The 144,179-nt window shown below is 39.4% G+C and overlaps 1 protein-coding gene, 2 long non-coding RNA genes and 1 other non-coding gene across 7 annotated transcripts; 3 read left to right on the top strand and 1 right to left on the bottom strand.

The window, feature by feature from the left end:
* Positions 1–50,418: 50,418 nt before the first annotated feature.
* On the bottom strand, positions 50,419–50,525 carry LOC131222238 (small nucleolar RNA R71). The gene has a single exon (XR_009159946.1). It is a non-coding gene; the product is annotated as a small nucleolar RNA R71 (small nucleolar RNA).
* A 20,094-nt stretch (positions 50,526–70,619) lies between these two features.
* On the top strand, positions 70,620–71,543 carry LOC131220535 (uncharacterized). Its single transcript, XR_009158670.1, has 4 exons — positions 70,620–70,662; positions 70,824–70,876; positions 70,977–71,019; positions 71,117–71,543. It is a non-coding gene; the product is annotated as an uncharacterized LOC131220535 (long non-coding RNA).
* A 60-nt stretch (positions 71,544–71,603) lies between these two features.
* On the top strand, positions 71,604–72,197 carry LOC131220536 (uncharacterized). Its single transcript, XR_009158671.1, has 3 exons — positions 71,604–71,645; positions 71,843–71,945; positions 72,027–72,197. It is a non-coding gene; the product is annotated as an uncharacterized LOC131220536 (long non-coding RNA).
* A 24,336-nt stretch (positions 72,198–96,533) lies between these two features.
* LOC131221402 (uncharacterized) lies at positions 96,534–120,443 on the top strand. 4 transcript variants are annotated; one of them, XR_009159244.1, is made up of 5 exons: positions 96,534–96,796; positions 96,890–97,234; positions 114,562–114,620; positions 118,757–120,079; positions 120,173–120,443. XR_009159244.1 is itself a non-coding variant. In XM_058216664.1 (4 exons), exons 2-4 carry the CDS (start codon positions 97,193–97,195, stop codon positions 118,767–118,769), a joined length of 720 nt encoding a protein of 239 aa, XP_058072647.1. In that variant the 5' UTR covers positions 96,534–96,796; positions 97,075–97,192; the 3' UTR covers positions 118,770–119,255. The 4 variants fall into 4 exon arrangements, 2 of the variants coding, with proteins under 2 accessions (XP_058072647.1, XP_058072646.1); XR_009159243.1 differs by lacking the exon at positions 96,890–97,234 and having other exon boundaries at positions 118,151–120,079; XM_058216664.1 differs by lacking the exon at positions 120,173–120,443 and having other exon boundaries at positions 97,075–97,234; positions 118,151–119,255.
* Positions 120,444–144,179: the final 23,736 nt, after the last annotated feature.

Here is a 144,179-nt window from a genome sequence, read left to right as displayed (position 1 = left end):
AAATAGTAGTACCAAATGATCAGACAATTAAATATGGTATTGAAATGAAGGATTTGAAACCAGCCTAAGAGAAATTATGGGAATCTCAAGATCAAGTTTATGATTCTCTAATATAGATTAATTTGGGAATGGAACAACATCACAAGCCTATTTTTATCGGTGAATTATTAGATTTCCAAATACAGGTTGAACTTATTAACTTAGTTAAAGAGTTCGCTAATTATTTTACTTGGGATTATTATGAATTGCCTAAATAATACTAAAATCTGCTTAAACACAGGTTACCTATGAAAGAGGGTTATCAGCCACATAAATAGCCGCTTAGGCAGATGACAACCTAAGTGACATGAAAGATAAAATAATAAATTGAGCGGCTTTTGAAAACTGATTTCATTAAACGTGTCAAATATGCCGAATGGATTTCAAATACAGTGCATATTATCATGAAAAAAATGATAAGCTTAGAGTATGGATTGACTTTTGGATTTTAAATTGACCCACACCAAAGGATTATTATCCCTATGCCTATAGCCGATCAATTGATCGATCGAGCTCCTGGACATCAAATGGTATCCTTTATGGATGACCATTTAGGATATAATCAAATAAATATTACAATAGAATATGTACCAAAAATGGCTTTCAAATGTCATGGTCCTTTAGGTATGTTTTGTCAGGCCCCAAACTTGGAAACCAGGCTCACAAAATTTTCAATTGTCGAATCCGGTGCTGACAGCCTCCGTAGTACCCCATTCTTGTCTCCTAGCACGCATACGCCAGATTCCGATTCTGGGATCCTACAAGGAGGATTTCCAATGTACATTTAACTCATAATAAGCATAACCACAAGTTTACCCAAATCACAAAGGCAACATCGTCATCACATATCCACTAATATAAACATTTAAATACAATGTTGAAATGGAAATACATATATCGAAATTAAAGCTCCAAAGGACAACTGCATGCTCCAAGCTCAATGCTACTGCAACCTAACGCCACCTGCACACATCTATTGTGCATAAGCTTATAGAAAGCTTAGAGGGTGGTGAAAGTGTGTGCACAAGATAAGTGTCAAGCACACAAATACAGCGCCAAAATCATACAATGTCAGAAATACTGGCAAGATCATAAATCATATGATATCAGAGTAAGCGGAAACATATTGTTAAGTCCATGAGTCATACAATATCAGAGTAAGTGGAAACATACTAGTAAGTCCATGAGTCATACAATATCCGAGTACAAAATGCAGATCATAATGAACCAAATATCAGATGTCGAGTATGTAATACAATATGCAAATCCTAATGAGCCACAAATACCATCAACCTCATCTAAGCCATATAAATGCAGAAACATAGTAACCCAAAATGCAAAATATTGCTAATGTAATGCAATATGCGGTGTGAATGAAATGACTAAGATAGAGTGAAGTCGGGATGATAATACGTAGTAGCGCAGGCTATGGGGTCCATCAGAAGGGATTTCTATCCAAACCAGTCTCATACCTAAATTTGGATAGCCAGACTCAATGTAGAAAACCTCTAAGCTCAGGTTAGTCGCGCGCTCCAACCAAAATCCTTGCTATTGCGAAGGTACACAATAATTAGTTGCGCACCACCAGTCCAAGTGGATAGTGAATGAATGAATGAATAAGTATGCAACTCCTGCTCAACAGGTCCACATATCAGTACTGTACATCTTTGGGATCATCACCGGGGTCTAGTACACTCCAAGATGGCTACCGCCCTGGCCGGCCGCGCAGCCCAGCGAGTGGAAAAGACCTCACTACCCACATGCCAGTAGTATACCAATGCCTACTCGGCTCGTCGATAGCAGACCCATTTGGGAGCTGGTCAAACTCAGCTGAGCTTACAGCCCTCTCACTCGGGTGGATAAGGCCACACCCCCTCCCAACCGACCACGACACAGTGGGAGACGCGGCCTATTGGTATTCGGCACTTGGGTGCTCATGTATACATTCGGTCTAGACGTTGCGGTATCTCCTGGCCACGGAGGTTTAGGTACTTTCACCCACGGACATCCAAAGTGCCCAAATGCTCGAACCAAACATTTTCGGTGTCCCATATACCAATCCACAACATGCCTATGGAGGCTACGACCCTGATGTCGTTAGGGCGTAAAGTAATCGTAACACACAATGCAAGATGCATGAGTTATACAATCCAGTCATATATCAATCCTATGCATACCGTGCGCTCATGTGAAACAATCATCGCCTATCAGGGAGTCTCATAATAACCTGCCCAATGACATATGTGATGGTCAACCACATCTCATAATAAACATGCAGATGATGCGTATGTGCATGTATCATGATACTATGCTGTCACATACTCATAATCGGTATCGACAATCGTCCTATAAAATTGGCCAAATAATCGGCCCCAACAATTAGAATCGACCTCAACAATCGGCCTCGACAATCAGAATCGGCCTCGACAATCAGAATCGGCCTCAACAACCAGAATCGGCCTCGACAATCAAAATCGGCCTCAGCAATCGGCCTCGATAATCGAAATCGGCCACGACAATCAGAATCAGCCTCGATAGTTGGAATCGGCCTCGACAATCAGAATCAGCCTCGGAATCGGCCTCGATAATCGAAATTGGCCTCGACAATCAGAATTGGCCTCAATAATCAGAATCGGCCTCGACAATCAGAATCAGCCTCAGTAATCAGCCTCGACAATCGGAATCGACATCGACAATCAGAATTGGCCTCGACAATCGGTCTTGATAATCGGAATCGGTATCGATAATTGGAATCGACTTCGATAATCGGAATCAAAATTCGGCCTCAATAATCAGAATTGGTAATTAGCCTCTACACAAGGCGGGATCCATGGATGGCAGCCGATGATGGACCAAGCAATATCAATGGGGCCCAATCGTTTGAGGTGACTCACTAGAGAATGACGAGAATGGGCCTAACCAGGCCTAAGGGGAAGGTCACAATGTGAACATTTAACCATCATTGCCTATCAACGTGGACATTCAACTAACATTGCTCCCAAGGAGTGACCCACATAGAGCCAAATGTATGGTGGGCCCATGGCCTCACACGAAGGCCTAATATACATCGCAATGAGCCTCATACAAGGGCTATATACACAACGGGTGGGCCATACACATGGGCCTTAGATGCATCGTACGGGCCACAACCCATGGGACTAATACATATCACAATGGGCCCTGCCCATAGGCCACGAATACATCACAATGGGCCTCAACCCATGGGCCCCAATTAGATCACAATGGGCCTTACCAAATGGGTCATAAATACACCACGATGGGCCGTATCACATGGGCTTCAAGTACATCACAATGAGCCACAACCATGGGCTTCAAATACACAATAGGTGGACCCTACACATGAGCCTCAAATACATCACATTGGGCCGCATCGCATGGACAGCTCGGATCAAATGTATACATCATGTGAGGGCCACCTAGATGGTGTGAATAACATATATATCGCGGTGGGTCCCATTATGATGTGGGTGAGGGCTTGGATTACATCTAAAATCATTTCAATAGTGGCAGGTGCAACATGTGTATCACTATACACTATCTTTCTATGGGGTACATGGCTCACTAATGATGATCAGCACAGCTCAAACATGGTCCATGTGAACCAGTACTGTCCAAACATTGTCCATGTAAGTCAGGACTGTCCAAACTTTGTCCAGCACCGTCCAGCACAATCTGGACAGTGTGGATGAAATAAATACATCATGGTGGTCCCTCGTCCCTAGATGACGTGGATGAAATCATACATCAAGGCGAACCACACGTCCATCTAAATGGACAGACAGTGTGAACATAACACATCATCAAGGTAGGGCCCACCATAACATTATTTTCCACCCAATTTGATCATAAGGTCACAAATACTTGAATTAAGAGGAAAAACAATTTTATTTTATATAGACCCAAAACTTCTGTGTCCCAAAAAGGGTTTCAATGATAGATGTTCAATCTTCCACTGGTTGCAGTGTGGTCCACCTGAAATACAGTGTGGATACAGAATCAATACATTAGGGGTGGGTCCCACCGTCCAGCCATCTGGATGGTGTGGATTAAAGGGACCCATACAACTTGCTGACGTAACTGCAGCGGCTGTAGCTGCTGGGGTCTCCACGTGGTCGAAGGGTGGATGACCAGGATGCAACACTACATCACGGTAGGCCCCACATCCACCATCCAGATGGTGGATGACTGGGACAAAACACTTACATCACGGTAGTATCCCACCGTCCAGATGATACATGGCTGGGATAAAACACTACATCAGGGTGGGTGGTTTCCACCATCCAGAAACTTGATAGTGTGAATGAAATACATACAAACAAGGTGGTCCACCATCCAGCACATCTGAAAGGTACAGACTAAATATAATTTTCAAGGTGGGTCCCACATACACGTGGCCCACCAGTTATATATATAATAATATATTATATTTATTATTATTATAATATATAATCTACCTTGCTCCAGCGTCCAGGCCTGCTGGACGGCCTGTACACGGTACACCAAGGTGGGGTCCACATAGGTGGGCGATGGACAACATGGATGGAACACATGCATTAGGTGGGCTCCCACACAGATGGACGACACTGATGAAACACATGAATCATGAGTTCCACCGTCCACCGCTGAATGGTACACATACAAAACATACATCATGTGAGTCCTGTTCCAGTTGGGTGGACAGTAAGGATGAAACACATGGATCATGAGGGACCCCAGCAGCTGCTGGACACAAGGTCCAGTAGCGTCCCTCCTGATTGGACGATTGGATTGTTAGATACATCACGATGAGATCCACACAGGTAGACGATGTGGATTAAACATCCTCATGGTGGGCCACGCACCTCATCATCACCATAAAATGAAAGAGAGAGAGAGAAAGAGGGAAAACGAGCAGTGATGGAGGGACCCAGCCATTATGGGCCCCTCAAAGCATACATCAAGATGGGTCCCACCATATGTGGGCCCTTAAATACATCAAAATCACAACCTAATGCCATGAACACCCACCGTTTGCTTTATCTTGGACTTCTCCTCATCTTTAGCTCCAATGGAACATTATTCAACGGTTGAGATGATCTTTGGATGGTGGGATTGAGTGGTAGGGAGTGGGCCACACTAGTTTCTCATCTCCTTAGAAAACCATGGACGTTGGGTGCTTGGGGTTGCTTGGAAGAATGAGAGAGAGATGAGAGAGAGAGGTTGTAAAAGAGAGAGGGATGGGTGAGTGATGAGGTGAGTGATGGGTGTACTTAAAAAGGGATAGGTGGACAGAGAGAGAGTTAACTTTGGGTTGCTTAGGGATGGGGCATGTACTTGACATGTGAGGTGATTGAATTGACATGTTTCTCTTGAGTTTTGCAACATGACATTTTTCTCGAACTGAACGCGGGCCCACATCTCCTGGCCTGGGTATCGCCTCAGCGCGTGAGACACGGCATCGGAACCATAGTGACCGCGCGGTCGCTAAGGTACAAGTCTCGAGTTGAGCCTACTCTGAAATATGGGATATGACTCAAGGTTGCGCGCAACTACCAATTACAGTTCGCGAGTTGCCAAAATTCGATCGGGAGGACCGCGGAAGCCTACGGAACAGTACAGGATAGGATACGGGTCTTACAACTGCCCTATCGTAATAAAAATTTCGTCATCGAAATTCACATAACAAATAAGGGAAGTGGAAGTATCATCATATATATATATATATATATCAAGGAACAATCAGTTTACATAAGGATGGGGATAGCGCTCTCTAATCTTAACCTTGCCCTCTCAATACGCCTCATCAACACTGTGGTGACCCCTACTAAACCTTAGATCTTGGATCAGAAATGATCGAAACTATGATACCTTGCGGCCTCACCATCTCACCAATGACTAATCTAACAAGATGGTCTTAATGCCTGGTTGCGCGAATCGTCGGTGACTCCTCCTGACAACTGAGGGTTTTGCTGAGTTGCATAAAACCTGTCCTAGGCCTACTGGGGAGGTGTATATCCCCTCCCCTAAAGAGGTTATTGCTGCTAAAAATGGGGGTACTCACGCTTACGATGCCCCATCTCACCACATCTGAAGCAAACGCCTGTAAACAGTCTCTTTAGTGGTACTGAAGGTGCCACAGGCACTCGAAAGGATGGACGGTTCCTGTGCCTCTACGGCCGTCGACGCTGCTGCTGTTGAAAACTACCGGAGGGAGTCTTCCTCTTCCGGTCTCTTCTGTGGTCACGGACCCTCTGCGAATCATTCCATTCTGCCTCGTAAATCTAGGCCCTCTAAACTACCTGCTCAAAGGTTGGGAGCATGTGTCCGACGACACTACTCTTGAGGTCAAAACGTAAGCCGTTCTCAAAACGGCGGGCCTTTCGCTCCTCATCATCAACCAAATACGGAGCGAACCTCGATAGCGCCACGAAATGAGCCGCATACTATGCCATAGACATGTCTCCCTGTACCAAGGTCTCAAACTCTAACGCTCGCTGTCGACGAATGTGATTAGGGAAGTACTATTGGTCGAATCGGTCTATGAAATCCTCCCATGTCTAGACGAAATCAGGCTTTGCAACATAGGTAATGGAGGTCTACCAGTACTCGGCCTCACCCTGGAGAAGAAATACGGCTAACCAGACTCGCTACTGGGTCGTACATCCCATTGTATCATAAATCTTCTCCACCTCGGAGTGCCATCTCTCGGCTGTTGTCGGGTCTGGCTCGCCCTGGAAACTTGAGGGATCGAACTGTCAGAACTCTCGAAGAAGGGCGCTTGCGCGCTCCTGCTCTGCCTGGGCTAGCGAAACAATGGGGTGCTTGCCCTGCCCTTGAAGGGCAGTCTTCACGGCCTGCAATATCTATTGTAACTGGGAGGCACTTACAGGTACGGTTAGATCCGCACCGGCCTCGGGTAGAGGAGCGGCATCCTCACGCTGGGGAGCAGGGGTCTCTAGTGGTGGAGTGGAAGTCACTCGAATCGCTCTCCTAGGCGGCATATCCTATAGGGAAGAATAAAGGTGCCAATCAACCTTGAGAACTCTCAAAGGCACGCACATTAAGGGTCTATAACAGAAGATCGCTAAGTTATTCAAATTCGGGACCTAATCATTCTAAGTTCTCAATAATCATAGTGTAGGGTAGCTATCAGCAGATTTGTGATGTTATCCTCAGGTATTCATAAGTTATGCTCTGATACCAACTTCTATCGCACCGTAAACCCGAAAACTGGGCTCACAAAATTTCCAATCGCTGAATCCAGCGGTGATAGCCTCTGTAGTCCCCATTCTCAGCTCTCAACGCACATACACCAAATTCCGATTCTGGGATCCTATAAGGAGGATTTTCCAACGTCATTTAACTCATAATAAGCATAACCACAAGTTTACCCAAATCACAAAGGCAACATCATCATCACATATCCACTAATATAAACATTTAAATACAATGTTAAAAGGAAAATACATATATCAAAATCAAAGCTTCAGAGGACAGTTGCACGCTCCAAGCTCAACGCTGCTCCGACCTAACACCACCTGCACGCATCTATTGTGCATAAGCTTATAAAAAACTTAGAGGGTGGTGAAAGTGTGTTCGTAAGATAAGTTTCAAGCACACAAATACAATGCCATAATCATATAATGTCGAAAATACTGGCAAGATCATGAATCATACGATATCAAAGTAAGCGAAAACATACTGGTAAGTCCATGAGTCATATGATATCAGAGTAAGTGGAAACATACTGGTAAGTCTATGAGTCATACAATATTAGAGTACGGAATGTAGATCATAATGAGTTAAATATCAGATGCCAAGTATGTAATGCAATATGCAAATCCTGACGCGCCATGAATACCATCAACCTCATCTAAGCTACATAAATGTAGAAACATAGTAACCCAAAATGCTAAATGTTGCTAATGCAATGCAATATGCGGTGTGAATGAAATGACTAAGCTGAAGTGAAGTCGGGATGATAGTATATAATATTGCAAGCTATGGGGTCCATCATAAGGGACTCCTATCTAAACCAATCTCATACCTAAATATGGATAGCCAGACTCAATGTAGTAAACTTCTGACCTCAGGTTAGTCATGCGCCTTAACTGAAATTCTCGTTATTGCGAAGGTACACAACAATTAGTTGCGCACCACAGCCCGAGTGGATAGTGAATGAATGAATGAATAAGTATGCAACTCTTGCTCAACAAGTCCACATATTAGTACTGTACATCTCTAGGATCATCACCGGGGTCTAGTACACTCCAAGCTAGTACCGCCCTGGCCGACCGTACAGCCCAGCGAGTGAAAAAGATCTAACTACCCGCATACTAGTAGTATACCAATGCCTACTTGGCTCATTGATAGCGGACCCATTTGGGAGCTAATCAAACTCAGCCTAGCTTACAGCTCCCTCACTTGGGCGGATAAGGCCATACCCCCTCCCAACCGACCACGACACAGTAGGAGACACGACCTATTGGTATTAGGCACTCGGGCGCTCATGTATCCACTCGATCTAGATGTTAGGGCGTCTCCTGGCCATGGAGGTTTAGGGACTTTCACTTATGGACATCCAAAGTGCCCAAATGCTCGAACTAAACATTTTTGGTGTCCCATCTAGCCATCCACGACAGCCTGTGGAGGCTACGACTCTGATGTCGCTAGGGCGTAAAGTAGTTGTAATACACAATGCAAGATGCATGAGTTATACAATCCAGTCATGCATCAATCTTGTGCATACCGTGCGCTCATGTTAGACAATCTCTACCTATCAGGGAGTCTCATGACAACCTTCCCAATGACATATGTAATAGTCAACCACATCTCATAATAAACATGCAGATAATGTGTATAGGCATATATCATGATACTATGTTGTCACATAATCATAATCCGTATCGACAATCGGCCTCAATAATTATCCTATACAATTGGCCTGATAATCAGCCTCGGTAATTGGAATCGACCTCAACAATTAGCTTCGACAGTCGGAATTGGCGTTGACAATCAGAATCGACCTCGACAATCGGAATCGGCCTCGATAATTAGAATCGGTCTCGCTAATAAGAATCAGCCTCTACAATCAGAATTGGCCTGGATAATTGGAATCGGCCTCGATAATCAGAATTGGCCTCGACAATCAGAATCGACCTTAACAATCGGAATCGGGCTTGATAATCAGAATTGGCCTCAATAATCAGAATCGGCCTCAACAATCTACCTCGATATTCAAAATTGGCCTCGATAATTAGAATCGGCCTCGACAATCGGCCTCGACAATTAAAATTGACATCGACAATCAGAATCGGCCTCTACAATCAACCTCGATAATTAAAATTGGTGTCGACAATCGGCCTCGATAATCGGAATCGAAATTCAGCCTCAATAATCGGAATCAGTAATCGGCCGTTACGTAAGGCGGGATCCATGGATGGGCAGCCGATGATGGACCAAGCAATATCAATGGGGCCCAATCGTTTGAGGTGACTCACTAGAGAATGACGAGAATGGGCTTAACCAGGCCTAAGGGGAAGGTCATAATGTGGACATGTAACTATTATTGCCCATCAACGTGGACATTCAACCAACATTGCTCCCAAGGAGTGGCCCACATAGAGCCAAACATATGGTGGGCCCATGGCCTCACACAAAGGCCTAATATACATCGCAATGGGCCTCATACTTAGGCTATATATACAACAGGTGGGCCCTGCACATGGGCCTCAGATATATCGCACGGGCCACAACCCATGGGCCTAATATATATCACAATGGGCCCTGCCCATAGGCCACGAATGCATCACAATGGGCCTCAACCCATGGGCCCCAATTAGATCGCAATGTGCCTTACCAAATGGGTTATAAACACACCACGATGGGCCATGTCACATGGGCTTCAAGTACATCACAATGGGCCACAACCTATGGGCTTCAAATACACAATAGATGGACCCTACACATGGGCCTCAAATACATCACATTGGGTAGCATCGCATGGACAGCTCGGATCAAATGCGTACATCATGTGAGGGCTACCTAGACGTTGTGAATAACATATATATCGCGGTGGGTCCCACTATGATGTGGGTGAGGGCTTGGATTACATCTAAAATCATTTCGATAGTGGGAGGTGCAACATGTGTATCACTGTACACTATCTTTCTATGGGGTACATGGCTCACTAACGATGAACAGCACCGCCCAAACATGGTCCATGTGAATCAGCACTGTCCAAACATTGTCCATGTAAATCAGGACTGTCCAAACATTGTCCAGCGTCGTTCAGCACAATCTGAACGGTGTGGATGTAAATACATCATGGTGGTCCCCCATCCCTAGACAGCGTGGATGGAATCATACATCAAGGTAGACCACACATCCATCTAAATGGACAGACAGCGTGAACATAACACATCATCAAGGTAGGGCCCACCATAACGTTATTTTCCACCTAATCTGATCATAAGGTCACAAATACTTGAATTAAGAGGAAAAACAATTTTTTTATATAGACCCAAAACTTTTGGGACCCAAAAAGGGTTTTAATGGTAGACGTTCAATCTTCCACTGGTTGTAGTGTGGTCGACCTAATAGAAAGCGTGGATATAGAATAAATACATCAGGGGTGGGTCACACCGTCCAGCCATATGGAAGGTGTGGATCAAAGGGACCCACAAAACTTGCTGACATAACTGCAGTGGCTGTAGCTGCTAGGGTCTCCACGTGGAAGGTGGATGGCCAGGATGCAACACTACATCACTGTAGGCCTCAATCCACCGTCCAGATCGTGGACGGCCGGGACAAAACACTTACATCATGGTAGTATCCCACCATCCAGATGATGGACGGCTGAGTAAAACTCTACATCAGGGTGAGTGGTTTCCACCGTCCAGAAACTGGACGGTGTGAATGAAATACATACATACAAGGTGGTCCACTGTCCAGCACATCTGGACGGTACAGACCAAATACAATTTTCAATGTGGGTCCCACATACACGTGGCCCACCAGTTATATATATAATAATATATTATATTTATTATTATAATATATAATCTGCCCTGCTCCAGCGTACAGGCCTGCTGGACGGCCTGGACACGGTACACCAAGGTGGGGTCCACACAGGTGGGCGATGGACAGCATGGATGGAACGCATGTATTAGGTGGGCTCCCACACAGATGGACGACACTAATGAAACACATGCATCATGGGCTCCATCGTCCACCACTGAATGGTACACATACAAAACATACATCATGTGAGTCCTGTTCCAGTTGGGTGGACGGTAAGGATGAAACACATGGATCATGAGGGACCCTAGCAGCTGCTGGACACAAGGTATTGGCAGAATTTTGGGTAGAGATGATATTGGTCCATGCTCCATCGGATAATGAAATGGCCCATGCTGAAAGTCTAGCCAATGGTGGAGAATTCATCACACATTTGTGGGCTTTGCTTACTCATGCAGGAATCCTGAAAAGAAACTCCGATCAGCTTGATGAAGAGAACCCTCCTGCAGTTTCTTCCAGTCAAGAGGAAGCAACTTTGGCTTCTCAACACATGGAAGAGCACTAGAATGTGGTTCTCTTTGGCTCCAAACTATCCAATAGAAGCTGAACATCACCTATGTTTGTTACTTGTGATATGAAACCAGTACTTAAAGGTGTCATTGGTTTGAAATAGGTGTGATATTTAAATTAAGTTTGTTTATTACTTGTGCTATGAAACTAGTATTGAAAGGTGCTATGTATGTTATTTTTCCCACATCATGACTAGGGCTCAAGGTTTGAAATGGTTTTTCCATGTAACTTAAGTTTGTTTGTTTGTAACCAAAGTTTGTTTGTTGCTTGTGATACCAAACCAGTACTAAAGGTGTTATGTATCTTATTTTCCACACATCACGACTCAGGCTCATCCAGCCAACATTTGAAATGGGTGTAACACGTAACTTATAGTTCACCTATAATACCATTATGTATCGCCCTGTATCAATTTGTATTGGGCTGTGTTTCGGCTGATACGGGGATGAGACACCAGTATCGTTCATGGGCAATACCAGTACGTATTGGGCAATATGTACATTTTTTGGATGATACTTTAAACCTTGCATCATCCATCATACATCATGCAGACATCTATCTTCAGGACAGGACTGTCCACCTTCTTGATTTTTTATTTTATGGGTCACATTCCATAATTTGTGGGCTGAAATGGTATGTACGACTATCGGTATCTCCGAACGAACATGAATTATTGAGGAAAAATGGATTCTTTTAGTGGTTCTCATTCAACTTTAGAAATCAGGGGTCAAGAGTCATCCTCTCATCATACAATTATTGGGTCATTGTTCATCACAGAACTATCTTGAAGACTATTGGATCCTCCTTGATCTGTGCATCATGTCCTAGAATTAGAATACCTTGATGTATAGGCATCATCAAAATATCCTATAGATAAGAAAATTTTGAATACTGAGGAGGGTATAGCTAAAGAGAAATGCTGTGACGGCTCGTCCAAGGTCTTTGTGACGTAATCAACAGGTTGGATGGCTAATCATCATTGTAGTGTGCACAAAGAAGTTTTTAATGATGGGGTTCAATGTCACTATTTTTGTAATGCCCATATCCTATACTGTACCATTCCGTAGGCTTCTATGGTCATTCCGGTCGAATTTCGGCGACTTACGATTTGTTACTAGCATTTGCGCGCGATCATAAGTCGTGTCCCATATATCAGAGTTGATTCAAACTGAGACTTGTACCCTTGCGACAGCGCCGTCGCCGCAGTTTTGAAGCCGCGTATTACGCGCTGTGGCGATACCGGGGCCAGGAGATGTGGGCCAGCGTTCAGTTCAAGGAAAACGCCATGCATTGCAAATCCCAAGAGAAATATCAAATCAATCACATCAAATGTCAAGTACCACATCTCATCCTCAAGTATAAGTAACCCTTAACTCTCTTACAACCAAGTACCTTAAAGTCAACTATCCCCATCACCCATCACTCACTCACCATCCCTCTCTCCCATCACCTCTCTCTCTTTCTTTTTCATTTCTTCATTTTCAAGCAATTCTAAAAGGAGAAAACGTCCATGGCTTCCTAGGAGAAAAAGAGAGGAGCTAGTATGGCCCACCTTCATACCTCCTATGTAAGGCTCGTGTCCTAGACCGTATCGTTCCATAGGCTTTGTGGTCCTCCCGGTCGAATTCCGACGACCCATGATCTATTACCGGTATTTACGCGCGATCCTGAGTCATGACCCGTATATCAGAGTCGATGCGACTCGAGACTTGTATCCTTGCGACCGCACCATCGCCGTGTCTTTTGCACTGAGGTGATACCCGAGTCAGAAGATGTGGGCCCGCATTCAGTTTGAGGAAAATATCGCATGTTGCAATCCCAAGAGAAATATCCCATCAAGCAATCCCATAAATCACCTCTCATGTCAAGTACAAAACCCCATCCCCAAGCAATCCCAATGTCAAAGCAACCCATCCCTCACATGTCAAAGTACACATCACTCATCACTCACCTTTTTACCCATCGCCCTCTTACATCACTCACACCTCTCTCTCTCATCTCTCTCTCTCTCTCTCTCATTTCCTCTCAAGCAACCCATGTCTAAGTAAGCTCCATGAGAGAGAGCTTTGTGTGGCCTACTTTCTATCTCCCATCTCCACCATCCAAGTTTCATCTCAACCGTTGGAATTGTTCCTTTGGAGCTCTAGCATGCTTTGGCAGAAGAACTAGGAGAAGATAATAAGTGAGTGATTTTATTATTTGATTTTGTGAATTGAGGGCCCACATATGTGGGACCCATCTTGATATATGCATGTGTAGGGAGGGCCCATAGTGGCAGGTCCCTCGCCTTTCATGATTGTCTCTCTTTCTCTCTCTCTTCCCTCTCCCTCTTGATTGTGGCCCAACCGATGCGTGTGACATATCCACACCATCCATCACCATGGAGCCCACCATGATGCGTGTGTTGCATCCAAACCATCCAATGGTGGGACCCCAACCGGTTGACTGACGTTAGTAAGTTTTGTGGGTCCCATGTGATACATGTGTTATATCTAAACTGTCCAAATGGTGGGACCCATCTGCTGACGACAGTCAGCAAGTTCTGTGGGTCCCACGTGATTGTATGTGTTGTATTACCATGCTGTCAAGCAGCTGAGGACCTCACTGTGATGTATGTGTATATCCACACTTTCTGTCCATTTTCCTTGGACGTGGGCCACCTCACACGTGTGGCTCGTGTGAGGGTGGGGCCACCTACATGTATGTATTATATCCAGCTGTCCATCAAGGGACGCTGGACGTAGCTAATAGTGGAGTGCATGAACTGACAGTGGGTGTGGCTAACAGTGGAATGTACTAGCAGGCTAACAAAAAGAAACAAAAATTAATTATATATATATATATTATATTATATATATATATATAATATGCAATATATGGTGGTGGGCCCTACGTGGGACTCACCTGCACTACTTGACGCAGGCAGCTACTAGCTACCGTATTGATGTCGGCAGGGTCTGTGGGACCCCATCCACATTGTCCATCCATTTGGATGGGCAACACCATGATGCATGTGTATGATCCAGGCCGTCCAAGGCCTGGACGTTGTTAGGACCCACCCCACGTGTGGGGCCACACCTTGATGTATGTAACCACGGCCTGGACGTTGATATTATAAATATATTATTATATTATAATATATATAATACTATATATGGTGGGTTCCCACGTGGGGACCCACTTGCTGTGATATTATATATATATATATATATATATATATATATATAATATAATACTATATATGGTGGGTCCCATGTGGGGACCCACATGCTGCTGTGATATATATATATATATATATATATAATATTATAAATATAAACGGTGTGGTGGGCCCTATGTGAGACCCACCTCTGCCCTTCATCTGGAGCAGGGCTGCACTTGCAGTAGCTATATAATTGCACTCTATTGACGTCAGCAAGGTTTGTAGGACCTACTGCACGTGTGGGTGTAATCCACACCGTCCAGCTATATGGACTCCACCGCTAGCTGCTGTACATACGGCAGCAAGTTCCGTGGGTCTTGCCTGTTCCATCCATGCCGTCTATCTATGGGACCCACCATGATGTATGTGTTGTATCCAACCGGCTAACCATTTGAGATATCATTTTATGACATGAGTACAAGGATGAGTCAGATCTAAAGTTCAAGTGGACTCCACCATTTAAATAGTGGATAGTGACATCTGTTGAGGCACAAAAAATATTTCATTGCATTAGTCAAAGAATTCCATGGTGCAGATCTTTACTAGGGTCATTCACTCCTTATTTTGGTAAAAATAAGCTCTGGGGATATTTTGGTAAAAATCAGCTCTGGGGATATTTTGGGTATTTTGGTAAAAATCACCTAGGGGGTATTTTGGTAAAAATTAGGTCCGGGGGTATTTTGGTAAAAATCGGTATTCGGGGGTATTTTAGGTATTTTGATAAAAGTCAGTGTCCAGGGGTAGTTTAGGTATTTCAGTAAAAGGCAGTAAAGAGGGTGTTTTGGTAAAAAAGGGTGCACAGGTGTCATTTTAAGAAAAAGTGGTTATACATGTCGTAAATCAAAATTTGCGACGGATTTCGTCCGTCGCCTAGTTACAACGGACAAAAATCCGTCGTAAATATGTCGTAAATCAGATTTTAGCGACGGATTTTGGTCTGTCGCAAAATTCCACGACGTTCAGACTACGGATATTCGAGAAAGACGAGCTTAGTGACGGACCTTTTCTGTTAGCGATGGATTAAATCCGTCGTTAAACCAAGAGATTTCGTCCATCGCAAATTCACCATTTTAGCATAGTGCGTAACTTGAAATCACGTTCTTTTACGTGACTTGCTGTGATATTGAGTGGGGTCCACTGTGATGTTTGGTAAGCAATCCACTTCATTCACTGTCTTTTTTTTGCTATGTTATGACATGGGGTAGAAGATGAGAAATTTTCATAAATCAGGTGGGCCGCACAATCTAAATAAGTAGAAATTGACATTCACCATTAAATCAACTTGTTAAATAGTAGCATGCATGGTTCTAGCCTTATTTATAGATTTGTCATCAATTCCTCAATCACCTTACGGCATCAGTTATGTTAGCATACATCGTCCAAGCGCCTTGAACTTTGGCGAATATCACCATTTTTTATGTTCTTTCTATCGGTTCAGTTTGGGTCTTGATCTCCCAAGGATGTCCAAGATGCTTTCTCAATGGTTATTGTCTGATCTTGCCCATCGGGTCACTTATACACTAATCCAAAGGCTGAATTTTGACGTGTAAGGCTAATTTGTGGTCCCAAGGCCATCTATAAAGTTTCGAGCCGAACGGATAGTGAAAATCCTGTGATCTTGCATTCTGAATGATTTTCAGGCCCATTTAACATGAGTGGCCTAATTTTCTCAGATCTTGGCCATGTAAATTTATCGATCTCGGTCCCCTATTTGTCTCTGCACCACATTTTAAGGGACCGCTCCACATTTCAAGGAGGATTCAAAGAAGAATGATTGGAAGGATGATCAGAACTGATCTCCACTATAAGAAATATGGTTTTTACCAACGAAAATAATTTTCATAGGTAAAGATAACTTTTACCGACGAAAATTATTTTTATCAGTAAAAGTTTACTTTTACTGATGAAATTTAATTTTGTAGGTAAAAGCCATCTTTACCTATGAAAATTTTCGTAGGTAAAGGGTGTTTTGAACATTTCAAATTATAAAAAATTGAAAACTCTAACTGAAAAGTCATCTTTACCTACGAAACTTTTTGTAGGTAAAGGGTGTTTTGAATTTTTCAAAAAATAAAACATCGAAAAGTTTACTTTTACCTATGAAATATAATTTCGTACCTAAAAGCCATCTTTACCTATGAAACTTTTCGTAGGGAAAGGGTGTTTTGAATTTTTGAAAAAATAAAACAATCGAAAAGTTTACTTTTATCAACGAAATTATATTTTCATAGGTAAAAGCCATCTTTACCTACGAAAAGTTTCGTAGGTAAAGGATGTGTTGAATTTTTAAGTTTACTTTTACCTATGAAATATAATTTTGTTGGTAAAAAGCCATCTTTACTGATGAAAGTGTTCGTAGGTAAAGGGTGTTTTGAGTTTTTGAAAAAAAATAATCCTAAAGTTTACTTTTACCTACAAAATATAATTTCATAGGTATAAGCCTTCTTTGCCTATGAAAAGTTTCGTAGGTAAAGGGTTTTTTGAATTTTTCACATACTTATACCTACGAAATCTAATTTTGTAGGGAAAAGCCATCTTTCTAAAGTTTACTTTTACCTCCGAAATCTAATTTCGTTGGTAAAAGCCATCTTTATAAAGTTTACTTTTACCTACGAAATCTAATTTCGTAGGTAAAAGCCATCTTTATCGACGAAAGTGTTCGTAGGTAAAGGGTGTTTTGAATTTTTGAAAAAGTAGAAAATTGAAAAGTAGTTAACAACTTTTATCGACGAAAATATTCATCCGTAAAACTGTTATATTTTACCCAAAGATAATTTGCCACTAAGAGTTTTACCTACGATACTTATGGTAGGTAAAAATATTTTACAATACTTTTACCTACGAAAATTTTCGTAGGTAAGAAAGTGGATGAGACTTTTACCTACAAAATATTTCATAGGTAAAAGTCTCTGTTTTTTTTTTTCCTTCCCTAATATACACCTGTTACAATATATTCTTCCTAATATACACCTGTTATATAATATATTTCATCATATTCACATTCATATCCATCTAAACCCAAATTACGTAAATCTATCCAAACATAAAATATATTCATCCAAACAATCCTATGGAAGAAAACAAATGAAAAGAGACAGAACATATGAGAGGTGATCCTTATCTCCTTTGATGGATTCAAGCTACATGTGCCTTACCCAACTTCCTATAAGGAGAAGTTATATGGGTCTTGGAATAATGTTGGTGACAAATCCACCTTGTCTATTAATATTATCATATTGTGTTAGGACATGACTCTAAAAATGAGATAAATCCAAATCTCAAATAATCTATGTTATAAGAGATAGTGGAGATGGAAATAAATGCATTGTGATGCTTAAGTTCGAGTATGCTTGCCAACAAAGCAAGATTTTCTTATTTGTTGCCATGTGATTGAGCTACATTATTACATCAATCAGGTTCGGGTTCGGGATCGAGTTTAGGTTTGGGTTTTCAAGTTTAGGTTTAGGTTTAGGTTAGGGAGTTGAGATTAGGATTAGGTGTAGGTTTAAGTTTAGGGATTTGAGAATACATTTAGGTTTTAGATTTAGGTTTAGTTTTTAGGTTATAGGTTTAGGTTTAGGTTTTAGGTTTAGTTTAAGGTTAGGTTCAAGGTTTTATAAGTTTAGGTTATAGGTTATAGGTTAACATTTAGGTTATAGGTTTTGGTTTAGGTTAAGGTTATAGGTTTAGGTTTAAGTATTGGTTATAGGCTATAGGTTATAGGTTATAGCTTTAGGGAATTGAGAATAGGTTAAGGTTTAGGTTTAGGAAATCGGGTTCGGGTCCGGGTTCGGTATCGGGTTTAGGTTTCGGTTTTCAAGTTTAGGTTAGGGAGCTGAGATAAGGATTAGGTGTAGGTTTAGGTTTAGGGATTTCAGAATACGTTTAGATTTTAGGTTTAGGTTTTTTAGGTTATAGGTTATAGGTTTAGGTTTAGGTTATAAGTGTAGTTTATAGGTTTAGGTTTAAGTTAGGTTGTAGATTAAGGTTTAGGGAATTGAGAATAGGTTAAGGTTTAGGTTTAGGAAATAGGGTTCGAGTTCGGGTTTAGGTTTGAGTTTTCAAGTTTAGGTTTAGGCTAAGGAGTTGAGATTAGGATTAGGTGTAGGTTTAGGTTTAGGGATTTGAGAATACTTTTAGGTTTAGGTTTAGGTTTTAGTTTATAGGTTTAGATTCTAGGTTTAGGTATAGGTTAAGGTTAGGTTATAAGTTTAGGTTATAGGTTAAGATTTAGGTTATAGGTTTTGGTTTAGGTTAAGGTTACAGGTTTTGGTTTAGGTTTAGGTTTAGGTTTTAGGTTTAGGTCAAGGTTATATGTTTAGGTTATAGATTTAGGTTAGGTTTAGGTTTAGGTTATAGATTATAGGTTATAGCTTTAGGGAATTGAGAATAGGTTAAGGTTTAGGTTTTGGAAATCGGCTTCGGGTTCAGGATCGGGTTTAGGTTTGGGTTTTCAAGTTTAGGTTTTGGAAATCGGCTTCGGGTTCAGGATTGGGTTTAGGTTTGGGTTTTCAAGTTTAGGTTTAGGTTTAGGTTTTAGTTTATAGGTTTAGGTTATAGGTTTAGGGTTAGGTTTTAGGTTTAGGTTAAGGTTAGGTTATAGGTTATAAGTTTAGGTTTTAGGTTATAGGTTATAAGTTAAGGTTTAGGTTATAGGTTTTGGTTAAGGTTTAGGTTTAGGTTTAGGTTAGAGGTTATAGCTTTAGGGAATTGAGAATAGGTTAAGGTTTAGGTTTAGGAAATTGGATTTAGGTTCGGGATCGGCTTTAGGTTTGGGTTTTCAAGTTTAGGTTTAGGTTTAGGTTAGGGAGTTGAGATTAGGATTAGGTGTAGGTTTAGGTTTAGGGATTTGAGAATACATTTAGATTTTAGGTTTAGGTTTAGGTTTTAGTTTATAGGTTTGGGTTATAGGTTTAGGTTTAGGTTTTAGGGTTAGGTTATAGGTTATAAGTTTAGGTTATAGGTTTTGGTTAAGGTTTAGGTTTAGGTTTAGGTTAGAGGTTATAGCTTTAGGGAATTGAGAATAGGTTAAGGTTTAGGTTTAGGAAATTGGATTTAGGTTCGGGATCGGCTTTAGGTTTGGGTTTTCAAGTTTAGGTTTAGGTTTAGGTTAGGGAGTTGAGATTAGGATTAGGTGTAGGTTTAGGTTTAGGGATTTGAGAATACATTTAGATTTTAGGTTTAGGTTTAGGTTTTAGTTTATAGGTTTGGGTTATAGGTTTAGGTTTAGGTTTTAGGGTTAGGTTATAGGTTATAAGTTTAGGTTATAGGTTATAGGTTATAAGTTAAGGTTTAGGTTATAGGTTTTGGTTAAGGTTTAGGTTTAGGTTATAGGTTATAGGTTATAGGTTATAGGTTATATCTTTAGGGAATTGAGAATGGGTTAAGGTTTAGGTTTAGGTTTAGGAAATTAGGTTCGGGTTCGGGATCGGGTTTAGGTTTGGGTTTTCAAGTTTAGGTTTAGGTTTAGGTTAGGGAGTTGAGATTAGGATTAGGTGTAGGTTTAGGTTTAGGGATTTGAGAATACATTTAGGTTTTAGGTTTAGGTTTTAGTTTATAGGTTTAGGTTATAGGTTTAGGTTTAGGTTTTAGGTTTAGGTTAAGGTTAGGTTATAGGTTATAAGTTTAGGTTATAGGTTATAGGTTATAGGTTAAGGTTTAGGCTATACGTTTTGGTTTATGTTAAGGTTATAGGTTTTGATTTAGGTTTAGGTTTAGGTTTTAGGTTAAGGTTAAGGTTATAGGTTTAGGTTATAGGTTTAGGTTAGGTTTAGGTTTAGGTTATAGGTTATAGGTTATAGGTTATAGCTTTAGGGAATTGAGAATAGGTTAAGGTTTAGGTTTAGGAAATCAGGTTCGGGTTCGGGTTTAGGTTTGGGTGTTCAAGTTTAGGTTTAGGTTAAGTAGTTGAGATATTAGGATTAGGTGTAGGTTTAGGTTTAAGGATTTGAGAATACATTTAGGTTTTAGGTTAAGGTTTAGGTTTTAGGTTTAGGTTAAGGTTATAAGTTTAGGTTAGGTTTAGGTTGAGGTTATAGGTTATAGCTTTAGGGAATTGAGAATAGGTTAAGGTTTAGGTTTAGGAAATCAGGTTTGAGTTCGGGGTCGGGTTTAGGTTTGGGTTTTCAAGTTTAGGTTTAGGTTTAAGTTAGGGAGTTGAGATTAGGATTAGATATTGGTTTAGGTTTAGAGATTTGAAAATACATTTAGGTTTTAGATTTAGGTTTTAGTTTATAAGTTATGGTTATAGGTTTAGGTTTAGGTTAAGGTTAGGTTATTGGTTATAAGTTTAGGTTATAGGTTAAGGTTTAGGTTTTGGTTTAAGTTATAGGTTATAGGTTTAAGTTATAGGTTTAGGTCATAGGTTTAGGTTTAGGTTATAGGTTTAGGTCATAGGTTTAGGTTTAGGTTTAGGTTTAGGTTTAGGTTATAGGTTATAGCTTTAGGGAATTAATTATAGGTTAAGGTTTAGGTTTAGGAAATCGGGTTTGGGTTCGGGATCGGGTTTAGGTTTGGGTTTTCAAGTTTAGGTTTAGGTTAAGTAGTTGAGATTAGGATTAGGTGTAGGTTTAGGTTTAGGGATTTGATAATACATTTGGGTTTTAGGTTTAGGTTTAGGTTTTGGTTGAGGTTAAGGTTATAGGTTTAGGTTTAGGTTATAGGTTATAAGTTATAGTTTTAGGGAATTGAGAATAGGTTAAGGTTTAGGTTTAGGAAATCGAGTTCGGGTTTGGGATCGGGTGTAGGTTTGGGTTTTCAAGTTTAGGTTTAGGTTTAGGTTAGGGAGTTGAGATTAGGATTAGGTGTAGGTTTAGGTTTAGGGATTTGAGAATACATTCAGGTTTTAGGTTTAGGTTTAGGTATTAGTTTATAGGTTTAGGTTTTGGTTATAGGTTTAGGTTATAGGTTTAGGTTTAGGTTTTAGGTTTAGGTTAAGGTTAGGTTATAGGTTATAAGCTTAGGTTATAGGTTATAGCTTTAGGGAATTGAGAATAGGTTAAGGTTTAGGTTTAAGAAATTGGGTTCAGGTTCAAGATCGGGTTTAGGTTTGGGTTTTCATGTTTAGGTTTAGGTTAAGGAGTTGAGATTAGGATTAGGTGTAGGTTTAGGTTTAGGGATTTGAGAACACGTTAAGGTTTAGGTTAGGAAATCAGGTTCGGGTTTGAAATCGGGTGTACGTTTGAGTTTTAGGTTTATGTTTAGGTTATAGGTTTAGGTTATAGGTTATAAGTGTAGGTTTAGGCTTAGGTTTTAGGTTTAGGTTATAGTTTATAGGTTTAGGTTTAGGTTATAGGTTTTGGGATTTGAGAATAGGTTTAGGTTAGAAGAATAGGTTTAGGTTATAAGTATAAGTTTAGGTTTAGGTTTAGGTTTTATGTTTAGGTTAAGGTTATAGGTTTAGGTTTTGGTTTAGGTTATAAGTGTAGGTTATAGGTTTAGGTTTAGGTTAGGTTATAGGTTAAGGTTTAGGGAATTGAGTTTAGGTTATAGGTTTAGGTTATAGGTAAAGGTCATAGGTTAAGGTTTAGGTTATAGGTTAAGGTTTAGGTTTAGGTTATAGGTTTTGGGATTTGAGAATAGGTTTAGGTTAAGGTTATAAGTTTAGGTTTAGGAAATTGGGTTCAGGTTCGGGATCTTGTTTAGGTTTGGGTTTTCAAGTTTAGGTTAGGGAGTTGAGATTAGGATTAGGTGTAGGTTTGGGTTTAGGGATTTGTGATTAGGATTAGGTATAGGTATAGGTTTAGGGATCTGAGAATACGTTAGGTTTAAGGTTTAGGTTTAGATTATAGGTTTAGGTTTAGGTTTGGGTTTAGGTTATAGGTTATAGGTTTAGGTTAAGGTTTAGGTTATAGGTTAAGGTTTACTTTTAGGTTTAGGTTATAGGTTTAGGTTAAGGTTATAGGTTTATGTTTGGGTTTAGGTTATAGGTTATAGGTTTAGGGATTTGAGAATACATTTAGGTTTTAGGTTTAGGTTTAGGTTAAGATTATAGGTTTAGGTTTGGGTTTAGGTTATAGGTTATAGTTTTAGGGATTTGAGAATACATTTAGGTTTTAGGTTTAGGTTATAGGTTTTGGTTTAGGCTATAGGTCATAGGTTTAGGTTTAGGTTTAGGTTTAGGTTTAGGTTTAGGTTTTAGGTTTAGGTTATAGGTTTAGGTCATAGGTTTTGGTTATAGGTTATAGGTTTAGGTTATAGGTTATAGGTTTAGGTCATAGGTTTAGGTCATAGGTTTAGGTTTAGGTCATAGGTTTAGGTTTAGGTTATAAGTTTAGGTCATAGGTTTAGGTTTAGGTTTAGGTTTAGGTTATAGGTTATAGCTTTAGGGAATTGAGAATAGGTTAAGGTTTAGGTTTAGGAAATCGGGTTCGGGTTCGGGATTGGGTTTAGGTTTGGGTTTTCAAGTTTAGGTTTAGATTAAGTAGTTGAGATTAGGATTAGGTGTAGGTTTAGGTTTAAGGATTTGAGAATACATTTATGTTTTAGGTTTAAGTTAAGGTTATAGGTTTAGGTTAGGTTTAGGTTTAGGTTATAGGTTATAGGTTATAGTTTTAGGGAATTGAGAATAGGTTAAGGTTTAGGTTTTGGAAATCAGGTTTGGGTTCGGGATCGGGTCTAGGTTTGGGTTTTCAAGTTTAGGTTAGGGAGTTGAGATTAGGATTAGGTGTAGGTTTAGGTTTAGGGATTTGAGAATACATTCAGGTTTTAGGTTTAGGTTTAGGTTTTAGTTTATAGGTTTAGGTTTAGGTTATAGGTTTAGGTTTATGTTTTAGGTTTAGGTTAAGGTTAGGTTATAGGTTATAAGCTTAGGTTATATGTAATGCCCTGAAATTCGGGGGTTGAGCGTAGTTCAGCTCCCGAGTTCTAAAACATCACTTATACAACATATTTAATGATGGATGTATGTTGTTTGTATTAGTGCATAAAACATGAAGTAGATTAAGCCAAATCAGCAAACATAATCCAGGGATAGTTAGAATATGCAAGCGGAAGATTGAAGAAATATATATATATATATATATTTATTAGTATAAGTCCCCAAAATATGTATGCTCTGCTAGGTCATAATTACAAGTATTTGTCTCAAGATACAAATATCAAAATGAGATAAAATACTACAAAAAATAACCCTGAATCCCCGTCACTCAGGACACGACTCATATGAACCCGCCTGAGAACTATATGAAGGAGAAGGTCTCCTCATCATTCTCATACTCCTGCTCTGTTTCGTGGGTCACATCATCATCTGCAACTAAGACAGTCTGGTTGGTGTTTAAACACCGTCCCAGAACGTGGGAGTAAGTGATCAACTCAGTGGAGTTATACAGTAAAGGTTAACATGTTATCAATTCAATCAAGCAGTAATGATAAAGCAGTACAATCAAACATGTCCTAGGTACTCTTGTTAATGCAAGGATGATATGAAGTAATGATGCATGCCCTCGCCTGCACTCCCTCACCGTCTTCATCTTACGGCTTGCATGGCAACCACCCGAAAGTGCTCTTCCACACCAAAGCACATGCAATGCGATACATGAACGTGATTACTAAGTTCTTATTAGTCCTTTTCATACAGCAGGATTAGGAAGCTAAGGTACCTCCCTTATATCAATTTCCAAACAATGATCCATTCTAGGGTCGTCAGTCCTAGACAATCTCATATGATGTTATGATTCTAGGTCGCTGCAAAGGGTTCGTTACCAATCAATGCATACCTAGTTATACCCTAGTTACTACAATAAGGCTCATCGCCCCAATGCAGTATCAAGGTATACTCGAGGTCACTACAAAGGGAACGTCATCAATCAATGTAGGCCGACAGCACAAATATAGTGTCCCATACCACCATAGTCGGCTCACGAGTCTGGATTGCTCACTGGTCACTACAGGGAGGCTCGTCACCCCAGCGTAGGCTGACAGCTCGACCACGGTGTCCCATACCACCATGCCCCACTCATGAGTCTTAGAGGATCGAGGTACCATGGTTAACGGGATTTCACTAGTAAGTTTGGTACCCTAGATTCAAACAGTAGTGTCCATACATGGTGAACATCCATCGGGTCAATCGGGTTAATTGACGAGCTCGACTAGCACGAGCGCACGTTGAGTAAATTGACCTGAAGTGTGTAAACACTCCGTGTGGCCAAACCACTGCCGACAACTCTAATACGGCTCGAGTTCATCAAACATATAAGCTCAAGGATCTTTGTATAGAATTGTTCATCAATCGGGTACTCAGGTCTTTGTACAGAATTTTTCAAGATGTTACAATCTACCCCCCTTAAAGAAAAATTTCATCCTCAAAATTTGTACCTTCTCGTACTCCTCGAGGATCTGAGGGTAGTTCTTTCTGACCTCAGCTTCAGTCTCCCAAGTAGCCTCTTCTTCACTGTGATGCGTCCACAGTACCTTCACAAGTGGGATGACCTTGCTACGCAGTACCTGCTCATTCTTATCCAGGATACGTGCCGGTCGCAGTACATAGGTGGCATCCTCGCTCAACTACACCTGCTCCCAACTGATAATATGCGAAGGATCAGGAATGTACTTTTTTTACATGGACACATGGAACACATTATGCACGCTTACGAGTGGTGTGGGCAATGCAAGGCGATAGGCTATTGCCCCCACTCTATAAAGTATCTGAAATGGACTAGTAAACCTCAGTGTGAGCTTCCCTTTCTTACCAAACCACAGGACTCCCTTCATGGGAGAAACCTTAAGGAATACATGGTCCCCAACCTCGAACTCAAGCGGTCGCCGCCTTGTGTCGGCATAACTCTTCTGTCTGCTTTGGGCTATCAGAAGTTGACACCTGATAATATTGATCTTCTCGAAAGTCGCCTGTACTAACTCTGGGCCAATCAGAGTCTTCTCGCCCTCTTCTGCCTAGCAATGCGGTGCTCTACATGGGCGACCATACAGTACCTCATAGGGAGCCATGCCGATACTCACTTGGAAACTGTTATTGTAGGCGAACTCTGCATACGGGAGACAGTCGTCCCAACTGTCCTTGAAATCTAACACATAAGCTCGCAACATATCTTCTAGAACTTGATTCACACGTTCCGTCTGCCCATCTGTCTGCGGATGAAACGCGGTGCTGAACTTCAACTTCACACCCATTGCTTCCTGGATACGAGTTCAGAAGATAGATGTGAATCGCGTGTCTCTGTCAGACACCGTCTCCAAGGGAACTCCATGTAGATGTACAATTTCCTTGATGTATAACCTAGCCAACTCATCTGCAGAGTTCGTAACTCTGATCAGCAAGAAATGAGTCGATTACGTCAATCAGTCGATGATCACCCAAATGGAGTCATGTCCTTTCCTCGTTTTTGGTAGCCCTGAAATAAAATCCATAGAGATAAAGTCCCACTTCCATTCAGCTATGGGCATGGGCTGAAGCAGTCCAGGAGGTCGACGATGCTCTGCCTTGACCTGCTGGCACATGAGACAAGAGGATACGAACTCAGCAATGTGAGCCTTCATGTTATCCCACCAGTAGGATCTCCTCATGTCTTGATACATCTTCGTGCTACCAGGATGCATCGCAAGCTTCGAACTCTGTGGGTTGACTCGAGAACCTCCCGTCTCAAGTCAAGAACGTCTGGGATGCATAGGCGGCCACGATAACGTAAGCCCCCATCTGAACCAACACTCCACTCAGAGTCCTCATCTGAGTAACCTGTTCTCTCATCTTCACCAATAGCTCATCATCTGCCTGTGCTGCAATAATCCTATTGTCAATGAGGGGCTATACTCAAATGTGTGCGATAACCTTATACTGCTCCACCGTGAGTTTTTACTCAAAGTCTCGCACAAACTCCACCATGTCCCATTCTGCTATCATTAGCGGAGCCACAAACTCTATAGTTTTCTTGCAGCTCAACGCGTCTGCCACAAGGTTTGCCTTGCCCGGATGGTAGGAGACCTCGAACTTAAAGTCCTTCAAGGTTTCCATCCATCGGTGCTGCCTCATATTCAAGTCCCGTTGAGTGAATATATACTTAAGGCTCTTGTGGTCGCAAAAGAGCTCGAACTCCTCTCCGTAGAGGTAATGTCTCCAGAGCTTTAATGTGAAAATGACAGCTGCCAACTCCAAGTCATGTGTAGGGTAATTTTGCTCGTGTTTCCTCAACTGTCTTGAGGCATATGCAATCACCCTGTCCTTCTGCATAAGGACACAAATTAGACTAATGTGAAAGGCGTCGGTATATATTAGACTAATGTGAAAGGCGTCGGTATATATCGTATACTTAACCCCTTGTTCTGGCAATACTAGCACAGGGGCAGATGTCAGCTTGTCCTTCAGCTCCTGAAAAGCTGCCTTAGCCTTCTTATTCTAGGTAAACTTTAAGTCTTTCCGTGTCAACTGAGACAACGGTCTGACAATCTTGGAAAAGTCTCGAATGAATCGTCGATAATAACCTGCTTGCCCAAGAAAACACCTCACCTCAGTAACTGAACCAGGCTGCTTCCAGTCCTGAACTGCAGCTATCTTAGCGTGGTCGACTGCTGTCCCTTCCTTGGACACCACATGTCTTAGGAACTTAACTTCTTCTTTCTAGAAGTCACACTTCTTGTATTGTGCAAACAACTGGTTCTTCTTCAGAGCATCCAAGACTGCTCGCAGGTGTTCCTCGTGTTCTTCCTGACTCTTGGAGTATATCAGAATGTCATCAATAAACACAATGATGAATCGGTAAGGGAACGGCCGAAATTCCCTATTCATCAGGTCCATGAACACGGCTGGTACGTTCGTAAGGCCGAACGACATTACAAGAAATTCATAGTGCCCAAAACAAGTCCTAAAAGCCGTCTTTTGCACGTCTTCATCCCTAACGCGTAACTGATGATACCCTGATTGCAAGTCGGTCTTCGTGAAATACTGTGCTCCTCTCAACTTATCAAACAAATTGTCTATCCTGGGCAGAGGATACTTGTTCTTCACCGTCACTTGGTTCAATTTGCGGTAATCAATACACAACTGCATTGACCCATCCTTCTTCTTCACAAATAACACAGGTGCTCCCCAAGGAGATACACTCGGTCGTATGAAGCTAGCATCTAACAGATCATCGATTTGTTTTCTCAACTCCTCCATTTCACATGGAGGCATGCGATACGTCGGGAGTGAAATGGGCGTTGCACCAGGCGCTAGATCAATGGTGAAATCAATCTCACGACGAGGAGGTAGCCCCGGTATCTTACTGAACACTTCCCCAAAATCCCGAACTATAGGTGTATTTTCAAGTGTTAGGCCATCAATATTCTTTAGTAAGGAAGCATAACAAAGAACTCGAAAAAGGAAACTGACCTGCACGGGAAATGTAAAGGGCTTGCCCTCAGGTCCGTATGTTGTCACTAGACGGGTCTCGCAGTCAATTTTGGCCCTCGCTTCAGTTAACCAATCCATACCAAGGATGACATCGAAATAGTATAGTGTGGTGACAATCAAGTCAATGCATATTGTCCTACTCCCTAGATCTATTAAACAACCCGCACACATTTTGGTGGCATCTGTAAAAGTCCCTTGTGCTGTGATAACTCGTACCCCAACCATCGGGGTCGTCTTCAGCCCTAAGCACTGGACTGCAAAACATGATATCATAGATATAGTGTATCCCATATCCACCAACAGAAATATAGGAGTACCTTCAATGTGGGTAGTGAGCTCGAAGGCCCAAGGTATGGTAGCTGTAGTGTCAGGCGCTTCCGCTGTAAGTGCATGAACGCGTGCTTGCTGTGGGCGATTCGGTGGTGGTACCATAGGCCGTTGAGGTGGCTTGAAGCGAGGTGCAGGTGGCCTGAAAGATGAGTGACCCGGTGCTGAACGAAGGGGTAGAGCTGAAATGACCTGAGGCATCGGACGACTGATCCTCTGTGGCGGCGTAAATCCAATCCCTCATCCACGTGAAGCAATAACTATCCGTATGCCCGACTTTCCTACAGTATGAGCAGCGCAAATCTGTATGCCCTAGTTGAGCCGGCGACGCTGCAAGTCTCAGAGGAGAATCTGCCCGTGGCCTCTTGCCGAGAAATGGTCTACTCGGAAGGTCAGGTCGTGGCCTGAGAGCCATAGGTGCTCGCATACGGGACAACTTGTCCCCATCCTGCTCATCTCGCAAGGACATGCTCACCAACTCAACATAAGAAGATATGCTAGCGCAGCACATCTTCGATCGAATCTCAGGTCTCAGCCCCTCAGAAAAGCGCCGCATCCGCATCAGCTAATCACCTAGAAGCAAAAGAGCATACCTGCCCAGCTCCGTAAACTGGTTCTCATACTCCGTCACCGACATCCCTCCTTGACGGAGGTGAAGGAACTCACTCTCCTTCTCATGTCGGTAAGTGACCGGAAAATACTTCTCGTGGAAGCGAGTTTCAAATGCCTCTCACGTCCACACAAATCCCTCCGCCACTGTGCGGAGAATACTATCCCACTATAAACTGGCCTTCTTCTTAAACATGAAGGTGGCAAGCTCGACTTGCTCTGCCTCAGAACAGTGAAGCGGCCTCAGCATCTTAGAGATGCGGTCAATCCAATACTCAGCCTTCTCGGGTCTATGAGTACCCGTGAATGTGGGAGGTCGTAGGCACTGAAATCGCTCAAATGTGCCGCTAGTACTAGCGTTCCCAGATGGGTGCATAGGTGAAGCAGGTGAAGTCGCCCCATCGACTGAACAAAGATACCAACCATGGTAGTAAAAAACTGCTGCTGCTGCTGCATCAACAACATCATCTGCTCTAGCCTATCAGGAGGTGGAGCGGACTGTGATGCATGAGGCGTCGACGCAGATGCACGATTCTGCTCAGGAACCGAAGGTGTGACAGGAGGAACCATAGATGGTGTCACAGGAGTCGGCCTAACAGCTGGGCCAGTAGCTGGCTGAGAGTTCAGCATAACATCAAAATAAGACGGGCCCGACTAGGGATTCATCTGGCTATCGCTTAGGGGGAGACCCCGTCAAGCGACTCGCCCAAAGAGAGACGGGCCGAAGTCCTCGTGCCCTTAGGAGGCATACCTTACATTCAACAGAGGATGCAACCTGTGAGATTTAACATCCACATAATCCACCCACATAGCATTCACATCACAACTCAAGAAAAACAACATGCATTTCATTTAACAAAATTATCACAATACATGAAGTGCAGCATTACATGGATCGCGACAGAGAAAGCATGTGAGCTAATACAACTAAGCTTCAAACAGTAAAACAACTTCCAAACTACTACGCCTATAAAGGCTACACACAAGAACAAACAACAAAACAGAACAAAGGATGACTACATATTCGACTACTTGTCGGAATCTGGTGATGGAGGAGGGGCACCCTTATCCTACAGGTAGCACAGGATAGACTTCAAAGTGCGAGTTACTTTCTTGAACTTGTGTTTCACGAGGCCCCGAAGATCCATAATATCTTATCGTAGGACAGCCTGGCCCTCCTCGAGTCTTGCTATGCGGGTATCCCTGGCGGCCTGATTAGTGCCCTGCTCCCGTGCCGTAGGAGGAGAGCTCTCATCTGTGTCCTGAGCCTCCTCTTCTTCTTCCTATTCTTCCTCTTCCTCTATTTCAGCCTTGCCTTCTTCCTCACTCTCAGTCTCATCCTCGCTCTCTTCAAGTAGGGCTTGTCGTTGTCATGGCCCGATTTGCATCTAATTGAGAGTCATCTCGTTGATGTAATGGACAGGTACCGGCTTTTTCGCCCCAAGTCTGTAGCCAAACTCATGTGCAATCTTACATATGAGTTGGCCAAATGAGAACGATTCAGTCCTTCTATTCGAACGTGCGATAAGAACTATATGTCACAAGACATACATAGGCACAACACAACATCTCTCCCTGCCCCACCTAATACAAGAAATCCACCATAAGGCGCATGCACTCACTGCGGTTGCTCAACCTAGGATAGACATTGAATGTGTAGATGTGGTGAAGTAGGAGGAAGTCATCCGTAATGTTGGTCGCTAAAAGGCTTTTGTTAGGCTGCCATTCAACCAGACGACCGCAAAGGAACTGTGTGTGGCGATTCCTTTCACGTGCACTACTCAGATTCTTCTCACTTGCATGAACCTCACTAAGTGGCACATTCAGAGGCCGGGATATCAAAGCAACGTTGATTGTGGCCTCCCGATCTCTTCCATAAGGGATCTTGAACTGCAATGGCTCCAACGTAGGCCCTCGAATGTGGGCATAGAAAGCTCGAACAATGCCCACATTTGTGCGGTATTCACCCTGAAATAGTGGACCCCACCTGGCCCTTTCCAGGAGGTCGAACAACAAAAATTCACCAAATAGCCGCGCATCTACATGAGCTTCAAAAAGGACCCTACGGCCCTTATAAACTCCATGAGACAACTCCGCCAATAAAGCCCTTCCCACGGGAGCATGGGGATCTAGATCCCACTTTGTCTGCAACTCTCAAGTGGCGGTTATTCTCGCAGTGGCACCTCTCAGCCTCCTTGAATGGGTTGGGCGACTAGGCCCGGCTTCATCAACGGGAGCTCTCTTCTTTCCCATGAAAGAGAGAATGGTAGAAATGGAAAATATGGGGGTAACAAGCTCGAATAGGGCCATGAAAAATGAAAGAAAAGAGGAAAATGGAAGGGATGATGGGGTTTCCATAAATTTGGACTCAAAGTGGGGATTTGAGTGCTCAAATAGGAAGAAAAGAAAGGGAAATCAGCAATGGAGGTGGGTTTTGAAATGGGTATAGAGAGGGTGCACGAAAATGGAAGAAGAAAGGATTTGGAGAGGGATTTTTGTAGAGTTTTGGGAGAAATTTTTGAAAAAGGGAAGCTTGGAGGGGTGATTTGTGAAGCAAAGATGATTTGGGAGAGGTTTTAAATGGCCAACCATGGAGGAGTGGGCCACATTAGACCTCAACGACATCGGCTCGAGCCGGCCCACTGGGCGGCGAGGCCTCACCGAACCGGTGAGGGCCTCGCCAGTCTCTGGACTATCCAGCGATGGCTCACCGGTGGGACGAGGTCCCCCCCAGGTCCAAAAAAGGTGTGGGTCCCCCCTGGGTCGCCCTAGAAATGCCCCAAATGGGCCCTTACTCCGTTTCGACTCGTTTCAAGTCATTTCGAATAGAACCTGATACATATTCACATTTACCAGGTTTTTAACGGCTAGAATGGGATGATACACGGTCTAAACCCATCGATTGACGGTTTAGAAGTGATTTGGGGTCGTTGTGTGTGATTAAGAGTGTGCACGGACTCGATCTCAGTGATCATTTTCAGTAAACTTTTGCCAATTGGTGCAACTGGGAATCTTACATTGTTTCTAAATTTTTTTCTTACACCCTCCTACGTTATATTGGTGTCAGCGTGCATCATGTGACCATAATCCAGGTCCGGTTTAATCCAAATCATGCTCTAATACCAACTTGTAACGCCCTGAAATTCGGGGTTCAAGCATAGTTAAGCTCCAATATTCCAAAACATCACTTATGTAACATATTTAATGATGGATGTATGTTGTCTGTATTAGTACATAAAACATCAAGTAGATTAAGCCAAATCAGCAAACAGAATCCAGGGACAGTTAGAATATGCAAGCGGAAGATTGAAGAAATATATATATTAATATAAGTCCCTAAAATATGTATGCTCTGCCAGGTCATAATTACAAGTATTTGTCTCAAGATACAAATATCAAAATGAGATAAACTACTACAAAAAATAACCCTGAATCCCCGTTACTCAGGACACGACTCAATGAACCCGCCTGAGAACTGCATGAAGGAGAACACCTCCTCATCATCCTCATACTCCTGCTCTGCCTCGTGGGTCGCATCATCATTTGCAATTAAGACAAAGTCTGGTTGGTATTTAAACACCGTCCCAAAACGTGGGAGTGAGTGATCAACTCACTGGCGCTCTACAGTAAAGGTTAACATGTTATCAATTCAATCAAGTAGTAATGATAAAGCAGTACAATAAAAAATGTCTTAGGTACTCTTGTTAATGCAAGGATGATATGAAGTAATGATGCATGCCCTCGCCTGCACTCCCTCAGCGTCTTCATCTTAAGGCGCGTATGGCAACCACCTGAAAGTGCTCTTCCATGCCAAAGCATATGCAATGCGTTGCATGAACGTGATTACCAAATTCTTATTAGTCCTTTCCATATAGCAGGATTGGGAAGCTAAGGTACCTCCCTTATATCAATTCCCAAACAATGATCCATTCTTAGGTCGTCAGTCCTAGACAATCTCATACGATGTTATGGTTCTAGGTCGTTGCAAAGGGCTCGTCACCAATCAATGCATGCCTAGTTATACCCTATTTACTACAATAAGGCTCGTCGCCCCAATGCAGTATCAAGGTATACTTGAGGTCACTACAAAGTCATCGTCACCAATCAATGTAGGTCGACAGCACGAATATAGTGTCTCATACCACCATAATCGGCTCACGAGTCTGGATTGCTCATTGGTCACTACGAGGAGGCTCGTCACTCCAGCGTAGGCCGACAGTTCGACCACGGTGTCCCATTCCACCATGCCCGACTCATGAGTTTTAGCGGATCGAGGTACTATGGTTAACGGGATTTCACTAGTAAGTTTGGTACCCCAGATTCAAACAGTAGCATCCATACATGGTGAACATCCATCAGGTCAATCGGCTTAATTGACGAGCTCGACTAGCATGAGTGCATGTTGAGTAAATCGACATGAAGTGCGTAAATACTCCATGTGGCCAAACCACTGCCGACAACTCTAATATGGCTCGGGTTCGTCAAACACGTCCTACGTGGCGAAAGCAATCTCAGCCACGAACTCAAAGCTTGTTACCGATTGCCTGGACCATTACATGGCCCCATACACATTTAACCTTATCCCATAAGCATATGAAGTAGTCAAAACAGGAGTAACCAAGTAGTCCAACCATAATAGCAAACATGTTATAAGATACAACATAAACGAGAATCCATACATGTGCATTTCATAAGTAAAGCGATAAACTAAACAACTTGCATGGAGGAAATCATACACGCAAGTAAGGTAGTTGCGATTTCATATCTCAACTCCCTCATAATTCACACCTTACTAACTACGAACTCATTCAGACGTTTTCACAAACACTTAGACTACACTTTGCAACATACATCACGTATGTCGGCCATATTACATATTAGGGCAAATCCTTTTGCCAAGGAGTTGTCGCATACATAACAATCATATTCCTACGACAATTAATCATGGTAACCACAACATCAAATTTCAAATACATACAAACATTTCAACAAACACATGAATCACTCTATTTACAACATAGGTTATACATATACGTAAAACGAAACAGATATCGCATTTGGCATGTGAAATGGCACCCACGTCAGTAATAAATCATTATCTGACATTAAAAGCCTTGAAAACCATAACCTATACGTATATAGTCCACACCTTAAACCAGAAGATGCGCAATGGAGTTGATTTAGATAATAAGTCTTTGTGAACGGCGAATAGACAACCTAAGGCATGAATTAGGTTAGCTACATCAACATTTAGACTATTCTAAGTTCCAAAACAGGTTAGGGTTGATTGTCTTACCCAAAAAGGGAATTAGAATCGCCGGAATAACGATTCAGATGCGATGGATTAGACACGTAGAGTAACTGGGAAGAATCCCAAGATGATTCACTACCTTCCCTCTCACTTTCTCTCTCTTTTCCCCTCTTTCTTAGCTAGGGTTTGGAAATTCGTATGGAATTTGTGAGAGAGGGTTTAAGGTCCTTATATAGGCCTAAAACTGATGGAATTAGCCCCAGGGCTAAGGTATAATTAGGTTATAATCAAATTGGGCTTATTTCGATCCAATGGAGCGTTTCTGGAGGTCCTTTTATTGAATGCGGTCGGACTTAAGCTCACTAATATTGGATCTTAAGCAAGTTAAGTTTTCAGTCCGATCGGGTTTCCAGATCGCCCGTGGCGGACCAATTTCAGTTCAACGGTCACCGAAACTCGATCAGGGCCACAAGTATATTGGCATATGTGGGACATTTTCCCTGAACCGAGGGTGAATTTGGGTCAAAATCCAATGGTTAGAATGCTTATAAATGGGGCGCAAGCGACACGACTCAGATTACTTAAATTCATTTTTAATTTCTAAATAGATTCACCTTTCTTACACTCTTCACTCCGGACTTAAGCAAATCGTCACAGGACATCATCTGGACTTGATTTTCGAGATGATTGTCAAGTCCAACTAGGCGGTCATAATTGTTTAAGTTCATCGTTATCGAACTTTCGACATACGGTACAGATCTGTTACAGAGTTTCTGAATGATCCCGGGAGCGACTGGGTTTAGAGTTGGATCATAGATTTCAGGATAACGTAGCGTTAACGATTCTACAAGTTTTGGGTCTTACAGATTGTATTTAAAGTGATTGGTGCTAATTTCATAGGTAGTCTAGTTTAGCGCTAGTTAATTCTTGTTTAATTTCTAAAGGATTAAGTCCTAAGTGATTTCTGTTTGAGGTGGTACTTGGGCCTTTGTACAGAATTTTCCAGGATTTTACAATCTACCCCCCTTAAAGAAAAATTTCATCCTCGAAATTCGTACCTTCTCGTACTCCTCGAGGATCTGAGGGCAGTTCTTTCTAACCTCAGCTTTAGTCTCCCAAGTAGCCTCTTTTTCACTGTGATGCGTCCACAGTACCTTCACTAGTGGGATGACCTTGCTACGCAGTACCTGCTCCTTCTTATCTAGGATACGTGCCCGTTGCAGTACATAGGTGGCATCCTCGCTCAACTGCACCTGCTCCCAACTGATAATATGCGAAGGATCAGGAATGTACTTTTTCTACATGGACACATGGAACACGTTATGCACATTTATGAGTGGTGTGGGCAACGCAAGGCGATATGCTTCTGCCCTCACTCTATCAAGTATCTGAAATGGACCAATAAACCTCGATGTGAGCTTCCCTTTCTTACCAAACCGCAGGACTCCCTTCATGGGGGAAACCTTAAGGAATACATGGTCCCCAACCTCAAACTCAAGTGGTCACCGCCTCGTGTCGGCATAACTCTTCTGTCTGCTCTGGGCTGTCAGAAGTCAGCGCCTGATAATATCAATCTTCTCTGAAGTTGCCTGTAATAACTCTGGGCCAATCAGAGTCTTCTCACCCACTTCTGCCCAGCAATGCGGTGCTCTCCATGGGCGACCATACAGTGCCTCATAGGGAGCCATGCCGATACTTGCTTGGAAACTGTTATTATAGGCGAACTCTGCATACGGGAGATAGTCGTCCCAACTGTCCTTGAAATCCAACACATAAGCTCGCAACATATCTTCTAGCGCTTGATTGACACGTTCCGTCTGCCTGTCTGTCTGCGGATGAAACACGGTGCTAAACTTCAACTTCACACCCATTGCTTCCTGGATACGAGTTCAGAAGATAGATGTGAATCGCGTGTCTCTCTTAGACACAATCTCCAAGGAAACTCCATGCAGACGTACAATCTCCTTGATGTACAACCTAGCCAATTCATCTGTAGAGTTCGTAACTCTGATCGACAAGAAATGAGCCAATTTCGTCAATCGGTCGACGATCACCCAAATGGAGTCATGTCCTTTCCTCATTTTCGGTAGCCCTGAAATAAAATCCATAGAGATAATGTCCCACTTCCATTCAGCTATGGGCATGGGCTGAAGCAGTCCAGGAGGTCGGCGATGCTCTGCCTTGACCTGCTGGTACATGAGACAACAGGATACGAACTCAGTAATGTGACCCTTCATGTTATCCCACCAGTAAGATCTCCTCATGTCTTGATACATCTTCGTGCTACCAGGATGCATCGCAAGCTTCGAACTGTCGGTTGACTCGAGAACCTCCCTTCTCAAGTCAGGAACGTTTGGGACGCATAGGCGGCCACGATAACGTAAGCCCCCATCTGAACCAACACTCCACTCGGAGTCCTCATCTATGCTAACCCGCTCTCTCATCTTCGCCAATAGCTCATCATCTGCCTGAGCTGCAATAATCCTATCATCAATGAGGGGCTGTACTCGAATATGTGCGATAACCTCATACTGCTCCTCCACCGTGAGTTTCTACTCAAAGTCTCGCACAAACTCCACCATGTCCCATTCTGTTATCATTAGCGAAGCCGCGAACTCTATAGTTTTCTTGCAGCTCAACGCGTCTACCACAAGGTTTGCCTTGCCCGGATGGTAGGAGACCTCGAACTTAAAGTCCTTCAAGGTTTCCATCCATTGGCGCTGCCTTACCTAAGGCTCTTATGGTCGCAAAAGAGCTCGAACTCTTCTCCGCAGAGGTAATGTCTCCAGAACTTTAATGCGAAAATGACAGCTATCAACTCCAGGTCGTGTGTAGGGTAATTTTGCTCGTGTTTCCTCAACTGTCTCGAGGCATATGTAATCACCCTATCCTTCTGTATAAGGACACAACCTAGACCAATGCGAGAGGCGTTGGTATATATCGTATACTTAACCCCTTGCTCTGGTAATACTAGTACAGGGGTGGACATCAGCTTATCCTTCAGCTCCTGAAAAGCTACCTCAGCCTTCTCATTCCAGGAAAACTTCAAGTCTTTCCGTGTCAACTGAGACAACGGTCTGACAATCTTGAAAAAGTCTCGAATGAATCGTCGATAATAACCTGCCTGCCCAAGAAAACACCTCACCTCAGTAACCGAACCAGGCTGCTTCCAGTCCTGAACTGCAGCTATCTTAGCGAGGTCGACTGCTATCCCTTCCTTAGACACCACATGTCTTAGGAACTTAACTTCTTCTTTCCAGAAGTCACACTTCTTGTACTGTGCAAACAACTGGTTCTTCCTCAGAGTATCCAAGACTGCTCACAGGTGTTCCTCGTGTTCTTCCCGACTCTTGGAGTATATCAGAATGTCATCAATAAACACAATGATGAATCAGTAAAGGAACGACCGAAATACCCTATTCATCAGGTCCATGAACACGGTTGGTATATTCTTAAGGCCAAACGACATCACAAGAAATTCATAGTGCTCAAAACAAGTCCTGAAAGCCGTCTTCTACACGTCTTCATCCCTAACGCGTAACTGATGATACCTTGATTGCGAGTCGATCTTCGTGAAATACTGCGCTCCTCTCAACTGATTAAACAAATCGTCTATCGTGGGTAGAGGATACTTGTTCTTCACTGTCACTTGGTTCAATTTGCATTAATTAATACACAACCGCAGTGACCCATCTTTCTTCTTCACAAACAACACAGGTGCTCCCCAAGGAGATACACTTGGTCGTATGAAGCCAACATCTAACAGATCATCGATCTGTTTCCCCAACTCCTCCATTTCACACGGAGGCATGCGATACGTCGGGAGTGAAATGGGCGTCGCACTAGGCGTTAGATCAATGGTGAAATAAATCTCATGATGAGGAGGTAACCCCGGTATCTTACTGAACACTTCCCCAAAATCCTGAACTACAGGCGTATTTTCAAGTGTTGGGCCATCAATATTCTTCAGTAAGGAAGTGAAACAAAGAACTCGAAAAGGGCAACTGACCTGCATGGGAAATGTAAAGGGCTTGCCCTCAGGTCCGTACGCTATCACTAGACGGGTCTCGCAGTCAATTTCGGCCCTTGCTTCAGTTAACCTATCCATACCAAGGATGAGGTCAAAATGGTATAGTGTGGTGACAATCAAGTCAATGCATATTGTCCTGCTCCCTAGATCTATCAAACAACCCGCACACATTTTGGTGGCATCTGTAAAAGTCCCTCGTGCTGTGATAACTCGCACCCCATCCATTAGGGTCGTCTTCAGCCCTAAGCTCTAGACTACAGAACATGATATCATAGATATAGTGGATCCCGTATCCACCAACAGAAATATAGGAGTACCTTCAACGTGGGCAGTGAGCTTGAAGGCCCAAGGTATGGTAGCTGTCATGTCAGGCGCTTCCACTGTAAGTGCATGAACGTGTGCCTGCGGTGAGCGATTCGGTGGTGGTACCATTGGCCGTTGAGGTGGCCTGAAGCGAGGTGCTGGTGGCTTGAAAGATGAGTGAACCGGTGCTGAACGAAGGGTTGGGGCTTAAATGACCTGAGGCATCAGATGACTGATCCTCTGTGGCGGCATAAATCCACTGTCCCTCATCTGCGTGAAGCAATAACTATCCATATGCCCGACTTTCCTACAGTATGAGCAGCGCAAATCTGTACGCCCCAGCTGAGCCTGCGACGCTGCAAGTCTCGGAGGAGAATTTGCCTGTGGCCTCTTGCCGAGAAATGGTCTACTCGGAAGGTTAGGTCGCAGCCTGAGAGCCATAGGTGGTCGTATACGGGACAACCTGTCCCCATCTTGCTCAGCTTGCAGGGACATGCTCACCAACTCAGCATAAGAAGATATGCTAGTGCAGCACATCTTCGATCAAATCTTAGGTCTCAGCCCCTCAAAAAAGCACCGCATCCGCATTGGCTGATCACCCAGAAGCAAAGGAGCATACCTGCTCAGCTCCGTAAACTGGTTCTCATACTCCGTTACCGACATCCCTCCCTGATGGAGGCGAAGGAACTCACTCTCCTTCTCGTGTCGGTAAGTGACTGGGAAATACTTCTCATGGAAGTGAGTTTCAAACGCCTCCCACGTCCACACAAATCCCTCCACCACTGTGCAGAGAACACTATCCCACCATAAACTGGCCTCCTTCTCAAACATGAAGGTGGCAAGCTCGACCTGCTCCGCCTCAGAACAGTGAAGTGGCCTTGGCATCTTAGAGATGCGGTTAATCTAGTACTCGGCGTCCTCGGGTCTATGAGTACCCACGAATGTGGGAGGTCGTAGGCACTGGAATCACTCAAATGTGACGCTAATACTAGCGTTCCCAGATGGGTGCATAGGTGAAGCAGGTGAAGTCGCCCCCATCGACTGAGCAAAGATACCAGCCATGGTAGTCAAAAACTGCTGCTACTGCTGCATTTGCTGCTGCTGCATCAACAGCATCATCTGCTCTTGCCTATTAGGAGGTGGAGCGGACTGTGATGCATGAGGCGTCGACGCAGACGCACGATTCTGCTCAGGAACCGAAGGTGTGACAGGAGGAACCATAGATGGTGTCACAGGAGTTGGAGCTGGGCAAGTAGCTGGCTGAGAGTTCTGCATAACATCAAAATGAGACGAGCTCGACTAGGAATCCTTCTGGCTATCGCTTAGGGGGAGACCCCGTCAAGCGACTCGCCCAAAGAGAGACGGGTCGAAGTCCTTGTGCCCTTAGGAGGCATACCTTACATTCAACAAAGGATGCAACCTATGAGATTTAACATCCACATAATCCACCCACATAGCATTCACATCACAACTCAAGGAAAATAACATGCATTTCATTTAACAAAATTATCGCAATACATGAAGTGCAGCATTACATGGATCGCGACAGAGAAAGCATGTGAGCTAATACAACTAAGCTTCAACTGTAAAACAACTTCCAAACTACTAAGCCTATAAAGGCTACACACAAGAACAAACAACAAAACAGAATAAAGGATGACTACATATTCGACTACTTGTCGGAATCTGGTGATGGAGGAGGGGCACCCTTATCCTGCAGGTAGCACTGGATAGACTTCAAAGTGCGAGTTACTTTCTTGAACTTGTGTTTCACGAGGCCCCGAAGATCCATAATATCTTATTGTAAGATAGCTTAGCCCTCCTCAAGTCGAGCTATATGGGCATCCCTAGCGGCCTGATCAGTGCCCTGCTCCCATGCCATAAGAGGAGAGTTCTCATCTGTGTCCTGAGCCTCCTCTTCTTCTTCCTATTCTTCCTCTTCCTCTATTTCATCCTAGCCTTCTTCCTCACTCTCTTCTTCCTCACTCTTAGTCTCATCCTCGTTCTCTTCAAGTAGGGCTTGTCGTTGTCGTGGCCCGATTTCCATCTGATTGAGAGTCGTCTCGTTGATGTAATAGACAAGTACCGGCTTTTCTACCCCAAGTCTGTAGCCAAGCTCATGTACAATCTTACATATGAGTCGACCAAATGAGAGCAATTCAGTCTTTCTATTCGAACGTGCAATATGAACTATTTGTCGCAAGACATACATAGGCATACACAGCTTCTCTCCTTGCCCCACCTGATACAAGAAATCCACCATCAGGTGCGTGCACTCACTATGGTTGCTCCACCTAGGATAGACATTGAATGTGCAGATATGGGGAAGTAGGCACGAGTCATCTGTCATGTTGGTCGCTAAAAGGCTTTTGTTAGGCTGCTAGTTAACCAGACGACCGCAAAGGAACTATGGGCGGTGATCCCTTTCACGTGCACTACTCAGATTCTTCTCACTTGCATGAACCTCACCAAGTGGCACATTTAGAAGCTGGGATATCAAAGCAACGTTGATTGTGGCCTCCTGATCTCTTCCACAAGGGATCTTGAACTGTAATGGCTCCAGCGTAGGCTCTCGAATGTGGGCATAGAAAGGTCAGACAATGCCCACATTTGCGCGATATTCACCCTCAAATAACGGACCCCACCTGGCCCCTTCCAGGCGCTCGAATAAGAAAAATTTGCCAAATAGCCGCACATCTACATGAGCTTCAAAAAGGACCCTACAGCCCTCATAAACACCATGAGACAACTCCGCCAACAAAGCCCTTCCCACAGGAGCATGGGGATCTAGCTCCCGATTTGTTTGCAACTCTTGAGTGGTGGTTGTACTTGCGGCGACACCTCTCAGCCTCCTTGAATGGGTTGGGTGACTAGGCCCGACTTCATCAACGAGAGCTCTCTTCTTTCCCATGAAAGCGAGGATGGTAGAAATGAAAAATATGGCTGTAACAGGCTCGAATGGGGCCATGAAAAATGAAAGAAAAGAGAGAAATAGAAGGGATGATGGGGTTTCCACGAATTTGAGACTCAAAGTGGGGATTCGAGTGCTCAAATGGGAAGAAAAGAAAGGGAAATCAGCAATGGAGGTGGGTTTTGAAATGGGTATAGAGAAGGTGCATGAAAATGGAAGAAGAAAGGGTTTGGAGAGGGATTTTTGTGGAGTTTTGGGAGAAATGTTTGAAAAAGGGAAGCTTGGAGGGGTGATTTGTGAAGGAAAGATGATTTGGGAGAGATTTTAAATGGCCAACCATGGAGGAGTGGGCCACACTAGACCCCAACGGCGTCGGCCCGAGCCGGCCCGCTGGGTGGCGAGGCCTCGCCGGTCTCTGGACTATCCGGCGATGGCTCACCGGTGGGGCGAGGTCCTCCTCCCTAGGTCCAAAAAAGGTGTGGGTCCCCCCTAGGTCGCCCTGGAAATGCCCCGAATGGGCCCTTACTCCGTTTCGACTCATTTTAGGTCGTTTTGAATAGAACCTGATACATATTCACATTTACCAAGTTTTTAACGGCTAGAATGGGATGATACACAGTCTAAACTCGTCGATTGACAGTCTAGAAGTGATTTGGGGTCGTTGTGTGTGATCAGGAGTGTGCACGGACTCGATCTCGGTGATCATTTTCAGTAAACTTTCACCAATTGGTACAACTGGGAATCCTACATTGTTTCTAAATTTTTTTTCTCGCACCCTCCTACATTATATTGGTGTCAGCGTGCATCATGTGACCATAACCCAGGTCCGGTTTAATCCAAATCATGCTCTGATACCAACTTGTAACGTCCTGAAATTTGGGGGTCGAGCATAGTTCAGCTCCCGAGTTCTAAAACATCACTTATACAACATATTTAATGATGGATGTATGTTGTCTGTATTAGTGCATAAAGCATGAAGTAGATTAAGCCAAATCAGCAAACAGAATCCAGGGACAATTAGAATATGCAAGCGAAAGATTGAAAGAAATATATATATTAATATAAATCTCCAAAATATGTATGCTCTGCCAGGTCATAATTACAAGTATTTGTCTCAAGATACAAATATCAAAATGAGATAAACTACGATAAAAAATAACCCTGAATCCCCGTCACTCAGGAAACGACTCACATGAACCCGCCTGAGAACTGCATGAAGGAGAACGCCTCCTCATCATCCTCATACTCCTGCTCTGCCTCGTGGGTCGCATCATCATCTGCAACTAAGACAGAGTCTGGTTGGTGTTTAAACACCGTCCCAGAACGTGGGAGTGAGTGATCAACTCAGTGGAGCTATACAGTAAAGGTTAACATGTTATCAATTCAATCAAGCAGTAATGATAAAGCAGTACAATCAAACATGTCCTAGGTACTCTTATTAATGTAAAGATGATATGAAGTAATGATGCATGCCTTCGCCTGCACTCCCTCAGCGTCTTCATCTTATGGCGTGTATGGCAACCACCTGAAAGTGCTCTTCCACGCCAAAGCACATGCAATGCGGTGCATGAACGTGATTACCAAGTTCTTATTAGTACTTTTCATACAGCAGGATTGGGAAGCTAAGGTACATCCCTTATATCAATTCCTAAACAATGATCCATTCTAGGGTCGTCAGTCCTAGACAATCTCATATGATGTTATGGTTCTAGGTTGCTGCAAAGGGCTCGTCACCAATCAATGCATGCCTAATTATACCCTAGTTACTACAATAAGACTCATCGCCCCAATGCAGTATCAAGGTATACTCGAGGTCGCTACAAAGGGCTCATCACCAATCAATGTAGGCCAACAACACGAATATAGTGTCCCATACCACCATAATCGGCTCACGAGTCTAGATTGCTCACTAGTCACTACGGGGAGGCTCGTCACCCTAGCGTAGGCCGACAGCTCGACCACGGTGTCCCATACCACCATGCCCCGCTCATGAGTCTTAGCGGATCGAGGTACCATGGTTAACGGGATTTCACTAGTAAGTTTGGTACCCTAGATTCAAACAGTAGTGTCCATACATGGTGAACATCCATCGGGTCAATTGGGTTAATTGATGAGCTTGACTAGCACGAGCGCACGTTGAGTAAATCGACATGAAGTGCGCAAACACTCCGTGTGGCCAAACCACTACCGACAACTCTAATACGGCTCGGGTTCATCAAACACGTCCTACGTGACGAAAGCAATCTCAGCCATGAACTTAAAGCCTGCTACCGATTGCCTGGACCATTATAAGGCCCCATACACATTTAACCTTATCTAATAAGCATATGTAGTCAAAACAGGAGTAACCAAGTAGTCCAACCATAATAGCAAACATGTTATAAGATACAACATAAATAAGAATCCATATACATGTATTTCATAAGTAAAGTGATAAAACTAAACAACTTGCATGGAGGAAATCATACACGTAAGTACGGTAGTTGGGATTTCATATCTCAACTCCCTCATAATTCACACCTTACTAACTACGAACTCATTCAAACATTTTCACAAACACTTAGACTACACTTTGCAACATACATCACGTATGTTGGCCATATTACATATTAGGGCAAATCCTTTTGCTAAGGAGTTGTCGCATACATAACAATCATATTCCTACGACAATTAATCATGGCAACCACAACATCAAATTTCAAATACATACAAACATTTCAACAAACACATGAATCACTCTATTTACAACATAGGTTATACATATATGTAAAACGAAACAGATATCGCATTTGGCATGTGAAATGGCACCCACGTCAGTAATAAATCATTATCTGACATTGAAAGCCTTGAAAACCATAACCTATACATATATAGTCCGCACCTTAAACTAGAAGATGTGCAACAGAGTTGATTTAGATAATAAGTCTTTGTGAACGGAGAATAGACAACCTAAGGCATGAATTAGGTTATCTACATCAACACTTAGACTATTCTAAGTTCCAAAACAGGTTAGGGTTTGACTGTCTTACCCAAAAAGAGAATTAGAATCGCCGGAATAACGATTCGGATGCAATGGATTAGACACGTAGAGTAACTGGGAAGAATCCCAAGATGATTCACTACCTTCCCTCTCACTTTCTCTCTCTTTTCCCCTCTTTCTTAGCTAGGGTTTGGGAATTCGTATGGAATTTGTGAGAGAGGGTTTAAGGTCCTTATATAGGCCTAAAATTGATGGAATTAGCCCCAGGGCCAAGGTATACTTAGGTTATAACCAAATCGGGCTTATTTCGATCCAATGGAGCGTTTTTGGAGGTCATTTTACTGAATGTGGTTGGACTTAAGATCACTAATATTGGATCTTAAGCAAGTTAAGTTTTCAGTCCGATCGGGTTTCCAGATCACCCGTGGCAGACCAATTCAGTTCAATGATCACCAAAACTCGATCAGGGCCATAAGTATATTGGCACATGTGGGCCATCTTCCATGAACTGAGGTTGAATTTGGGTCAAAATCTAACAGTCAGAATGCTTATAAATGGCGCACAAGCGACACGACTCAGATTACTTAAATTCATATTTAATTTCTAAATAGATTCACCTTTCTCACACTCTTCACTCCAGACTCAAGCAAATCGTCACACGACATCATCTGGACTTGATTTTCAAGATGATTGTCAAGTCCAACTAGGCGGTCATAATTGTCTAAGTTCATCGTTATTAGACTTTCGACGTGCGGTCCAAGTCCGTTACAGAGTTTCTGAATGCTCCCGGGAGTGACTGGGTTTAGAGTTAGATCCTAGATTTCAGGGTAACGTAGCATTAACGATTCTACAAGTTTTTGGATATCTAAAGTGATTGGTGCTAATTTCACAGGTAATCTAGTTTAGCGCTAGTTAATTCTCGTTTAATTTCTAAAGGATTGAGTCCTAAGTGATTTCTGTTTGAGGTGGTACTCGGGTCTTTGTACAGAATTTTTCAGGATGTTACATTATAGGTTATAGGTTATAGCTTTAGGGAATTGAGAATAGGTTAAGGTTTAGGTTTAGGAAATCGGGTTCAGGTTCAGGATCGGGTTTAGGTTTGGGTTTTCAAGTTTAGGTTTAGGTTAAGGAGCTGAGATTAGGATTAGGTGTAGGTTTAGGTTTAGGGATTTGAGAACACATTAAGGTTTAGGTTAGGAAATCAGGTTCGGGTTCGAGGTCGGGTTTACGTTTGGGTTTTTGGTTTAGGTTTAGGTTATAGGTTTAGGTTATAGGTTATAAGTGTAGGCTTAGGTTTAGGTTTTAGGTTTGGGTTATAGGTTATAGGTTTAGGTTTAGGTTATAGGTTTTGGGATTTGAGAATAGGTTTAGGTTATAAGAATAGGTTTAGGTTATAAGTATAGGTTTAGGTTTAGGTTTAGGTTTTCTGTTTAGGTTATAGGTTTAGGTTATAAGTGTAGGTTACAGGTTTACGTTTAGGTTAGGTTATAGGTTAAGGTTTAGGGAATTGAGTTTAGGTTATAGGTTAAGGTTATAGGTTATAGGTTAAGGTTTAGGTTTAGGTTATAGGTTTTGGGATTTGAGAATAGGTTTAGGTTAAGGTTATAAGTTTAGGTTTAGGAAATCGGGTTCGGGTTCGAGATCGGGTTTAGGTTTGGGTTTTCAAGTTTAGGTTAGGGAGTTGAGATTAGGATTAGCTGTCGGTTTAGGTTTAGGGATTTGAGAATACGTTAGGTTTAAGGTTTAGGTTTAGTTTTAGGTTATAGGTTTAGGTTGTAGGTTTATGTTAAGGTTTAGGCTTAGGTTTGGGTTTAGGTTATAGGTTATAGGTTTAGGTTATAGGTTAAGGTTTACTTTTAGGTTTAGGTTATAGGTTTAGGTTAAGGTTAAGGTTATAGGTTTAGGTTTGTGTTTAGGTTATAGGTTATAGGTTTAGGGATTTGAGAATACATTTAGGTTTTAGGTTTAGGTTTTGGTTAAGGTTATAGGTTTAGGTTTGGGTTTAGGTTATAGGTTATAGGTTTAGGGATTTGAGAATACATTTAGGTTTTAGGTTTAGGTTTAGGTTATAGGTTTAGGTTTAGGTTTAGGTTTAGTTTTAAGTTATAGGTTTAGGTTTAGGTTTTAGGTTTAGGTCTTGGCTTAGGTTTAGGCTATAGGTTTAGGTCTAGGTTATAGGTTTAGGTTTAGATTTAGGTTATAGGTTATAGGTTTAGGTTATAAGTTTAGGTCATAGGTTTAGGTTTAGGTCATAGGTTTAGGTTTAGGTTTAGGTTATAGCTTATAGCTTTAGGGAATTGAGAATAGGTTAAGGTTTAGGTTTAGGAAATCAGGTTCGGGTTCGGGATCGGGTTTAGGTTTGGGTTTAGGTTTTAGGTTATAGGTTAAGGTTTAGGTTATAGGTTAAGGTTTAGGTTTAGGTTATAGGTTTAGGTTAAGGTTATAGGTTTAGATTTGGGTTTAGGTTATAGGTTATAGGTTTAGGGATTTAAGAATACATTTAGGTTTTAGGTTTAGATTTATGTTTTAGGTTTATGTTAAAGTTATAGGTTTAGGTTTGTTGAGGGTCAAATATTGCATATCAGACCCCAGTTATTGCCAGGATTTACAAACATAGTATTATTTAATGGCCTGATTTATTTGTGTTTGTGATGCAGAGTGTATTTACGAGCATGGACTGAAAAAGGATGCTTAAAGCTTGGATTTAATGCTTTGATGACACCAAAGCATGAGATGGACCCCAGGAGACCAAGATCGGCATATTTGCACGCCAGGGATCCAAGAAAATCAAGAAACTAATGCTCAAGTAGCCTAAAATTGGTACAGAATACAAGATCACAGGGTTCTCACCATCCGTTCAGCTCGAAACTCCATATATGGCCTGAAGACCTTAAATAAGCCGTACAAATCAAAAATCAACCATTGGATCGCTGTGGAAGTGGCCAAACGGATAGATCAGCCCCTTAAATCCTTAAGTGGGGCCCGCCTAATATCTGGATATGCTTCAAACTTGGCCTAGACGGTTTAAATGATATGACAGAATGGATGGACGGAACGGATTTCATGAATATATCAAAGTGGACCCTATGCAGCAGTGCGTGTACACCACGTACCGGACGACTCGCTGTGCACCGAGAAATTGAAGGCGGTCAACAAGGCGTTGGCCGATTACAACTCGAAAACGGCAAAGCCGTCCGCTGTTTGCAACAGAGAGTTGTGGTTGAAGTCAGGTGGGCCACCATCATCGCAGATATCTCTAATCCGGGCCGTCCATTTGTTTCAGAAGGTAAAACCGACCGTACACATGAGGTTTTTCAAAACCTATGCTCGCATACACAGAAAAATACCGTTCAAACGCAGGTTGAACGACAATATGGAAAATCAGGTGGGCCGCTTCAGCGTCAATCCAAAATGGACCACGTCCGACCGAATTTTCGAGGAGAAACTGATGGACGGTGTGGATTTCGCTGGAAATTCCAAATATGGGCTTCACCTATCATCAGCGCACGACACGCGCAGGCCCTGTTTACAGCGCGGTCGAAACCCGAACGCTGCGGCCTGTTTTGTGTCAACAGAGGGGATCAGTCCGACGATCCGGACCATCCAAATCATCCCAGATACGGACTGACAAGAGCCAAGGAGCCCGAATGGCTCCAATCCTGCACTTGGAGACAAAAAGCCTCTTCAAACATAACCTGTTACGTGCAGCGGATGTTGCGGCTGCGTAAGAATTCCGCATCCTATTCCCTTTGGGACTCCACAGAGCTGCTGGCATGGGAGCTTTCCATCTTTATAAAGGAACCAGGGGAGGAAAAGGAGGGACGGTCTGGGTTCAAGGAAGAGAAACAGGGAGGGAAAGGGAGCAGAAGGGAGGCTGCTGCTGAACGTGGTTGCTGCTGCATGTGGGGAGCAGCAGGTGTTTATTTTCTGCTGGACGTGGCTGAGACGTGAAACAGCGGAGGAGTTGGAGTTTTGGACGGTTGAAGAAAGGCTGGACGTGGAGTGGGTTTTCTCTTTTTCCTTCTTATTCTTTTCTTTTCCTTTTTATTTTTTATTTTGTTGTTTTTGTTAGCCCAGTCATGTGTGGCTAAACCTCTTAGCTAGGGCTAAGAGGTGAAGCCTGTAGCGAGATGGGAGAGTTTATTCCATGCAAGTAGATTAAATTTCTGAACTTAATTTGATTTAGTTGATTATTATAAGGAATATTTTTATTAGTCTTTAATGGTCTGTTGTGACTGAAATTACAATGGGTTTGCAATGGCTTTGAATATTTCTTTCCTCTTTTTATATTTATGAAGTCAGGAAGCCCTGTTGTTCATCATTGTCCCATGGGCATGGTAGGATCACAGTACCTTCCTGATCTTCATACATTGTTGATTGGTTGGTAATTAGTTTAATCCTGTTGTTTGCTTTGTCTCCTGGGCATGGTTAGATGATGGAATCCATTCTAATTCATATACCTTTCATCTCTTGAAAACCAAATCAAGTAAGTTCAGTTTGAATTCCATAATCCTTGATGCAGGCATAAGATCTCCCTGATCTCTACAAGTGGATCCTCTGAATCCCTAGTTTCCTTCCTCTGAATTCCTTAAAGTTTTAAATAATTATTCCACAATTATTCCTTAAAATTTTATTTGGTTAGATCATATCTTAGTCTAGTTCTAGTTCTACTTGGTTTTAGATAACGTACAGGTATCAGTCCCTGTGGATTCGACCTCGGTCTTACCGAGTTTATTACTACATCACAACCCTATACTTGGGGAGTGAACAAGTTTTTGGCGCCGTTGCCGGGGACTGACGGTTACGATTCTCTGAAATTAATTAGTTTTAGAACTAGGTTATTTCTTAATTAATTTTCTACTTTTATTTTTAGTAACTTTCTAATTTTAGAATCTAATTTGTTTCCTAAATTATTTTTAGAATTTTTGTTTAGAAACTAACCTTCCTATTTTGTAGGCCTTTAAGATAGAAATTTCTAATTCGGTAAGCTCCTTCCCTTCTCTCTATTTTTCAATTCTCTTTTAGTAATTTACTTTCTAGTTAGGACTTTCCTAATTTATTTTAGAAGTTTCCACTTTCTTTTAGAAATTAGTTTACTACTACCTTTATTTTAAAGGATTATTCCTCTTGTTTTAGAATCTAATTTATTCTTGTTTTATTTTGCAGGTTTTAACTCAGGACTCCAATTTGATAATTTCTTTCCAACTCTCTCTTTCTTTCTAGATTTTCTTTTCCTTTCTTAGGATTAGGTTTTTAATTGAGGGCTGCGAGTGTTTTCATGCCCAAGTGGGCCTGTGATGACACTCGACGTCTCTTGACTGAAGGAAGATTGGTTGAGGGGTTGACTATCCATCGTAGGACTAGACACCACTCGAAATCCCCTGAGTTAACTGAAGTTATGGCTGAAGACCAACCTCCTCTACTCCCACCCAGGGTGGAGGATACCCAAGATGAGAATGAGGTGCAACAGGCACCCCCGCCTCGTACTTTATGAGATTATCTACAACCGGCGGGAGTAAGTATGCCCTCATGCATGATTTTTCCTGAAAACACAGGACAAATGGACATCAAGCCAGGAGTTATCCAACTCCTTCCCAAATTCCATGGACTTGAATCAGAGAGTCCATATTTACATTTGAAAGAGTTCGATGAGATTATAGCTACATTATGTTTTCCTAATGTATCTGAGGATACAATTAGGCTGAAACTCTTTCCTTTTTCCTTAAAAGAGAAAGCTAAGACGTGGTTACATTCACTGCGTCCTAGATCCATTGGCACATGGAACGACATGCAGAGGGAATTCATAAAAAATTCTTCCCACATCATAAAACGATTACCCTCAGAAAAGCAATCATGAACTTTGCCCAAAAGGAAGATGAAACATTCTTCCAATGTTGGGAAAGGTTCAAAGATTTGGTCAGTTCATGCCCACAACACGGATTTGAAACGTGGCGCATTACAAATTTTTTCTACGATGGACTGACATCTTCCATGCGCCAAATGGTCGAGACAATGTGTAATGGAGAGTTCATCAACAAAGATGTTGACGAGGTATGGGATTACCTCGATAGTCTCGTTGAAAAAACACAATCATGGGACTATTACCCAATGGCGAACACCACGTCTAGGCCGACTCAATTAAAGGAGAAAGGTGGATTATATCTCTTGAAAGAAGAGGATGATCTCAAGTGTAAAGTAACTACGCTCATAAGGAAAGTTGAGGCCATGGAAGGAAAGAAGGATAAGGTCAATGAAATTGTTTGCGGCATCTGTGATTGCAACATTCACACAACTGAAAACTGTCCTACAATACCCGCCTTTCGAGGAGTGTTGAATGAACAAGCCAATGCCGTAAATAATTATCAAAGACCTTTTACTGGACCTAACTCCAACACATACAATCCTGGCTGGAAAAATCATCCAAACTTTAGTTGGAGGAATGGACAAACGGCGACTCCTCCAGGTTTCTTCAATCAAAATCCAAATCAAGTGAAACCTCAAGAGGAATCGGTTCAAAATCCCATACAAGAGCTGGCTCAGGCAATGCGGGGAATTACAGATTTTATGCAAAAGATAGATTCTCGTATGACGATTATAGAAAAGGGGATGCTTCCCGCACAATCTCTCTCTAATCCTAAACCGCAGTACGAGATTAATGATCCTAGCTCTTCAAATCAGATGGGGCATGCTAAATCCATCACCACTCTTAGGAGTGGGAAGATCATTGATAAAACTCTTCCGGTTAGGCCCGAAAAGCCTCAAGAACCAGAAGAGGACAACAATGATGGATCTAGTGATGCCCCACAAAAAGTAGAACCGGAACTTCTAGAGAAGCCAGTTGCTCCATTCCCCCAACGGTTGGTTTCACCAAAACCTCTCTCTAACTCTCAGGATATCCTAGAGGTGTTGAAACAAGTGAAAGTCAACATTCCTCTACTTGATGTCGTTAAACAGATACCTTCATATGCCAAATTCCTGAAAGACTTATGCACGACCAAAAGACGGAAAATTATTCAAAAGAAAATCTTCTTGACTGAGAAAGTGAGTGCCATCCTGAAGCAAGACGTGCCACAGAAATTCAAGGATCCCGGTAGCCCAACCATATCATGTGTAATCGGGAACCATCGAATTGATCACGCACTTCTTGACTTAGGAGCGAGCGTCAATCTGATTCCCTACTCGGTATACAAACAGTTAGGTTTGGGTGAATTAAAACCCACCCTAACCACACTACAACTTGCTGATCGCTCTGTTCGTGTACCAAGAGGGATAATTGAGGATGTGTTAGTCCAAGTTGATAGATTTTACTACCCTGTAGATTTTATCATCCTGGACACCGAACCCATCAATAACATGAGCACTCAGATTCCCGTCATTCTTTGTCGCCCATTCCTTGCCACGTCAAATGCAATTATCAATTGTAGGAATGGTATCATGACTATGTCTTTTGGAAATATGACATTGGAGTCAAACATTTTTTTCAATAACGGCAGCAACTCAGAGGATGATGACGATTTCCAAGACATTAACATGATTGACTCTTTCGTGGAAGATACGACACCGCTGACCTTATCCTCCGACCATCTGGAGACGTGCCTGGCCCACTCCCATGATTTTGATGATGACATGATTAGGGAGACGTGTGCCTTGCTTGATACTGCACCGGTACTTGAAGTTAATCGGTGGAGGCCACAATTTGAAGAATTGCCACAAACCGATGTAGTGCCTCTACCGTCTAACCTCAAGCCGCCGAAGCTTGACCTAAAACCTTTGCCCTTTGATTTGAAATATGCATATTTAGGTCAAGATGAGACATACCCGGTGGTGATCTCTGCCCACCTGGAGAAAGAACAAGAGAGTATGCTCATATCTACTCTCATTGAGCATAAAGGAGCCCTGGGATGGACGATAGCGGACCTCAAGGGAATCGATCCCTCGATTTGTACTCACCACATATATCTTGAGGATAATGCAAAAACCGCTCGGCAACCACAACGTAGACTAAATCCAAACATGAAGGAAGTGGTTAAGTCCGAGGTTCTTAAACTATTGGACGTGGGTATTATATACCCTATATCTGATAGTCAATGGGTGAGTCCAACTCAAGTGGTCCCTAAGAAGTCCGGAATCACCATCGTAGCCAATGCTAATAATGAACTCGTGCCAACTAGAGTCACTACTGGTTGGAGAATGTGCATTGACTACAGGAAGTTGAATACCGTCACGAGGAAAGACCACTTCCCTTTACCATTTATTGATCAGATCCTTGAAAGGTTAGCTGGTCATTCCTATTACAGTTTTCTTGACGGGTATTCGGGCTACAACCAGATAGAGATAGCCCCTGAAGACCAGGAAAAGACCACATTTACATGTCCCTACGGCACCTTTGCCTATCGAAGGATGCCATTTGGACTATGTAATGCCCCTGCCACCTTTCAACGATGTATGCTTAGTATCTTTTCTGATATGGTGGGGCAATATCTAGAGGTCTTCATGGACGATTTCTCTGCTTACGGTCCATCTTTCAGCAAGTGCTTGGAAAGTCTTAAATTTGTGCTGAAAAGATGTGAAGAAAAGAACTTGGTACTTAATTGGGAGAAGTGCCATTTCATGGTTCAGAAGGGAATTGTCCTTGGGCATATCATCTCGTCCAAAGGAATCGAGGTAGATAAGGCAAAAATCGATCTTATCTCTAACCTACCTCCACCCAAGAACATCAGAGACGTGCGATCCTTCTTAGGACACGCAGGATTTTACAGGCGATTCATAAAGGACTTTAGTCTTCTCTCTCGTCCTTTATGTAATCTTCTTCAAAAGGATGCTCCGTACGAGTGGACTGAGCAATGCCAGGAAGCTTTCACCAAGCTTAAGGGCACGTTAACCACTGCACCTATCATGCAGCCACCCGACTGGAGCCTTCCTTTTGAGCTTATGTGCGACGCTTCTGATTATGCTCTTGGGGCGGTCCTAGGCCAGAGAAAAGATAAGAAGCCCTACGTCATTCATTACGCAAGTAGGACTCTAAATCCTGCCCAAGTGAACTACTCGACTACGGAAAAGGAACTCTTAGCCGTAGTGTTCGCCTTGGACAAATTTAGGTCCTACCTGATCGGATCCAAGATCATTATCTATACAGATCATGCGGCACTGAAGTATCTTCTTTCTAAGAATGATTCTAAGCCCCGCCTGATACGATGGATCCTTCTACTCCAAGAATTTGATTTGGAAATTAAAGATAAAAAGGGAGTAGAGAACGTAGTGGCCGATCACCTTTCTCGCCTTAATACCTCTGATTCCCTTGAGGCGACCCATATCAATGATATGTTCCTTGATGAACAACTGTTCAGAGTCTCCCATTCACCTTGGTTCGCTGATATTGCTAATTATCTTGCTATAGGTGCCATACCGACACAGTGGACTGTTCAAGATAAGAAGAAATTCTTCACCGAGGTGCACAACTTTTTCTGGGATGATCCTTACTTATTTAAATATTGCCCAGACCAAATCCTAAGGAGATGTGTACCAGACGATGAGCATCAGAGCGTCATCTCACTCAGAGGCCTGTGGTGGTCACTTTTCTGCTAAAAAGACCACGGCTAAGATTCTGCAGTGTGGCTTTTACTGGCCCACTATGTTTAGGGACACTCATGAGTTTTGCAAAGCTTGTGAGCGTTGTCAGAAATTGGGAGCATTGTCCCGTCGAAATATGATGCCTTTGAATCCCATTCTTATCATTGAAGCATTTGATTGCTGGGGCATCGATTTCATGGGACCATTCCCCCAATCGTTTGGGAATCTGTATATTTTGCTCGCCGTGGATTATATCACCAAATGGGTCGAAGCGATTCCGTGTCGAAAGAATGACCATCGCACGGTCATTAAATTCCTAAAAGAAAACATCCTTTCTCGATTCGAAACGCCTCGAGCCATCATTAGTGATGGGGGCTCACACTTTTGTAATAGACCATTCGAGAGCTTAATGAATAAATACGGTATCTCTCATAAGGTGAGCACCCCGTACCATCCACAAACAAGTGGGCAAGCTGAGATTTCTAATAGGGAAATTAAACACATTTTGGAGAAAACGGTTAACCCAGATCGTAAGGATTGGTCAATCCGATTGACCGATGCCTTATGGGCATACCGTACTGCATTTAAAACTCCTATTGGAATGTCTCCCTTTAGACTTGTCTATGGAAAGGCTTGTCACCTGCCTGTGGAGCTGGAACATAAAGCGTACTGGGCGATCAAAAATCTTAATTTCAATCTGGACAACGCTGGCTCACTACGCAAACTTCAATTGAATGAACTTGAAGAAATCCGGAATGATGCGTACGATAATTCGAGAATTTACAAAGATAAGATGAAAGCATTTCATGACCAACATATTTTACGAAAATCATTCACGCCTGGTCAGAAAGTCCTTCTGTACAATTCTTGATTACATCTCTTTCCGAGTAAGCTTCGATCTCGTTGGACCGACCCTTACATTGTTGTCACTGTTTTTCCGCATGGGGCCGTTGAGATAAGAGACCTCGACAATGGCAAGGAGTTTAAAGTCAATGGACATCGATTGAAACCATTTGTCGAGAAATTTAATTCAGAGGACATGTCCATGCCTCTGACTGATCCTGTTTACCAGGATTGATCTCCTAGTCTGATGGAGGTATAGGTAGGTTTATCACTTTCATAGGACTAGGGTTGTTGCTTTATTTGTCTGGCTGAAGACGGTAAACTTAGCGCTCTTGGGAGGCAACCCAGCTCTTCACTTCTTTTCATTCTTATCATTAGTTATTTGAATGCTTGTGGGTAACATTACTGCAAACCCTCACGAGACTACAACTCGTCCACTAGGGGTAACCTAGGGGTTTAAAGGCTTGTTGCATACGCTAAATGCAATCGAGAGCACCTACGAAAGTGGTATAGGTAGGATTTTATTTTGTGTTATTTTTGTTGCCTTTTCTCTCGTGCTAACCGACGCCCATGCTGTGATCTCTTGGAAAGTGTCTCTCTATGCATCATCCAGGTACTATCTTCCCATTACTTCTCATTTACTCATTTTGTCCCATGTGCATTGCATGCCTATTTCTTTTACATTGAGGACAATGTAGATTTTTGGTTGGGGGTGGGAGATTAGGAAACCTAATCAGTATTTTCTTAGTCTTGAGCAAAAATTGTGAAAATTTTTAAATTTTTCTAGAATTTCATATGAATTCGAAGCGATTTTGACGGCCATCTTGGATTTAGAACTACAAGATGCGTGATGTTGGTACTTTATGACTCTTGGATTCAGTTATCTATCAAATTTCACAGCTAAGTTTGAATTGTTAATCCATTATTAGAATTTGTAAACATTGATTGAGTCATAAATTCGCAGGATACATCTCGCTTGCATATTAAGGTTTCAATTCGATATTAAAGGAACTAACTTGGAAAATTGAAAGGATTGGGCGAATGGTCTACACCATAGGTTTGCTCCCTATAGGTGTAGATTTAATTCCCCATGAATGATATGTGAAAAAGTTGGGTGTACAGTCTTTACCTTAGGTTTGCTCCCTATAAGTAAGGATTTGATTCCCCTTCTTGACATTACTTTCAATGGAAAAGTCAAAAATTAAAAGAATAAAAAGATAATGTGTGAGGCAAGTTCTGGTTATCGTGAATTCTCTTATTGGTTACCAATGATATCCTTAAATAGAGAAGTGAATTTTAATGTTTCAAGATTAGACTATGCATCCATGGAATTTAATGTTTAGAATTGTTCTAATTGATGGACTAATATTTTGAACTTAATTACGAAGTTACCGTGTGATTAAGTCTAGGAGAGAAAGTAATGCCAACATTCATGAATCTTAGAATTTGAGTATCTGAATTGTTCTTCATAAATCTCTTGAGTTCATAAAAAGTGTCCTGTATTTCTCAACTTATTTTTTGCATACCTTGCTCGGGACTAGCAAGATGCTGGTTGGGGGTTGTGTTGAGGGTCAAATATTGCATATCAGACCCCAGTTATTGCCAGGATTTACAAACATAGTATTATTTAATGGCCTGATTTATTTGTGTTTGTGATGCAGAGTGTATTTACGAGCATGGACTGAAAAAGGATGCTTAAAGCTTGGATTTAACGCTCTGATGACACCAAAGCATGAGATGGACCACAGGAGACCAAGATCGGCATATTTGCACGCCAGGGATCCAAGAAAATCAAGAAACTAATGCTCAAGTAGCCTGAAATTGGTACAGAGTACAAGATCACAGGGTTCTCACCATCCGTTCAGCTCGAAACTCCATATATGGCCTGAAGACCTTAAATAAGCTGTACAAATCAAAAATCAACCATTGGATCGCTGTGGAAGTGGCCAAACGGATAGATGCCCCTTAAATCCTTAAGTGGGGCCCGCCTGATATCTGGATATGCTTCAAACTTGGCCTGGACGGTTTAAATGATATGACAGAATGGATGGACGGAACGGATTTCATGAATATATCAAAGTGGACCCTATGCAGCAGTGCGTGTACACCACGTACCGGACGGCTCGCTGTGCACCGAGAAATTGAAGGCGGTCAATAAGGCGTTGGCCGATTACAACTCGAAAACGGCAAAGCCGTCCGCTGTTTGCAATAGAGAGTTGCGGTTGAAGTCAGGTGGGCCACCATCATCGCAGATATCTCTAATCTGGGCCGTCCATTTGTTTCAAAAGGTAAAACCGACCGTACACATGAGGTTTTTCAAAACCTATGCTCGCATACACAGAAAAATACCGTTCAAACGCAGGTTGAACGGCAATATGGAAAATCAGGTGGGCCGCTTCAGCGTCAATCCAAAACGGACCACGTCCGACCGAATTTTCGAGGAGAAACTGATGGACGGTGTGGATTTCGCTGGAAATTCCAAATATGGGCTTCACCTATCATCAGCGCACGACACGCGCAGGCCCTGTTTACAGCGCGGCCGAAACCCGAACGCTGCGGCCTGTTTTGTGTCAACAGAGGGGATCGGTCCGACGATCCGGACCATCCAAAATCATCCCAGATACGGACTGACCAGAGCCAAGGAGCCCGAATGGCTCCGATCCTGCACTTGGAGACAAAAAGCCTCTTCAAACATAACCTGTTACGTGCAGCGGATGTTGCGGCTGCGTAAGAATTCCGCATCCTATTCCCTTTGGGACTCCACAGAGCTGCTGGCATGGGAGCTTTCTATCTTTATAAAGGAACCAGGGGAGGAAAAGGAGGGGCAGTCTGGGTTCAAGGAAGAGAAACAGGGAGGGAAAGGGAGCAGAAGGGAGGCTGCTGCTGAACGTGGTTGTTGCTGCACGTGGGGAGCAGCAGGTGTTTATTTTCTGCTAGACGTGGCTGAGACGTGAAACAGCGGAGGAGTTGGAGTTTTGGATGGTTGAAGAAAGGCTGGGCGTGGCGTGGGTTTTTTCTTTTTCCTTCTTATTCTTTTCTTTTCCTTTTTATTTTTTATTTTGTTGTTTTTGTTAGCCCAGTCATGTGTGGCTAAACCTCTTAGCTAGGGCTAAGAGGTGAAGCCTGTAGCGAGATGGGAGAGTTTATTCCATGCAAGTAGATTAAATTTCTGAACTTAATTTGATTTAGTTGATTATTATAAGGAATATTTTTATTAGTCTTTAATGGTCTGTTGTGACTGAAATTACAATGGGTTTGCAATGGCTTTGAATATTTCTTTCCTCTTTTTATATTTATGAAGTCAGGAAGCCCTGTTGTTCATCATTGTCCCATGGGCATGGTAGGATGATAGTACCTTCCTGATCTTCATACATTGTTGATTGGTTGGTAATTAGTTTAATCCTATTGTTTGCAGTGTCTCCTGGGCATGGTTAGATGATGGAATCCATTCTAATTCATATACCTTTCATCTCTTGAAAACCAAATCAAGTAAGTTCAGTTTGAATTCCATAATCCTTGATGCAGGCATAAGATCTCCCTGATCTCTACAAGTGGATCCTCTGAATCCCTAGTTTCTTTCCTCTGAATTCCTTAAAGTTTTAAATAATTATTCCACAATTATTCCTTAAAATTTTATTTGGTTAGATCATATCTTAGTCTAGTTCTAGTTCTACTTGGTTTTAGATAACGTACAGGTATCAGTCCTTGTGGATTCGACCTCGGTCTTACTGAGTTTATTACTACATCACAACCCTATACTTGGGGAGTGAACAAGGTTATAGGTTTAAGTTTAGGTTTAGGGAATCAGGTTCGGATCGGGTTTAGGTATTCTCTAGTATTATCTACTATTGAACCTAGTATTATCTACTACATACTAGTAACATACAACCGATATTGGGGCACCATACCATAAGCTACAAGAATTCCATGTCCCCCTAAACAAGGTATCCTCCATTGATAACATGTGTTTGTGTGTGTGTGTGTGTTTATATTATAAGTTCTTTATTTTAATTTACTTTCGCAAATACATTCATCATCCATCCAAGAAAATTAAAACAAGTACTGTCACTCTATGACTAACAGTTGAAAAGGAAAATCATGCATCTTATCTTACCCGAACATAAACAGCGGTTCCCCCCTTCTAGGGACCCCCGCTCAACATCCGGATAGCTTCGACGCACATCCGGGTCTGCTCCATCAATGTTTAATATATAAACACGGGCTTGTCCAAATGGCCAGGCCACCCATATTGTTGTCCATAGGAAATGGATAGCTTCGTCATGGTCATAAAAGTGGTTCCCACCTTTCAGGGACCACCGCTTAATTAAATCCTAAATTAGCTACCCATCCAATGTATTAGGACTAATAGGCATGAACTAGCCAAACTAATCTTTCATTTTCCTAATCCATCTTAATATATTCAAAATATTTCCTAAAAATGCTATGCAACTTCAAGTCTTTATCACATGTAGCGACTAGATAACACTTATTCTGTCCATAAAATGAGTCGGTTAAATTTCTCAGAAAATCACAAATGAATAGTTCATTAATTCTTTATGATGATGTGAGTGAGGGAGTCCAAATTTCTAAAGGAATGCACTACTAGATTCAAATTCTAATCACGCAAATAAAATATGCAGCGATAACCAGATGTCTTATCATACTTGAGTAACCCTCTCAACAATACAATCATCTGCATAGGTTCCTTTATGAGTGCAAGGTAGCCTTTTGAACCGAGGATCTTTGGCAATCCTATAACCAAAACAAAAGTAGCTTCATTCTTAGAGTATTGGATCAATAAGACAATGTACCCTAATGAATCTGTGCAATTAAGTTATCAGGAAAGAGAGAAAAGAAGGGAATTTTATCAATTAATTGTGCTGGTGGATACGTCAAAGCAACTCGGTACTTCTAACCTAATTTTTCAAGCTCTGCCTTGACACAGTCCGTGATACAAGGGGTGACTTGATCAAAATAGCAAAAACGAATCAACAGCTATTGAGAAAATTTTCATGCACAACACCATCGGAATATAATGGGAATGGTAATAAAGAACATCAATTGAGACGAGGTCTCAATCCAGAATCCACGCTGCATTTGCATGCCATACATGCTCTTGGTTCTTGTACTTCTGTTGTTTTGATAGCAGCATTGTGCAATTTTGGAGGGTTTTAACAACAGATGGATGGGATTGATGGGTTTTATTTCTTTTATTTTTGGATTCTTTTTGTCACTACTAAACATACGGATAGCATAGCTCGTTTTCTTATATGAATGAATTGGTTGGATGGAACATTTAGCTTCTTATATGACATAATGTATTAAAATCTGCTTCAATTTTCTATTGTATCTTGATTTTGAGTAATATTTCTTTCTATCCAGAACAACATCTAAGGAAAATAGGGAAAGTTAAGAAGAGAATTGATCACCTACAGCGAATGTATGTTAACTTAGCTTGCAATCTCGCCATTCCCACTTACACAGAACATGCCATCCATGTAAATGACAGGGCCCACAATGAAAGATCACCTGGTGTAAAAACCAGGCTCATCCACTCATCAGGCACACTACACCATTGAAATTCATGGATGCCAATATTCTGTCTTAACGTACAGATCTTCATGGTGGGCCCGTTTGTTTATATGGCTTGTATGCCCTTCATAAGAGACACTTAGGGAAAGATGGTCTACATTCTCTAAGCAAGCATGCAACAGGCTGTTTGTTTCATCCACTGTGGGCTCCTGATGATGTGAACTGTCTGATTTTTGTGCCAAAAGATCCACACAGTGTGGAAATGTAATCTCAGAACACCAATTATCAATCCCCAAATCTCCAAATCCCCAAATCCCCAAATCCCCAAATCTCTAAATCCCCAAATCCCTAAATCCTAAATCCCTAAATTGGTATTGAGATTGAGAGAGATTGAGAGAGAGAGAGAGAGAGAGATACCTCACGGTCCCCAAATCCCTACCCCTCACGGCATGGGTAGGGCGTTCGGCAACGGTCCGCCCGAGAGAGTTCAAAGAGAGAGGAAGAGAGATACAGAGAGAGAGAGAGGAGGGAGAGGATGCGAGAGAGAGCTCGAGGTGGGTGGAGAGATCAGAGAGAGGAAGAGAGAGACAATGAGAGAGACAGAGAAGGTGCGAGAGAACAGAGAAGTGCGAGAGAGTTTTCTCGTTGGTTGGGATATTCTCAGACGAAAATACCTTTTTTAGGTACGGATGAACGAGAATGACCCTCAGTCCATCCATTTTCTGTGGGCCCCACTATGATGTATTTGTTATATCCACGCCATCCATCCATTTTGAGATATCATTTTAAGTGATGAGCTAGAGAACGAGGCAAATATAAATCTGTAGTGGAGCCCACCACAGATAACAACAAGGAGAGTGATTCCCACTGTTGAACCTATCTTAAGGCCCATCGTAATGATTATTTGAAATCCAACCTGTTCAAAAGTTAAAAATACATGAAATAAAGGAAAACACAAATATCATATTGATATAAAACTTTTGTGGCCTTTAGAAAATATCATCTTGATATAAAACTTTCGTGGCCTTTAGAAGTTTTTAATGGTGGGCGTCACTGGCCCACTTATTTCTGCACTAGGGTCCACTGGAGCTTTGGATTTAACTCGTTCTTTGGATATTGCACTAAAATGATCTCTCTAAGTGGATGGAAGGTATGGATATAAAACATACATCATGGTGGAATGAGAGATATATAAATATCAGGTGGACCACACCACATGAAAACAATAATGATTGGTTATCCATCATTAAAATCCTCATAGGGCCCACTATACTGTTTATTTGACATCCAATCTATTTATTTGGTCATACAGGCCTAGATGAAGTGGAAAAACAAAAATAATCTTGATCTAAAACTTTTATAGCCCCCAAAATGTTTTAAATAGTTGATACTCATTCAACATTGTTTCCTATAATGTGGTCCATTTCATATTAGGATATGCCTCATTTTTGGTCTCATGCCGTAATATGATCTTTGAAAATAGATGGACGACATGGATTAAACACATACATCATGGTGGGGCCCACAGAGCACTAACCACCAGCCATTGGATGGTGTTAGGGGGAGTAGCCAAATTGTTCCCCTTATTTGTGGTGTGGTCCATTTAATTAATCTTTGAATATGAATCATTTTTTGGAAAATTCTCTAAAATGATCTCGGAAAATGGATGAACAATGTGGGTTGATCCTGAATTTTCGGTAAATCCAAAACTCAAGTGGACCATGCCACACGAAACAGTGTGGAATGGTGATTTCCACCGTTGATACCTTCCTTAGGCCCATAATAATGTTTATTTGACAAATAGAACACTTTACCGATAAAAATTTTTGGTAAATCCAAAACTCAAGTGATCTTTTACTATTATCAATCTCTCATGCATCTGGTTCAATTTGCCTCTCCTTGCTATTTTGGGGAGAGTGGGATTCTACTTCAACTAACTTATCTTTAGATAAGGTCATGTGGGCACAAGTGTCATTAGTTAACACGTGTTTTCTTCTAACTTGAGTAAAAAAAATAATAATTTAAAAGGAAGAATAATTATTGGTTTAAAATAATTTTTTTGTAACATTTTTAATTCAATTTTTTATTATTTTCTTTCCCCATAAATCTATTTCAATATAAAAAGTAAAAAGAAAAAGAAAACTTTATTTTTTAAGGTGAGAATTTTTAAGAGAGAGGAGGGAGAGGATGCGAGAGAGACAAAGAGAAGGGAGAGGATGCGTGAGAGAAAGAGAGGATCGAGAGAGACATAGTGAGAGAGGATGCACAAGAGAGAGAAAACCGAGAGAGATAGAGAGACTGAGAGAGAGAGGATGTGCAAGAGAGAGAGGATGCGTGAGAGTGAGAGAGGACCGAGAGACAAAAAGACAGAGGGCACGAGAGTGAGAGAGGTCAGAGAGAGAGAGAGAGAGAGAGAGAGAGAGAGAGAGAGAGAGAAAATGAGGTATATCCCAAGCTCAACTGGACCACATTATAAGAAACAGTGTTGAATGAGCGTCGACCATTAAAAACCTTTTGGGGGCCATATAAAGTTTTGGATCAATTTGATATTTTTCCCCTTCATCTGGGCCTGTATGGGCTAGGGTTGGGTGGGGTTGGATGCTTTAGGAAAGGGTTCTATACGGTCGAGCTCATGGGAACTTCCCACGTGGTCGAGTTGTGTGGGTCCCATTTTGATGCGTGTCGACCATCAACACGGTGCATTTGATGGGCCCCCTTTAAATTATAAGATATCCCAAAAATCAGCCATATAAGGAACTTAGGTGGGCCATACCATCTAAAATCATGTGAAAAAATGCCTAAAACATATAAAATCACTTGGTGGGGCCCACCTGAAATTTTGATGCATATGAAACTTGGTCCGACTCCTCATCCAAGTGGGACACACATAATGGATGGGCTGGATTTGTGAACCACATCTCAGTGAGCCAAACAAATGATTATGAATATTTTAATGGAGGGTAACCCCTCTCAACTTTTGTATGTGGTGTGGCCCAAATAAGTCATAGATTGACTTGATTTTTAAGCCCCAGGCCCATTATGGAATGGTGCATCTAACTGATTAGGTTGATGTTTGACACCCATCAAACAATAGTGAGTTTTGAATTTACTTATAAATTTGGGTTCAGCCCACACCGTTCATCCATTCTTCTAAATCATTTTAGTGAATTATTCAAAAAATGAATCATATCCAAAGATTAAATGGACCACACCACAAATACGGGGAACAGATTGGCTACTCCCCCTGACACCATCCAATGGCTGGTGGTTGGTGCTCTGTGGGCCACACCATGATGTATGTGTTTAATCCATGTTGTCCATCTATTTAAAGATCATCTTATTGCATGACACAAAAAATGAAGCATATCCCAATCTGAAATGGACCACATTACAGGTAACAGTGTTGAATGAGCGCAACCATTTAAAACATTTTGAGGGCCATAAAAGTTTTGGATCGAGATGATTTTTGTTTTTCCCCTTCATCTAGGCCTGTATGACCTAATAAATAGATTGGATGCGAAATAAATGGTACAGTGGGCCTTACGAGGATTTAAATGATGGATATCTAATCACTATTGTTTTCATGTAGTGTGGTCCACCTGATATTTATATACTCTCATTTTTGGGCCCCACCATGATGTATGTTTTATATCCACACCTTCCATCCATTTGGAGAGATCATTTAGGGCAATATCCAAAGAACGAGTTAAATCCAAAGCTCCAGTGGACCCTAGCACAAAAAATAGTGGAACAGTGGGACAGTATCTAATCCACATGATTGGATCATAGGAAGTTTTTAATTGTGTCCATGGACCCCATGACTATCAATGGAATGGGCCACGGTGGGGCCAATACCTATATACGCTGTGAGGCCCACTATCCCACCTGACATTGGCCTACCATAGAGTTTATTTTCCATCCAAGCCATTGATTTAGTCACATAGACCTATATTAAGGGAGAACAATAAGATCAGTTTGATAAAAAAATTTGAGTGGGCCCCACAAAAAAATGGTGAGCATGAAACTATTTTAAAACATGGCCTAAAAAAATATATGTATTCTATCTAAGCCGTCCATCTATTTTGAAATATTATTATAGGGCATGAAACTAAAAATCAACTAGATAGAAGGCTAAAGTGGACCACACGGTAGGAAACATGGAGATTAAATCACATGTGCTTCCTATGGTGTGGTCCCCTTAGACCTTTATTCTATATTATTTTTGGTATTATGAACTAAAATAATTTATTAAAATTAATGGATAGAATGCATAAGGAAAATACATCATGGTGGGCCCCACGGAGCCCTAAGAGGACCGTCCATGGCCCTACGCCCAAATTTGGGCGCGCGCTCAAAACAGAGCTGCGCCCAAATGTCCCCCCGTTTCTCTCTCTCTCTCTCTCTCTCCATGGCTTTCTTTGTAAGCTCTGCCCAATCCCTCCTCCTTTCCTATCTCTACTCATCTCCTTCATCCCAAGCCATAGATTTGTAGAAATTCCTCCACAGAAACCGTAGCTTCACGCTATCTCCATCTCCATCTCCCTCAAATGGAGTTTCTAAGGGCTTCATCGTTCCAGCACGTAGCGAGCTTGGCAAGATCGAGATGTATTAACTGGCTTTCTACGCCACCTACGCCTTCGGTTGCATCCTGAGCTACAGCCTTACTCACATGGCCATCACACCTCTCAATCTCGTCAAATGTAATATGCAGGTTTTCTTTCATTGCTTTAGTATTTTGATTTTAGCTCTGAACCTTTGATTTCATTTCTCTTGGGTTGCTTTCTTGGATGTGATGTTTCCGTGTAATTTGTGGTAAGATCTGTTTGGATCTTCGATCTCTAAATTTTTAGGTTTATTATTATTATTATTTTGTTGATTTGGTCTTTATTAGGGTTTGATTTCTTCATTTCTTGGTTTTCAACTACCACTTGATGGATCGGAGCGTTGGTTTATAAATATCATGATTTCCTTCTTATTTTATATTTTCAGTTTTTGATCCTAGATAGTAAATTAGATTGATCCTGGTTTTTGATCCACTTCCATCAACTTCACTATTGCCTATTAGTTGTTAGAGGTTTGGAGAAGGGGAGTGGCAGCCATGTCCTCTCTCTCTCTCTCTCTCTCTCTCTCTCTCTCTCTCTCTCTCTCTCTATCTCGAGTCTCGACTTACATCCCTGCAGTCACAACTTTCCTACAAGTGGCAAATGCACATTAAATTTGACCCAATGATTGAGCTGGCCATATCACAAAAATTATACAATTATATGCAGCGTCGCATGAACAGGAAATGAGTTAATCAGATTCCTCATACAGATTTCACAGGATGGGATATCATTTGGAACTAAAAGGATACATTTATTTTTCTGTTGAAGGTGGATGGTACCACTTATATTTTTATTAATAGGAATAATAATAAAAATAACACAAAGGAAGGAGACCATCTAACTCTTATTTCTCGGAATCCTCGGGATTTGAGTTTTCCCATATCCTTTGTGGAGACATCTACCATTTTTTCTTTTGCTCGAATTGGAGCTCAATCAGCATGAAAGCTCGGATCTCTGGAGTTTCTAGACCTTTGGCTTACTCATTTTCACTGAATTTTTGTAAGAAATCTAACCTCTTGTGTTTTGTTATCTTTTCTTAATGATATTTGAGCTTCCCTATCTCTAGATTGCGTTTTCTCTGCTATTTTTGGGAGATTTTGTTGAATCTGATAGATCAGAACAATCTAGGGTTAGGTTTTGGTGCTTGTAGTGGTTTGATTTTATGGTAGATCTGTTCATATATTTCATGTTTGGATTATGCTTATCAATTTTGTTCTATTGTCTTTTTACTGAAATGGAGTAGAGAAGATGTACTGTTTGGTTAGTATGGAAGGCGATTTGGCATATTAGTAGCTTTTCTGATGTTGCAGTGGAAAATTATAGATTTGTTTTCCTTTCAGATCTCATTGTTTGGAGCTTTGTTTTTTATTTTTGTTTTGAGCTTATGATGCATATTACCTTCCTTCTCGATTTTTTTTCTTCTCAATTTGTTGATTTGTTGTCCACCACACAGCAGATCTATTTTTATTTATTTTTTTCTATAGAATTTTGTTCTTCATCCCTAAGATGCATGCATCTGATGAAAGTTGTTCTTTGCTTATGTTAACATATGACCTGCTAAAAATTTAGTAAGTAGTGACATTAGGACCATATGATTCCTCTAAAAGGGTCTGCTAGACAAGTTGTGTTTACTCATGTATTCTAGTTTTTTTGCATAGCCAACTTGGGTGTATGCACCCAATCACCCACTTTCAAAGAGCTAGAAAAAAAAAACTTTCAGGTCACTGCTTATTCTTTATGTTGCAACTCTAGTGTGTTTTTCTCCTCTTTTTGAAAGTCAAAAGCCTGAAACTGAGTAGGTAAAGTCTCAAAGAGACCAAGGTAGAGTATTGCATACATTTCATGGATGGTCCGATCTATCAGTTAGGATTGTCCATCATGACCAGCACATGTTTCATTGGCTACCATTGAAGATTCAACAATAATTGGATGATGCAATCCATCTGGTTTGTTTTTGGTAGGTTTGATAAAACTGTTTCTTTAGAACTGCAAGTGATCCATTATACACCCCTACAAATTGATGAATCAAATTGTTGATGGGATCTGTTTTCAATAAATGATACCAACCATCCATTTTGTGGGCAATTGATCTAATAGTTAGAATCATCTGATTGGTGCGAATTTTGTGTTCTTACAACACTTCTTGCATTAAGCCTATAACAATTTTAGTAGATTTTGGAGAGTAATTGTTGAAATTCAGCACTTTGAAATTTCTTGTGGAACCAATATGAGGAAAAAGTGGAATATTTCCAATGCAGCACTTGGTTTTCCACAAAAAAAAGCTGATATTGGAACCCCAAAAAAGAAAATCTTGATATAACTTCTGACATGTCATTGCCATTTATGTTCTGTACTCGTTGTGGGCTAATTGATGAACATGAAGCTAGGATCTTTTGAAATCTATGCCTACAACATATCTCTAGTTGATAATTATCCAATCAGATGTAGAATCAGTTATTAAAACTAGTAGAGCAGAAGTATCATTCAATTTAACTTCTTTGAGGGTACTTGCAACTTTGTTTTAGTGGATAGCCCTGCTGGTCTACTGTTGGATACAAATTTATTCATGCATACATGAAGGATGCATGGCTAGCTATCATAAGGCATTTTCTGTATGCAATGGTTTTTCTTTTCTTTTTTTAAGTTTGGAATTGTGTTCTTGCTTCACTTGTGTAGGAAGAAGAGGCTCTCATTTCAGCTCATAGAAGAGAAATTGAAGAGATGATGGAGATTGTGTGTGAAGTAGTCTATCCTACATCGGATCTCTGCTACCCTTTTAATTCAAGATCACCAAAGGTTTCTTTCTTCTCTTTTGCTCTCATATGTTTTTGCTCGGATATCCATATGCTTGTATTGGTGTTTCATGATCAGTTGCTTTCCATAGAGTGACTGTACTTGTGTCAATTTTCTTGGATGGATGATGAATGTATTTGTGAATGTAAATGAAAATAAAGAACTTATAATATATATATATATATGTTATCAATGGAGGATACCTTGCTTAGGGGGACATGAAATTGTAGCTTATGGTATGGTGCCCTAATATTGGTTATATGTTACTAGTATGTAGTAGATAATACTAGGTTCAATAGTAGATAATACTAGATAATACTTCTAATCCTAATCTCAACTCCCTAACCTAAACCTAATCCTAAACTTGAAAACCCAAACCTAAACCCGATCCTGAACCTGAACTTGATTTCGTAAACCTAAACCTTAACCTATTCTCATCCTAAACCTAAACTTAAACCTAAAACCGATTTCCACTTATAACCTAAACCTAAACCTAAACCTGTAACCTTAACCTAAACTTAAAACTTAAACCTAAACCTAAAACGTAAATGTATTCTCAAATCCCTAAACCTAAACCTAAACCTAAACATTAACATAAACTTATAACCTAAACCTATAACCTACAACATTAACCTAAACCTATACTTATAACCTAAACCTATTCTCAAATCCCAAAACCTATAAACTAAACCTAAACCTAAACCTTAACCTATAACCTATAACGTATAACCTATAACCTATAACCTAGATTCAATTCCCTAAACCTTAACCTATAACCTAACCTAAACCTAAACCTATAACCTACACCTATAACCTAAACCTAAACCTATAACCTAAACCTATAACCTTAACCTAAACATAAAATTTAAACTTAAACCTATACTTATAACCTAAACCTAAAACCTATAGCCTAAACCTATAACCTAAACCTAAACCTACACTTATAACCTATAACTTAAACCTAAACCTAAACCTAAAACCCAAACGTAAACCCAATCTCAAACCCAAATCCAATTTCCTAAACCTAAATCTTAACGTATTCTCAAATTCCTAAACCTAAACCTACACCTAATCCTAATCTCAACTCCCTAACCTAAACCTAAACCTAAACCCAATCCCGAACTCGAACCCGATTTCCTAAACCTAAATTTATAACCTTAACCTAAACCTATTCTCAAATCCCAAAACCTATAACCAAAACCTAAACCTAAACCTAAACCTTAACCTATAACCTAAACCTTAACCTATAACCTTAACCTATAACCAAAAATCAATTCCCTAAACCTTAACCTATAACCTATAACCTATAACCTAAACCTAGACCTATAACCTACACTTATAACCTAAACCTATAACCTTAACCTAAACTTAAAACCTAACCTAAACCTTAACCTATAACCTATAACCTAAACCTAAACCTCTATAACCTAAACCTAAACCTTAACCTATAACCTAAACTTATAACCTTAACCTAAACCTATTCTCAAATCCCAAAACCTATACTTATAACCTAAACCTAAACCTTAACCTTAACCTATAACCTATAGTTACAGCCTTAACCTATACCTATTCTTAAATCCCAAAAAATATACTTATAACCTAAACCTAAAACCTTAACCTATAACCTAAACCTATACTTATAACCTTAACCTAAACTTATAACCTTAACCTAAACCTATTCTCAAATCCCAAAACCTATACTTATAACCTAAACCTATAACCTAAACCCGAACCCGAACCCGATTTCCTAAACCTAAACCTACACCTATTCTCAATTCCCTAAACCTTAACCTATAACCTAACCTAAACCTAAACCTAAACCTATAACCTACACTTATAACCTAAACCTGTAACCTGCAACCTATAACCTAAACCTATAACCTAACCTAAAACTAAAACCTAAACCTATAACCTAAACCTATAAACTAAAACCTAAACCTAAACCTAAATCCTAAATGTATTCTCAAATCCCTAAACTTAACCCTACACCTAATCCTAATCTCAACTCCCTAACCTAAAGCTAAACCTAAACTTGAAAACCCAAACCTAAACCTGATCCTAAACCCGAACCCGATTTCCTAAACCTAAACCTGAATCTTAACCTATTCTCAATTCCCTAAAGCTATAACTTATAACCTATAACCTAAACCTAAACCTTAACCTAAACCTAAACCTATAACCTAAACCTAAACCTTAACCTATAACGTATAACCTATAACCTATAACCCAAACTCAATTCCCTAAACCTTAACCTATAACCTAACCTAAACCTAAACCTATAACCTACACTTATAACCTAAACCTAAACCTAAACCTAAAACCTAAACCTAAACCTAAAACCTAAATGTATTCTCAAATCCCTAAACCTAAACCTAAACCTAATTCTAATCTTAACTCCTAAACTTAAAAACCGAAACCTAAACTTGAAAACCCAAACCTAAACCCGATCTGGAACCCGAACCCGATTCCTTGAACCTAAACCTTAACCTATTCTCAATTCCCTAAAGTTATAACTTATAACCTTAGCCTAAACCTTAACCTAAACCTATAACCTAAACCTAAACCTTAACCTAAACTTAAACCTATAACCTTTACCTAAACCAAAACCTATGACCTAAACCTTAACCTATAACCTATAACCTATAACCTAAACTTATAACCTATAACCTAACCTTAACCTTAACCTAAACCTTCCAAGCAGGAAAAGAAATTACTCCGGATGTTCTTGCTACTGCAGGTAAATGGTGAAGCATATGTTAAACTTCATTCTTTCATAGCACCCACTGAGAAAGTTTGTTCAAGTTAATTACGATAAAGTAGAATGGACTATTGCACATGGTTCTTTATTCATTGATAAGCATAAACCTGGATTGATACCTAACTTTCCTATCTATGAAGAACTGGAGAATTTGGGACCTCCATTATTGGAAGGTTTGGATATATTAATAGTTGTACGTATGTGATTTATTTATTTTTACTAAGTTATATGCAATGTTCTTTGTAAGTTTTGTATAAATATTCTAACTTGCTTATGGATTGATTATTTTCTAGAAAAGTAAGCCTTCACCCAAGAAAAGCGATCCTGATCTAGATGGTAAAGAAATTTCTCTCGTTTTAACGATTACAGAAAGACAGTTGTTGAAATTTGTGGGTTTTATTGTTTTTTAATTAGCTTGTTGGTGATGATGTAGTAACTCAGTACCAATCACCATCATTCCAATGGTTCACATCAAAGTCTTCAAAAAAGGTGATCTTTGTGGTTCACCGTTATCCTGTTTGCATATTTTCATTTTGTTAGGAAGGAGTTTTTACATAACCCCAAATGGACTCAACTTTACATTTTTTGGCCTTTTTTTGTTGGCGGGTTTGTATTGGAGTTATCATATACATGCAATTTTGGTGCAATTATGATATTTGGATATCTAAATGTTTCTATTTTTACTGTAATCTTAATAGTGGAGATGGATTAGTATGATATCTATATTTTCTGGCCACTACCTTGACTCTCTTATTGTTTGATGCATGATATGCAGCACCCTTTATTCTGCTATAGTTATTGAGTTTATCATAAAGAGCACCTATTTCTAAGGTAATTTTACTTTTAACATTTCTTTGCATGTTCAGGTACCCCTTGGCTTTGTCAAATCAATAATTGATGGCTTGAAGAAGCTATACATTGAAGTTACCTATCGATTTAATGATTTTGTTTCTCCTTTATTGGTGAGCAATAGCAAACATGTGGACCTTGAATCAATTTGATCAATTTATGTTTTAATGTAGTTAATCATCTACTTTCTTTAGAAATTGAACTCAAAATTGTGTGGGAGAAGTTGCAGATGTTGTTCTTGCTAGATAGTACATGCAAAAGTTTCTGTCAACTATAATCAATTGCTTTTGGGGCTGGTTCCTTTTTGCAGACAAGTAATGATTTCGATGCTAGGACAATGGTTATGCTCTTGGGCCAGTACTCCACTGGGAAAACAACATTCATTAAACATTTGCTAAACTACAGTTATCCAGGTAGATTAAACTGTTTACGTCCATTTTGCGATATATGTGCATTTATATGCATGTGCTTACCATTTCCATTGTTTTGAACAGGAGGGCACATCGGATCGGAACCTACGACTGACAGATTTGTTGTTGTTATGGTATGCACCCAAATCCTAAAGCTAAGTATAAAATTTTGAATTGCTCTGGCACCTTTAAAAAAAAGTTTGCTCTCGTGTTAGGCTGATTCGGTGATTCCATTATGGACGTCAGGCCATTTTCTAGATTTTTGTGGCACTTGTAGATTTCTTTGACAACAAAGAAAATTGTGTTCAAGAATCTAGTATAGGCTGCATGTATATGCGGTCACGATCACCGGATATACGTTTAGGTTAAGGTTAAGGTTAGGTAATAGGTTTGGATGGATGTAGTTTATGTTTGGATGGATTTACGTAGTTTGGGTTTAGATGAATGTGAATGTGAATATGATGAAATATATTATATAACAGGTTTATATCATGATGAAATATATTGTAATAAGTGTATATCAGGAATTTTGTGTTGGAAAATTGTGAAAAAAAAAGAGACTTTTCGTAGGTAAAAGTTTTATAAATATTTTTAGCTACGAAAATATTCGTAGGTATATGTTTTGTAAATTTTTTTAGCTACGACAATATTCATTGTAAATAGTTTTTGCTACGAAAATATTCGTAGGTAAATGTTATGTAAATATTTTTACCTACCAAAAAATTCATAGATAAAAGTTTTGTAAATATTTTTAGCTATGAAAATATTTGTAGTTTAAAGTTTTGTAATAATTTTTACCTAATGTTTTGTAAATATGTTTACCTACGAAAATATTCGTAAGTGAAAGTTTTATAATAGTTTTTACCTACGAATTTTAATAATTTTTACCTAAAGTTTTGTAAATATGTTTACTTACGAAAATATTCATAAGTGAAAGTTTTATAATAGTTTTTACAAAAGTTTTATAAATATTTTTATCTACGAAAATATTCGTAGGTATAAGTTTTTTACCTATGAAAATATTTGCAGGTAAAAAGTTTTGTCAATATTTTTACCTACGAAAAAAAGTGTTGGTAAAAGTTTTTACCAACGAAAAAATTCATTGGCAAAAGTCTTACCTTTGTTGATGAAATTTTTTTTCGTTGGTAAAAGTTTTTCCCCTCGGTCTTTTAGCGACGAATTTACCGACGAAAATTTTCGTCGGTAAAACTTTTTGCCTATAAAAAAAAGGCTTTTAGTGATGAAAATTTTCGTCAGTTAAAGTGGCTTTTCATGTAGTGCTCAACGGTTAGATCAAGGAAAAATGAACAGAAGGATGATCAGAACTGATCTCAACGGTCAGACTAAGGGCTTCAAGCCCGCACAATCCATCTTCCCTGTAGATGTGATCAAAAAGTGTCAAAATATTGCCGAAATCGCCATCAGACTGTCTTATCTTTCATTCATTATGTTGCCTTGATTGCATTCTGCTTTCAAAATCAAGGGAATCCGAGGATGTAAATGAACTCAGAATAAATGTGATCAATGTTCTCTTATCGAATTCTTTGTTATCATTGAATAAATCCCCTAAATCGAAACGCATTTGTTTCCTTGTCGAAACAAAATGGCGACTCTGCTGAGGAATTATTATTCAGTGGTAACTTAGAAAATATTCAGAGAACACTTATCACTTTTTAGCATCTGTATAGACACCAAAATGACGACTCTCAGTGGGAAGATCCTCCCCTTCATCTCTGAGATAGAATGTTTTATCACTTAGATGTTAATTGCAATTTCGTATCTTTATCTCTAGGTAAGTAGAAAGCGTCAGAGAAAGCAAAGTCTGCTGTGATCAAGAGTAAGAAATTTCATGTAATGGATGTAATGATCTCTGTTTCACCAATAGCTCAACAAGATGGGGGAGGATGGAGGATAGTAACCTCCAAAAGACGAAAAGTTTGACCTGCTTCCGCAAGAAGCATCATCTCGCTAAGTACTGGGTCGATAATGCGAAGTGTCATGAGACACAGTCCTGCTTCGGTTATACAATCATCTCATTTGAATAAAACAGAAAGGCCCATTACTCCAAAAAGTCTTTCGATACAGTCAACTATAACCGTAAAGACATCTTTCAGAGAATCATTGCAAGTTCAGAAAAATAAAGGGAAGGCGATCGTAACCAGAAAATGTTCACTCACAGCACCTCCCGCAAAAGATTTCAAGCAAACTCATGCATTAAGAATGCCATAATGTAAGTGAGCTAGTCCTTCGAAACAACAGTATGCTGGTTTCAAATCAAATAATAATTTATCTTCTTCAACAGCGTCAGTAGCGTGACACTCGCTTCCTCCTTCTATATCAAGACAATCGAAGTATAAAGACACAAAAAGCTCGTCGATAGATATTAATCAGCTTGATCAGTTTTCACTAGATGAACATGTGACTGAAGAAGTCCCTCATATTCCAACAGCGACTGTTGTGAACAACATTGAACCGCAAGAAGAAAGGCCACAATCGCAATCTGTTAGATTTCTAGAACTGACACCTAATATTACTCAAAATATAACGCAGGAAGAAATCCGACAGATGGTCATTGAAGTCATTCATTTAGAATAGAAGCAAGGTCAGGATCAAAATTTTCGATATCAGACACCATATCCTCATGAAATAGAAGAGATGCCATTTCCCGCTAAGTTCAGACACCCAAACTTTCAGAAATTCAATGGGAATAGATCACCAGAAGAGCATATGATGCATTTCACAGCAAAAATGAGAAATTTCTCTAGAGTTCCTCAGTATTGTCTTTGATTATTCGGATCTTCTCTAACAGGAAGAGCTTTCAGATGGCATTCAGGTTTAATCCCAGGATATATTCATACCTGAGAATAGATGCGGGATGCTTTTATGTCAAACTTTTTCTCTTTGGACCAAGAAGTTGGTTTGACTGAACTGGCCTCTATTCGCCAAGAAGAAAATGAATTAGTTGAAGAATTCATCAGTCGATGGAAGGACTTGGCAGTATCATGTCAACATCCTCTTCGGGAATCAGAACAAGTAGAACTATGTTTAGAAGGCATGAGACCAGAACTGGCATGTCACCTGATTAGTAAAGATTGGAAAACCTTTCATGATTTTGCTACAAAGGCTTATGCTCTTGAAAAGATGATGGGAAGAGTGTCTGCTTTTCAGTCAAAATCAGCCCACATAACTCAGAAAGAAGAAACTAAAGAAGATTATCAGGATGTAGAAAAAGATAGCGATGAAGAAGATAGAAATAGTCGTGTGGTTATAATGACATATAAAAGGTCCAGGCAAAATAAAGATTATATGAAGTATTCGTTTGTAAGAAAAGATATACTTCCTATGCTGAATCACTTGTTGGCTATGATGAGTATTGAATTACCTTGGCTAAGACACCTCGAAGAAATCGAAAATACAAGAGGAATGGATCATTGCCATTATCACCGTAAATTTGGGCTTCATACGGAAAATTGTAATTCCCTCAGGAAAAAGCTACAAAAGATGATCGATAAGGGAGAAATTACAATGAAAAGAGCATGACAAAAAGAGAAAAATGGAGAAAAATGACAGAAACTCGATAAAGAAAATTCTGGGGGCATCCACGTTAAAAGACAATAACATGCTTCGTGTGGTGAACCATCAGTAATTGACAAGATCGAGCTGTCATAGCCTAAATACTCAAATGAAAAGAAGCAAGTGAGGTAAAAGATGTAAAGCCATGATAAAAAGTATATTCGTTGGAGATATGCATTGCAATACCTGCCAGTTCAGGAGATGACCGCTATTTTGATTTCGAAAGATATCGGTATGATACTTCTAAAATCAGAAGGGGGCCAGACAGGTGAGTAAAAAACTGTGAAATGTATTTCTCACCATAGAATGTATTTCTTTTCTATATGAATAAAATGTAGGCTTTCAAGCATATCAAGTCATCAACAAATGCGAAGCACCAATGACAATCGCCAAATGCGAAGCACCAATGACGATCGCCAAATGAAAAGCATCGATGATTACCGCCAAAATTAGTAACTATCGCTGTTGTTATTAATTGCTGATACAAAATTATCTTATCTCCCCTTATTGAAATTTTTATCATCGCTAAGCTGATACACTATCCTAACCATAAGCATTGTCAGAACATGTCAGCAGTGACGATGTATCAATTATTGATTTACCATTCAGGGCAGTGAAATAAGCAGTGGAATAAGCCTATATGACTAACCACACAAATCATACGACAGCGATGGCAAATGATCATTTAAGGCAGCTTAGCCAAGCCTATATGGCCAACTACGCACAAGACCTACAAAGCTTCAACGATTTTAAAAGATCAAAATTGGCTAGCCTGAAATCGGTGGTAAACTAGAATTGCTCCTTGAGCCTATCCCGAAATCGGCGGTAAATTAGAATTGCTCCTTGAGCCCAGCCCAAAATCGGTGGTAAACTAGAATTGCTCTTGAGACCAACCCAAAATCGGTGGTAAACTAGAATTGCACTTTGAGACCAGCTCGAAATCGACGGTAAACTATCTTGCTCTTTGAGCCCAGTGTCAAGTCCAGTTTAGTCAAATCTGGTTGTCCAGTTCAATTAAGTCTAGTCGAATCCAGTTCAGTTCAGGTTAAGTCCTGTCTAGTCAAAGTATGGTCAGTCAAAAGTACACTAGCACCACTGCTTAAAAAGCATAAACTAAGTTTGGCATTCAAAATGCCGTAGATACATATTTCAATTTAGATATGCTCAAATATGCAATTGCCTGATGAAAATTTTAAATGTTGAGTAAACAACATGAAAAAAATGCGTTTCTCTGAATCAAGTTCAAATTACAGCATCAGCAAAGGCCTTCAAAAATATTAGCAATTATCTACTCAAAAGTTCAAGTCTTCAAGATCAACTATTAGCCTTCAATTGCAATATACGTATGCTTCTGACAAGGATCGAAATTCTTTAAAAGGAGTAGTAAAGATTATCCATCCTTTAGGAGTATCAGTAGGTTTTATTTCAGAAATATTATCTTCTAAAGAAATCTTTATGCGACATTGACCGGGAAAGGGGGTAGGATCTATGTCTTCAAAGTAATATATGCCTTGCTCTTTCTGATAATTTCTTATACGTGGTGAAAGAATTCATATGCTGAGTATTATGAATAATAATATCGCAAGACTCTAAGTACCAGATCTGATGGAGACAAAGAACAAACGGAATCATCATCAATAACTTCTATGACCTTTGAAAAGTTATTAAATGGAAATTAAAAGAAGTCTTGTCTATTTTTCAAAATCAGCAAAGATCCAAGGAATATTAAGGAGTAGAAGCTAGAAACAACTCAACAAAAAGACTCAGCAGTTGAACCTTTGGAGCTGAAGATAAAATCTCTAAAAGTGTAGTATAATGAGTAAAGAATACAATGCGAAGCAAGATGACAGAGCGAATATCACAATCAACCTAAAGAGAGAAGAAGCTTTCAATATATTTAAACAATTATCAATACTGCATAAAACTAAATTGGAAAAAATTATAATGTCTTGAGAAACTAATTCTGATTAATTTGACAGAAAAGACTATCATTCGAAAGCTTGGATTATGCAGATCATGAATAAAGAAAATAATCAAAAAAGTTGTTGCGATAAGAGCCGCATTAAAGAACAACTCTCTAGACACCGAATTGAAGGAAAGAGTTGCTGGAGTTGATCAAAGAGACCGTTGCAGTAGCAACGGTATTGAAAGATAGTTCTCTGATCAAATTACTGAGGGACGAAGTCATCATAGATGTTGAGCGATGTGTTTCGATGAAAAGAGAATTTTATCCTCTGTAGTGAAATATTCGCTCGACACTACTGGCTGGGGGCATTCAAGTCTTCCGTTCGAACATGATCATTCAAATCTTTCGTTCGAACGCCATCATTCAAGTCTTCCGTTCAAACGCGATCATTCAAGTCTTCTGATCGAATGTGATCATTTAAGTCTTTCGTTCAAACGCCATCATTCAAGTCTTCCGTTCAAACGCAATCATTCAAGTCTTCCGTTCAAACGCGATCATTCAAGTCTTCCGTGCGAACGCGATCATTTAAGTCTTCCATGCAAGCATGATCATCTAGTCATCTTTTAGTTGTAGGTCATTTAAATCTTCGGGCGGAGGAAGATCGATCCTCCATTTGATTTTAAGAATCAATCAAAGAAGGATCGAGGGGGCATCTGTTGAGGTACAAAAAATATTCCATTACATTGGTTAAAGAATTCCATGGTGTAGATCTTTACTAGGGTCATTCACTCCTTATTTTGGTAAAAATTAGCTCCAGGGGTATTTTGGTAAAAATCAGCTCCGGGGGTATTTTGGTAAAAATCGGTATCCGGGGGTAGTTTAGGTATTTTGGTAAAAGTCAATGTCCAGGGGTAGTTTAGGTATTTCAGTAAAAGGCAGTAAAGAGGGTGTTTTGGTAAAAAAAGGGTGCACAGATGTCATTTTAAGAAAGAAGTGGTTGTACACCACCATCTAAAGGAGAGCTTGGTGGACACCGTTGTGTAAGAAGTGGTTGTACACCACCATCTAAAGGAGAGCTTGGTGGACACCGTTGTGTAAGAGAGGAAGATGGACATTATGTGAATAGAAAAGTGGTGGTGATCACCACTATGTAAGAGAGTGGGGCCTATAAATACCCCTCCCCATGCCTCATTGTAAGAGTTTTGATCAGTTGGTGGGCCAGAAAGGGAGAGAGAAGCAAGGTGAGAGAGGGAGAGAAGAAAGTCTTTGTGCCAGCCCGCGCAACGGAGGTTGCTTGCACAGTTCCACGCAATGGAAGTTACTTGTGCAGTTCCGCGCAATGGAAGTGGAAAAAGGGGTTGCGCCACTTTTTAAGGGGACTTAAAGAAAGGCTTTTGCGCCAGCCCACGCAATCAGTTTGGGAGAATTCCTATTGCGCCATCTTTTGTGAAGCTTATCTTGGTGAGAATCCCATTGAACGGACCCGCGCAACCCTTTGAAGAAGACTGTTCACGTATCTCTGTTGGGTGATATTTGTTTACTGCAGCCACTTGTGATTGTATTTCGAAAGATTTGATCCCTTCATTAGCATAAGAAGATCATGTTAGGCCATTGTCCAAAAGATGGGGCAGATCCGAACTTCGAGTGGGTCACAACACATGTGATAAGCTGAATACTTCAATGGTTAGACTTACGTAACTTGCTATGATATTGAAATCACGTAAAAGTTACGTGACTTGCTGTGATATTGAGTGGGGTCCACTGTGATGTTTGGTAAGCAATCTACTTCGTTCACCGTCTTTTTCCCACTATGTTATGACATGGGGTAGAAGATGAGGAAGTTTCGTAAATCAGGTGGGCCACACAATCTAAATAAGTGAAAATTGACATTCACCATTAAATCAACTTGTTGAATAGTAGCATGCATGGTTCTAGCCTTATTTATAGATTTGTCATCAATTCCTCAATCACCTTCCGGCGTTAGTTATGTTAGCATACATCGTTTAAATGCCTTGAAATTTGGCGGATATTCACCATTTTTTATGTTCTTTCTACCAGTTCAGTTTGGGTCCTGATCTCCTAAGGATGTCCAAGATGCTTTCTCAATGGTTATTGTCTGATCTTGCCCATCGGGTCATTTATACACTGATCCAAAGGCTGAATTTTGACGTGTACAGCTAATTTGTGGTCGTAAGGCCATCTATAAAGTTTTGAGCTGAATGGATGGTGGGAATCCTGTGATCTTGCATTTTGAATGATTTTCAGGCCCATTTAACGTGAGTGGCCGGATTTTCTCAGATCTTAGCCATGCAAATTCATTGATCTCGGTCCCTTAGTTGTCTCTGCGCCACATTTCAAGGGACCGCTCCACATTTCAAGGAGGATTCAAAGAGGAATGACTGGAAGGATGATCAGAACTGAGCTCAACGGTTAGATCAAGGAAAAATGAACGGAAGGATGATCGGAACTGATCTCAACGGTCAGATCAAGGGCTTTAAACTGCACAATCCATCTCCCCTGGAGATGTGATAAAAAAGTGTCGAAATGTTGCCGAAATCGCCATCGGATTGTCTTATCTTTCATTCATTATGTTGCGTTGATTGTATTATGTTTTCAGAATCAAGAGAATTCGAGGATGTAAATGAACTCAGAATAAATGTGATCAATATTCTCTTATCGAATTCTTTGTTATCATTGAATAAATCCCCCAAATTGAAACGCATTTGTTTCCTTGTCAAAACAACATCCACCGTTCAAACTTCTAAGGGCTACAGTGGTTTATAATTAAGCTGATATTTGTTTTCACTTCATTTATCTCTATGTTAACTTATGAATAAGTCAGATCTCAAAAATACATAAGGGTGGGCCCAATTTGATACATATGAGGCCCATTTGTGTAACCTATTTGATATACATGAAACATATTGGTGCAACCCGTTGATGCTGCTCACTTGATGTTTTTGAGGCCCATTAGTGCGACTTGTTGATGCGGCCCACTTGATGTTTTTAAGGCCCATTGGTGCGACCCGTTGATGCGGCCCACTTGATGTATACGAGGCCCATTGTGATGTATTTTCAGCCCATTTGGTAAGGCCCATTGTGATATATTTCTGGCCCATATGATGAGGCCCATTGTGATGTATTTCCGGCCCATTTAGTAAGGCCTAATGAGATGTATTTTTCAGCCCATTTGACACATACGGGGCCCATGTATTACGGCCCATTGTGATGTACATGAGGACCATGAGTGAGGCCCTTGAGTGAGGCCCATGGCGATGTATATTAGGCCCTTGTGTGAGGCCATGGGCCACTATTTATATGGCTCTATGTGGGCCACTCCTTGGGAGCAATGTTGGTTAGATGTCCACATTGATGGGCAATGATGGTTGGATGTCCACATTGTGACTTTCCCTTAGGCCTTGTTAGGCCCATTCTCATCATTCTCTTAGTGGGTTAACCCTAATTAGTGGGCCCCATTCACTATAGATGGATGGCTCCATGTTATCGGATTTGATATAACTACGGCCGAGGGCCGATCTTTATATTATGGTTGATCGGCTGTTCATCTATTAACCCCGCCTTATTTATAAGCCGATTGTATAGGCTGATTCCGATTATCGAGGCTAAGTATCAAGGCCAATTTTGATTTGTCGAGGCCGATTGTATAGGCTGATTCTGATTTGTCAAGGCCGATTGTATACGCCGATTTCGATTGTCGAGGTCGAGTATCGGGGCCGATTCTGATTTGTCAAAGCCGATTGTATAGGCCAATTTCAATTGTCGAGGCCGAGTATCGAGGCCGATTGTATAGGCCGATTTCGATTGTCGAGGCCGAGTATCGAGGCCGATTCTGATTTATCGAGGCTAATTGTATAGGCTGATTCTGATTGTCAAGGTCGAGTATCGAGGCCGATTCCGATTATCGAGACCAATTCTGATTGTTAAGGCCGAGTATCGAGGTCGATTTCGAGTGTTAATTTCGATTGTTGAGGCCGATTTCGATTGCCGAGGCCGATTGTCGAGAACTATGTGATGATATGCGACCCGTAGTTGAGGCCCATTGTGATGTGTATTCAACCTGTGTGATGTATATACGGCCTGTATTTGAGGCCCATTGTGATGCGTATTTAGCCCGTGTTTAAGGCCTAATGTGATGTACATGAGGCCTTTGTGATGAGGCCCATTGTGATGCATTTGAGGGCTAGGTGATGGAGCCCATTGTGATGTATGTTAGGCCCATGTGAAAGGTCCATCGTGATGTGTATTAAGCTCTTGAGTGAGGCCCATGGTGTTGTATATCGGGCCCTTTGTGAGGCCATGGGTCCATTATATGTTTGACCCTATGTGGGCCACTCCTTGGGGGCAATGTTGGGTAAATGTCCACATTGTCGAGGCTGATTGTCGATGCTGATTGTCAGTGTCAGTTATTGATACCGATTATGAGTATGTGACAACATAGCATCACAATACATACCCATCATCTGCATGTTTGTTATGAGATGTGATTGACCATTACATATGTTATTGGGCATGTTGTTAGGAGACTCCTTGATAGACGAAGATTGTCTCACATGAGTATACGGTATGCGCAGGATTGATGCATGACTAGATTGTATGACTCATGCATCTTGCATTGTGTGTTGTGATTACTGTACGCACTAGCGACATCAAGGTCGTAGCCTCCACAGGTATTTCGTGGATGGCCAGATGGGACACCGAAAATCTATTTTACATGAGGTGTTATAGATATCCCTAGGCGAAAGTCCTTAAACCCTCTTAGTTCCAGAGGTTGCTCCAACGTCTAAATCGAGTGGATGCATGAGTGCTTAAGGGCCGTATACTGTTAGGCTGCGTCTCCCACTATGTCGTGGTTAGTTGGAAGGGGGTACGGCCTTACCTGCCTGAGAAGAGGGGGCAATGCTAGGCTGAGTCTGACTAGCTCGTAGAATGGGTTCGCTATTGACGAGCCGGGCCTGATATTGGCAGGCGGATAGTGAGGTCTCTTCCACTCACCTTGTTGCGCGCAATGGGGCGGCAATCTGGTTTGGAGTGTAATAGACCCTAGTGATTTTCTAGAGAGGAACTGTACTGATATGTGAACTTATTGAGTAGGAGTTGCATACTTATGCATTCATTTTATTCACTATCCACTCGGGCTGGTGGTACGCAACTAATTGTTGTGTACCTTCGCATGGCCAGGATTTCGGTTGGGCGCGCGACTAACCTGAGATTAGGAGTTTACCACATTGAGTCTGACTCTCCAAATTTAGGTATGGGACTGGTTTGGATAGAAGTCCCTTATGATGGACTTAATAGCTTGCAATACTACGTACTATCATCCCGACTTTACACTCCAGCTTGGTCATTTCATTCTTATCGCATATTGCATTGCATCCTTAGCACATAATATTTTGCTTACTGTCTTCGCATTGTATATTTGATCTACATTACTTCCCCAGTATATGATATTAGTTATTATATTTTTGCATCGCATAGCATGGATAAAGCTGATGGTATTTATGGGCCTATCAACATGTTTTCGCATTATTCTAATATTGTATGATTTATGGGCCTGTTAGTATTTTTGCTTACTCTGATTACTCTGATATTGCTTACTTGGCACTTACCTTGTGCACACACTTTCACCACCCCCTAAGTTTTCTATAAACTTATGCACGATAGATGCGTGCAGGTGGCGTTAGGTTGCAACAGCATTGAGCTTGGAGCGTGCAGTGGACTTATAGAGCTTTGATTTTTGACACATGTATTTCCCTTTCAGCAGTGTATTCAACTTTTTATATCAGTGAATATGTGATGATGATGTTGCCTTTATGATTTGGGTATACTTGTGGTTATGCTTATTACGTGATAAATGTACACTGAAAAATCCTCCTTATAGGATCCCAGGATCGAAATCTGGCGTATATGCGCTAGGAACCAAGAATGGGGTCCTACGGAGGCTGTCGGCACCAGATTCGGCGATCGGGGTTCTTGTGAGTCTGATCTCTGGGTTTGGGGCGTGACATCTCATCTCTACCATCCAAAGTCTATCTCGATTGTTGAATCGCACCCCTTGGAGCTTTAGATTGCATTGGCGGAAGAAGGAAGTGGAGATCTAACGGTGGGTGTTTTATGATTTAATTTTTATGATTTGAGGGCCCACATATGGTGGGACCCATCTTGATCTATATATTGCAACCATGGAGGGCCCATAGTGGCGGGGTCCCTCCATCATCATCCAATTTCTCCTCTCTCTTTCTTTCTCTCTTTCCCTTCTTTGTATGGTAATGATGATAATGAGGTATGTGGCTCACCATGATGTTTACACCCACGCCATCTACCGGTGGACCCCATCCATGTGGGACACACCATGAAGTTTATATGACATCCTAACCATTCATCTAGGACGTGGCCCACCCATGCGTGTGGGTGGGGCCCTCCTTGATGTATTTATCCACACCCAGATCCATAGCTCTGAAAGTGCCCTCATTTGTCAATTAGCGTGAGTGTTAAGTTGGAAAGACTGCAGAGCCTCATAGGAAGATCAATTTAAGTGTCTGCTTTAACCGGGATGTGTGCAAGCTCGCCTCAGGTAAATCAAAGCCTCACATCCCATGTCCCAAAACACCAGGTATATAAAACCCTTAATACAAACTAGAATATCATAGGGTTTTTAAGTTAAGAAAACTTTTTCAAAATCAGAAAATTCTCTCAGTTTTCTTGCTTTGCCGATTTTATCGATACACTGCTCGATAAAATCGACCTGTGCTGTCGATGTCCTTGATGCTTAAATTATATCATTGAAATGAGGACAAAATATGTCTAGCAACCACATACTCATTTGGACTGATTTATCGATGTATCGATATACTTATAGATATCATCGATATTTGAATCTCGAGTCCATCGAAGGTGACTCAATAATATCGACAGACAGATCTCTGGTGCCCTTATTTTTACTTAAGAAAATCACATGTGCATCGATATATCGATGTCCTTCTCGATACCATCGAAGTTTAAATCTCGATGATATCGGAAGACTGTCGATGTTATCGGTCATGGGCGCTTAAGTTCTCCAGCAATTATTTCAGGATTAATTATTTGTGATCAAGAGGCACTCGATAGAATCGATATTCAAATATCGATGATATCGGTACGGTTTCGATGGCATCAAATAGGGACAGAAACTGTCCAGCAAGCTTAAACAAAAATCCTTTGGATTTATCAATGCCTCGACACTCTATCGATATCATCGACATTTAAATTCCGATGATCTTGAAGGTCCCTCGATCATTCTTGTAAACCTGAAATATTTCATGATAAGCCTCTCTTATTTTCAAGTGTTGATGAATCTATCCTCTCATCGATGATATCGAAGTTTGAAATCCGATGACATCGATACGTGTTTCGATGATATCGACCAGCTTGCAAAAGGTTTCAAAAGCGTATGACATTTGAGTTTGTGTCATCGAGCGGCCAGTCGATGTAATTGAGAGTATACGCTCGATAATATTAACCCCGCTCGATGATATCGAACTCTGTCATAAATGTGACCATTTTATATCCGTTGGAAGCTTTTGCCTATATAAAGAGAGCTTGTCTATTGTTGCTGGTAGAGAAAGAAGAGAGTGCTTTTGAGTATTTTACCTTAGATCATATACCTAAAGCCCTTTCTCTCAAGGGAGTTCATCCTCCAACCCACCCTCATCATTGATATTTAATAACGTGGATTGGGGAATGAACTTTCGCATTCAAGGATCCTCCAACTACTACCTTAATGGCAAATCGTTAAACTGGAATGCCTTGAATGCATAGATGATTGAAATTGCTTTATTTTCCTAATAGGAAAACATTTAGAGAGTGGGATTCCATCATAACCTTGACCTAACCCGTCACCATATATTGGTACATCTTTTGAGTTACGGATCAAGGAAGCAAAAGACTCTTCATCAACAAAGGAGGAGATCTTCATCAACGAGCTGAATGAGACTCATCCACTTATTTATAAGTAACTAGAGTCCAGAGGACCCTTTGATCATTCCTCTGTAGGATTGGGTCTAAGGTGTTTCTCACCCTTGCAAGCCCTTGTAGGAGGCCTCCGGCGGGAGTATACGTGGTGGGTGCATTGTGTGGACCCTTGCTCTGTGGAGAGTATAAACATCTAGTTGAAGGTGAACCTGTCTAAAACTTTAGGTTAGAGGTGAACCGTGTGACACCTCAATCAGGGTCTTGTGGAAGATCCTTGGCTAGTGTGCCTAAAAGTGAGTGCGTCATGTTGACCCTTGCCCATGAGAGCATAAATAGTCAGCCTCAATGTAGGTTGTAAAGGTTAAAGGTGAACCTGATTTAAAACCTTAGGTTTGAGGTGAACCGCTGTAAAACCTCCTTAGTGAAATCTGGTACACTCAAGGGTTGAGTGCGGTTACTGGGAGTGGAGTAGACAAGTAGTCGGAACCACTATAAAAATGACTATATTTGAGATTGCTATTCTTTTATTTGTGTGATTTGTTCTAATGTTTTCATATCTGAATATTTTTTATCACACTTCACACACTTACACAATCATATCCATCATAAACTAGGTTGAATATTATTTACTTCTTGAATAGTTTGTGATTGGATCCTCTACTCCTCTACCGAGGTTAGAAGCCAGTAGAGTTACTGTTGAGTAATCCTAATATGTGTATGTTGTTAGGATTAGTGTAATAGGATTTTAAATAAGCCATAAAAATTTTAAAAGTCCTATTCACCCCCCTCTAGGACATATTGACATATTTTTACTTCGACTAAAGCGGTCTTCACCGTAATTTCAAGCACTAGTGGCAGACTGAGTGAAAGATACCTCGTTTCTACAGTGAGGTGTGTACGGACAGTGGAAGTGGCTAGCTATGAGGTGTGAACTGTCAGTGGGGGTGGCTAGCAGTGGGATGTGACTGACGGTGGGGTGGGTGCTAACAGTGAGGTGTGACCCACCCACGTCATCCACTCATCTTGATGGGCCACACCATGATGCATGTGGGGCATCCACCGTCCCTGGACGGTGGGACCCACCCCACGTGTGGGGCTACCCATGATGTATGTGTATGTCCAGGCCGTCCAGGGCCTGGACGTTGTATATTTATTAAATATAATATTATATTAATATAATATATGATATGATATATTATATATTATATTATAATGTAATATAATATTATATATTTAATACAAATGTTGTGGTGGGCCCTACGTGGGACCCACCTCTGCTTCTTTTAAAAAGCAGCAAAGGTTGCAAGTTAGTATATAATATAATATTAATATATTACATTTCATATATTTGTTATGGTGGGCCCTATGTGGAACCCACCTCTCTTTTCTTTAAAGAGGTAGCAATGCTGCTCGTACAACAGCTATGTAGCTGCTCTCTCTCTTAAACGTCAGTGCATTCTGCAGGTCCCACATAATGTATGTGCACATCCAAACTATTTTGACGGTGGGACCCACTCCAGATGTATGTGATTCATCCCTGTGGCGTGGGCCCCAATGATGAATGTGCTTTATCTACACCGTCTATTGTTTGGACGGTGGGGTCCACCATGATGCATGTGTTGTGTCCCACCGTCCAACCATTTGAGATATCATTTTATGGCATGAGTAAAAGAATGGGTCAGATCTAAAGTTCAAGTGGACCCCACCATTTAAATAGTGGACATCGACATCCACCTTTCAAATTTCTAAGGACCACAGTGGTTCCCACTCAAGCTTATATTTGGTTTTCACTTCATCTATCACTATGTTAACCTATGAATTGGTCGGAACTCAAAAAAATACGTAAGGGTGGGCCCGATTTGATACATAGAGGCCCATCGGTGCGGCTTATTTGATATACATGAAGCACATTGGTACAGCCCAAATAATGCGGCCCATGTGATGTGGCCCACTTGACATATGAGGCCCATGGGCGAGGCCATTGTGATGTATTTGAGGCTCATGGGTGAAGCCCATTGTGATGTATTTGAGGCCCATGGGCGAGGCCATTGTGATGTATTCGAGCCCCATGGGCGAAGCCCATTGTGATGTATTTGAGGCCCATGGGCGAAGCCCATTGTGGTATATTTGAGGCCCATGGGCACAGCCTATTGTAATTCATTTGAGGCCCTTGTACAACACCCAACGTAATATATGGGAGGCCCATAATGGGGCCTAATGTGATATATGTGTAGCCGATACGTTGTGTATGAATCCCTTATGTGGGCCACTCCTTGGGACCAATATTGGTTAGATGTCCACATTGATGGGCAATGATTGTTGAATGTCTACATTATGACCTTCCCTTAGGCCTTGTTAGGCCCATTCTCATCATTCTCTTAGTGGCTTAACCTAAATTAGTGGGCCCCATTTGCCATAAACGGATGGCTCCATGCCATTGGATTTGATATAACCATGGCCGAGGGTCGATCTTTATATTATGGTTTGATCGACCGTTCATATATGGATCCCGCTGTGTATCGAGGCCGATTGTATAGGCCGATCCCTATTGTTGAGGCCGATTATCGAGGTCGATTCCAATTTTGATTGTCGAGGCCGATTGTATAGGCTGATTCCGATTCTGATTATCGAGGCCGATTATTGAAGCCGATTCCAATTGTCGAGGCCAATTTTTTAGGCCAATTCCGATTCCGATTGTTGAGGTCGATTCTAATTGTCAATACTTATTCTGATTATCGAAGCCGAGTATTAAGGCCAATTCCAATTGTCGAGGCCAATTCCGATTGTTGAGGCCGAGTATTGAGGCCAATTTTGAGTCTCAATTCTGATTATTGAGGTCGATTTTGATTGTCGAAGCCGAGTTCGATTGCCAAGGCCGATTATCAGGACCTATCTGATGTGTATGCAGCCCATGTTTAAGGCCTAATGTGATGAATATGAGGTCTATGTGATGAGGCCCATTGTGATGCATTTGAGGGCTAGGCGATGGAGTCCATTGTGATGTATATTAAGCCCATGTCAAAGGTCCATCGTGATGTGTATTAAGCCCTTGAATGAGGCCCATGGTGTTGTATATTTGGCCCCTGTATGAGGTCATGGGTCCACTATATGTTAGGCTCTATGTGGGCCATTCCTTGGGGGCAATGTTGGTTAAATGTCCACATTGTCGAGGTCGATTGTCGATGCCGGTTATTGATACTGATTTATGAGTACGTGACAGCATAGCATCGTGTACATGGCCATACGCATCATCTGCATGTTTATTATGAGATGTGGTTGACCATTGCATATGTCATTGGACAGGTGTTATGAGCTCCATGATAGGCAAAGATTGTCTCACATGAGCACACGGTATGCGCAGGATTGATGCATGATTGAACTACATGACTCATGCATCTTGCATTATGTGATTGTGATTACTGTACGCCCTAGTGACATCAAGGCTATGACCTCCACAGGCATGTCGTGGATGGTCAGATGGGATACCGAAAATATTTAGTTCGAGCATCTGGGCACTTTGGATGTCTGTAGGTGAAAGTCCTTAAACCTTCGAGGCCAGGAGATGCCCCAATGTTTAGACCGAGTGGATACATGAGTGCCCGAGTGCCGAATACCAGTAGGTCGCGTCTCCCACTGTGTCGTGGTCAGTTGGGAGGGGGTGTGACCTTATGACCTGAGTGAGGGTGTTATAAGCTAGGCTGAGTTTGACCACCTCCCAAATGGCTTTACTATCAATGAGCCTGGTAGGCATTAGTACTGGCAGGCGGGTAGTGAGGTCTTTTTCACTCGCTGGGCTACGCGGCCGGCTGGGACGATAACCAGCTTGGAGGGTACTAGACCCCGGTGATGATCCTAAAGATGTACGGTGCTGATATGTGGACTTATTGAGCAAGAGTTGCATACTCATTCATTCATTCACTATTCACTCGGGTTGATGGTGCGCAACTATTTGTTACGTATACCATCATAATGGACAGGATTTCAGTTGGGGCGCATGACTAACCTAAGATCAGGAGTTTACCACATTGAGTCTGACTATCCAAATTTAGGTATGAGACTGGTTTGGATAGAAGTCCCTTGTGATGGACCCCATAGCCTGCGATACTACATACTATCATCCCGAATTTACTCCAGCTTATTCATTTCATTCGCACCGCATATTGCATTGCATCCGCAGCATTTAACATTTTGGGTTGCTATGTTTCTGCATTGATATGATCGTTATCATTCATGCCTTGCATTGCATAGCATTGGTACAGCTGATGGCACTTGTGGATTTATCAGTATATTTTTGCTTACTCTGATATCGTATAATTCATGATCTCATCAGTATTTCAGATTACTTTGATATTGTATGGCTTATGGACTTATCAGTATCTCCGTTTACTCTGATATTACATTTTGAGCACGCATATTCTGCTCACACACTTTCACCACCTACTAAGCTTTCTATAAGTTTATGCACGATAGATGCATGCAGGTGACGTTAGGTTTCAGCAGCGTAGAGCTTGGAGCATGCAGCGGACCTCTGGAGCTTTGATTTTTGATATATGTATTTTCCTTTAAGCATTGTACTCAAATAATTATATTAGTGGATATGTGGTGATGATGTTGTTCTTATGATTTAGGTATACTCGTGGTTATGCTTCTTATGAGACAAATTCATGTTGAAAATCCTCCTTGTAGGATCTCAGGATCGAAATCTGGCGTATGAGCGCTGGGAGCTGAGAATGGAGTACTACGGAGGCTGTTGGCACCGAATTCGGCGATCAGGAATTTTGTGAGCTCGGTTTTCGAGTTTGGGGCGTGACAATTTTCTCGTGGTGCGGTCCACCTGAGATTTGGATATTTCTCTCGTGCCATAAAATAATGATCTAAAATGAACAAAGGGCATGGATAAAACACATACATCATTATGGGACCCACGAATCATAGTGCCGACGTCCCTGTAGGCAGTCTCAGTACGCAATCTACGTCCTAAATAATTAAATCCAAGACATTGCTGTGTGGCATAAGCTTAACATAAAAGAAACGTGTGGAGCCCGACATGATGTTTTCATTACATCCAATCCAATCCATCCATCATGCCATCCACCTAAAGTTCTCATTAGGACCAAAAAATCAGGCTGGTCCAACATTGTTGTGGATCACACCAGAGGAACAGTGGAATTTAGATCCCGACCATTAAAACCTTTCATTTGTGTGTGACACTCACAATATTTTGCATATGCCATTGAATCCATTAAGAAGATGCCCCCAATCAAGATGAGTGGAGACTCCAAATGTTAGGCCATTCCAAAACTCAGCTAGATTAGAACATGTGATTTTATAGATTTTAGGCCTGATTTACATGTTGTAACCCACCTAAGTTTTTGACTGACCTGATTTTTGTCCGCTAAGAGGACTGAGGGTTTGCATATGATGGACGGGTTGGATATTATGTATAGAATCACTGGGCCCTATATTTTGCTTTTGGAATTTAAGCTGGTCGTACAAAGTTTTTTCTTTTTAATACATTCCATCTAAATAATCAAAGGGTAAATTTTTGGTTCATGGAGTATTCCGCTGGGGATCATTAGTTGGGACTATTCAATTTCAATTACTTGTAAGTAAAGTCAGCTCCAAAGTTGTCATTGCTCTCAATTCAATCGGATTAGGTTATCCTTAGAAGAAGAAGAAGAAGAAAACAACCACGAATAGATTAGATGCGTGTAAGTAAGATGCATGTGCGTGCTAAAGTTTACTAACTTAATAGAGGATTAAATTGTCATGTCCCCTGCATTGACACAAGAAAATTGGAGACTAAACCAGGATCCAGATTCCTTTCAACCACCAATATTGCACTTTGTTGAAGGGATTTGTGAAAGGATATGCAGCTAATCCTTCTGGATGAGTTTATTTTTCCATGTGACAATAGACGTGAGTGTGGGGACTAAAGGACTTTATTCTTTCACAAACACTTTACGTTTAATGTACTTCTCAAGAGAATAAGGATGCACATACAAATTAAAGAAGATAAAATATTGCCGATTTTATTAATATTTGGAAATGATGCTCATAACAATTGAAAAGTTATGAGACAAGCAAATTAATAAACAAAAAGGGAAAGAATAAATACCCGATGCGCCTATCGGAACAGACAATCGAGGCAGGTGTAATCAAGTAGATCAGAACTTAGATGATCATGGTTCTACAACCTATGCTGGTATAAATTTACTTCTACTCCTAGGAAACTATAGCTGGACTAGTTATGTAGTAGCTACGCAAAACTAGGCCATGATAGGCTTTACTAAGAAACATAAATGAAATATAAATTAAAAGATAAGTTGATGTGTTTGGCCTAGGGCATCAAACTCTTCTTCAATTCTCCTTTTATAAGTTTTTGAGCTGATAAACTCTTACAAGGGTTTCCTTGTCGCTTCTCAATTCTTCGTGCTCACGTCACTGTTCTAGATATGGGAAGGACTCCAGTCAAATTCAAATACCCATGGCTTCTCTGATCTTCCTCTCTTAATGGATCTGTCGCAGGGATGTTCGTGGCCCACCTAAGACTAGGCCTAAATATGTTAAGATTTCTCAAATTAAGTTAGCCGGGTCAAGGGCTATATCACCCAACATCTTTAGGGATGGTCCGCTAGGCTAGGAATCATAAAAGAGGTGTCGAAAAGTCTATATCAAACCTCATCTGGCATTTTCAATGTTCATTAAGGAATAATTTAGAATGTTGGAAGAAAATAGAAGGATAGGATCCATCACATCTTAACCTCCCAGATTCTTGATCTCGATGGAAGTACAACTCTAGGCGTGTCTAGGTGCTTCATCTGTCTCTTCCTATCTCCATATTATTAAACATATTGGATTTATCTGATATGCTATCATGTGATAGACTTGCCTTCTCATCCATCTCTGCCATCCCTTTTAATTTAATCAATGAACGGCTTGGGTTTCGTTGATGAGATTCTCTCTCCCAAGGTTCAATCCCAAGCCAAGTTGACTTGGACAAAGGTCCGATCTCCTGATGTTTGGAACCTTCTTAATTATTGCTGCCTCTCCGAATGTTTATAGAAAGATCTCTCATTTTAGAAGGATTATGAAAGATAACTTTGATGAAGATATCGCTCTATATTCGTGATAGATTTGCTCTTTGATGGGTATCTTATAGAAGTGCCTTTTATGTTGTCTCATAAATGGACATAATAAATATAGCCACATGGCATGCGATTATTCACCCCCTCGAGTAAGGGTACGTCTCATCGCATTAATCTCAAAATGCGTATCGTCGAAGGGAAATCAACTGAAGATCTCATCAGGTGCGAGTATGCATCTCATGTATGATAGACATGTACTCACACCCCAGTTCTGGAAACCCTAGTTCGCTTGACTCAGTTGCCAAGTTGAAGGTGTGACTCGATGGGGAGGGGATAATATTATACACATAAATATAATAATTATCACAAATAGTTAAATTAATTAATCATCATGCATTCAATCAAAGTATTAATTATCTACTGGCCGATATCCAACACAAGTTCATACATCATTATTTAAAAGAAAAAAATATAAAATGAAAAATTCTTAATTTTTGCATCAAATCCCCAAGAGTACGCCTTTAATCATCACTCCACACACGGAGATTCTAGTTCATTTCTCTGTCGTGGATTATTTTCCAATTAATAGAATAAGCTAACAGCCTAACAAGTTGTTCACTACGCCAAAATTGCAGATTTGCGATGGACTTTGTCCATCGCAAAAATCGCTTTGTTTAATGACGGATTTAATCTGTTACTAATGGAAAATGTCCGTCGCCAATCCCCTCTTTCTCAAAAATCCGCAGTTCAAACGGTGGAATTTCGCGACGGACCAAATCCGTCGCTAAAATTTGAGCGACGGACTAAATTCATTACAAATTCTGATTTTGCAACAAAATATGATCAGTTGCAAATTCCCACCCAAAATACCAGTTGGCGACGGTTTTCAGTTGCTTTTGCAACGGTTCACAGTCCGTCGTAAAAGGACTTTTGCCTTGAACATTAATTTTTTTTAGAATATGGTGGAGAATTCTGTTTTTTTGTAATATAATAAATTTTTTTAATAGAATTTCAGTGGTTTAATTGTACATATTTGTATATAAGATTATTTTTTAACAATTGATTGAATGAAAAAAAAAAATATTTTGTTTTTATATCAAATGAGTGGAAATTATTGTTTTGTTTAAATTTAAAACTAATATATAAATTATTTGTAATATCACATGAAAAAGAATATTGAGAAGTTTAAAAAATTTAACAATGTTTAAGAAAAGAAAATGAGATTTTGAAAAAATAAAAATCGTGATTTAATAAAAATCTATTTTGTGGAAAAAAAAAAAGAATATTAAATAAAGTTGATAAATTTGAAAAAAAAAGAATTTGATTTTGAGAAAGAAATAATATCCTGAAAAAGAAAATTAAAAATATTTTAAAAAATGTGAAAATTTTCACAATGTTGAAAAATGAAAATATTTTTGAAAAAGAAAATGAGAGTTTGTATTTTGAAAAATAAAATAAAATTGACAAGTTCGATAAAAATTAAGAAGTTCAAAAAAATGCTTTTAAAAAAAATGTAGAAGTTAGAAGGAAATTGAAAATTTTAAAATAAAATGATATTAAAAAAATAGATACTTTATCAGGAAAGAAAAATTTTGAAATGAAAAATAAAGAAGTTAAAAAAATTTGTGATTTTGAAAAATAATTGAAAATGTTCAAAATTTTGAAATTAAAAGAAAAAGTTTTTTTTTTTTTTTTTTATAAAAAACACTAAGATTTTGAAAAAAAAATAAAATATCATTTTAAAATAGAAAATTGAAAAGTTGAAAACAAAATGATGCTTTTGAAGAGAAAAATCGTCATTTTGGAATTTTTGGGGAAAAAAAATTTAAAATTTGTGAAAATTTTAGAAATTTTGAAAATAAAAATTCAGAATTTGTATTTTAATTTTTTTTTGAAATATTTTATAATAAAAATGATATTTAGTTAAAATTTTTCAAAGAAAAATTAAGAGTAACAAAATATACATTTTGAAAAAAATGTTATTTTTAAATGGAAATTGAAATTTATCTGTGAAAAAAATATTTTTAATAAATTATTAGGCACATCTACTAATTGAACATTTAACCATTTTTGGACAATCGAATTAGTCCAGATTGAAGAGTAAATAACTTCAGATGTTTAAATCAAATTTCACTCAAATTGTTGATCAATCTTGTATGCCCAATATCTTTCTCATATATAACTAGCCTGATTGGGGCGAGTAACTAGTCAAATTGAGGGTATTGATTAGTAAAATAGAGTGAATGGACCAAACATATAAAATGGGCCAAATATTCTTATCAAAATTGTGACCCAACTTATTGACCTCGCGAGAACCTAAGAATTAATGTTAGTAAGTTTTGTGGGCCCCATCATGATGTGTGTCGAACATCAACACTATGCATTTGATGTGTCCCCTTGAGGTTATGAGATATCTCAGAAATCATCTGTATATGAAACTCAGGTGGGCCATACCATCTAAAACCATGTGAAGACATCCTAAAAATATAAAAGTACTTGGTGAGGCCAGCATGAGTTTTGGATGCGGCTAAAACTTGGTCGGACCCCTCATCCAAGTGGGACACACATAATGAGTGGGTTGGATATGTGAATCACATTTAGGCAGGCCCAATATATGATTATGAATGTTTTCAGGAAACTCCTCTCCATTACATTTAGGTGAGTTACTCATTACCCTTACCAGAGTAAACTCTGTGGGGTTCACCGTTATTTATTTATTTTATCCACTTTGTTCATCCATGTTAACAGATAATTTGAGGTCTAAAGAACAAAAAGAAAGCATATCCAAAGCTCAAGTGGACTACACCACAGGAAATAGTGTGATTGAACATCTGCCATTGAAAAATTCTTGGAGGCCATAGAAGTTTTGGATCAAGCTGATATTTGTGTTTTCTTTTCATTCATATCTTTTTGATAGTATGATAGGTTGGATGGCAAATAAACATTACTGTGGGCCCAAGGAAGGTATCAATGGTGGAAATCATTATTCCACATTGTTTCGTGTGGCATGGTCCACTTGAGCTTTGGATTTACCAAAAATTTGGGATCAACCCATACCGTTCATCCATTTTTCGAGATCAGTTTAGAGAATTATCCAAAAAATGAATCATATCCAAAGATTAAATGGACCACATCACAAATGCCAATGGGGGCGATGATTTTCACCGTTAAAAAATTAGTAAGGCCCACCATAACGTTTATTTTCCATCCAATCTGTTCATAAGGTCACAGAGACCTGGATGAAGAGGAAAAACAAATTTCTTATTGATCTAAAACTTTTGTGATCCCCAAGAGGGTTTCAATGGTAGATGTTCAATCCCCCACTGCTTTTGTTCGTGTGGTCCACTTGATAGTTAAATCTATCTTATTTTTCGTCTTAAGCCTAATGATGAGCTCGCCATATGGATGGACAGTTTGGATATAACACATACCTCATGATGGGACCCACAGAACTTGCTGACGTCACCCAGCCCATTCCCGGACGCGGATTGGCTACTGATAGTTGAGTAGTGAGACTGCTACTGAAGTGACGTCACAAGTTCTGTGGGCCACACCATGATGTATTTTTTGTATCCACACCATCCATCCATATGGAGAGATCAATTTAGTGTAAGATCTAAAGAATGAGTCACATCCCAATCTCCAGTGGACCCCACCACAGAAAATAGTGGGGAGAGTGACGCCACCGTTAAAAACTTCTAAAGGCCACAAAAGTTTTTGAACAGGTTGATATTTGTGTTTTCCCATCTTTAATGTATTTTTTAACTTTTGAATAGGTTGGATTTCAAAAAAAAAACATCACGGTAGGCTTAGAAAGGTTTCAACGGTGGGCATTAATTTTCCTGCTGTTTTCTATGGTGTGGTCCACTAAAGCTTTGGATCTGCCTCATTCTTTGCCTCATGTATTAAAATAATATCTAAAAATGGATGGACATTGTAGATATAACACATACATCATAATGGGGTCCACAGAACTTGGTGATGTCACTGTAGTAGCAAGTCTGGCTACTCAACTTGTCAGTATCTAATCCACATCCACCATTCCCATCTGTGATATCTGGTTAGGGCGCCGGCCCTAACCAGCTCTGTTTCAACCCCTCTTTCATATGCTCTCCTCTCTCCCTTCCTATAGATCTCTCCTTCCTCTCTCTTAAACTGTCGATCTCTCTCCCTCCTCTCTCTTCCTTACTCGATCTCTCTTCCCACTGTATCTCTATCTATCCCCACCTAAGATCCTGTTGCCGACTGCCCTACCCACGCACGCCCTCTTGCTCTCTCCGAATCTGTGGTTAAAGGCTTAAATCTCTAGGAACATTGAGGTATTTCTCTCTCTCTCTCTCTCTCTCTCTCTCTCTCTCTCTCTCTTAATCTCTCTCACTCTTAGTGTCGATTTAGGGTTTTTTGAATTTTAGGGTGGATTCCACGGGAATGTTTAGGAAAGTGTAAAATATTTCCATGTGTGGGCCATTTGATCAACGAATAGATGAGGAACATTCATATGAAAAATAGGCATTCTCAGACATATGCTAAAGTAATCAGGGGATTCTTAAAATATGGCTCACCTGCTGATGCCATGAATATTTATGAGGATATGAAGAAATCACCGGACCAGCCAGAGGAACTGCCATTCAGGATCTTGTTAAAGGGGCTCCTCCCACATCTGCTATTGAGAAACGGAGTCAAACAAGATTTTGAGGAGTTGTTTCCAGATCGACATGTTTACGATCCTCCTGAAGAGATCTTCGACATGTGCTAAGGTATGCAATTTGTGAGCAGTTATTTTTTTTACCTACTTTCATAGAATTGTGTTTGTACATGATTGTTGAAACTCATGTGCCTCTACTATCTTGATGTTTTAGGCTATAAGATTAACTAGTGGATCTTCCCTCACTATTGCTTCACTTCTAATGGTGGTGAGATGTCCTTGTATATGTCGCATACGTACTTGACAATCCAGAACATTCAAATTGTGGACCCCCACTGTGGATGGCCATATGATATCATCCATTGAATTTGGACAATTGTTTTATTAACCATTTATTTGATGGCCACTAATTACATGGGTAGAATCATCTCTGTGTGTGATTGTATAATATGCTCCATCCACAGTGTAACCTACAATTTGGGGTTGGATGGTCTAGATTGATGTACACACATGTATGGTGATGAGTGATGACTGTTGAGCCACCATTATTTAGGAAATTGTGGAAAATGCATTTTGTTTATTCAAGTTCTGAATCCTAAAAACAATTAGAAGGCTTATAATGATAATCTCTGAATCCTCTACTTGAGGACATGGAAATGTGTTTTCTTTCTTTTGGGAAGCTGAAATTGCATTTGTTTTTTTCAATATGGTCCTCTACTTGAGGTCAATATGGTCTAAAAGGAATTGGTGGTCCGACAATGCTTCGGTAGCAAGTCCTGCAATGTATCGAAGGTCTACACGCTGGCCGCTGATCTTGTGAAGGATTGGGTTGCTGACTCCTTAGCATCGTCTCAGCTCTCTGTTGGTTGAACTGCTTGTATATAATTTTTCACTCTTTTGTTTTTCTATTTTCTATTTTTTTGGCCCCTAGCCTTTTCAGAATAAATTAACCATTTCAAAAAAGAAAAAGAAATTACACTATGCCAAAACTGTGAAAAAAGGATGGTCCAAAACCGTCTCAAATGACCAAAAAGGACGGTCATGGACCGTCGCATGGGCTGTCAAATTTTGACGTGTCCTATTACTTAAAGGACAGTCGAAAACCGCCATTCTTGTTGACGAAAAAAGGACGGTCATGGACCGTCTCTGATGAGCCGTCCTTTGAAAGGACGGCCATGGACCGTCCTTTAAAAGGACGGTCGTGGACCGTCTCTGTTGATCATTCAAAGGATGGCCATGGACCGTCATTAAAAAGGACTGTCATGGACCGTCTCGATGAGCCTTCAAAAGACGGCTATGGACCGCCCTTAAAAAGGACTGTCATAGACCGTCTATTATGGGCCTTTAAAAGGTGGCTATGGACTGTCCTTTAAAAGGACGGTCGTGGACCGTCCTTAAAAAGGACTGTCATGGACCGTCTCTTATAAGCCTTCAAAGGACGGCCATAGACCGTCCTTAAAAAGGACTGTCATGGACCGTCCCTTATGAGCCTTCAAAGCACGTTTTCAAATTTAAGAGGGTCAATATACACCTGTTACAATATATTTTATCGTATTCTTCCTGATATACACCTGTTATATAATATATTTCATCATATTCACATTCACATCCATCTAAACCCAAACTACGTAAATCCAACATAAACTACATTCATCCAAACATAAACTACATCCATCCAAACACAAACAATCTTATCCACATTACATTCATCCACGCATAAATACATATAAGTTTAACATCATAAATAAATAAATAAATAAGGAAAAATCAACAATAATTTTCTTTTTTTGTCTTTCATCTAAAAAATATATATTAAACCAACAAAACATTATAATTCAGAATCATGAAGAATTACATAAACTTCTTCCAAAAAAGTGAGCACTTTTTAAAAATAAAACTGATCATTAAAATAAAACTAATGCAAGCAAAAATTACAAAAAAGTGTTTCAATTCAAGTTAATAGAAACAACAACAAAAATTAAAGCTTTGTAAAAAGGGGCATGTGTTAGAAGGGATACATTCGTTTCTTGCCATGTGATTGGGCTACAATTCAAGTTAATAGAAACAACAACAAAAATTAAAGCTTTGTAAAAAGGGGCATGTGTTAAAAGGGATACATTCTTGTTTCTTGCCATGTGATTGGGCTACATTATTATAGCAATTGGGTTCGAGTTCGGGATCGGGTTTAGGTTTGGGTTTTCAAGTTCAGGTTTAGGTTTACATTAGGGAGTTGAGATTAGGATTAGGTGTAGGTCTAGGTTTAGGGATTTGAGAATACATTTAGGTTTTAGGTTTAGGTTTAGGTTTTAGGTTTTAAGTTTAGGTTTAGGTTTAGGATTAGGTTTTAGGTTTTAGGTTATAGGTTATAGGTTATAGGTTAAGGTTTAGGTTATAGGTTGTGGTTGAGGTTTAGGTTAAGGTTATAGGTTTAGGTTGGTTTAGGTTTTAGTTATAGGTTATAATATATAGGTTATAGCTTTAGGGAATTGAGAATAGGTTAAGGTTAAGGTTTAGGTTTAGGAAATCGGGTTCGAGTTCGGGATCGGGTTTAGGGTTGGGTTTTCAAGTTTAAGTTTAAGTTTAGGTTAGGGAGTTAAGATTATGATTAGGTGTAGGTTTAGGTTTAAGGATTTGAGAATACATTTTGGTTTTAGGTTTAGGTTTAGGTTTTAGGCTTAGGTTTAGGCTCTATGTTTAGGTTATAAGTGCAGGTAATAGGTTTAGGTTTAGGTTAGGTTATAGGTTAAGGTTTAGGGAATTGAGAATAGGTTAAGGTTTAGGTTTAGGAAATCGGGTTCGGGTTCGGGAATGGGTTTAGGTTTGGGCTTTTAAGTTTAGGTTTAGGTTTAGGTTAGGGAGTTGAGATTAGGATTAGGTGTAGGTTTAGGTTTAGGGATTTGAGAATATATTTAGGTTTTAGGTTTAGGTTTAGGTCATAGGTTATAGGTTTAGGTTTAGGTTTAGGTTAAGGTTTAGGTTTAGGTTTAGGTTTAGGTTATAAGCTATAGGTTAATGTTTAGGTTTAGGAAATCGAGTTTGGGTTCGGGATCGGGTTTAGGTTTGGATTTTCAAGTTTAGGTTTAGGTTTAGGTTAGGGAGTTGAGATTAGGATTAGGTGTAGATTTAGGTTTAGGGATTTGAGAATACATTTGGGTTTTAGGTTTAGGTTTAGGTTTAGGTTATGGTTTAGGTTTAGGTTTAGGTTTAGGTTATAAGCTATAGGTTTAGGAAATTGAGAATAGGTTAAGGTTTAGGTTTAGGAAATCAGGTTCGGGTTCGGGATTGGGTTTAGGTTTGGGTGTTCAAGTTTAGGTTTAGGTTTAGGTTAGGGAGTTGAGATTAGGATTAGGTGTAGGTTTAGGTTTAGGGATTTGAGAATACATTAGGTTTTAGGTTTAGGTTTAGGTTTAGGTTATAGGTTATAGGTTATAGGTTTAGGTTTAGGTTTAGGTTATAAGCTATAGGTTTAGGGAATTGAGAATAGGTTAAGGTTTAGGTTTAGGAAATCGGGTTCGGGTTCGGGATCGGGTTTATGTTTTGGTTTTCAAGTTTAGGTTTAGGTTTAGGTTAGGGAGTTGAGATTAGGATTAGGTGTAAGTTTAGGTTTAGGGATTTGAGAATACATTTAGGTTTTAGGTTTAGGTTTTAGGTTTAGGTTTTAGGTTTTAGGTTAAGGTTTAGGTTTTAGGTTTAGGTTAAGGTTAGGTTATATGTTATAAGTTTAGGTTATAGGTTATAGGTTAAGGTTTTAGGTCATAGGTTTGGTTTAGGTTAAGGTTATAGGTTTAGGTTTAGGTTATAAGCTATAGGTTTAGGGAATTGAGGATAGGTTAACGTTTAGGTTTAGGAAATCGGGTTCGGGTTCGGGATCGGGTTTAGGTTTGGGTTTTCAAGTTTAGGTTTAGGTTTAGGTTTAGGTTAGGGAGTTGAGATTAGGATTAGGTGTAGGTTTAGGTTTAGGGATTTGAGAATACATTTAGGTTTTAGGTTTAGGTTATAGGTTAAGGTTTAGGTTATAGGTTTAGGTTAAGGTTAGGTTATAGGTTATAAGTTTAGGTTATAGGTTATAGATTAAGGTTTTAGGTCATAGGTTTTGGTTTAGGTTAAGGATATAGGTTTAGGTTTAGGTTTAGGTTTAGGTTATAAGCTATAGTTTAGGGAATTGAGAATAGGTTAAGGTTTAGGTTTAGGAAATCGGGTTCGGGTTCGGGATCGGGTTTAGGTTTGGGTTTTCAAGTTTAGGTTTAGGTTTAGGTTAGGGAGTTAAGATTAGGATTAGGTGTAGGTTTAGGTTTAGGGATTTCAGAATACATTTAGGTTTTAGTTTTAGGTTTAGGTTTTAGGTTATCGGTTTTGGTTAAGGTTAGGTTATAGGTTATAAGTTTAGTTTATAGGTTATAGGTTAAGGTTTTAGGTCATAGGTTTTGGTTTAGGTTAGGTTATAGGTTTAGGTTTAGGTTTAGGTTAAGGTTTACGTTTAGGTTATAAGCTGTAGGTTTAGGGAATTGAGAATAGGTTAAGGTTTAGGTTTAGGAAATCGGGTTTGGGTTCGGGATCAAGTTTAGGTTTGAGTTTTCAAGTTTAGGTTTAGGTTTAAGGATTTGATAATTGTAATGACTCGAAAAATTTTGTGCCAAGACCCGAGTACTACCTCTATTTTCCTTAGAAGCTATTATGAGTTAATTTAGCGTTAACTCGATTGCTTGTGAAATTCGCATCAATCACTTTAAATCTGATCTGCATGACTCAAAACCTGTAGAATAGTTAGCGCCATGTTACTCTAAAATCTGGGATTCATCGCTAAATCCAGTTGTTCTTGGGAATTTTTAGAAACTTTGGATCGGACCTGGACCGCGCGTTGAAAGTCCGATAGTGATGATCTTAGGCTGTATTGGTTACCATGTTGGACTTGGCCATCACCTCAAAAATCAAGTCCAGATGATGTTCTGGGTCGATTTGATTGAGTCCGGAGTGAAGAGTGTGAGAACGGTGAGAAATTAATGTGATTTTGTGAAATCTGAGTCGTGTCGCTTGCGCGATGATTTTAAGCAATCTGATCGTTGGATTCTGACCCAATTTCACCCTCTGATCAGGGAGGATGGCCCAGGCATGTCATTGTGTTTGTGGACCTGATTGAGTTTCGGTGACCGTTGAATTGAGTGTGGTCCGCCACGGTTGATCTGTACATCCGATCAGTACGAAAACTCAGTCTGACCTAGATCCATGGTCAGTGAGCTTAAGTCCGACCGCACGTGGAAAAAGGCCCACCGAAAGTGTTCCGTTGGATCGAGAGAAGCCTGTTTTGGTTATAACCTAAGTATACCTTGGCCCTGGGGTTATTTTCATCAATGTTAGGCCTATATATAGACCTTAAAACCCTAGCTCTCTTTTCCATACGAATTTCCTAACCCTAGCTAAGAAAGAGAGGAAAAGAGAGAGAAAGTGAGAGAGAAGTTGGTGAATCATCTTAGATTCTTTCCTGTTGCTCTACATCCTTAAACCTTCACTTTTGAATCGTTATTCCGGCGATTCTGAGTCCATCCTTGGGTAAGTTAACCTAACCCTAATCTGTTTTAGAGCTTAGATGAGTCTATGTGTTGTTGTAGCTAATTTCTATTCTTGGCTTAGGTTATCTTGTCGCCGTTGATAAAGACATAACATCTGAATCAGTTCGGTACTCTATTTCTGGTTTAAGGTGCGGACTTTAATTGTATAGGTTATGGTTTTCAAGGCTTTCAATGCCAGCTAATGGTTTATTCTTGTTATGGATGAAATTTCACATGCCAAATGCTATGTTTATTATGTGTTCCTGATATGCATGTGTTATATTGAGATTTGTGTATTCTTTATATATGTATAAAGTACCATATACGTATAAAATATAAACATGTGATTGCCATGATTATCTGTCGTGTATTTGTGCTAGATGTATGTGTGACAACTCCTTGGTAAAAGGAATTGTCCAAATGCGTGTATTTCAACATACATCATGTATGTTGAACTATGTATTTTAAGTGTTTGTAGAAATGTCTGAATGACTTAAAGTACAATAAATTATACTATTTGCGGGCGTTGAGAAGCAATTCTCAACTCTCTTATTATGGTGCATGATTTCCTTTATGCAAGTCAAATTCCTTGTTGTTTAATTTCAAGTATTACTTATGTTCAAATCCATGTTAAGTTGATACTCTTCAAATGCTTACATACTACATGATTTGAGTTATTGTTCCATTGCTATTCTAAATTGTGATATGAATATCTGTTGTAGTGGAATGTGTTTGGGACTATGAATAGTCCAGGAAATCTGTAATCGGCCTTGAGTTCGTGGCTGAGATTGCTTTCGCCATGTAGGACGTGATTAGACGAACCTGAGTCGTATTAGAGTTGTCAGCAGTGGTTTGGCCACGCGGAGTGTTTGCGCACTCTATGTCGTTCAACCCAATGTGCGCTCGTGCTAGTCGAGTTCGTCAAGTAACCCAATTGTCTGATGTATGTTCACCATGTATAGATGCTATTGCTTGAATCTAAGGTACCAAACTTACCAGTGGAAATCCTATTAACCATTGTACCTTGATCCGCTAAGACTCATGAGCCGGACATGGTGGTATGGGACACCGTGGTCGAGCTGTCGGCCTACGCTGGGGTGACGAGCCTCCCCGTAGTGACCAGTGAGCAACCGAACTCGTGAGCTAATTATGGTGATATGGGACACTATATTCATGCTGTCGGCCTACATTGATTGGTGACGAGCCATTTGTAGTGACCTCGAACATACCTGAATACCGCATTGAGGTGACGAGCCTTATTGTAGTAACGAAGGTATGATAGGCGTGCATTGATTGGTGATGAGCCCTTTACAACGACCTAAAACCATAAAATCGTATGAGATGATCTAGGACTGATGACCCTAGAATGGATCACTGTTTGGAAGTTGATATGAGGAAGGTACCTTAGCTTCCCAATCTTGCTGTATGAAAAGGACCAATAACAACTTAGTAATCATGTTCATGCACTGCATTTGCATGTGCTTGGAAGAGGTGGCGCACTTTGAGGTGATGTCATGTGTAACGTAAGATGAAGATGCTGAGGGTATATGCGTGAGGGCACACATCATTCTACATACATCCTTGCACTAATAAGAGTACTTAGGACATGTTTAATTATTCTGCTTTATCTTTACTGCTTGATTGAATTGATAACATGTTAACCTTTGCTTTATTGTTCCACTGAGTTGATCACTCACTCCCACGTTCTGGGGCGGTGTTAAACACCCACCAGACTCTGTCTTAGATGCAGATATTGATGCGACCCCTGAGGCAGAGCCAAAGTTCGATGATGATGAGGCTGCATTTTCTTTCATGCAGTTTTCAGGCGGGTTCTAGTGAGCCTTGTTCTGTGCATGGGATTCTAGGATTTCTTTTTGGGAATAGATGATGTAATTTGATACTTGTAATTTTGATAGTAACACTTGTAAGTACGACCTGGTATGTATATGTATTTCAGAAATTTGCACATGTGCACATATATTTCTTTAAGTCTTTCGCTTGCGTTCTTCACTTATCCCTAAATTATATTTGCAGTTTGGCTTAATCTATTCCATGTTTTATGTACTCATATAGACAACATACATCCATCATCAAATATATTGCATAAGTGATGTTTTGAAACTCGAGAGCTGAGTTATGCTCGACCCCCGAATTCCAGGGCGTTATAAGAATACATTTAGGTTTTAGATTAAGGTTTAGGGAATTGAGTTTAGGTTATAGGTTCAATTTATAGGTTATAGGTTTAGGTTAAGGTTTAGGTTTAGGTTATAGGATTTGGGATTTGAGAATAGGTTTAGGTTACAAGTATAGGTTTAGGTTAGGGTGTAAGTTAAGGTTTAGGGAATTGAGTTTAGGTTATAGGTTTAGGTTATAGGTTATAGGTTTTTGGTTAAGGTTTAGGTTATAGGTTTAGGTTATAGGTTATAGGTTTTTGGTTAAGGTTTAGGTTTAGGTTATAGGTTTTGGGATTTGAGAAGAGGTTTAGGTTATAAGTATAGGTTTAGGTTAGGTTATAGGTTAAGGTTTACGGAATTGAGTTTAGGTTATAGGTTTAGGTTAAGGTTTAGGTTTAGGTTATATGTTTTGGGATTTGAGAATAGGTTTAGGTTATAAGTATAGGTTTAGGTTAGGTTATAGGTAAAGGTTTAGGGAATTGAGTTTAAGTTATAGGTTTAGGTTTAGGTTATATTAGTTTAGGATTAGGTTTTAGGTTTAGGTATAGGCTTAGGTTATGGGTTATATGTTTAGGTTTAGGTTTAGGAATTCGGGTTTGGGTTCATGTTTGGGTTCGGGTTTATGTTCGGGTTTAGGTTATAGGTTTAGGTTTAGGTTATACGTTATAGGTTTAGGTTAAGGTTTAGGTTTAGGTTATAGGTTTAGGTTAAGGTTTAGGTTAAGGTTAATGTTGTAGGTTATAGGTTCTAAGTATAGGTTATAGGTTTAGGTTAAGTTTTGGTTAAGGTTGTAAGTATAGGTTATAGGTTTAGGTTAAAGTTTAGGTTGTAGTTATAGGTTTTGGGATTTGAGAATAGGTTTAGGTTATAGGTTAAGGGTGTGGTCCCTACAAATACAGATATAAACACGGCCTGCTCCAATTGGCCAGGCCCTTCCAATGTTGTCCATAGGAAATGGACAGCTTCATCATGGTCATAACAGTGGTTCCCACCTTTCAGGGACCCCCACTCAACATCCGGATAGCTCTGACGCACATCTGGGTCTGCTCCATTAATTTTGAGCAAATACATAAACACGGCCTGTCCAAATGGCCAGGGCCCTCCAATGGTCATAACAGCGGTTCCCACCTTCCAGGGACCCCCACTTAACATCCGGATAGCTCCGATGCACATCCGGATGCGTAAATGGGTACAGTTTCAAATAACATTATTAGCAATGTTTCAAATGCATACCACCTTTAGAAAGTCCTTCAGTTGATCCTCATGAAAGTCCTGATCTGTAAGAACCTTAACGGTAACATCCTGCATTCCATGATTGAATAACTAAGAAGATGCATCACCTTTACTTTCAAGTCAAACAAAAATGGGACAGAGAACAATGTAAGAAACATAAAGAAAATTGTGGATTTCTTTGAATATGATAGAGAGATTGGTCTAGGAACTGAACCGCAAATTACTCTCATCAGGTTAGTTATCAGAATAACATTTCTAGAGAAGTTCCCTGCATTAAACGCATACCTATTTTCATTTATCATCCTACAAGGCACCCCATGACATTACTACGAAGTATGGGGCTGTTAAAGAGGTTGATGATTCTTCTACAAAGGCATGACTTGAAAAGATGCGGACACTATTTATCAGGAAGGGATCAAGGTTCTCTTCTCGTAGTGTGATTATTGGGGATGCATATAAAGGGATTTATGAAATCAGTTTACCATTAGAAATTGCTCAAAAGATCACATTTGAGGAGAAAGTCACCGCATACAACATGGATCATTTACATAAACTAGTGGATGACAAATTATGTGTAACATATAGAGATGGTTCAGCCACTTATGCAATTAGGGAAGGTTCAAAAGGACATACATATTTGAAAGTTAGTTAAATCATAAATAGGTGTATTATGGACGGAGATATTATTTTCATTAATAGGCCGCCTAGTGCTCATAAACATTCATTGCAAGCATTTTCTTTCTATGTGCATGATGACCATACTGTTAAGATCAATCCTCTTATTTGCGCTCTCCTAGGTATGGATTTTGATGGGGATTGCATTCATATGTTACTTCATAGATCATATTCTGAGATAAAAGGTGTCAATTATATATATATATATATATATATATATATATATATATATATATATATATATATATATAAATTATAGTTCAAAAGTAGACAATAAAGAGCACAAATTCTGATTATAAAGGTGATATTTAGAGTTAAACTTACCGTCATTGTCATGTTGAAACTGTTCCTTGAATATGAAGACGTCCCTTATTGATCTAAAACAGTCAAAGAGAATTACAATTAAAAGAAAGAAAGAAAAAAAGAAAAGAAAAAAAGACAAACAGGTAATTAGACACTCAAATGCTACCAAAAAGAAAAATATAAACTGATCTTGTTAACTCCCCCTGAAGTGACACCTACACCGACTTGCAACAACGGAAACTAGATCGGTCCCAAATGTGTACTTAGCAATCAAGGAAGAAATGGGTTATACTAAAATTGCTATTGAATAGAAAGAAATATATTATAACATAAACAATCAGAAACCAAAAATCACTAAAGTGGAATGGAACTTCCAATACACAAAGATGATCATACATAACATGAGCATGAACAAAAGAAACCTAGGGTGTGTTTGGATGTACAACTCAGCAACCTAGATGGAAACTAGAGAAATGACCAAATTGTAATCAATTTTCTGAGCTAGCTTCACGTCACATGCATTGGAATTCCAATTTGGAAAGAACACGTCTCTTGGCCATCATTTTTTATTAGACAAATTGCTGAAGTGCATGTATGAATGGATATTCCATTTGAAATGGATTGCAAGAATTGAAGATAGAGAGTTGCAATTTGAGCATCCAAAGGACAGACCATGTAGAAAATTATTCAACCATGCATGTATGAATGGATGATCTGAATTGCAATAGTTATTCTGGTAAAGTGAAAATTACCAATTTGTAATTATAGTATGGCTGGTATGGGTTTGGGACTTTGGCTCCTAAGTGCAATCGCTATACTTTGAAGATGGACCTGAAATAACTGGAGTTGAAATTTGAGGGTGAGTTACTCACTAGTGAATGCTAGGAAATGTAACCAGGATTTGGTTGTTTCATCTTTTTTAAATTGAATATTTTCAATTCAATTTAGTTGCTCATCCAAATACAACCCAAAATGTATATTATGTTATTTTTATAAAAACTAACGTGTAGATGAAGGAATTGGCTAATGGAAATAACTGGAAAAGGATGACAATTTCAACTAGGATTTGGCTATTTGTGACTGATCTGAAACTCAGTATGAATCAGGGTGGTAGACTCATCAGGAGGGCCAAACATTTGCATCGAATGTTGGACTATTGGCCATTCTTTTTCAACTGCCCATTTGTTTTGCATGCAGTGGCTCACATATGAGATAATTGGCTTGATTCTTAGGCTGGACAGATTGACAATTGGGCCTACCAGATGAAATTTTGGATCTTGATGAATGGTCTGGATCACACATGCATTCCATGTTGGCACTTATGTGGATGTCTAGGTTTAATGACCAGATTTGTGTCTGCAATCCTTATGGGAGATTGCTCTCAATTGAACTTCTCTAGCCTTACTTGAACCTTTCATCAGTCAAAGGCAGTACCAAGACTAATTGATAATTGTCAAAAGAGCATTAATCACACCTTTTTAGCTCACCTAAAGATTGGACCATCTTGATTTTTAGGCCATGACACATGATCGGAGGGGATCTCCCCACAAATGGTCAAGATCTTGCACACGTGTACTAAACTGGACCTCAACATGAATGAGCAGCACAATGCAAACATAAAACCAATCTGACACATGGCAAGTTTGGTCAAGTCACACCTTATCCCTAGAGAAATATAATTTTCTTAGTTTTTTGGGTTGTTGAGTTGGGCCCTTGGTTTAATGATACGAACGAAAACACTATATGGATGGTGGCCCATGAACCAAAAATACTCCACATAAGGATAACCTGAGCCTTCAACTGGTGGCCAGCAGATAGATGATTAAGGATGAGAATACAGCTATCAGCAAGATAAGAGGCAAATACCTGCATACATATACTTGCATACATCTAACCTTGGTGGCTTGCGTTACCCATTTCCATTAAAAACAACAAAACTAACACAACTTTGCTCTAAACGGAGATGGAAGTTCAGACAGTAGTTCCAAATCATCAATGTTCAAACAGTAGTTCTAAATCATCATCAGGAAATTAAAGAATAAAAAGAAATTAACGAATTACAGGAAAAATGGAAAGATTAATAAAGATAATTAGAGTAAAGACCACTTCTTTGTGTAGGAAGAGTAAAGCCAGACCATTCATCAGGTGCGCCCGACCATTCATGTGCTAGAGCTCGAAGATCAGGCCCTCCTTCATGTTGCTCTAATTGGTGGAAGGATTGGAAGGACTGAGGGTAGCCAGGGATGATTGCCCCAGTGATGTCGGAGAGAGAGAGAGAGAGAGAGAGAGAGAGAGAGAGAGAGAGAGGAAATCTAAGGGGCCATTTGAATGACGCTCAATGGAGGATTTGTCGATGGAAGATGAAGTAAGGAAAGGAGGAATAGAGGGAAAAGAGGCGCCTGATGGATTTGGGAATCCTCTTTCAAATAAGATAACATTTTCAAATCCGTATGGCGTGAGTTTTCCACTAAATAATATCACAAAATCTATTAACGGTCGTACATGCATGGGAGTGGTTTCTAGATGGTTAAGATTGTATTATATAATAAAAATGTATAAATATTTATCATTTACAACTAGACTGATTATTTAGATGGTCTGGATAACTCTATATCTTAGCCAATATTATTATAAACAAGTCACCACTGTTTTACATTAAATACAAAACTCACAGTGAAAACCAGAAACAAAAAATGTTAAATTCAGCTTTGGACCTTGTATGGCTCTATGGGCCCCACCATGATCGATTTGATACATCCACGCCGTCCATCCATTTCCATACATCATTTTGTCATCGATCCTAAAAAACGAGCCTGAAATAAATCTTGGGTGGACCACATGATGAGAAAACACTAGTGCTTGGAGCATTTCAAAAATTAAAGGGATATAAATCTCAAGTGGTCCATGCCACATGAGAACAATAGTGATTGAATATCCAACATTAAAAACTTCTTGTGATTGAGCCAAAGTATAAGGAAGATTAAAAGTTCGAGTGGACCCCATCATCCGTATATGAAAATCATGTGGGCCATACGATCTAAAACTATGTGAAGACATTCTAAAAAATATAAAAGCACTTGGTAGGGCCCAGATGAGTTTTGGATGCGGCTGAAACTTAGTCTAACCCCTCATCCAAGTGGGACACACATAATGAATGGGCTGGATCTGAAGTTATTTACTCTTCAATCTGAGCTGATTAAATTGTCCAAAAAGAGTTGATTAAAGGTTCAATTAGTGGATGTCCCTAATAATTTAGTAATTTTATTTTTCACAGATAAATTTCGATTTCCATTTAAAAATAATATTTTTTTTTTCAAAATGTATATTTTTTTTACTCTTTTAACAAAATATCATTTTTATTATAAAATATTTCAAAAAAATTAAAATACAAATTTTGAATTTTTATTTTCAAAATCTCAAAAAATTTCTCATATTTTAATTTTTTTTCTCAAAAATTTGAAAATTTCGATTTTTTTCTTCAAAAGCATCATTTTGTTCTCAAAATTTTTCTCAAACATAGTTAAAATTTCTAAACTTTTCAATATTCTTTTTCATATAATATTTTAAATCATTTAAATATTACCTTTTAATTATATATAAAATATTACCTTTTTAATGCTAATTTTAGGGGTTGATCCCAAAATTGAGGTAGATCTAATGCTCAATTAGACCATTACATAGGAAACAGTGTGGAATAGTGATTTCCACTGTTGAAACCTTCTTAGGGTCTAAGTTAATTTTTATTTGTCATCCAACTTGTTAATATGATCACAAAGACATGGATGAAGAGAAAGCACAAACATCAGCTTGATCCAAAACTTCTTTGGCCTCCAAAAAATTTTCAATGGTAGATGTTCAATCAAACAGTTTCCTGTGCTGTGGTCTACTTGAGATTTTAATTTTCTTCATTTTTCGGATCACACCCTAAAATTATCCTTAACATAGATTACGGAGTAGATAAAATAAATAAATAACAGGTTCTCACGAGGTCAATAAGTTGGGTCACAATTTTGACCAGAATATTTGGCCCATTTTACATGTTTAGTCCTTTCACTCTATTTTACTGATCATTACCCTTAAATTGACTAGTTGCTCGCCCCTATCATGCTACATATGAGAGAGATATTGGGCAAACAAGATTGATCAACAATTTGAGTGAATTTTGATTCAAACATCTAAAGTTATTTACTTTTCAATCTGGACTGATAAGATTGTCCAAAAACAGTTAAAGATTGTTCATAATATCAAAAATATATGAATGAATAGAAAACACAAACATCAGCTTGATCCAAAACTTCTATGGCCTCTAAGAAATTTTAAATGGTAGAGGTTCAATCACACTAGCTATTTCCTGTGGTGTGGTCCACTTGAGCTTTGGATATGCTTCCTTTTTGTTCTTTAGACCTCAAATTATCTATTAACATGGATGAATGGAGTGGATAAAATAAATAAATAATAGTGGACCCCACAGAGTTTACTCTAGTAAAAGTAACGAGTAACTCACCTAAATGTAGTAGAGAAGGGTTTCCTTAAAACATTCATAATCATATATTGGGCCTGCTTGAATGTGATTCACATATCCAACCCACTCATTATGTGTGTCCCACTTGGATGAGCGATATCAGACCAAGTTTCAACCGCATCCATGTCTGTATTAACTTATAAACAGATTGGATCTCAAATAAACATCACGGCGGGCCCTAAGAAGGTTTCAATCGTGGGTGTCACTATCCCACTCTTTTCTATGGTGAGTCCACTTGAACTTTGGATCTACCCCGTCAATCAGATGCACCATTCCATGGTGGGCCACAAGCTTAAAAATAAAGTCAATCGATGACTTGGGTGGGCCACACCACATACTATAGTTGAGAGGGTTACCCTCCCATTAAAACATTCATAATCATTTATTGGGCCCACCTAGATGTGGTTCATAGATCCAACCCATTCATTATGTGTGTCCCACTTGGATGAGGAGTCAGACCAAGTTTCATACACATCCAAAACTCATGTGGGCCCCACTAAATGCTTTTATATGTTTTAGGGATGTCTTCATATAGTTTTAGATGCTATGACCCACCTGAGTTTCGTATATGACTGATTTTGGACTTAAAGGGGACACATCATGGTGGGGCGCACATAGATTAACCTCATGGGAAGTTCCCATGAGGTGACCTTATAGTACCATTTCACTATTTTAGGTAACTCCTTCATGGGTGTTACTCTAACTGTGTAGGGCCCACCTTGATATATTTTATGTATATTGACACTGTCCATATACTTTTCCATCATATTTTACGATGTGATTTTAAATCATAAGAACTAAATAATCTTAAGTGGGCCATACCAATCAAAATAATATGATGAATAACCATTAAAAACCTTTTGAATGCCACAAAAGTTTTGGATCAATTTGATCTTTGTTGTTTACCTTCATATAGATCTTCTTTATATTATCAACAAGTTGGATTGCAAATAAACATTACTAAAAGCTTACGATGGGCTCTTTATAATTTTCAATAGCGAGGTACTATATTATCATTCTTTCCAGTGGTATGGTCCCCTTAAGATTTAAATCTACACAATTTTTTATACCAGGCCAAAAAATGGGTTGGAGAAACGTATGGGCGGTAAGGATATACAACACATCATCAAAATCTCACTTTTGTTATATAACTTTTCAATTTTTCTTGTCAAAATACAAAATCTAGTTTTCTTTTTTTTTAAATATATTTTTTTACAATTTGACAATTTTTTCACAATTTTGTTTATTTTTTTAAATTTTCTTTTTCAAAATATCATTTTTTTAAATCAAAATCTCACTTTTGTTATCTAACTTTTCAATTTTTCTTGTCAAAATACAAAATCTAGTTTTCTTTTTTAAAATATATATATTTTTTACAATTTGTCAATTTTTTCACAATTTTGTTTAATTTCTTAAATTTTCTTTTTTAAAATATCATTTTTTAATCTCACTTTTGTTATATATAACTTTTCAATTTTTCTTGTCAAAATACAAAATCTAGTTTTCATTTTTAAAAAATATATATTTTTTTTCAATTTGTCAAAATTTTCACAATTTTATTTAATTTTTTAAATTTTCTTTTTCAAAATATCATTTTTTTATCGAAATCTTTTTTTTTTTCAAAATTATCAGCATTATTCAAAGTTCTTAATTTTTTTTTTCAAAATCTAGATTTTTATAAAATCACAGTATTTTTTTTCGAAATTCATAATTTTTTCGAGTGGCTTAATTAAGCAATAGAGACGGTCCTTGACAGTCTCTAATAGAGACGGTCTTTGATAGGGCTATAAGGCGGTTTAGGACTGTCTCTAATAGAGACGGTCTTTGACAGGACTGTAAGACGGCTAAGGACTGTCTTTAATAGAGACGGTTTTTGACAGTCTCAGATTGCAAGTAAAAGACAGCCAATGACCGTCACTAATACAGATGGCCAATGACCATTTCAGATGATCGCATATAAGACGGTCAAGGACCGTCTCTAATGCGGACGGCCAATGACCATCTCAGATGACCCATATAAGACGGTCAACGACTATCTTATATGATTTGTGGACTTTGAAATTTTTAAGACAATATTAAGGATGGTTAGGGGCCGTCTGAAATTTTAGAGACGGTTTACGGCGGTCTCTAAAGCATCTTTAAACTAAGCAATTTTAGAGACGGTCCAAAACTGTCTCTAAATTCGTCCTTTTTTTCCATTTGTCAGTGTTGTATTTGTTTTATCACTTTTTTCTATCCTTTCTTGTCCCACACGCATGTCTAGCATAGTCACATAAGTGCTCCCACATGTGCCAATGTGGCACACATGCAAGATGAAAGAGTCCATAGAGGGTCCTAGATTCTATTTGCTTGCTCATCCAGTGAGGGCCACTATATAGCTTCCCTTGCACAAAATTCAGAACATCTGCTCATTTAACATGCCATACATGTATGTTAAGTGCTCACTGCCCATTCCATCCATATACAATTGGCTTACTTGATTTGTATCTGACCTGATTATTGGACCAAGGCATAAGTTGTGGGTGAGGTTTCCTAAGCCCACATGTGCGTGGAGCATTTCCCAACTAAAGGCAACTACATCCACCAATGTAGCATAAGGGTGTAAGATAACTTTCTGTCAAGTATATTGCGGAAGAAACCTGGTAGAGTAATAGTTTTTAATCTGCTCAAATGGGCTTAATGCTTATAATTTTCATTTTTTGGTATCATCTGAATGGGAGAACCCTTGGTTATTGTGGTCTTGTGTGTTTTATAGTTTGTCAAGCATTTTTGGGCTTCATAGTTTCAAACAATTTCAATAGCATGTCTATAGTTTTATCGTTTAGAGGATGGAATTGTTGAAATGGTTATGCGGGTTCTATTTGGATCCATCCTATTTGGAGTTTCTTTTTTCATTCTAAATCTTGGTCTGTGAGCTCATGTTTTTTCCGTTACCTTTTTAATATAACTGTCTTGTGAAAATGAGATTGGATCTATTTAAATGCAGGGCTGCTTTAAGACATTTGAAGATAGACTATATCAAGAAATAAGAATATTGTCTACCATGTGAGTTCTATTCAACTTGTGATCTTGTTCTTTGTTCTATTGTGTTAAAAGTGCTCGTGTCTTGATTGTGGGCAAGATAATGCTGTAGCTCTTTCATGTTACGCATTGGTTTATTTGGTCTCCTATATTGAACTATCTTCTGACCTCATCACCATGTATGCACGGAGCTGGACTAGGTGTTTGGGCTTTGATCCTCCAAAGTTTCTTGCCCATCACCGCAACATTTAACTTTTCAGATATTCTGTTGGAATAGCCCAAGTGTTTTGTTTTGGTCAGTTTCTGGATGCTTAATTATAAAAATTTGAAGCTCGCAAAAATTTGCATCCCTCTGGGAAGTAATATGGTCCACATGATACTTGGATTTCAGTTTTGGGCATGTCTTTCATTTGGCAACTGCTTCCAACTATTTTATGCACTGTGGCATGTGATTGATTGAGAGAAATTTTTGAATTCATGGCTTGGATTAAGTCATCTTGATTATTATTGTCTACAAGTCTACAAGCTCCTAAGAAGAAAACAATTCTTTTGTCAAGAGCATACAAAATTTTAAAGAGCAAGATTCAAGCTCTTAAAAAGACGACAACTCTCTACATTCTCTAGTACATACAATCATACATCATCATTCCTCCTATACTTTCATTTCTTATTCATTTCATTTACTAGATAATAATAGTCTAATATCTAGTCTCTACATTCTCTAATCTCCTATACCTCTTTACATTCTCTACATTCTCTACATTCTTCTCCCTCTACATTCTCTAATCTCCTATACTTATTTACATTCTCTACATTCCTTTAATTCTCTCTCTCTCTCTCTCTCTCTCTCTCTCTCTCTCTCTCTCTCTCTCTCTCTCTCTCTCTCTCTCTCTATATATATATATATATATATATATATATATATATATATATATATATATATATATATATATATATATATATATATCTTCATTCATTTGTAACATTCTACATTCATTCTCTACATTTCTCTCCCTTACATTCTCTATTCTCTCTCTCTCTATCTATATATATATCTTCATTCATTTGTAACATTCTACATTCATTCTCTACATTATCTCCTCTCTCTCTCTCTCTCTCTCTCTCTCTCTCTCTCTCTCTCTCTCTCTCTCTCTCTCTCTCTCTCTCTCACACACACACACACACACACACACACACACATTCTATAATCTCTTCATTCTCTATTACTAACCTTCTTTCTTTAGTGTGTGCTTTTTATAAAAAAAAAAAAACAACATTGAAATCCCAAGAACCTTTGGTATAGTAAGCCCTACTTGAGTATCAATCAACAATTCTAACTGTAAGATTAATGAGGTGATTTAAATTTAATTGGCCCTAACTTTTTAAAAATTAAATATTAAAGAATTATTTATTTATTTTTAAAAATTTTCTAAAAAAATAAATCTCCCTACTCCACCTTTCTTTTGCCTTATCTGGTTTTCCTCTCCCATTGTCTCCATTATTACCAAATTGGTGTGGCCCACTTGAGTTAGGGATCTAACTGAATTGTGGGATCTAGGCCCTACATGTAGCTCATATTGTAAATTCTTGATAGCACTAGACTCAATTGACTAAGGCAAAAGAAGAAGAAGAAGAAGAAGAAGAAGAAGAAGACGAAGAAAAAGTAAAATTAAACTAGAAGGATGATCAAACCGACAATGCCAAATATAAAGTTTTTCATCTTTTTATACTAAGACACTTAGTAAAATGACTTGAAGAATTTGAATTCAAATGCATAATCTATCCTTCTCACATCTACCGCCAAGTAGTTGTTTTATCTTCAAATCTTGAAAGACATGATTAGGAAAAAAAATCACTCTAATGGCATTCCCTCCATCTATATGATGTATGAAGCAGTTAGATCTTTAATGTTGAAATGGAACTGAATTGTACCTCTAGAGGAATGGTAACAAAATGTATTATTATCGATCGGTGGTAAATGGACAAAATCTTTGTTTTTCTACTCCAATTACTCATCTTCATCCAAGATGCTTTATACAAAGTTCATGGATTTGAAGCTCCGGCCCACAATAACTAATTGCTCTACATGCTCGACTGTCATTTTTTCAGTTTGATGCATATTGAAATTATTACAAACAACTTACTCTTCATAGCGCTCTCACTCTTAGTTGCTTTTGACATTCATTCCATTTTGCTTTTCCTCTAGCAAATAACATTTTCCCTAACTTGTTAGGATGAGGTAATGCCCAGTCTTTTTCAAATGGAAATCTCCCAAGCTTTGATCAAACTATTACCATGTCACCTTCCTTGAACTAAGAAAATCTACAATGATTGTCAGCTTTTCTTTGTAGTTTTCTGTATCAAGAAAAGTATTCTGTTGAACCTCATCATGAATCTCATTAATATGCTTACCAAATACATCAACTTCTTCACTTGTTCGAGTAGATGGGTGTTCTTTCATAGGTTGTGTCTGTTCCTCCATTTCACAATCAATGAAGCATAGATGATTCCATTTAGATATGTTTAGAGTAAAAATTTGGATTATTTTTTGCAAGTTAGAGGAAGCATAGGGGACTCCATTTAGGCATCTTTGTGATCGAAGGCTTGAGTACATTTATGCATTCAAAGCAATGATCTGGCTGGTCCCAAACACATGTAAAGGAGTTGGGTTGATGTCAAGTGGACAACTGGTACACTTGTTGTCAATCTAGGATTGACAACACATGATTCATGATGCTAAGTTGCCAACTCCAAATATCTGGGATAGGGCTATGACTATGATGAGTCTTTATCATTGCTGCATGTTAGATCTGTTTAAGACTGAAATCAAATTATTTTTAGTGAGTTATAGGACACAAATTTAGGGTTTCATTGACATCTGGTCTTTGACATAATAAAACTACTCTGAAGCTAAGTCTTAAGTGGTTGCAAATTTATTATTACTTACATGTAACCGAGACACCGATACAAAAAAGCCTGGCAAAATGCGTTAATAATATTGAATAATATATTTCTCATATTTTTGGTTTGTAAAAGCATAATACGTAGAAAATGTATCTGGAATCTTGATAAATAAACAATAACGATGTAAGTGGCATATAAATAGTACCAAAAAGAAATCAGTGGAAGGTAAACCATTTTTTTCTTGTAAGCATCAATGTGCTTAACACATCTTTTTGATGCAGTGGTGCTATTTTTTTTTCCAGTGTCTTTGTTTCATGTTGTACTTCTTAATCCTTTAGTGTTGTAATTCTTCTCCTTTTCTTTTGCTGGATTGCTGCATCTATTTGATATTTATGGCATAAGTTCTAGTTATTTAGAAAATCTAGGTTTTTGTGTAAAATTCTTCAACTTCATATTGCAAATTTGTATGCTTATTTTGAATGCATAGATAAAGGTTAACTCCACCATCATGAGATTGTTTCATGAACTGCTTCTCATGGCATAATGGGTTCAAACAGTTGTGGAAGTAGCTGTCTGTAATATTGTGATCCTCTCTGCTACTAAATGCAGCTGAGTATTTTTTTTGACACTAAGTTTCACTCTTCTGGCAGACTTTTACCATCCTATGAAGGAAGACGAACTAGAACAAGATACAGTTGTTCAAATCATGTATCCTATAGAACCTCCAGTCTGTATCCAAGCTCTCTCTCTCTCTCTCTCTATGAATTATATGCCAAGTTAGCTTTTAAAAAAAAAGGGGCCAAGTTATCTGCTGTTGAATTCTCTTCCCTGTGTACAATGAGATATTTTATAGACACAAAACACTTGCAAATGAACAAGGATTCAATTAAGACCAAGAACTTGGGCAAGATGACACCTCCTGATACTCATGGAACTACCTCAATCTGCAAGGGAGCATGTTGTGCTTCATTGGAAAAATTTTCAAGACTTGCAACTAATTTAACTTATAGAGGTCTGCCTAGGTTGGCCCTCAAGCTGCAGTGGAGATGGAGTCTCTCATCTCCAGTATCTGCACCACGGGCCTATCAGAATGATTATTCTGATGGGCTACCTTGTATAGGGGTTTACCTAAACCCAAGTTACAGCCTTATTTTTCACTATAGCACTCTTGTTAATAAAATTTCTTTTGTAGGGGATGGGGGGTTGTATAATTTTAATATTTCTACATCTAGTGTTCTGCTAGTTTTAGCAAGCAGGTCCCTTTCATAAATAGGTATTATGGCAAGGCTCACAAGGTCTTGTGAGGAAAACCAAGGCTCAGTTCACGACACCATGGGGTTTTCCTCAAAAATGATCCTCTACATTTTCGTAAAAGACTCAGAAGCAAAGATATTTATCTTAAAAGATCACAAGGCACATGGCTATCTCAATTGCTTGAAGATACTACAAGTGGGGGCTGCCATGGATCTTGCTTCTCTTAATGTATAATTTTGAGAAAGGTATACTTAAGAATCTCAAAGGTACTGCTTCTTATGCTTCCAATTTCAAAGAAGCGGTTTCTTTTGGGTCTTCTTCTATTCAGAAATAAAAATTTTGAGATGCATAATCAGAGTTCAAGATGAACTTAGAATTTTCACTGCCTTAAGAGTAGGTATGATCTTTGTTTCTTTTATTTGGATTTAAATTCTCCTCTGTTTGGGTCTGTTGTATAGAACATTAGAGAGATGAAGCAATTAGAACAGTTATTTCATTTTATTTGTTTGCTAGTCTACTGGTTTTTCTCATTGAGAAGGTATTCCAAAATTTCAGCAATTAGCACTTTCGGATAAATAAAATTCTGGTTTACTTCTTAATGAGTAGTATCTTATGAGCCTTCTTTTGTGAGGGAACACTATAAGTATCAAGCCCATGGATGTTCTAGATGAGTTGTATTAGCCTCCATTTCTTTTGTATATTGCGCCCAACTTGAGGAGCAAAAAGACTGATTCTTGCGCATGGCGCATCTAACGGAAAGCTAGGGTCTCATACACATGTTCTATATTGGCATGTACAGCTGCATGTTGATGGTCATGAATCCATATACATGTGGGCTTAACCTCTGTTTTATGTTAACTTGATTTGGTTTTTGACTTATTCGGTCCCATAATTTTGTAGGCATTACAGCATGTATAATCTTCAATTGCATAGTGTAGTTTTGTTGTATATAGAGAATTCAGTGAGGAGCCAATGTTTTTAGATTTGTTTGCATCCAATTTATGCTCTTAAGCCCATATTGATGAATATAGTTATTTCACATATTGATCAAAACATAAAACCATGTCTCATCTGTTGCCTTGATGGATCTTTTTTACCTTTTCCCTTTTCCCTTTTGGAGTTACAAAAGAAATAATATGAGATATGGTTTATCATCTGGTACATATTCTCTTTTCTTTATGCAACTCCAAGAAATTCATTGTTCATTTTTCTTAAGGGCTTTCTTACTGACTACAGGCCTATCTGTTATTCAGAGATTAGGAGTATTTGTTCATATTCCAAGAAGCTTACAAGACTGCAATGCATTATCTATACCATGTTCCTTGGTAATTTGTTATTATTTCTAGTCCACAAATCTTACTATTCATGTTTATGTTTCTCATTTAGATTTTCAAGTTGCAATTTTGACACAACTATAGGTACGTGGAGGTAAACATGAATTCTGCTTCCATGGTGTGGCCATTATTTAACAGTCTTCAGGCATTCTGGCTTGGCCTTCAAGTACTTTTTCTTTTTTCTTCCTCCCTTTTCCAAGGATTTCTACAGACTTCATCCCAACGATATGTTTTGTGTCCTTGGATCTTGAGTTTGCATGAGTGGGGCCCATGGACCTGGTATCCAGATAGTTGATCTGAAATCATCCTATCTTTGGCATTTTTTCCATTTAATGTGAACTGTTACTATTTTTTTATTTGAATTGTCTATTTTCAGGCACCAATCTAAAGGTTATGAATGCCCCATTGGAATTTCAAAACTGTTTTTGAGGCAGACTAATATTACTTTGAGTTAATCTGATTTTTAACATGGATGATTTCTCACACAAGAATGTTTCATGCAGTAAATCGAATGATTAGGTGTGAGGCCCGACCCTAGTTCTCATGTGTGCATGTGTGTGTGAGTATGCATTTTGTTCATCATGGACTCGCGGTCCTACCGGTCGAATTTCGGAGACCCGCGACCCTCGAATTGTATTTGCAGTCATCCTTGAGTTTGGTCATGTAGACTCGACTCGGATCGACCCGAGACCTATGCCATCTTGTTCGCATCATCCCTACGATTCCGACGACGTGTATTGTACAACCATCCGACTTATGGATCAAAAGTTATGAGCATTACATGATATGGCCCTTGATCATATGACCCACTTTTGTACAAATGCATGAGGACCACCTCCATGGCACAAGTCCCCATACACACTACACACACACCACACAAATCCTATGGAAACACCACCCATCTCAACAAACACTACCAAAGGCTAGCTTAAAAGCCTAAGCATTGTAATCTCCTCCCTATGATAATAATGACTTCTCTTACAAAATAATGATGGCATTTTTCTCTCTATTTATTCTCTCCCTCCCTCTCATTTTCCTCCATTGCTAGAATTTTCAACAACTTCCCTTCCATCTCCCTCTCTTCTCCAGCCGCCTAATCCTCAAAATACTCCCAATCCCTCCATCAAAAGTAGATCTTCACTATTAGAACTTCTTCCTAGGCTTAAGACCTTCATGGTGTAGGAGTTTGGAGGCTTGATTTGCAATTAGGTGATTATAATTTATAATTTTCTTTTCTACCCTTTGATCTTATTTTTCTTCCTAGTTGGATCATATGAGACCCACCAATCCATGGTGGGGACCCCATTGAACCTCATGGATGTGGCTTTTTGGCCCATCCTACATGCATATCATGAAACATGATGGGGCCATTCTCCATGGACCCCATCATGATGTATTGTATCATCCACTTTATTTTAAGGGCATCTAGACCCTAGAAGTCATGTTGAGATGGCCACCCATTCTAGTCATAGATCATGCATACATTAGTATAATATTACATGTTCAAGTAACATTGTTGTATGATTGAGATTGACTCTTGGGAGGGCCCAGTAGTGACAGGGCCTACCCCCATGGCCGGATTACTCTATTTTCTTCTTCTCTTTTTCTCTGATGTGTGGATGATGATGTGTGTGTGGCCCATTTAGTGGGCATAAGATGTCTCAAAATAAATAAAAATAAAAATCCAGCAAGGTGGGACGCCCTTACCACCCAACTCCATGATCTTTGGACACCTTAATCAATGCATGCAAGTGTCCTAGTCTTAGTATATGATTTGAGCTTATGTGGGGCCCACTGAGGAAGGCCACACACCCTTTTTATGGCTGAGATTATTGAGATATAGGCTGATGTGTCCAGCCATGTATTGCTGTCCAAAAATCTGGACTGTTGTATGGACTGTCATGTTCAATCTTTGGTATGGATTTTTGGATCATGATTTCCATTATTTTCTTTATAATTATGGAGTGTAATGAGAAGGTGTGGACCCCACCTTGAGGTGTGGTGGGTCATACCTCAGATGGCCCATGAAATAGTACCTAAAAAGGAGGCCCATAGGGGTGGGCGGTCCACCTTATTGGGCTATCCAGCCCACATGTATGGAGGGAAAATATACACTTCAGTTTGGTTTATCTAAGGGATGGGCCACTTTTATGGACCCCACCTTACTTTATTTTATGAGAAAAATACTTAACCTCCATTTTCCCCCTCCTGGATGAAGTTTGGGCCCACCTTATTGGGTAAATAATGCATGGACAGCAACATCTCTCCCTGGACAGATTGAAATTCCTAATTTAATTAAAATATTTATGAGTATCCAAAAATCATAAAATTTTTTAGAGAGGTGGTACACTCATGTTAGAATCTACCTACAAAATTTTGGAGCCAATGGACACCTGTACACACTATGGTGTGGCTGGACCGGCCCATTACAATATGGTGTCCAGATCAGTCCGATTTTCAGGACAGATTGATTTCTTTAAATAAATTAAAATATTTTTAGATGTCTAAAAATTCTAAAACTTTGTGGAGGTGTGTTCCACCTATGTTAGGACCCACCTACCAAATTTTAGGTCCAATGGACCACTGTGCACACCGTGGCAAGGGCCGGACTGGCCCACCACGTTGGGACATCCAGGTCAGTCCGATTTTCTGGACAATCTGTTTCATTTAAATAAATTAAAATATTTATAAGCGTTCAAAAATCCTAAAATTTTGTGGGGGTGTGGGACACCTATGAAAGTGTCACCCAGAAAAATTTTAGACCTAACGGACATTTGAGCTAGCTATGGTATGGCTGGAAGTGGCCTGTTAGGCAGGGACGCCCAGGCTGGGGCGTCCAGCTTGCATCATGGGCGCACTTTGATGTGTTGTATATCTCACCACACATCCATGTGGGGTCCTTAGGGGATTGATCATCCTCTTTTTTTTCTTATTCAATTGGGGCCCATTGGGTAGATTTTGGGTCAAATACCCCGGGCCCATAGGGCTGCCTACACATGGGACGTCCCTGCCTTAGGCTACTGCCAGGCCTGCATTCCAACGGCCTAGCCCACTTGATATATGTGTTGCATATCTTCTCTCATCTGGTGGGGCCCATAGTGATGTGTGTGGGCCATCAAGGATTAAATATACTAAGAAATACTTCTATTGTTGGACTCCAACCAACCCAGAAATTTGGGTGGGCTGGAATTTGGCATTGAGCCCAATAATTGTTGCCTATAAATGTTCTTTTGGGGCAATATGGCCCACTAGATTTGAGGAGATTTTAAGTCAGTTATTTTACCATTCTAATTTTATTTTGGGGCTTAATTAGTGCAAGATTAGTGGCCCATTCCAATTGGATTCTTCTTAGGCTAGTATTCTAGTTAATTAATGGGCCTTATAGCCTTGGTTGGGCCGGACCCGTTGGACCCTTGAGTCCTATATTTACCACACCATTATGATGGGTCTTATGGGCCAAATACTCAAGTAGTTGGGCCCTTACTTGCCCACTATAATAAATCCATACTTGGGTCGAGATGTGAGGCCCAATTTACTTGTGTTAAATATAAGGATTTCCCATATGTTGGGATAATGGGTTGCCCATTAGACCTACCACAATGAGTAAACCCATGATCCTTATGGTTGGGCCCTAACTTTGCTTAAGGGCCCACCAGGTTGCCTATATCTTGGGCTTAGTGTATGGCCCACTAGGCCATGAATTGATTCTGCCTTGGACTTTTCTTTGCACAGGTAGCAGGCTACCTTTTGGGACCCAGTTGAGGTTGGATGTCCTCCTTGGTGGCCCTAAGGTAAGCTCATAGAGGCCTCTATAGGTGGTTGAAGGCTCACCTTGGGCCTGGCTAGGACCGTTCCTCCTTAGGATTTTGACTCTCTTAGTTTATGGGCCATCCCAAAGTACTGGGCTCCCACTAGAGGACTTCTCTTCTTCTTAGAATACCTGTCTATGTGCCTAAATCTTAACCCTCCTTAGGACGGAGGATTCCATATTCCACAGGTAGCACACTTACATTTTTATGACCCATATGCATCATCTATATGAATTGATTATATTGCGTGGTGGTCATTGAGGGATGGAGTTTCTCCCCTTATGCACATTGTGTGCCTGCAACTAGTGCATGATCTGTGTGTGTGACTCATACATTGGCATATCATTTCTTGATGATGCCGCCCTTACTTCATCAGGGCCTCACCTTCACAGGGATATTCGTGAATGGCCGTATGAGTGGACACCGAAAATATTACTTGAGCATACCGGGTGCATAGGATGCCCATGGGTGAAATTTTCAAAACTTCCATGGTACCAAGGATCTGCTTCAAAACCGTAACTGGGTGGAATATATGAGCGCACCAGGGCCTTATATACCGTTAGGCCGCGACTCCCACTATCGTGTAGTCGGTTGGATAGGGGTGTAGCCTCACCTGCCAGGTGTGAGGAGGCAGTGCTAGGCTGAGTCTGATCAGTTCGTAAATGGGTCCGCTACCGTCAGGCCTGCTAGTGATTAGCTATCCACAGGCGGGTAGTGAGGTCCCTTACGCTCGTTTAACTATGCGGGGTCTGTAGAGCGGCAGTCATTCTGTAGTATAATAGACTTCAGTGATTTTCTTATGATTGGAAATATACTTGACATATGGTTTGGTTATGAGCATTGGCATTACTTGCATTGCATTAACATTGACTATGTAAGCCCCTTTATGCATTGCCTTAGTATGGCTCCCAGTACTCATTGCATGGTATTCATGATAAGGCATGGTAAGGATAGTGATATTCTCATTGAGCATGTTCTTTCCTTGTACTTCTTGCTATTCTTCTGTGCACCATTGACACACACTTTCACCACCCTCTAAGCTTCTATAAGCTTATGCATGATTGATGCATGCAGGAGACTCTAGGCAGGCGTCGTAGCAGCAGAACGTGGAGTAGAGTTGAGCAGTGATGACTCCAGTGTTGCTAGTTTCTCTCTTTTCTTATTACCTTATGTATGTTCTTTTGAACCTGATTAAACTTGTAAAAGTTCAAATTCTTAGTGAATTTTGTGATGTGTGCCCTTTGTTATTATCAGATTTACTTGCTGTGATCTTGGGTATGCTCGTATTGGAATGATTATACTGTTATGGAAATCCTCTTTGTACGATCCCAGGATCGGAACCTGCCTCAGGAGCCGAGAATGTGGTAATACAGAGGCTATTGCGGCCAGAACTAGCCATCGGGCTCCTTGTGAGTCTGGTTACCGAGTCTGGGGCGTGACATTAGGAGCACCATACAAACTGATGGAGTTGTTAAAGTCTGACTAGGCAACAATTAGAAAGTCTCCACCATGGGCGATTGATTCTTGGTATGATGGGATCGAGGTATGTACCATGTTCTATCAACCATTTATGCGTTGACCATAGTGGAGGTGAGACATAGCGGCAACCAAACTCTCTTTGCAATTCCATGTTTCATGTCCAACTTGAAGCTATGGGAATTGTTGTTTGGGTTAGGCCCACAGGCCATTTCCCCTCGAATGAATTGAGTTGTTACCAATTTTGTGAATAGGATTCTTATTAAACAAATGTGTGAATTATTTTTTGAATGAGTATCAGGTGCAAGATTCAGAAAAATAAATAAATAATTTGACGGTATTTTTTTTACAGATATTTTAGTGACGGACCAAATCCGTCGCTAATTTCTGAACAAGTTGAAAATTAATGACGGATTTGAGGTCCGTCGCTTTACTCATTAGCGAAGGACCTTATCTGTCACTAATATTTTTAATGACGACTAATTTTTTGAATTTTAGTGACGGATTTTTGATTTTTTTTGCGACAGATCTTATCTGTCGCTACTATATGACGGACCTTATCTGTCGCTGATTAAACGATGGATTTTATACATCGAAAAACAAAAAATGACCCAGTAAACAGCGATGGACCAAGTGACAGATGAAATCGGTTGTTTATTTGGTTTTATGACAGTTTTGGTCCGTCGCAAATCCGCGATTTTGGCGTAGTGGTTGTACACATGATTCACAACATAAGCATGATGCAAATACATATACAAGAATCTTAGTATGCCACATTACCACATAAATAATTTTTTTAGTGAACGACCAGGGCCATGGGCTATAGCTGCACATAGCATCTGGCCTGCCAACACCCATCCATACGAGTCCAACACGTGTAGAAGTTTACTTACATCTTATGTGAACATTGGCTTGAGGTATCTCACATACCGTGTGTATATAGTCTGGCAATAAGTAGCCCACTTTGGAAATGGCCAATCTCCCTCTGCAGCCTTGACTGTAGTCTAATGAGGAGGCCCTATTGGTACCAACTTAGGTTCCATTTGAGACTCTGCCCAAGAAGTTAAAGGATAACTCGATCCCCGAGTTGTTTAATGTTCTCAAAATGACATACCAAATACAAGGCAGTTACATACTTAAACAGATATCAACATATTATAAAAGTTAAACAAAGTAAGCATATATATAATGTTATGCAATGCATCCGAGAAAATTCATCCGTGATAGTGACTACTTATTCAAAATGTTCATTCCTTATTTGACCATTTTGACATTTTATTCATTTATTCATGGATCTGATGACTGCACTCGGGTCTACGATCAATAGAAAGTTTCATTTTTTAGTCATGGATATAATACAAGCAGCAAGTTAATTTATTCCTTAGTGTCCATTTTCTTAAAATATTTATAAAATTGGGTAAGATCCTAAGATTGTTACATTATTTCATTAAATCGGTCAATTAAGTCCCAAATTTCTTTGATCAGAGCCGTAGATAGTCCATTTACCATGTTTTTAACAATAGTCTAATGGTCCTAATTAATCTATACAATCTGACCATTTATATTCTTATTTTCCACGATGTTAGTCCAATGGTCTTAATTGATCTTTGATCAGATGATCCGATCTGACATTATATCAAGTATATTTTTATCTTTCTTAAATTTAATCCCTTGGTTGGTTTATTAAACAATTGATCAATGGTTGGATTGGACCCAATCATCGATTTAACAGTCTGGATCATTATTATGATCTTTCTCTTATATCTAGATTTATCTTAAATTTATATTTACACTTAATGAATAAGATTTTTAAAGGTATGGTTGATTTTTGTGGGTCCACTTCACACTAAATGTCTATAATGAATTTTTCACTTATAGGATTATAACACTGTATAAGATATGAAAAACACAAATAATTTAATATATATGGTAAACAAGATCTTGTAGTGGGGCTACTTAGATTTAATTTAAAGCATCTACGAGATATAATATTAAAACACTTATTTGATAAAGGGTTTGGATCAGAAGGTAGGGTTTGGATCAGAAGGTAAGCTCATAAAACTTCTCTTTTAATCTCCTTCTCTCTCCCTCTCTTTGTGAGTGCTTACAACAAGTGGTTTGGCATGCCTTATATATAGGAGCCAGAGCCCTCTACATTAATGCCCATACACATGCAACATGTGATAAGCATATGTAACATGTGCTAAAAACATGTTAAGTGCATGTAACTCTCATCTTAATGGTGAGAGGTTTTGTGGTGAATGATGATGTAAACAACATGTGCACACGTGCTATGGAGATGTGGGTTCCATAAGTACAATCTTGTTGATCTAAGTGCACAATTAGATTGTTTATACTTTGTACCATCTTGTAAAAATAATTTCTTGATCAAAATGATCATGGTTAATTGTAGAAAAATTACAAGTATTTGTAGAGGCGGCAGTGCAACAAAGATTGTACACGTGTTCATGTGAAATAGGGTGTATAAATCAATTATGTACATGCCACAGTCATGTGGGCCATACCAAAAGTTTTTGTGCAATTGTTATATCAAAATGAAGCTTTTATTATAAAGATCGTGGAAAAAATAATTTCAAGGTTAAAAAAGTAATAATAAATAAATAAAATAAAATTTTATAATACTATGAGTCATGCTCAAATGTATGGTTATAATACATATGGATAATTTTAATGATTTTACATATGATAAAATATTTTAAAATCATGCTATTGAAGATCTAATAGAGTCATGCAATAAGACACTAGTATAATTAACTAGGGTCCACAAAATATGCTAAAATTAATGGTTAAAGAATTCTTAGCCTTAGATCTCATCTTTTTATCCTTATTTAGGTTAAGAATTTTATATGGCATTGTTGATATTGTGTCTAGGCACATATTAAACGATTGTCTATAGAAAGATCAAGTGGTCCAATGGAAAATTCTCAAAATATTGATGATATATCTATTAGATGATAGTTTTGATGATACATTTCTTTGGACATTCATACTCCAAGGCATCTAAGCCTACTATAAAAAAGGGTTTTTTAATGATCTTATTGAGAAACCTACTAAGAAATTTATCGAGATACTGGTCGGACGAGGAACCTTACATGACTAATTAGTTTTCTCATACTTTTCTATTTTAAGATTAGAATTTATTACATTTCTAGGTTTAGTTTAGTTGTTGGAATATCTTTTGAAAGGAAAATCGCACTAGCCTATCTGTTTATTGCCTTCCAGGTACTTTTTCATCTGCTCCTCTTTATTATTTTTGTTGCTCACAATTTTGCTCTTATTACATATATTTATACATTGAGGACAATGTAGATTTTAGGTTGGGGAGTAGGTTTTCTTTGAAAATTCTTCAGATTTGACCAAAATTATTAAATTTTCGAGTTATAAAAATTTTACAAAAATTTTGAAAATTTCTATTAAATTACGTGATTTTGAAGATAATCCAGATATTAGAATGATAAGATACTTATTATTAAGGATTGCTGAAATCTGAATTTTAGTTACTTGGTAGATTTTAAAGTTAAGTTTGACTTATTAATTCATAATTAGAAGTTTTTAAACATTGATTGAGTTATGATTTCACATATCACATCTAGCTTACACATTAAAGTCTAAGTTTAATATTGAATTATTAACTTGATAATTATTAAAAATGATAGGAACCAAACTTGGAGAATTTCTCCATCATGTTCAATGAGAAGAATTAAAAATAAAAAAAGAGAAAATGAAAATATCAGTTAAAAAATAGTTATCGTTGAAAAGGGCTACCTATCGAAGTTCCTTGCAAGGACTGTTGAAAAGAAGGTGAAAATAATGTGAAAGCTATCAATGGAAAAATTAAAAGTTGTAAGAATAGAGTCTTGAACTATAAGGCAAGCTTTGGTTTAGGTTTGAGTTATTGATTATTAGTGTTATCATGAAAGTAGAGAATTGAACCTTTGGTTATGATAAATCTAAACTTCACTACACACTCATGAAACTCAATGTTTAGAATTTTTCTAATTATAGGATTTATGCTTTGAACTTGATTAGTACATTTACCAAGTGCTAGAGTTAAGGAGAAAGCATTACTCAACATTAATGTATTTTAGATTTCTATAATATGAATTGTTTTTAGAACTGCTGGAGCTCGTGGAAATTATTCATTTATCTTTGAAATATCTTTCACATGTTTTACTCGGTACTAGCAAAATGCTGGTTGAGGGGTTTGTTGAGACTCAAATATTCCATATTTAACCCTCCAATCACATTAGTTTTCTTAGCATTTAAGTGTTAATTTGATTTAATTATATATATTTGTCATGTGAGGTGGTTTTGAACCTAAAGATGAATATGCGCTTAAAAAGATGGATTTAGATCTTAAAAGATAATAATGAAGAATTAGAGATTTGGAAGTCATTAATGAAGAATTCACATGTTAAGGATTCAAGAAAACTAAGTGATGAATGAAGAAAATAGAAGACTTGAAGTGATGAAAAGGAATCCTGAAAATTAGTCAGAAAAGTCATATTATGAAATTCTGAGTCTAAAAAGAGAAGTCCTAAAATAATTCCAAAAACAAACTTCGGTCCGACCGAAGCCAACTTCGGTCCAACAGAAATCGCATAAAATAGCCCAGCGAGAAAGTGAGATTTTCAGCCTTAATTCGGTCCGACCGAAGCCAACTTCAATCCCATCGAAATTAACTTTACTTCCACCTAAAATTGATAAATTTTGCATAATTTTTTCAATGCGACTGCGGTTTGACCAAAGCGTAACAAAAGTGCGTAAATCTATAGTCGGTTTGCGAAATCTCCAAGTCAGTGTGAAAGTTGGAGCTCCACAACTATAAATAAGAGTCCCTAAGACGTCCAAAGCATCTTCTAGGGTTTGGTAATGGACAGAAGGACAAGGTGGAGCATCGACAATATTCTTCCACTTCGATTTCTTCATGAATTCTAATTGGTCTTTTATTTTTCTTTTAGGATGTTAGTCTTCCTAGGCTAATCTCTTAGCTAGGGCTAAGGGGTGAAGCTTATAGTTTATTTTGATGTTTATCTTACTTTGATTCAAGTATATGTTGAACTTCTATTAATTTTATAGTTTGAATTAAGATATATTTATAGTTTTCTATTGTTTGTAGTGACTGAAATTGCAGTAGATGCTGTGAAAGCTTTAGATATGATCCTATTGGCTTTGGAATTACGTGATTTGTACAAGTCGTTATTCACCATCGTCTGTGGGCATGATGAATGATTTAATTCCCTAAGATCATTGTAATTAGATGGATATTTGGAAACTATACTAAGGAAAAGTTCAGATTTTATTTTAACTGATCCATCAACTTTTGGATAGGATAAGACTTTGATTCCAATTGAATTATCGTTGAATCAAGTAGATTAATATCGAGATTGATATAAGTGGATTCCTAGATCCTTAGTCTTTTATCTTTATTATTTCAAAACTTTAAAAAAAAAAATTCGCTGGGTTAGAAACCCAGACCAACCAAGTTAGACTTAGGTTAGTTTTAGACCGTGTTCCCCATTCCTTATGGATTCGACCTCGTTCTCACTGAGTTATAATATATCGCGACCCTTCACTTGGGGTTGTGAACTCTAAATAATTGAATTAAGTCCCCATTCATCAATTAATTAATAGAACATATTCAACATCAATTTTCAATTGTGCTAAGTGAATCTCGACTCACTTTCCCATTGAGAATAACTATCGTTTCATAATGTCAGTCATACTCATCACCTTAAGGTGGTCAGATCAACACAAGTACTGATTCCGAATCTATCTCCTTTTCACTTCATTTTTCAGCCTCCATATTTTATATCGACAACCTTTTTCATATTATTTCCAATCTTTTCAATTAAACACATATATGTATCACCTTAGTGTTGTACTTATTGTTTTCTAGCTAGTTTTTCTTTTTTTTCCCATTATTTTTAAGGTAGATAAGGTTCTCCATACTTGGTTCCTAATACTTTTCAGTGATAGACATGCTGAAATCGAAAAATTCTAGTATTCTTCATAAAATATGAGTCAAGTGTGAATGGTGAACTAGATTCAATAGATGTTTAAACTTTCTTTTAATCAAATAATTGGGAGAACTTAGCTAATAGTTTATTTCATTGATTAAACTCTAAATTTTCAAAAATTCAAATCTATATCTTATCATAGTATTCAAAACATGCTTAATTACACAAACTTTCACTTTCAAAACAAGTTTTAAAATTAAAAATTTTGAAAATTTTCGAAGATATTAGTTTACCTAATCTCACCCTACAACTTAAAGTCTATATTGTCCTTAATGTAAAAGATGTAATCAATTCAACTCGACATGAGAAAATGAAAATAAAAGAGGAGTGATAGGAAGATAATACCTAAAGAAGGAGAATTGAAGCATTTCCAAAGTTCTCATTATGTAAAAAGAGTTAGCACTGAACCTAAACAAAATAAAATGTCATATTCCTAAATCCCAAGAAAGCAATAAACCTAACTATTCCCCCATCAGACTAGGAGGTCAATCTTAGTAAACAGGATAAATCAGAGGCATGGACATCACCTCCGAATCAAATTTCTCAATGAATGGCTTGAGATGATGTTCATTCACCTTAAAAACATTATCATTCATTGGGTTTTCAATCTCGACAGCCTCATGAGGATAAATGATTTTAATAATGAAAAGGATTGGGCCATTGAAATCTAAGTTTCCCCAAAAATAAATGAAGTCTAGAATTTTATAGGATTTTTTAATTTGTTATGAATGTTTTTCGAAGAATGTTCCGTTCATAGAACTTCTTCATCTTGTCCTTGTAAATTCTGGAACTCTCATATGCATCATTCTGAATCTCTTCAAGTTCATTGATTTTTAATTTGCACAGCAAGCCGGCATTGTCTAAATTAAAGTTCAAATTTTTTATTACCCGGTAGGCTATATGTTCCAGCTCCACAGGCAAGTGGCAAGCTTTCTCATAGACAAGCCTAAAGGGAGACATCCCAATAGGTGTTTTATATGCAGTACGGTATGCCCATAAAGCATTGATCAATCGCATTGACCAATCTTTATGATCAGGGCTAATCATTTTTTACAAAAATTTCTTAATCTCCCTATTGGAAATCTCAACTTGGCTGCGTGTCTACGTGTGATAGGGGGTACTCACTTTATGTGTAATGTCGTATTTCTTTATTAAGGATTTAAATGACCTATTACAAAAGTGGGACCCTACATTACTCAGTATGACTCGAGGCGTACCGAACTGAGAAATGGTGTTTTCTTTTAGAAATTTAATTTCCATGCGATGGTCATTATTTCGGCACAGGATCGCTTTAACCCATTTTGTAACATAATGGACCACAAGCAATATATATGTATTGCTAAAAGATTGGGGGAATGATCCCATGAAATCAATGTCCAACAATCAAATGCTTCAATAGTAAGAATGGGGTTCAGAGTCATTATATTTCAACGGGACAATCCTTTCAATTTTTAATAACGCTCACATGCATTGGAAAATTTGTTGGTTTCCTTGAACAAAGTGGACTAATAAAAGCCACATTGCAAAATTTTGGCTATAGTCTTTTTAGTAGAGAAATGATCACCATTGGCCTGCGAATGAGAAAAGGAGATTATGCTTTGTTGTTCATCGCTTGACAAACATCTCCTTATTATCTTATTTGGGTAATACTTGAATAAGTATAGATCATCCCAGATGTACTTGTGCACCTTGGCATAGAATTTATTCTTATCTTGCTTGGCCCAATATGTTGGCGTGACACCTGTAGTAAGATAATTCACAATATCAGCAAACCAAGGTAAATGGGAGAGAGAGAGAGAGAGAGAGAGAGAGAGAGAGGTTGTTCATTAGGGAACATGTCATTAATATGAGTTATCTCAACGAAATCGGTTATGACAAGCTTAGAAAGGTGATCAACTACTACATTCTCTACTCCTTTCTTATCTCAAATCTCTACGTCAAATTCTTGGAGTAGGAAGATCCATCTCAACAATCAGGGCTTAGCATCCTTCTTAGAAAGAAGGTACTTCACCATCGAGTGGTATGTGAAGACATAATCTTAGATCCTATCAAGTAGGACCTAAACTTGTCCAGTGCAAAGACTACTGCTAAGAGTTCCTTCTCCGTAATAGAATAATTCATCTAGGCTGGGTTTAATGAGAGTTCAACTTGTGTAATAGATGACATATGGTTTTTTATCTTTTGTCTGGCCTAATACTGCCCCAATAAAATAGTCACTTGCGTCACACATGATCTCAAAAGGAAGGCTCTAGTTAGGTGGATGCATGATCGGAGTGCTAGTCAACATACCCTTAAGCTTGAAAAAGTTTTGTGGAATTCTTCAAACCACTCGAACGGGATATCCTTTTAAAGAAGATTGCAAAAATGACGAGATATGTGGCTGAAGTCCCTTATGAATCTTTTATAAAAGCCGACGTGTCCTAAGAAGAAACGCACATCCATATGCTTTTAAGTAGAGGTGGGTTAGAGATAAGATCAATTTTGGCTTTATCCACCTCAATTCCATTGGACAATATGATATGTCCAAGTAAAATTTCCTTGCGAACCATGAAATAACATTTCTCCCAGTTGAGCACAAGGTTCTTTTCCTCACATCTTTTCACCACATGTTTTAGATTTTCAATGCAATCATTGAAAGATGAACCAAATACAGAGAAGTCATCCATGAAGACCTCTAAAAATGGTCCTACCATATCTGAGAAGATACTCAACATGCATTGCTAGAATGTGATTGGGGCATTATATAGTCCGAATGGAATTCTTCGGTATGTGAAGGTTCCACAGCAGGGACACGTAAATGTTGTCTTTTCTTGGTCTTCAAAGACTATCTCTATTTGGTTATAGCCTGAATAACCATCCAAAATATTGTAGTAGGAATGACCATCTAACCTTTCTAAGATTTGATCAACAAAAGGCAAAGGAAGGTGGTCTTTCCTAGTGATGGTGTTCAATTTTTGGTAGTCAATGCACATTCTCCAACTAGTAATGACTCTAGTTGGCATGAGTTCATTTTTTGCACTAACTACAATGGTGATCCCGGACTTCTTAGGAACCACCTTAGTTGGACTCACCCATTGGCTATCGGATATTGGGTATATGATACCCACATCCAATAGCTTGAGCACCTCGGCTTTAACCACCTCTCTCATGTTTGGATTTGATCGGCGTTGTTTTCGTCTAGACATTTTTGCATCATTCTTAAGGTGAATGTGATGAGTGCAAGTCAAAGGATTTATTCCCTTAAGGTCAGTGATGGTCCATCTGAATATACTCTCTTATTTTTCATCTAAGTAGGTAGAAATTACCATCGGATATGCCTCATCTTGACCTAAGTAAGCATACAAGAAGTATCAAGGCAACTCATTAGGTAAATGAAGTGTCTTAGTGATCCTAACGTTAACCCAAAACATCCCTTAAACCTTTAGATGATCCCAAAGCTATAGGTAAACCTTGTTGATTATCCCTTAGCCTTGGAAGCTTAATTGAAATATGATAAATAAAGCTAGATGAGGTGTAATGTAGTTATGAAATAGTATGCCCAAAATAATAATTTTCGAGTGGTTCTTGATCCCATCAATAGGTTGTCGATGGGACTCAATGGAATTGAAGTACCACTCAATCCGATCAAAGAATGAGTACAGGAACTCAATAGATAATTTCTAAATTTTCTTGAGAGGATCGATGGACAGTTCAATTCTATCGAAGGACTTTCAATCCCGTCAAAGGCCCTTTCGATCCTAGCAATAAAGTCATTAACTAGCCATTTTAGAGTCATTGCAAATCAGTTTGTTATAAAATGACATTCAGTTCTTGGGAAAAAATATAGGTTTTTGTTGTAATAGAACATGGGAGTTTGTCCATTTATATCCCATACTCTATGCCTCTAAATCCATGAGATAAGTCATCTTAAGTATGATTCATCATTTGAAAGAGGATTCCAACCTCAATAAAGAAGATAAAATTAATCTACACATTGTTTTAGATATTCGACTTGAATCAAAAGTCAAGTCCTTATATAAACTCTCTAAAACAACCATTTAGGTGAATCTCCTAAGATTACAACATTCCATTAGTTGTAAGAGATTCACCCAATCTCTCATCACCTTGGTTACCTTAATAGAGTATTGCATGTAAGTTTTTTATCTTTATGATGAAGTATCAAAAAAGCATTGACATCAACAATCATGGGACTAAAATATAAGCTGGTTTAAGCATGAGAGAGCATTGATCAAGTAATTTGAGAACGTACTACAAAAGGAGCTCAATCTGATAAGTAATTTGTCAATTGTAAGAGTCCTTACACTCCTTATATAGGATTGAGTGTAGAGTTTGTAAACTAGAATCACATAAATTCTTGTGTTCGACTATATCGTCATTGACACGAGTGAGTATATGTGTAAGTCCTTATGTAAGCCACCAATATGCGTATATACATGGGTAAGTCCTTGTGTAGGCTACCAACACAGGAAAGTATGTGGGTAAGTCTTTGCGTAAGCCTCCTACGGGAGTGTATGCTTGAAAAGGTTAGAGGTGGGCCTGATTTAAAACCTTTGATAGTAAAATTCGATATACTTAAGGAGAGTGCATCCACCAGGAGTGGAGTAGGAAAACTGAACCACTGCACATGATTATTTTTATGATTGTCTTTTCAAAACTTGTTAATTATGGTTATGAGATTGATTTGTGAATTATATGCATGCATGATTAAATAAATGTTACGAATTAATAGTTAGCACATCAAATACACACATATGTACCATCATATATAGAGTAGTTGCTTAAATGGCATATCCATTGCAGTCTATGTGATTAGAACCTTCATTGGCTTCGAATCCTTTGAGCATTTGCATTACTTATAAGTTTAAATTGACATATTAGTTTAAGGAATTGCATGTTAATTAGTAAACATTTTAGTTGGTCATAACCACCCCTAACACTCTCGGGCATAACCGACATTTCTATATATTTGCCAAGCTTTCGTGTGTCGTGGTAGATTATCCCACCATGTACAATTTCAACTAATACAACCATTAAAGAAGAACCGAAGAGTCAAGATCTAATTCTCAAAATCTTTAAGAAGAATCTTCAAACTACCGAAGGTTACATGAAGAAATTTGTTGATTTTCATCGAACTGAATATGAATTCGAAGTTAGTGATTGGGTATACTTGCATCTAGAGCCCTACTGACAGTATTATATTGTTGTAAGAAGTGTGCTCAAGCTCTCTTCTAGTTTCTATGTACCATACCAAGTTATCCAATGCATGGGACCGGTTGCTTATAAGATTAATATTTCACTCAAGGCATGTATTCACCTTGTGTTTCATGTTTCTTAGAGTTAATCTGTTTGAATGGGTCAAACAGTAATAATAAATTAAATCTAGGTCAAGTGGGTTATTGAGTATTTTTAGGGTATTAGTCAACAATAATAATAATTAATCCTTGGGAGATGGTTATTTGAGTTTGTTTTGTTAGATATAGTCCTTAGGAGATAGGTATTTACATTTGTTATGTTAACTTGAGTTGTATTTAAGGACTTGCAAGAAAAAGATTTACACAAAGAAAATATCTTTTTCATGATTATATTGTATTAAAGGATTGGTTCTCTCGAAGAATCATATTAACCCTTTTATTTTCTGAAACTATTATTAGTTCGTTATAGAAACCAATCGAGCAACATGGCTATCGAGAAATAAGATTGCGTATTAAGTTACTCATTACGCTCTTATTGTACTGAGTAAACTCAGTTGGGCAAATTGTAAATGTACGTGGTTTATCCACGCTGTTTATACGTTTTCCAAGCTCATTTTAGGCATTGAAACAAAAATTGAAGCTTATTCGAAGCTCAAGTGGACTATACCACGGGAAAGAGTGGAAATAATGATTTTCACAGTTGAAACCTTGTTAGGCACCAAAGTGATGTTTATTTGTCATCTGAACTTTTCATATGATCAAAAAAACATGGATGAAGGAAAAAAAACAAATATAATCTTGATCCAAAACTTCTATAGCCCCCAAGAATTTTTCAACGGTAGAAATTGAATTCTCACTGTTCCTGTGGTGTGTTCCATTTGAACCTTGTATATGCTTCAGTTTTGAGCTAAGGCCATAAAATTGTCCAGTAAAGTGGATGGACGGACTGGATAATATAAAAAAATCACGGTGGACCCCACAGAGACCCCACAGAGTTTACTCAGTACACTTAGTGTACTGAGTTACTTAGTACGCAATCCGATTTCGGCTACCGAAGGTCTGCCATTAATTGTTGTCGTTGCACCGCAAGTGAAATACCCCCCTTTGTTTTTATTTTTATTTTTATTTTTTACTTTCTAAAATTTTGTCGATGACATAACGCCCACTAACAAGGAGGAAGAGGAGGGTAGGGGTTTTTAGATTCCACCATCTGACAGTGATTGACCATGGCTGTCAGGGTGGGAAGCAGTGCAGTAAGGGGTGCCAACACCCAATCACCATGTCATCGTTGCACAAATCAAGCGCCCAAGGGCAGCTGTCGATCATGGATGTTGACAGTGGCTGAGGTGGGTTTTTGACTTCCCTCTTCTCCAAAACTTATTACATACGGAACCCTAGTGGACGAAATCCATCCTTTTCGACGTCAGTTTCAGGAGCGAACGACGGAAGTTTTAAGGGGTCAGAGCATCATCTAGAAGAGGATTAAAACACCAGTCAAGCCCTCCTACAACAACCACAAACTTAAGTGGCTCTACGATAGAATTGCTAGTTAGTAGATGGGTTCTGCTGACTTGGAGGCCCCACCGCTGCCATGAGTACAAAATGGATGTGGATTGCGTCCAACCCCTTCCCGGCTCTACCCATGAAGGAGCAAACAAGGGGCACCATAACATATCCATTTATGCCATCCATCCCTGATCTTGTATCATTTTAAGGTATGAGCCCAAAAAATGAAGTAGATCTAACGGATAAGTTGACCACACCAAATAGTAAGCTTGAGTTGCATTAAATGATGCAAGAGTAATATGTGGTTCACTTGAGCATTAGATTTGCTTAAAAAAAAAAAAAAATTGCTCATACCTTAAAATGATGTGAGGTAGCAAATATGTGTGGGCCCCACAATGATGTATCTATCTATCTATGTCGTCCATCTCTTTTTTCATATCAATTTAAGGTATGAGCTTAAAAATGCAGTAGATCTAATGCTCAAGTGGACCACACCAAAATATACAGCTTGGGTTACATCAAATGTACATAACAATAAATGCAAGTCATTTTGTGTTGCATTAAATGCAAGACTCCACTTGACGGTTGGATCCGCTCGTTTTTGGGCTCATGCCTTGAAATGATACGAGCAAAGGGATAGATGGCACGGACAAACAACATTGAATGTAAGAGTCATGTGATGTGGTCTACTTAGCGTTAGATCTGCCTCATTTTTAGGCTCATAACTTAAAATGCTATGAGAAAAGGGATGGACCGCATGTATAAAAAGATATATCACGGTGAGCCTCTACACAAATCCATCCGTTCCTGGCTAGAGATTGGCAAGGGTATAGGACGCAATCTGCTTCCATCAAATGGATAAGTTAGATGGTACTCACAAGTCATGGGCCACATGGTAGGAAATATTGGGTATTGAATGCCAAAATTTGTATTCTCGGACTGGCCTAGCTAAATGGGGAGAGACTCCTAAAATCTCCGGGTTCTTAGACATATGAGAGATTTGCCCTGTGTCATTAGGTGGCATCTCTTCCTGCGTGAGGGTGAGGTCCCTACTAGTGTGCTGACTTCAGTAATTACCACGAGGGGGGACTTTTGGCTCTTTGTTTGTAAGGGTTCCTCCCTAAACATGAGGTGTTCATACATTAAAAAAAATATATTTACATGAAAAAAATGCTCCCTGTTGAAACAATTGTGGGTCCACCGTGATGTTTTTCAGAAATTGACCCCATCTATTCATTTCCAGCTCATGACAGGGGTGGACCTAAAAATGAGGTGGATGCAAAATTCAAGTGTGTCACATGGCACGAAACAGGGGAGATTGAGTGACCACCATTACTCGAGGCCTACCATGATGCTTTTGAGAAATCCATCCCATCTATCATTTTAACCAATTCATGTTAGGTGGTGCGTTCAAAAATCATGTAGCCACATAACAGGAAAGAATGAACAATGAATGCCAATGTTGAAACGTACATGGGGCAGTTATGGGACTCTCTTAAGGTTTTGGATCAGAGTTTTCATATACCAGTGGGAATGACGTTATGACGTTTGGATTTAGTGCTGTCAATGAGCTGGGCCTGGAGTAGGTCTCAGCCTGGATTTTGAATTGTTTCGGGCTGGGTTGTTGGGCCGCCCTATCCAAAATTCTGATTTTTCGGGTCCGAGGCCAGCCCATTGACACCCCTATTTCAATTGCATATAAATAGTATGGCCGACCCATGAGGTTTCTACGGGAGGCATTTCCTTCATTATTTCCTTCCATGGCCCACTTGAGTTTGGATCTGCCTGATTTTTTTGGACAACGTCTGATGTGAGCCGGAAAAATGGATGGATGGGTTGGATTTCTCCAAAAAAAAAAAAAAAAAAAGGATGTTGTGCCTCACCTACATCAGGGTTGCAAGCAGTCCGGTAAGAGCAGTGCCGTAATTTTGGTCAATATGAAAATTGATGTTTTATTTAAACCAACACGATTTAAATGATATTTAAACTCGCAAGTATACGAATCAGATGCAGATACGGTACGTATTACGAGATCGTTCCCACGAGGACTGAAAATTCAATCAGAAAGAGAGCATTAGGACTTTCGAATCCACCCCTAATTATCCTAACCCTTGTTTTGTCTGTTGATTCACCTTGATCTAGATTGGTACCACTTATACAGAGAAAGCACAATCTGTGTCCTCAATCGGGCATACAGACTGTCTAATTTACGCTAGTTTTCTTGATCGACACAAGCACCTATAATTAAATAAGCATCCAAACAACATCCATATATATACATTAAGCCCACTTAGAGAAAGAAACAAAATAATCGATCAAATTAAGGGCTTCATCGCAGCCCTAGCCGAGGATAACACCAAATCATGAAATGAAGACTAGATTCGTTGTTATCAACTTCCAAACAGTATCAGTGGAGGCTTGCTAATTCACGCGTGTGGGAATCTTTGAGCCTCACCCAGCAACACGTGCCAATGTTGAATACGTGTGTGGGAGATCTGATCCATCTAGTTAAACAATGGTCAGATCTTCCATCTTAAGCTCATGGACACACCACACGTGTGCCAGCATGGCATGAAAGGTCCGGGATCAAATCCATCCATTAATATTGATGCCCTAGTCCAAGAATCAGGTTGATCCACTAGTTAGGTGGGCCGAACACGTGTGCACGTATGAAAGTGGAACATCAGCATGGTTTTGTGTTCTCGAACCCATCTACACGATGGACGGCTCGGATCGGCCGTATGGGCCGTAAAAAGCGCCTTTCCGCCCGTTGCGGCGCTGGAAACGGAAAATTCCGTTTTTGAAGGGATGAAGTCGGGTCAGCGCTGCTGACCGACTTGTGCTCGTTCGGTGCACATGCAGTGCACATGTGCACCATGCACATGTCACCCAAGGTGGGGTCCACTGTGATACTTTTGAGAAATCTGCACCGTCCATCCTGTTTCTCATATTATTTCCACCGTCAGGACCAAAATTGATGTATATCCAGATATCCAGCGATGTGATCTTGCATTCTGGACCCTTTTCGAACCCCTTTTTCCTTGCTTTCCTCAATCCCAGGCGTGTAAAATCTTCACTATTGGTTTTCTGGAGTCCATCCCGTGCTCTAGTAATTTTGGAGTGCCAAATCCATGTTCTTAACATCATCTTTCAGTTAACGCTCCTGACTTCATCCTGTAACAAAAATACAATTAAAATACTCCATTAAGCATTATCATATACGTAAAATCTGGTAATTACTGGGGTCTGATATGCAATATTTGACCCTGATAAAAAATAAGCAAGTCAAATTATTCGAGAATAGCAATAGACCCGTGCTTGACTAATTATTCAAACGGAAAGAGGTTCCTTGAAAAGGGTTGGCATTTTGGTTTAGAAACGGCTTTAAGCCGTTCTTGATTTGAAATGGTAGTGAACCGCACTGGAGTACTTGTTGTTGTATGTTGTTACTTTCACTATTTTGTTGGTGTGTCCCTATTGAGTGTGGGATATTCTTATTTCTTATTACTGTAGTTTATTGTATTATTTTGAAAAAGATGGATGGTATGAATTCTATTTGAACCCTTTTAAGTGGACCCCACATGGCTCGAGAGTCATATTTATGTAAATATGTTGCAGACTACTAGATTATTTTCATCGCCAAAACGCCCTAAACCCTTCAAAACGCCCAAAACGCCAAAACAGATCTCCCGATCTCAATCTCCCTCTCCCTCTTCCAATCTCCCTCTCTTTCGATCTCCCTCTTCCGATCTCAACCCTCTCTCTCGATCTCCCTCTCCCTCGATCTTCCTCTCCCAATCTCAACCCTCTCTCTCTCTCTCTCTCTCTCTCTCTCTCTCTCTCTCTCTCTCTCTCTCTCTCTCTCTCTCTCTCTCCCTCTCTCTCTCGATTTCCCAATTCCAAGCACGTTCCCTCATCTCTATTTTAAAATCAAGCTCTTATAAAATCATAGATTATTTATATTTTTTTAGGGTTTTTGGATTTGTTTTGTTGATAATCAGAAGAAGAAAATGGACACGAAATTCCTCAAAGACAAAAGATTCTAGTTCGTATCTTTTCTCGTTGTGTGGGCTGGGGCTCTACAGGTACTCTTTTTTCCTTTTGTCTCAATATCACTCTCCTTTGTCATCTTGTTTTGGTCCGTGTTTGGATGCACAATCGAACTGAATTGTAATAACAAGTTTAATAGTATAGAAATAGCCAATTGCAACGATATTACCCTGTATGAGGAATTATGTCTTTGATTGCAATGATCTTACCCTGTACGAGGAATTATGCCTTTGATTGGAGCATGTATGGCAGACCGGAGGAGGCTTTCAACAGTCTTATGTGGGTTTTAAATCCTAAAATGTGGGGCCCATGCTTTAGTAATCCAGACCATTTTTCTATTGTGTCCCTATGTGGATGGACCATGCCCTAAAAATCTCCCATATTGGTAGATCCTACCCGTTGATATTTGGACCTTGTTGCTGTATTTCTCTTCTTTATTGTCCTTCTTCGTAGGGTACTAATGGGAAGATTGTGATTGTCCTGTTGAGGAGGGTCCTTGGGGTTGATCCAGTCCATGGTGGGACGTAATGGACTAGTGGTCTGGATTACCTAAAGCATGATCAATGGGCCTCTAAATTGGATCATGTTAGTTTTAAGTTGGACCTGAGAGGGATGCAACTGCCATTAGAGGGGTGCTTCCTCATTGTGAATACTAAGGACGATAATCACATTTTGCCCATCAAAAATGCCATTTCTAAATATTTTGTTTCTAATATTTCGTTCCTAAAATTTGACCGTTGGCACTAGAATTGTTTAAAACTGTTCCTAAAATTGAAACGGTACCCAAAATGGTTCTGAAGTGTTCCTAATTTTCTATGACGCCTCATTTAGGAAGTGGTAACTGTTCCTGAAGCATTTAGGAACAGTTTAAAACCGTTCCTAAATGATAATTTTGGTGTAGTCATAGCCCAATAGCAGGTCGCTCGACTCCAAGTTTCTACGGGTGTCACCCTACCAAATTCCTTATACTTTCCATTTGGTGTGTTCTACTTGAGTTTCTTATCAAGCTGACTTTTGGTAAAGAGGCCAGACATTGAGTTATATCTAATTGACGGGTTAGATGGTACTCACAAGCCATAGTGGGCTCCACACTGTACCATAGATTATGTCATATGTGGCCATTTACCACATGGCAATTCACTCTCTCCGTGTGAAATACACGTGATTCACTTGCCAGTAGCTCCTAGCAACCAGCGCCACTAATAATGCCCAGATTTTGAAAATCTGAAGGATGGCGTCATGAAAAATTTGCTAGATGGTATATCCTCAAAATCTCAGCAGCTTTTAAAATATGACATTTTTACCACTATAATATCATGATATTAACTGAAAAAATAGAAGAAACATCAATGAATTTGTTACATAAATATATATTTAAAATTTAATTTATTTAACAATTTACAATAAACACTTTTGAGTATTTTATTATCAGCAATAAATACCGATAATGTCGTGAGATAAGCCTCGAAATTGGAAAACCTAGGAAATTTTGGGGCGGGAAATTTTGAAAAACCAAATTTGTCACTATACTACCAACCGGTAAGAACATATGTATCCGTGAAGAGTGCAATAGATGAAAACCTTTAAAAAATTAAAAGAAAAATAATAAAAAAAACGGTGAACTGCTCCAACAACCGTCTCTTTATTTCATAGGACAACAGATTTTGGCCTATTTGAACGACTGAATATTTTTATAGGAAGCCAGATCAAATTCAAGCTTCACTGAGTAAGTTTCCGCTATCTTTCTGGGTCGCCTGCATTGCTAACTTTAACACGTGTACACGAGAAAGCTATTGATAAGGTGGCCCATACCGCATATACTTTCATCTCATCTTGTCTGCCAAACATTTTTGTTGAATGTGGACCATAGCCGGATTTATTTAGCCGTCCACTTCTTTTGTAGATCTGTGGTCAACATATCAACCAGGCTAGCCTGAGGTTCTGGACTTGGTGATGTAGAGCGGGTCGCGGACACTTTCACGTCCAAGATGGACCAGAGAAGGCCCGATCAGAGGCA

The sequence above is a fragment of the Magnolia sinica genome, chromosome 12 (assembly GCF_029962835.1).
Source record: "Magnolia sinica isolate HGM2019 chromosome 12, MsV1, whole genome shotgun sequence".
Lineage (NCBI taxonomy): Eukaryota > Viridiplantae > Streptophyta > Magnoliopsida > Magnoliales > Magnoliaceae > Magnolia > Magnolia sinica.
Note: the sequence above shows the minus strand (reverse complement) of the source record. Positions and strands in the feature narration are given on the sequence as shown.

Bases quoted from the DNA above. Each gene is read 5' to 3' on its own strand.
- LOC131221402 (XM_058216664.1), top strand. From the start codon at position 97,193: ATGTTTACGATCCTCCTGAAGAGATCTTCGACATGTGCTAAG. The intron at 97,235-114,561 runs GTATGCAATTTG...ATTTAAATGCAG, and splicing joins GATCTTCGACATGTGCTAAG to GGCTGCTTTAAGACATTTGA. The intron at 114,621-118,150 runs GTGAGTTCTATT...CTCTTCTGGCAG, and splicing joins ATAAGAATATTGTCTACCAT to ACTTTTACCATCCTATGAAG.